Genomic DNA, 128,258 nt, shown 5'->3' on the forward strand with positions numbered 1-128,258 from the left:
ATCAGGACTTTGATTCTACGGGGCACAGGCCATACGGATTCCTGGTGGAACCCAGCTGAAGTCACTGATGTTACACTAGGGATGAATTTGAGCCGGTAATACTTGCCTCACCCAGAGATTTAAAAGGCTGAATTATTCATGTTTGTAAAGTACTTGGAGACAAGAGATACCTCAGGGGAAAGCTCCTCTCACTTTCCCCTCAGGGAGATGGGATCAGGAACCCAGGGGCAGGACTGGGGGGAAAGGTGGAGCTGATAACATTTAAATAAACTGACAAAAATACTCAGCACTTTATTTCATCCTGCAACGCAATGAATATCTACATCTGTATATATGTACAACTGGTCCAGAGGCACCCGCAGCGCTGGGGTAGAATACAGAGCGTGGGGGCCAACGTACGATCCGCACAGCAAATTCCACGCGTAAGCAGCAGCATCTGATGAGAAAGACGACGGCTTTAAAACACCCAAGAAAATCAGGGTGTGAGATTGCAACTCTTAAAGCTGAAGAACGGGACAGATTTTATCTCAACCCACAAAAGCCTGAGCAGCCCCAGGCAGATTCGCTCCTGGTGCTCGGACAGTCTTGTGCTGGCTGTTCTCAAACACTGCTCCGGGCACAGGGGGCCTCACTTCCCTCTGATGAATGGCCAGGAGCTACTGGGTAGGTTGCCGCTGATCTCCACACAGGGCTCTGACAGGGCGTTTGGCAGCTCGGAGAGCGGGAGGTAGGTGACCCATCAGACCTGCGTTCTGCTGGGGTCGGCCCAGGATTGCCTCTGCCTGGTTTCAGGCCCATCACCCAGGTTCCTTCCCCGTTGTTTGATGCCCTGTGACCCCGCCCCGTGGCCTGTCCTCCGTACTATCCTCCTGCCCAACTCCATGCCAAAGGAAAAGGAGCCAACAAAGGGCATTCCTAGGCAGAGCTTCCTCTCCGCCGTTACTTCTCAGCTGTGTCCCCTCCAAGGATGCAGCTATTGCTGAATGGCCGCGGGAGCTCGGCTCCGGCTTTGACCAAAGGATCTGGGCACGTAAACCCTGCTAGGTCTGGTCAGCCAGAGAAACGCCATGAAGGGTTTGGCGACCCCTTTGCCTAACGCCCGTGGTGCAGGCTCCTGTCATCTTTGCCAGGCTGTCTACCAGGCTCAGCCCTCACCCACCCCACTCCATTCTGCCCCACCCGCTGCCATGCCAATTACTCATCAGCCGCTTCGCCTCTTGCCACTGCCCCTTCTAATCCCAGCACTGGCTTCCTCTCCCCGTCTGCAGCGTGGGCCCCGTTCCTGCCCTGCGAAGGGCTGGCACCGCCAGCCGGCTCTGCCGACGCAGTATCTGAAGCACAGGCTCTGCCTGTTCGGATGCAGAGTCTTTGTTTCACACAGCACCCGGCTGTCGGCACACACGAAGCCAGTCAGCGACTGCTGCCCTGGGGGAATCTATTCGGGCGTGGCTGGAATAAAGGCCAGGCAATGGGCTACAGGCGCTCAGATACTGCGGGGAGGAGCGCCTGAATTGTACACAATTGCTCTAGTCACTGGGCTGGGTCAAAGCCAGGTTGGTGGGGACTGAACATTGCTGGTAGCCAACGGCTCTCGGGCGGGGCTCAGTGCAGATCTCCCAGGGCAGGGAGCCACATCCCCAAATCCAGCCCCACAGGGTGCCCTTCCTCAGGCAGCAGGCGGGAGGGTGTTGGCCGTCACTGCTTGGCTGAGAGGGAGGGTTTAGTCTCGGGGGCTCTCCCTCCAGCCGCACCGAATTCACACACTCCGAAGGAGTCAGAGGCATGCTTGCCCCAGCTTTTGCCACTGCCAGGGAGCCTGGATCCAGTACAGCTGGTGAGGTGGGGCAGCCAGAATCTCCCAGCTCAAGCCTGGCGGGTGTGGGGCAGCATTTCAGCAGCTGCCCTGACTCAAGAGGGAATCTGGGACGGCCCCGCTCCTGAAAGCACTCTGAACGGGATGGTTGAAACCTGCCTGACAGCGTCACTCACCAGCCCCTGAAAAGAGAAACTTTGGGGCAGGCTTGTGAGCTGGGGGGGTCTCTTGTAGGGGCCGCTGCGGTGATGCGCTGTGGTTCTAGCAGCCGACCGTCCAGAATGAGACCTTGTGCGCCTCGAAATCCCGGGCGCCTCGTAAACTACAGCCATGCACTTCCAGCTGCCGCTCTCTGGCCTGATATCCCAGTGCAGCAGGGAGCCTACGGCCCTGTCCATCCCGTGATTACAGCTCCTCTTCCAAGCATCCCGTCAAGCTCCAGTGATCCAGGCCAGGAGGGGACACAGCTGTGCACGAGGAGACCAACATCAGCCCTGGGAGAGTGGTCAAGGAGGCAGGAAGACCAGGCCAAAGAGATACCCGTCTGGCTGGGCTGGCTGTCCCTCCCTACCCCTGGCTTCCCCCTCGGCGGTCATGCCTGATCAGCTGGAGGCGTGGCCCCTCCAAGAGGAGCCCGGCCTGGAACCCCACAACCCAGTGGCACCAGGCTTTGGTGAAGATCAGATCTGGCCCCCGTCTCTGCAGCTCTCACCTCTTGAGCACCGACTCACTCTGGCAGTTCCTAGGAGCGAAGGGTCATGATTTCCAAGAGGAACTCGTGATTTGTGGGTGTTCAACCGGAGTCCTTAAAAGGGTACAGCTGTCAGAAGGCAGGTGCTCTGCACTCTGGGCTTCTGGCCCATTGGAGGTTGGGCTTCCCCAGAATCACTAGTCACCTGTGATGGGGGCATGTCTCCCCCATCCCTGGCCACCCCAGGAACTGCTCAGACTCTCTTCTTCTTTTAGTGTTCACTCCGTATAATTTATTCAAGTCCCCTCCACTGGCACCTGGACAGTGCAGCACATCAGTCGTAAGCCCTACGACTCCACTGCCTTCCGCCCCTGTTCAGCAGGCCCTGGGAGGAAAGAGATTTCTCTTCCTCGGGATCTCCTTCAAGCTGGGCACAGCTGGCCCTGCCTCCACCGCCCGGTTAGACGGCAGCAGGGGTGAGAAAACACCCGGAGGAGGAGCCGGCTGAGCACAGTGCAGAAAAAGGGCCACGCCGTGAATAATGCCCTCCTGGAGGTGTCTGAATGAAGGGGAAGCGGACGTTATGTCCTGGCCTCCGCTGCCAGGTGCTGAGAATGAGTGAGCGCTGAAAGGGGTTTTCCTCCAACGTTCTCGCTCATTCCCTGGAAAGGGGACGCAGGGGAGCGGAGGTGGGGGTCAGGAGCTCCCTAGAGCCCCTCCCTACGGAGGAGAATTCCTGTTCCAATCCCAGGGCCCCAGCAACGAATCGACACCTGCAATCAGCACAAGACCCTTCGGCGGCACCAGGACTGTTACGCGTGGTGGTTCCCGCAGAGGCTGGGGCTGCGGCCAGAGCACGGGGGAGGCAGAGGGTGCAGGAAAGGTGCAGGGCTGAGCCTCTCCTGGGGGACGTAAAGCAGATCCCAACCCTGCGTCCGTTGGCCTCGTAGAACGAGGATTCCTAGTTACCATGGGACTAGCCATCCGAACACCTTACCCAGCCGGTTGCTCCTGTCCTGGAGGAGTCTCAGCTTCAAGGTACTTTCAGTAGATAGGAATGACAGATCCACGGAGAGATGTCGCTGTGTTATTTGTGCGTAACCGGCCCGTTCCCCACTCTCCTGTATTTTTGGAGGCGTTTTTAACAGCTGCCACAACACGACAAGGTCCTGGTCCCTCCAGCACCAGCCCAGGGAGGTCCTGGAGATGCCTCAATGAAGGAAGCTTTTGGTTTCCTCTTGAGGTACATCCGAGCCTTCCCGTCCCACCACTGCTCCTGGGAGCACCAGCGGCAGGACTCCGGAGGCCGACGTCAGCACAGGCAACGGGCGTGTCTGGCGCTGGGCATCCGGCACGAGGCCGCCCTAGAAACGTTTGTCTTCTGCCTGGGAGCTGACCACCAGCTCTTTGTTGCCGAAGTCCCACCAAGCGGTCATGTGGAAAGCCATGTTGGAAAGGACGACCAGGTACTCCAGGAAAGCGAAGATGGTGTAGGCTGAGAGAGGAAGGGAGGAAACACATCAGGTTCAAGGAAGCGGGAGCGCAGGAGCCAGGAGCATGGCCTGGTCCAAGAGCACCGGGCCAAGGGGAGCTCAGGTGGCTCTGACAAGGGGCCCCAGCGGGAAGCCCACCCCAGGGCTGCAAGGAAACGGGGCAGATGAAAGGGACGAACTATGAATGCGAGCGAGAGCAAATCTCTCTCCACGCTTTAACCAAGCCTACTGCACCCACGGGAATGAAAACTGGAAGCAAGACACTCTCGTTCCTGGAGGAGCCGTTCAACCCCAGCCCAGCTGGGTGGGAGCGGAAGCTGTTACTTTCCCATGGCCATGGTGTAACTCTGTCCATGAGCTAACAGGCATGTGTCTCCACCACCACACCCACTATAAAACTCAGCAATGCTGGCAGCCTCCCCAGAAAGCCAGGCCCCAGTGGTAGCTGGAGACTGATCATCTCCAGGAGGGGCCAGCAGGCTGGGGCAGACGCAGGCTAGCAGGGACGCTGGGCCCGGCCACGCCTGCTCTTTACTCAGGGGTTCAGCGTAAGCGTTACGACGTTCCCACCCAGGGCCCAGCCGTCCCGTCCTCGGGGGTGTTACCTCCAGCCTCGCAGTACCAGTTGTGGTGGAAGTAGACGCACACGGCCAAGGAGAACGTGACGAGATTGAAGAGGAACAGCAGCAGCTTCCACTTGAAGGACTTGCGCTCCTGAAAGAGAAGGACAGGAGGAGGTCAGGAGCAGGGCTGGGGAGCAACTTCTCCGCTGCGCTCACCCTCCTTTCCCACATCATCCCCGGAGCCTCTGCTCCCACGTGCAGAGACCTCGGAGCAGCGGTTCTCGACCTATTTACGCCGGTTACGTGGGCTGCATCCACACACATACAGACCACCCAGATGGCCCTGCAGATGTCACATGGGCCGCAGCTGTGGGCTGGTTGGGCCGCAAGTGGCCCCGGGGTTGAGAACCACTGCCTCTGAGCCATCCGCACCCTTCTGAGAGCCCCGAGCCTGGACCTCCCAGCCCCGAGCCTGCAGAGGAAATGGGTCACCCCGCAACTCCCTCGTCGCCTCTCGGCAGAGCCCAGGAATGACAGCGCAGCTGGCACCCATTAGAACAGCACCCCCAACTGGTGACACCTGAGCTACCCCCATATATGGCACGGAGAGCTACACGTGCAAACAAGCAGAGCCATTCCCCTCTGCTCTGTGTCCCCACTAATCCTCCCCAGGCCCCCCGCCATCTTCTCCCGCTGCGCGCCGTGAGACTGTTGTAACCGCTGCCGTCCTTCTGGGCTCCGAAGCCATGGACCAGTGATGGGGCTGCCTTAAAATGCACAATAAATCCGATTTGAAAAGGGTAAAAACCGATTGTCCTTTGCTGCCGCGCCAGGAGCTGGAGCTCAGGCTCTGGTCCACCTGCGATAGCGGAGGCAGAAAGTGGGGCGCTCCAGCGGTGAGCTGGGAACTCCTCGGCTCTGACAATGGCGCATCGGGCAGCCTTGGGGAAGTCACTTACCCTTTCTGCGAAATGGGGAGAACGTGAATTGACTCCCTGGCTGGGTGCGTGTCTAGGTGCAGGAAGCAATCAGGGCGGCTCAGCCACGTGCCACAGGCCCTACGCTACCCGCAGCTAAAACAGGTTCTCCGTTAGCTCGAGGGCTTGGGGTTTGTGCTTTTGGAGCAAGAGTTCGAGCTGCATTTCCGTTGTCGCTGCGCAGCCGGGTGACCACAGTGCCAGGGGCCCGGGGGTGTGACGCTGCTCAGCCCCTGCTCCCCTGAACTGGATGACACCCCGGGTGCCGGCCGGATCCTATCCCTCCGCGGGCAGCAGGGCTCCTTCCGAGTTCGGAGCGCAGAGGCACGGCTGGGTTCACCAGAACAAAGCCGGCGGCTGCTGCTGCTGCTGCTGCCCCGGAGCCGTGGCCCCTTGCACGGTGGAGGAGAGGGGGAGGAAACCACATGAAGGAGCGGAGCTGAGGCGGGTGCAGCACACAAGGCATTTCACAAGCAGCACCGAGTGAGGGGTGGGGGCTGGGCTCCAACCCATCCCTGAGCATGGCCGGCAAAGAAGGAAGGGCCCTGGAGAAGGGCCCCGTGGCCATGGCTGCTGCGTCTGGGGGGTCTATGTCTCCCTGACACGCATGCAGAATTTCTGGGCGGTCTTTGCAGCCTGCCTGCTCCAAGACCCCCAGTCCCTCTGCTAGCCTGCAGATCCAAATAACTGGCCACTTTCCCCAGACTGCCAGGCCTGGCCATGGGAAGCGCAGGAGAGGCCAAGCTGGGGCAGCCCCACGCCCCACTCCTGGCTCCGCCAGTGGCAGCCCCAGACGCCTCTGGGAGCCGGGGACCTGCCTGGCCACAGGGAATCTCCCAACCCTGGGGAGGTGGAGGAGAGCGTAAGCCCAGATGCAGCCAGGCCAGTCAGGAGGAGAGGACGCTGCCTTTCCTTGGGCAGTGAGAATTGCTGCCCCTTTCCCCCCCATGTTTCCTGTCTTCCTCCCCACACAGCTTCCCGCGCCCCGAGATCCAGCAGCCTCTCACGCTGCCCAGAGCCCACCGTGGGCCGCAGACCCGAGACGCTGGGCAAAGCAGACAGGAGTCATCACGTCGGCTTGCCGGTGTTCGCCACGGCGCGGCTTTGCCGGCTCAGGCTCGCTGATATCAGGGAGAAGGTAAGCCAGCAGCAAGGCCCCGCGTGGGGCGCGGGACGGAGTCAGATTAGGGGCGGCTCGCACCCTCAGAGCCTGCCTCTGGAAAGCCATCCGGGTGAGCGGCCAGGGCGCGAGGCGCTGCGGCTGCAAGGACGCTGGCTTGACCAGGAGCTGCGTCAGGGCAGCAGGAAGGGGACCCAGGCGAGAACCACAGGGCATCTTCTTCCCGCTTCTCAGCTGTGGGAGGGGATTTTCCTTCTCGCTGATGTTTCCAGCCCTGCAGAAACTCCACCTCGCAGGCCCTGCCGCGAGCAAGGAACATTCAAATCACAGCATCAGAATTTCCACTGCCCCACCGAAAGCATGACGGTGGAGGTGCAGCCAGCCAATCTTGGCGCACAAGCAGGTGACGCCGGGGAGGAAAACCCACAGAGGAAGGACGGGCTTGTGGGTAATGCAGCGGGTGGGACCCAGGAGACCTGCGTTCAAACCCCCGCTCTGCCACAAAGTTCCTCTGTGACCTTTGGCAAGTGAATAGGCCAGCTGCCCGAAGAGGGGCATGATCAGCTCTGCCCCCTACTGTAAGTGCTGTAGGGCAGAGACTGTCCGTCCAGCACCCAGAGTCCCCATCGCTCTGGGTGAGGCTGTGATGTAAGTAATGCCTTCACCAAGCCCCCATGCACTGGCCTGGTTTCACTAGACAAAACAGTCACATGGCAGATACGGGGCCAGAGCCATTCCTGGTGTAACATAAGCACCGCTATCACAGGGCTGACCTGGGTTCACTACTTCTTTGGCCCTCCCATGAGTCCTTCCAAGAAAAGGGAGAAATTCAGTCACTTAGCTAGGGCCGGGGGCAGAAATCCAGGTCGCCCAGCTCTGGCTGGCCCCCAGCCCTCACCCGTAGGTCACTACTTCCCCATCTCACACTCCACATCTGCTAGTCCCCCTCCCCATGCCCCCAGCCTGCGACTCAGGGGTGGAAGATGCTCTGAAATGGGATTTCGGCTGCTCCCCAGCGTTGGGAATGACCGCGTTTCCTCCCCTCCCCCAGTGCCCGTCGGCGCCGTGAGGAATCCCAGAGACGACCCCCCCCCCCCCCCAAATCCAGGCCTCCTGCACAATGACCCCTCCCGAAACCTGCAGCGCTCCCCGACGACAAAGAACCCGGGGGTGGGGCCGGATCGCCTGCGTTCCAGGGCCCCATGTGCAATAACAATGAGCAATGCAGGCAGGCAGCAACCTCTTATGTAAACTTTCACACAGGAAAAAAGTGGGTCACCAACCACCTTGTTTTCATACAGGTCCCTCTGGCAGCGGAAATGTTACTTTTCTGTAGGCTGGCTGCCAGAACAAACAACCAACAGCCCATCTGTGCGCTCGTTAACTCGCAGCAGCGCCCGGCTCCTGGATCCCAAACCCTGCAGCGTCTCGGTGCAACGTCCCCACCAGCACAACCGGCGCTTGCTGCTCTTTAGAAGATCTAAGGTGCCTCAACAGCCTGGCCGGCGATTTCTGCTCTCCAGCGCAGGACAAAGCGAAGAGCTCAAGGCCAGAACCTTAGATCTCAAAGGCCGCTTGCTCTGTACCAAGGATCAGGGATGCTTTAACTCTTGATCTCCCAACAGCCAGGGAAGGAAGCACCAGCTGAGCCTTTTCTCGAGCAGTTTTCATCACTGGGGCTACAGCCAGGTGACTTCACGAGTTCTGCAGCTAGGCAGGGTCCAGTGTCTTCAGCAGGTGGATGAGGGGCCACCAAAACATGCTCAGGTGAAGGAGAAAATGGTGACAATGACCCCAAGGTCTCTCCAGGCAACAAGCCCACACCCCAGCGGAACGGGAGGACAGAACTGTGCTGGCTGGAGGTGTTACTTTTCCAGGGGAGAGAGAAAACCCAAATCCTGAGCACCTGCGGGCATTAAAGTTCCCAGCGCGTCCTCCGTAGGAATTGGCAGGTTAATGACAATGCCCTGCTCACACTCCAGCTCCAGCAATTCCATTCTGCCTCCCTCCCTTTCCTCTGTAGTTTCACTTCACCAGTTAGCCTAGAGCTCTCATCCGATAACCGGCTGTGTAGCATTGGCACGTTCCACCCCAGAGGCAGCTGCATTCCAGTGGGGCGGGCCAATCCCTGCGTATACACTCTGGGAAGCCTTCAAGGATCTGTCTGGAGAAACAGGTGCATTCACACCGACAGGAGGCACAGGCTTTCCCATCAGTGTCCCGCCCCCGGCAGAGATCTGAGCGCTCGGCCCTGCTGTGGGGAGCCCTTTTAATATTTTCACCCGAGTCGCCGGGGGCTGTAATGTCACATTCTCTGCATCCCACGTGTGGAGCTGCCGCTCCGGAGAGACACCCAGCATTGACAGCCAGCACCAGGCACCGTGCTCCTGAGCCGTCTGGGCTGCTCCAGACATGCCCTGGCATTAGCCAACAACTTGGGATCCTCGGGCAGGCTGGGCCCAGCTCCGAGACTCCCCACGCTTCCGGGGTCCAAACCCAGAGCGACCTCCTAGGAGCGTCTCCCACCGCTGGGGCAGCGAGAGCTCAGGAAGCAGCGGTCTGTGCCATGCTGGATGGTCTCCCCCCTGGGCAGTACATTCCTGCATGGGGGGAGCGCGGAATCGGACTCAGCTGTCTGGGACAGGACCACTGGCGTGCAGCTGGCTGCAGTGAAGCAATTGGGGAAGGAGGCTGGATGGTGCTTTGGTTAAGATGCAGGACAGGAACCACAAAATCTAGGTTCAATTCCTGGCTCTGCTCCAGTCTCCCGGGAGACTCTGGCCAAGTCCCTAAGGGTTTGTCAACAGAGCATCTTAAACCCAGCTCTGTGGGACGTGGACTTGTGTTCCAGGCCTGGGCTTGAGCGTCCACACTGCATCGTAAACCGGAGTCTCACAGCCACACTAACGTGCCTGCACTGCACCACGCAGACCCTCTGAGTCGGGGCTACAGCTTGGCCTACAAAATGGCAAGGCGTGGCCAAGTCAGGGCAGGATCTGGGTTCAGATTCACCCCTGAGCAGGGCCCTAGAACGGGTGTCCTGAGTGCTGGCGGGCCTGGGTCCGACTGAAGCGTGGGTGGATGAAAGGGGAGCTCGGGCTGAGGGTCAAAGCTGAGTCATAGCCAGGCTGAGCACGCAGCATAGGCCTACTCAGTCTGGCTGGGCCTCGGCTCCCCGGCCGTACATTGGAGGTCAAAGCTGCCGCCAGCCTCCCGGGAGGTTGTGAGGATACATCGGCTAATGCTTGTGAGGTACACAGACAATGCAGGGACGGCGCGATACATTCCTGGAGGAGTTGGGCTCTGTTTCCTCTTTGTCTGACCTCCTGCCCCCGCTACCGCGCAGCGTAAGATGAAGAAAGGGTGGCGATCCTGCCCCGTGCCTGCGTCGTGAAATAACCGCCAGGCCCGAGCCGCTGGTCTGCTCTAGTTTGAGATGAGGGCTTTGATGTCCAGTCGCGCTCTCCCCACTGGCTGAGCGGAGGCCAGGCCAAAGGAGACAGCACGCTGAGAGGACGTCAGCTCGGGGGAACCGCGCCTCCCTTCTGCTTCCTCCACGGACCAGGAGCGGAGCGGACAGAGCCCTAGCCGAGAGCACGTCTAGAAGAGCGAGGGCCATGTTGCGAAGAGCAGAGTGGCTGGCGGGGGTCAGGGCTGCCGGGTGGATAAGCAGCCACTTCCAGGGAGGTGCACAGAGGCTGATCTCCCCAGCAGTCCGGGACCAGGAACGCGATCAGCAGCAGACCCCTTGCCCCGGCCTGGGTGGCATCGGCTGCACGCTCCCCTCCCTTCCCGGAGACAGACGCTCTCCCTGGAGATCACGCAGCACCGAGTCTCCTGAAGGGCCAGCTTGGCGCGCTGGCTGCTCAGGGCACTGCAGGAAGTTGAAATTGCTCCGTCAGTCATTTCGGCTTCCTGCTTCCCTCCCGGCGAGACCGCGGGGAGAGACGCTAGGCCCTTGCCCACCCCGAGCCCCCTCCCTGTCTGGAGCAGCTGCCCTCGTGCTGCACCTAACACGTGGCCGGCCCAAGAAACCACAGCCAAGTATATTTAGTCCAGCCGTTTGCTCGCCTCACGCTGAAGCATATTTCCCATGTGCTCGGGAGTTAGTCAGCAGGAAGAGAGCCGCGTTTCCTCCCCTCACACCCCCAAGAGAACCACCTGCCCCTCGGCAACCCAGCCACAGCAACAGTCCAGCCAGCCACCCCTCCCGGCCGGCCAGGACAAAGGAAAGCCCAGGTCACTCTGGCCTCACCCTGCCAGCGTCCTGGAGGCATCTGCTCTATCTCAGGCCCCATCACACAGGGGCTGTAGCCACTGCAAACCTCTGGGCCTTTAAACCCCCCGAGAAGCGCACCGGAGTCTGGATTGCTCCTGTTTCGCTTCTCAGCCACCCAACAGCTCTGCAGCTCCCTCCCTGCAGGCTGGGCTCCAACAGCGTCTGGACTTGAGGAACGCAACAGCCAAGACACGACTCCCGGGACCTTGGGCTAATCAATCACTTGTTCTCGCTGGGCAGCCCTTAACTCCTGGATAAAATGGGGGAAGGGCTCGGCTGCTGCTCACGTTCCTCCTCCCGCGCTGCCGGAGGGACCCAAGAGGCCTTGGTTTGAAAGCTCCCCAGCCACGCTCTGGCTCCAGCTCAGCTCATGTCTGCACTTTCTCTGCACCGAGGAGCCATTTCTGAACCTCCTTCCGGTTCCCATGTGGTGAACGTGAGGACAAACACAGCTCCTGCGCTGAGCATTTATCGGGGATATTTATAGCTGGCTCATCTCGGTGACCAGCGGCCGTGCTGTGAGCTCCACTTCCTGTGTGCTGGGGAAGGTGCAAGGGGGGAGTGTCAGCAAACCCGGGAGTTTGGGGGACCCCCTCCAGGGTTCTGCTCCAGTTCACACTGGTGTGAACGGCGAGATCTTCCGTTTGCTAAATCCGATGGGATACGCGCTCTACGAACGCCCGGGAGGGCTGATTCTGTACAGCACAGGCCTTTCTGCTGAGCTGAGGGCCCCCTTAGAAATGCATTTGAAAGACTATACATAGTTCATCTCATGCACATTAGATGCAGCGCATCTTTCAGGAAGGCCCTTGCAGATTCAGACAGAGCTTTTAGGAACTGAAATGCAGCCGCCCTCTGGGGTTGCGCCTGTGAGCTATTTAACAGCTGTGCCGCAGCACCGCAGAAGAGTAAGTGACTGGGGAAAAGCAGGAGGAAGTGTAGCTAGCCAGCTGTCCCTGCAGTTCGGCCAGGACCCCGGGTTAACACATACCAACTCTTGTGTTCTGGTTTTATGTCTCTCTGATACAAAGCCCCCCCCATCACACTGATGCCCTAGATGCTCTTTGGAGGCCTCCTGGTCAGAGACCAGGTGGAAGAGCTGCAGCCCAGAGAACGCTGAACAGCACGGTCGCTTTCCAACGTCCACTTGCACCGGAACAGGTCTTGGCGCACGGTTCCACTAACGGAGCAGAAAGCAGATGATAAGCAGCCAGAAGCGGCTGGGAGATTTCACGACAGGAAGTGCAGAGAGTTGCGACGCCAGCTACCGGGGAAGAGGGAAAATGGGTCTGCACATGCAGAGACAAACTTGAAATGCAACGAGCAGGTTTTACGGTATTGCTGGTTCACCCCTTAAGGGAAAGCCAGCCAAGGCAGGAGGACTGCAGAGGACGCGTGGCTAGCCAATAGCATCGCAAACTTGGGGAAATGGAGACGTTCAAACAGATCTCCAGCCTGTGGACAGAGGGGAACCCTAGCACCATTGTGCCCAAACGTTGGGGCTGGATCAATCCTGTCTCCAGACTCAGGATGGATCCACGACGAGTCACTCCCCTGAACCCTCTGCCCTGCTCTCTCCTTTATTCAGCCCATTCTGTCTCCCTGGTTCTCTCCTCTGCGCTGCCCCGTTCCCGGCCTGCCCCCTTGTCCTGCGCGCCGTGCAGCTTTCCTTGCCCTGCTAGTTCGCTCATTGTTTGCTGCCTTGTCACTGGAAACTGAACGCTGGTGGTTGGAGTTTCTACTTCCCCATTGCAAACAAGCTCCCCAACGCCTTCCTGCCCTTGCTGAAAGACAGTTGCAACACAAGCAGTGATGAGCGCAATGCTTTTGCAAGACTTCAGATTCCTGTTGGGGACACACACGCATACACACGAGCACCCACACATGGTGCAAACGCCTGCACAACCAGGGGTGTTGTGTACACCCCCCTCCCCGTGTGCAAACGCCTGCACAACCAGGGGTGTTGTGCACACCCCCCTCCCCGTGTGCAAACGCCTGCACAACCAGGGGTGTTGTGCACACCCCCCTCCCCGTGTGCAAACGCCTGCACAACCAGGGGTGTTGTGTACCTCCCCTCCCCGTGTGCAAACCTGCACAACCCTCCCCGTGTGCAAACGCCTGCACAACCAGGGGTGTTGTGTACACCCCCCTCCCCGTGTGCAAACCCCGGCACCACCAGGGGTGTTGTGCACACCCCCCTCCCCGTGTGCAAACCCTGGCACCACCAGGGGTGTGATACTCCCTCTCCCCACCACCACACAGTGCAAACCCCGGCACAACCAGGGCTGTGGTACCCCTTAGACCAGGGCTGAAACTGGCCCCCAGAACAGGGGATCTGGAGGAGGTCCAAACGGCCATTCCCATCTCTGCACCGCCCTTTCAGGCCTCCCATACCGGCCCCCCCGGTCCGTGCGCGACACAAAGGAAATGCCTTTGTTCGGTGCCAAATCTCTCTCTGTCCCTTCCAGCGACATTGAGGAGAGTCTCCGCTCCAGGTCCCAGCCCTAGACAACGCTACTGACGCTCGGCAAAGGGGCCAGGGGCCGCCACGGGAACGTGACCCCAGACACGCTGGGCTTGCTGCGGCCTTTGCTGCCTTCGGTATTTCCCTGCTCAAGTGTCTACTAAAAACGTGGGGAAAGAGCCTGAAGGGCTTTTGTTCTGATCAGCAACGCCACGGCCTCCCCTGCGCTGGGGGGCCGGTCTGTGACCGGTGCGTCATCGGCTGCTGAGATCCCACTCGGGGCTCTTTCCTCTAGCGAAGAAAAGCACCCCGGGAACCAGCGGCTGGAAGGTCAAGTCAAGTGAATTCACGTTAAACATAAGGCACCGACTTTTAACGGGGAGGGGAACAAAGTCCCCGGGGAAGTGGCCACGTCTCCAAGAAGGTTCAGGAGCCAAACCCAAGGTACTGGGCGCAGCGCCAGGGAAACGGGGGATTCACTGGCCTGTGGCGGGCAGGGGGTCGGACCGTAGCCAGCTGCTTCCCGAGTGAACGGGGCACAGGAACTGGCTAATGACTAGAGTGCTTCAGGGCCCGTGCTTGGGAGGAGGGTTTCTAAGTGCTACAGGGTGGGGCTGGGTTGGAATTCTTCCTTCTAGTCCCAAACGGGCCAGACTCTGCATCCTCCTCCTCCAACCTCTGCTACCAGCCGGTCCTGCCTCTCTCTCCTGGAGCTGCGGCTCCTCCAGCAGGCCCTCCTGATGCCCCGGCCTGCTGGGTTCCAACCTGCTCCTCTGACCGAGATCACTGGGGGAGGCCAGAAGCCAGCCGGGAATCTCTGCAGCCCCTCGGGGCGGGGGGAAAGCCAAGAAGGGAGCCGGCTCGTGGCCCACAGCTTGCAGAGAGAGGGCAGCGCTGACAGGATGTGGGGCCATGGCCCTGGCACGAGATCGTCTGGGTTTTTCCCCCAGAACAACCCTCAGATTCTCCCACGATATGAATTTCCTACCAGGTCAGCAGCTGCCGCCCCAACTTCTCTCTAATCAGTGCTGAGCCTGGCAGTTCCAGCCCCTCCGTGACCGAATGCTCGCCCGGCTCAGCTGGGAAGGGAGGAGGATGTGGCAACGCCAGGGATGGGCTGGACAGTTTAGCTGAGCCCTCCTGCCCCCTGAAAAACATCCTGCCTGTTGCAAGAGATGGGCCCAAGCGCCAGGTGCCAAGCCTTTGCCTGGTGCCGGCTCGGCATCGCCAGCTGAAATTGGCAGAAAGGTCCCAGCACGTTTGCTGCGCTCTGAACCGAAAACCCTGCTCCTGGGGGCTGGCCAAAGGATGTGCCTGATGGCTGCCTCTGCCAGCGCGGCCCACGGGGCAGACCCCTGGCCCAGGACATCAGTACATGTGAGAGCAGGAGTTTGATCCAGCTCTGGCTGGGGAGATCTGCAGGTCCTGGAGGTTATTTGGGATCCTGTTAGCTGAGCCTGCAGGCTAGGGGGGCGGGGGCTGTCCCATCAAAAATCAAGCTCATCTCAGGAAAACACACCAGCCAATAGGCCAGAAACCCCGTAAGAGTCACATTGTTCATGCCAGACGGGGCCTTCCGAGACCGTGGCTGGGTTCACCAGTGTTGCAGCGCCCCCTTCTGGGCTTGGGTGGTTCTGCAGCGCCTGTCTTCAGTTTCCCTCCTCCCCGGAGCTCCTCAAAACATGATCAAGGCCTGGTTCGTCTAACAGCATCTCAGGGGCTAGTTTGTTACCGTATTATAACTTAAAAAGAGTCTCTCTCTTCCCAGCCTCTCTCTTTTGTGAGATCTGGCTTCAGGAGTCCCCGGCTCTCGGGGCTGTTCCCAACCCCCTGCCTTTTAGAGCCGTGGGCTGAGTCCAGCTTGCCTTAACGGGCCAGCCAGCCTGTGACCGAGACCATCTCAAGGCCGGGGCAATCTGGGGCACCAGATTCCAGCTGCTCCGACAGCTGGGCACTCCAGTGCTGGCTAAAACCTCGACCCGTTTATTTCAGCTCTATTTAATCTGCGAGAAACACACGTGACGCACAAGCTGCCGGTTAGTAAGCTTCTCTCTCTCTCTCTCCCCGTGTCACTGCGCCACCTCCTGACACCCAGCGCTAACAGCAGCCACCTGACAGGGGGTGAGGATCACCAGAAAACAGAATGGAAGAGAAGCAAGAGCGTGTCCGGTGGCTGGTGCAGGAGACCGGGTATTAGGGAATCTGGATTTGAACTCTGGCTCTGTGGGATCTTGGGCAGGTTGCTTACCCTCCCTGAGACTTAGCTTCCCCATCTGCTGAGCAGGGCTGATGAGACCGTTCGACCTCTGAAGGCAGCTCTGAGCTTAACCATCACTAGCATCTGCAGGTGGGAGGGGGTGGAGAAGGGCAAGGGAGACCTCTAAACAAACTGAGCAGACAGCCAGGGCAACTTCCCCTATGCATCCTATGCAACCCCGAGGTGCGACGCCAGCTTCCCCCACTCTGCAGAACAGCTTCCCGGAGAGGAAGAGGAAGCAGCGTCTGTGAGAGCGAGTCCCTGCCCGCTGGCCGGCAGCGTGCTCGGCCAAAGCAGCCCAGCATGGCGCCACATGAAACCCGGAACAGGAACACGTCAAGTCAACACGCTCCCCACTAGGGTGATCGGATGTCCCGATTTTATGGGGACAGTCCTGATATTCGGGGCTTGGTCTTATACAGGCCTCACCCTGTCCCGATTTTTCACCCTTGCTATCTGGTCACCCTACACTCCACAGCCAACCCAGAAGACAATGCCTCTCTGTGTAATTCAAATCCCCAAGGTTTGATTTAGCACCTGCAGGAGCTACCAGCCCTACCAGCAGACCTAGAGTCCTGCAGAATTTCAGCACGGATCTCTAGATCTCTCTAACTGGAGGAATTGAAGCCAAAGGCTTCAGATCTTTGCAACAGGCCCCACGCGCAGCCTGCCTGTCAGATACTACAGCGATGGGCACTACAGGAAAAAGACATTCTCCAACCACAAGCACAAGCGGGGTCCGAATGCAGACCGGGAGCGTTTCTTTGTAAGGCTCCGTTTGCAGAAAGATGTGTGCAGCTCCAGCCCGGCTATCGCTCTGGGTATCACCGGCGTGTCGGATCACCGGGGTTGCACGGCGTATCACATGCACATGCGCACACGGAGAATAAGCAATGGGTTCTGAAGTTCAAGCATTGCCAACAGCAGGCCCTTTCTGTAGCCCTAGCATGTTCCCAAAGGAAACCATTGCCAGAGGTAGTGCCTTACAGAGCTGGGATCTCAGGAACAAGAGACACGATTCTTAACCTCTTCAGCCCTGAGTTCTCCCGCCCAGGAGGGAATGAGAGGTATAAAAGAGAGGTAGATGAGGGGTAAGGGAGAAGGCTCAGGAGTGGAGTAAGGAATGCCAGGGGACAGCCAGCTGGCAGACAAAGCCATCATCCCATTGCCACACACACACACGGGGAGAGCAGCACAAGCCGCCTCCAACCGAGTTTCCTAATCTTCTCGGCAGGACCAAATGAACCGGCGGAGCGGTGACTTGGCAGATTCAGTTTGCACAACCCAGGCGCGTGCAGCCCCCTGCCGGCAGGGTTAACACCGGGCGGCTCTGTCTGGACCAGGATAGTGCCTGGATGAGATGTTACCTGGGGACGCTGCTGCTGGGCTAAAAATCACAAATTACCAGCAAGAAAAGCGACGTTCAGTGGTAGCGCAGGCTGCGGCACGATGCACCCTGAGCCCTGTGCGTTGCTTTCCACCACCCTATTGCTACTAAGCCGTCAGGAACACACTCCAACACTTCAGAAGACTTTTGCTGCCGTCTCGAACAGAAAAAAGCAACGTTCCCCAGCTTCATCAACCGCACACTCGCACACAAACCCTGGACAGATCTGAATTCCTGGTCTTCTCCTTTCCAGCGTAGGGAATTTCCCTCAAGGCTACAAGGACGTGTCTCTCTCTGTCTCAGCTTTTTTTTGCCCCAGAAGCGAGCAGCTGGCGCTCGTGCCGGGGCTGACCTGTCATCACGTTACAATCTGGCGTCTTTACCTCGGTGCACGTGTTTGCTGTTACGGTTAGAAGTTAGAACGGGCTCTAGCCGCTGACTAATGGGTATTCTAGGAGCAACAATGGGGCCAAAGTGCGGGAGCGGTTTTGGTTTCTTTCTTTGATTTCTGCAAAAGGGGGACAAAGAAAAATGAGACAATCCCAGTGGGGGTGGGAGGTGGGAAATCACCAGAAGGGCTGATTTTTTAACTCTCACTCCTTCTCTTCTTTCTCCTGCTAAGGTTGGGCTCCAGAAGCCAGTTGAACTGAATGCAGCTGTCGCAGAAGGCAAAGTGACAGGTCTTTTCCCTCTCATTGCAACTAGCCTCTGCTGACTTCTCTGGGAAGCCAATGCAAGACTGTTCTCTGCAGGAGAGTCGCCAGGCTTTTAACGAACGAGCCCAGTGACTGGGCGTCCCCCCCTGCCTTTGGGAGACAATCCCACAGCTCAACGGGTCACCTTCTCCATCCCTTCACCCCACACAACACGGCCAGCCTTTCATCCGCAGCAGCCGCTGCCTTTCCCCGGGAATGCCATGCAGGGAGCGGACTGCAGGATCGCGCCCACTTTGGAGCAACCACTTCCCCCTTCTGGACGTGCTGGCATCCAAGACAGACAGAAGGCTCTTAACCCAGCGCCTTTCTGCGGCTAGGACGTAGCTTTGCCCAGGCCGACGTGGATCTGGGGGTTGGTGAGCTGGAGACACCTGAAGCATTGGCCTGGATCGCCTTCCCCACCCAGGAGACAAGGGTCCCACAGGGCTCCCCAACCATCGAATCCCAGGGCTGGCAAGGACTCAAGCGCTCATCTAGTCCAGTGGCTCTCGACCTTTCGGGACTCAGGACCCATTTGTAGAACTTGATGGCCTGCTGCAACCCACTCAATAGCCACAGTGCAAAAAATACCTGGCTAAATATTCTTTGCCTGCGATATGTACCATGCAATACGAGCCAGATAACCCACCGTGCGCACCACAGTGACGGCTCCTGTCCCACGGGGCTGTGCTCCCTGCTCCCAGCATTGCAATCTCTGGGGTTGCAGGGCCAGTCAGGTATGTCACGAAGGGAGGGCTGGCTGGGCCAAACCTACCTGCATGGCGTTGTGAGTTGGTGCATGGGGTCACAGCGCCACTCATTCGTATTCGTCCTTGTGCTGGAGGGGTGGTTGGGCCCAAACTGAGCGGCGCTACGACCCACGGCACCAGGCTGCAATGCCCCAAGCGGGGAACTGAGTCCCATCTGCCTTGCGGGACCAGAGCTGCAGCGGCCGCTGCCGTGGGGTGAGTGTGGGGTGGGCTGTGCAACCCCCCAGGCGACCTTTCCTGGTGACCCAATTTTAAGTTGCGACCCAAGGGGCCCCGATCTAGCCCGTCCCCCGGGCTGCAGGGAAACAGGAAGATGACAGCAGGATCTGGGGTGTTAAAGAGCACTGAGACCCAGAAAGAGCCGTCCACCTGCAAAGCCTTAGCCTAAAAGCTCTCGCTCAACTCCAAGAGGGAGTCCATGGCCCATCTAGTGTCCAAGAACCAACATTCGCCCTCCCCCGCGTCAAACAACCCAATGCCTGGTTAGGAGGGTATTAAACTACTCGCATGTTCGACTCTACACAGCAGGGAGCGGAAGTAGGGGCCTATCCAGTGCTCGGGGAAGTGGACTGAGAGTCAGGACTCCTGGGTTCCGTTTCTGTCTTGCTATATGACAGAGACGTCACTTAGCCCCTCTGTGCCTCGGTTTACCAGTTTAGAAAATGTGACTGACACCCCTCTGCAGGGATGCTGAGATTACGAAGTTATAGTAAATAGCTCCAGGACTTGGGAGGATAGGGTTACAGCTGTGCTAATATTATAATGTCTGCCCAATACTGCCCTCTGATGGTGTGTGTTAAAAAGGAATGCCCAGACCAGATCTCTTCACTCGTCCACAAAACAAGAGATCATAGAAGAATCAGAGAAGATGAGGGTTGGACTGGACCTCAGGAGGTGTCTAGTCCAACCCCCAGCTCAAAGCAGGACACAGAGATCCCAGCCAGCAAGGCAACCAAGAGACCAGAGTCTACATTCCAAGGCAGGCGCTCGGCAGGACAAGCGTATAGGGTCAGGGAAATCAGGTTCACAGAAGAAGTCTTAGCCAGCTACTGTTTTCAATCCCAACTCTAATTCCGGCGTATGTTTTAGGAGAAGCAAGTAGGAAATCAAAGCCTGCAAACGTGCCTATGTGCAGATAAATGTCCAATTCATTTCAGTTAACTGGACCGTCACGTTTTCCAGTGATCACCTTTCCTCTTGGTCTGTTTCACCCCATAAAGTTGCTCCGACCCATTGCCCCATCCTGGCACCTCCATGCTTACAAGAGACAGACACGAAGCTCTCCACCGCCGCGTGTGCCCCCGTCCCACCCCAGAGAGCAGCAGTGGGAGTAGAGAAGGGAAGATTACCGTACCTCAGGACTTACTGTGTGTTTCTTAGTCATACGCCACAGAATGCAAGTCAGGAGCATGTGACCCAGGGCCGAGGTGATAAAGAGGATGAAGGCGTTTTCGTGGATTGCTGCATCGACAAGACAACAGGTTTCCCGTTAATGCTGAGCAGGGAAATAAGCCGACGGCCAAAGGGAGCTGCCTGAGGAATGCTGGGGAGCCTACGGGAAGGTGAAGTCAGAGTGCATTACAAGGCACCGGCCCCTGCGGGGAGACTGGGACGAGCTGGGTCCGACACGGTTCTTTTAACATCAGCAGCACTGCCTGGCAGTGACCCGGCACCCACAGCTCCGGGTCCTGTTTGTGGTGCTGCGGCATCGGGCCAGCCGTCTGATGTCACTGTCACTGCCTCAATTGCGGGTGCTCTGTGTGCACGGGGCAGGGAGGGGAGCAAGTCCCCACCCCCAGGGGTAGTGCCTTAATCTGAGAACAGGAGTCCATGCAGGCCCTGCTGCGTGGCACCAATTCCTATGCAAGGCGGGGGAAGGGGGCAGGTCTGACAATAAGGCAGTGGGTGGTGTCCTTGTCCCCCTCTATACAACAGGGAGAACGACGCTCCCCTCCGAACCGGGCGGAAAGGAGGTCTTATTCTTTAACGTGCAGAAAGCACTTCCACAGCCTGAACCGGAAGGTGCCAGCGGACGCCAAAGGGTCGTTGCTGGATGACTGCTGTGTGTCCACGCAAAGCCCTTTGCACTTACTCAGCCTGGAATCCTTCACTGCTTTACAGACATGCAAGCCTGGAAAACGGGTCAGTATCATGATCTCCTGGCCCCAGTACAGACCCTGGGGACACCACTGTTTACCTCTCTCCAGTCTGAAAAATGTCCGTTTATTCCTACCCTTTTGTTTCCAGTCTTTTAACCAGTTACTGATCCAGGAGAGGACCTTCCCTCTTATCCCATGACAGCTGACTTCGCTTCAGAGCCTTTGGTGAGGGACCTTGTCAAAGGCTTTCTGAAAATCTAAGTACCCTGTATCCACTCGATCACCCTTGTCCACATGCTTGTTGACCCCTTCAAAGAATTCTAGTAGATTGGTGAGGCATGATTTCCCTTTACAGAAACCATGTTGACTCTTCCCCTACAAATCACATTCATCTCTGGGTCGAATAATTCTGTTCTTCACTATAGTTTAAAACAATTTGCCTGGTACTGAAGTTAGGCTTACTGGCCTGTAATTCCCGGGATTGCCCCTGGAAACTAAAAATTGGCATCACATTAGCTATCCTTCAGTCATCTGGTATAGAAGCTGATTTAAATGATAGGTTACATACCACAGTTAGTAGTTCTGCAATTTCACATCTGAGTTAATTCAGAACTCTCGGGTGGATCCCATCTGCTCCTGGTGACATTACTAGTTATCAATTTTTTCTAAAACCTACTCTAATGGCATCTCAATCTGGGACAGTTCCTCAGATTTGTCACCTAAAAAGAATGGCTCAGGTGTAGGAATCTCCCTCACATCCTCAGCCGTGAAGACTGATGCAAAGAATTCATTTAGCTTCTCCGCAATAGCCTCATCTTCCTTGGGTGCTCTTTTAGCATCTCGATCGTCCAGTGGCCCTGCAGGTTGTTTAACAGCCTTCCTGCTTCTGATGTCTTACACATTTTCTTGCTGTTACTCTGAGTCTTTGGCTAGCTGTTCTTCAAATTCTTTTTTGGCCTTCCTAATTATATTTTTACCCTTCACTTGCCAGAGTTTAGGCTCCTTTCTATTTTCCTCACTAGGATTTAACTTCCATTTTTTAAAGGATGCCTTTTTGCCTCCAACTGCTTCTTTTACTTAGCCACAGTGGCACTGTTTTGGTCCTCTTACTATGTTTTTTAGTTTGGGGTATTCATTTATATTGAGCCTCTATTATAGTGTCTTTAAAAAGTTTCCATGCAGCTTGCAGGGATTTCACTTTTGGCACTGGACCTTTTCATTTCTGTTTAACTGATTTCCTCATTTTTGTGTAGTTCCCCTTTCTGAAATTAAATGCTACCGTGGCGGGCTGTTTGGTGTTCCTCCCCTCACAGGGATGTTATAGTTTATTATGTTATGGTCTCTATGATGAAGCAGTTCAGCTATTTCACATCCTGTGTTCCACTTAGGATTAAATCAAGAATTGCCTCTCCTCTTGTGGGTTCCAGGACTAGTTGCTCCAAGAAGCACCCTTCTAAGATGTCAAGAAAGGTTTCTCTGCATCCCATGCTGAGGTGATATATACCCAGTCAATATGGGGATAATTGAAATCCCCCATGATTAGTGAGTTTTTTATTTTTATAGCCTCTCTAATCTCCCTGAGCATTTCACAGTCACTATCACCATCCTCATCAGGCAGTCAGTAGCATATCACTACTATATTCTTATTATTCAAGCATGGAATTACTATCCATAGAGCGTGTATGGTACAGTTTAGTTTATTGAAAATATTTACTGCATTTGAGTCTACACTTGCTTTCACATATAGCGCTACTCCTTCACCATTACGACCTATTCTGTAGTTCCGATATATTTTGTACCAAGGTATTACTGTGTCCCACTGATTATCCTCATTCCACCAAGTTTCTGTGAAGCCTATTATATCAATATTCTCATGCCCATAGGGCAGGTAATCACACATGCTGCATTCAGGGCAATAAACTGGATAAGTCCCCACTCTCTTGCTGGACTTCTGCCTGCATTCTCTTTTTACTCCTCCAGCTCTTTCCTTTATTGTTCTGTTTTTATCAGGGGGTGTTACCTGCTTCAGTTTAAAGCATGTTAATGAAGTGTATCTAGCCCCCCACTCTCTCACTAATAATAGCCAGACTCTCTTCTGGGTCACTGACTGCACATACTGTCCTGACATGGAATCGGAGATGTAACTTTGGGTATAAACTGTTCAGGAAGGACAGGCAGGGGTGAAAGGGTGGAGGAGTTGCACTGTATGTAAGAGAGCTGTATGATTGCTCTGAGCTCCAGTATGAAACTGGAATTAAGCCAGTTGAGAGTCTCTGGGTTAAGCTTAGAAGCAAGAACAATAAGGGTGATGTCGTGGTGGGTGTCTGTTATAGACCACCAGACCAGGAGGACGAGGTAGATGAGGCTTTCTTCAGTCAACTCGGGAAAGTTTCCAGTTCACAGAACCTGATTCTCATGGGGGACTTCAATCACCCTGACATCTGCTGGAAGAACAGAGAACAGACAATCCAGGAAGTTTCTGGAGAGTGTTGCAGACAACTTCCTGGTGCAAGTGCTGGTGGAAACTACTAAAGGCCATGCTCCTCTTGACCTGCTGCTCACAAACAGAGAAGATTTGGTAGGGGAAGTAGAAGTGGGTGGTAACTTGGGCAGCAGTGACCATGAGATGGATGGTCGAGTTCAGGAGCCTGACAAAAGGAAGAAAGGAGATCCGAAGGATACGGACCATGGACTTCAGAAAAGCAGACTTTGACTCCCTCAGGGAGCTGATGGGCAGGATCCCCTGGGAGGCTAATATGAGGGGGAAAGGAATCCAAGAGAGCTGGCTGTGTTTTAAAGAAACCTTATTGAGGGCACAAGAACAAACCATCCCAATGTGCAGAAAGAATAACAAATATGGCAGGCGCCCAGCTTGGCTTAACAAAGAAGTCTTTGGTGAGCTTAAACACAAAAAAGAAGCTTACAAGAAGTGGAAGCTTGCTCAGATGACTAGGGAGGATTATAAAAATATTGTTCGAGCATGCAGGAATGAAATCAGGAAGGCCAAAGCGCAATTGGAGTTCCAGCTAGCAAGGGACGTGAAGGGGAACAAGAAGGGTTTCTACAGATATGTTACCAACAAGAGGAAGATTAGGGAAAGTGTGGGCCCCTTACAGAATAGGGGAGGCAACTTAGTGCAGAGGATGTGGAGAAAGCTGAGGAACCCAAAGCCTTTTTTGCCTCTGTCTTCACAGACAAGGTCAACTCCCAGACTGCTTCACTGGGCCGCACAGAATGGGGAGGAGGTGAACATCCCACAGTACTGAAGGAACAGGTTCAGGACTATTTAGAAAGATTGGACATACACAAGTCCATGGGGCCAGATGCAATGCATCCAAGGGTGCTGAGGAAGTTGGCTGATGTGATTTCAGAGCCATTGGCTATTATCTTTGAAAACTTGTGGCGATTGGGGGAGATCCCGGATGATTGGAAAAAGGCAAATCTAGTACCCGTCTTCAAGAAAGGGAGGAAAGAGGATCCAGGGAACTACAGACCGGTCAGTCTCACCTCAATCCCTGGAAAATCATGGAGCAGGTCCTCAAGGAATCCATTTTAAGGCACTTGGAAGAGAGGAAGGTGATCAGGAACAGTCAACATGGATTCACCAAGGGCAAGTCATGCCTGACCAACCTGATTGCCTTCTATGATGAGGTGACTGGCTCTGTGGATGTGGGGAAAGCGGTGGACATGATATACCTTGACTTTAGCAAAGCTTTTGATACAGTCTCCTACCACATTCTTATCAGCAAGTTAAAGAAGTATGGGTTGGATGAATGGACTATAAGATGGATAGAAAGCTGGCTAGATCATCGAGCTCAATGAGTAGTGATCAATGGTTCCATGTCTACCTGGCAGCCGGTAATAAGCCGAGTGCCCCAGGGTCGGTCCTGGGGCCGGTTTTGTTCAACGTCTTCATTAATGATCTAGGGGATGGGGTGGATTGCACCCTCATCAAGTTTGCAGATGACACTAAGCTGGAGGGAGTGCTAGATAGGCTGGAGGGCAGGAATAGGATACAGAGTGACCTAGACAAATTGGAGGACTGGGCCAAAAGAAATCTGATGAGGTTCAACAAGGACAAGTGCAGAGTCCTGCACTGAGGACAGAGGAATCCCATGCACAGCTACAGACTGGGGACCGATGAGCTAGGCAGCAGTTCTGCAGAAAAGGACCTGGAGGTTACAGTGGATAAGGAGCTGGACATGAGTCAGCAGTGTGCCCTGGTTGCCAAGAAGGCTAATAGCATATGGGGCTGCATTAGTAGGAGTATTGCCAGCAGATTGAGGGAAGTGATTATTCCCCTCTATTCGGCACTGGTGACGCCACATTTAGAGTATTGTGTCCAGTTTTGGGCCCCCTGCTACAAAAAGGATGTGGAGAAGTTGGAGAGAGTCCAGCGGAGGGCAACAAAAATGATGAGGGGGCTGGAGCACAAGACTTACGAGGAGAGACTGAGGGAACTGGGCTTCTTTAGTCTGCAGAAGAGAAGAATGAGGGGGGATTTGATAGCAGCCTTCAACTACCTGAAAGGGGGTTCCAGGGAGGATGGAGCTAGGCTGTTCTCAGTGGTGGCAGATGACAGAACAAGGAGCAATGGTCTCAAGTTGCAGGGGGGGAGGTCTAGGTTGGACATTAGGAAAAACTTTTTCACTAGGAGGGTGGTAAAGCACTGGAATGGGTTAACTAGGGAGGTGGTGGAATCTCCATCTTTAGAGGTTTTTAAGCTGAGGCTTGACCAAGCCCTGGCTGGGATGATTTAGCTGAGGTTAGTCCTGCTTTGAGCAGGGGGTTGGACTAGATACCTCCTGATGTCCCTTCCAACCCTAATATTCTATGATTCTATGAATTCAGTTTAAATGTCTTAGGAGTTCATCATATTAAAAATGGGCAAATGTTTGTCTTATTGTGGGACTGTTCATAAGATCTCTAGGGAGGAGACCTTCTAATCATAGACCTGTAGGACTGGGAAGGACCTCGAGAGGTCATCTCCTCCAGTCCCCTGCACTCATGGCAAGACCAAGTATTATCTAGATCAGGGGTACTCAAAATAGCGGTCATGAAGTGGTTACATGGGGATTGCAAGCTGTCAGCCCCGTCCACGGCAGGGCTGACAGCCTAGGGGGGTCACAGGCAGAGGCCTGTTATGAGAAAGGGATCGCCAATACAAAACGTTTGAGAACCATTGCTCTAGACCATCCCTGACAGGTGTTTGTCTAACCTGCTCTTCAAAACCTCCAATGATGGAAATTCCACAACCTCTCCAATTTATTCCAGTGCTTAACCACCCTGACAGTTAATTTTTCCTAATGTCCAACCTAAACCGCCCTCGCTGCAGTTTAAGCCCATTGCTTCTTGTCCTGTCCTCAGAGGTTAAGGAGAACAATTTTTCTCCCTCCTCCTTGTAACAACTTTTTATGTATTTGAAAACTCATGTCCCCTCTCAGTCTTCTCTTCTCCAACCTAAACAAACCCAATTATTTCAATCTTCCATCACAGGTCATGTTTTCTAGACCTCGAATCATTTTTGTTGCTCTTCTCTGGATTTTCTCCAATTTGTTCACATCTTTCCTGAAATGTGGCGCCCAGATCTGGACACAATACTCCAGTTGAGGCCTAATCAGCGCCAACTACAGCGGAAGAATTACTACTTGGGTCTTACAACATTCCTGCTAACACATCGCAGAACGATATTTGATTTTTTTTGCAGCAGTGTTACAGATATTTACTCAGATTTAGCTTGTGACCCACTATGACCTCAGATCCCTTTCCGCAGTACCCCTTCCTAGGCAGTCATTGCCCATTTTGTACGTGTGCAACTGATTGTTGCTTCCTAAGTGGAGCACTTTGCATTTGTCCTTGAATTTCATCCTCTTTACTTCAGACCATTTCTTCAGTTTGTCCAGATCATTCTGAATTATAATCCTATCCTTGAAAGGACTTGCAACCCCTCCCAGCTTGGTATCCTCTGCAAACTTTATGAGTGTACTCTCTATGCCATTATCTAAATCATTGATGAAGATATTGAACAGAATCGGACCCAGAACTGATCCCTGAAGGACCTCACTCGACCTGCCCTTCCAGCTTACCATCCACAAGGCTTGTTACCCTGTCAAAGAAAGCTATTAGGTTGTTCTAACATGATTTGTTCTTGACATATCTATGCTGACTGTTACTTATCACCTTATTATTTTCTAGATGTTTGCAAATTGACTGCTTAATTATGTGCTCCATTATCTTTCTGAGAAGTGAAGTTAAGCTGACTGGTCTGCAATTCCCCAGGTTGTCCTTCTTTGCCGTTTTATATTGGCACACTATATTTGCCCTTTTCCAGCCCTCTGGAATCTCTCCCGTCTTCCACGACTTTTCGAAGATAATCGCTAATGGCTCAGCTATCTCCTCAGTCAGCTCCTGATGTAAACCCTGGGAAGTATTATGGGCTTCAAAGGACTAATTGAAACCAGGTGAAGTTTTAAAGTTAAGTGGGTTTCCCAGGAAATCTCTAGGGGAGGTGTTTGCAAACGTGTTCCCTCCAGTTACACAGGAACACAGCCTTCTGAACCTTCTCCTGTTACGTCAGGACACATCAAAGACCCAAAGTGCATGAAGAAGTGACTCAAATACCTGGGGGTGCTTGTTCTGAGCTAACAGCTGGTAGGAATTTGTGACCACAGAAAACCCTCCTGGTGATTTGAAGGACTGATCACCTGCCACAGCCTTTGCTGGAGCTGAGGTGACCTCTGGAGAGCTTATTAGCCTGCCTGTAGGTTCTTCTCGCGTGTTTAATGTTTTCTCTGTAATGCTTCCACCTTTGGAATAAATGCGCTTCCTTCCAAAGAGCTATGGGGGAACGTTCACTGTGGCATTTACACTGTTCACAGCCTCTGGGGAGAAAGCAAAGCAGGCCTGCTGAGCCAGTCTGCCTTGCTGGGAAATTCACAGTGTAGGTAGAGAGCTGTGTAGCCTGGAGATACCCCGGCCAGGAGGGAGAGAGACACGTGTCTCCACCCAAGAGAGGCGATGGCTGGGAGCTGGAGGCCTGAGAGTGGATGCCCGTGCTGGACCATGGAGGGGAAATACAGGTGAACCGTGACCGCTGGCATTAAAAATGCCAAGTGCCTGGAATGGACATGGCTGGGCCTGATTCAGTGAGGAGGTGAACAGCAGCGCCAGGCTAGGGCAGTGAGGGGCAAGGTCCTGTAACTAGAACCAACCCACTGCCGAGTGGGTGAGCAGAACCAGAGTACCTGACACAGCGGGTGGTGGCTGGAAGAGGGCAGGTGCAGGAGGATAAGTGATTAGCAGGAGGTTGAGAGACATTAAGAACTTAAAGGGTGCTGCATCTCACCCCTTCCTTAGCTGTGTTTCCTGCATACCAATGGGGGTGGTGTAGCAAGATGCTCTGTTTTGGCATTCCCACTCCACACCAAGCCAGGACATAGGTTGTCCTGTTCTACCACCTGTACCTGCTGTGAAATCCTGGCCCCGCTTTAATCAATATGAAACAGCCCATTGAGTTCAATGGGGCAAATAGTGCCTCCCTAACGTGTTAGCCACCTCACCCTTTACATCATCACTGTATTCCTCCCCCTACACTGGATGTCCACAGCCAAATTCCAACTGGCCACTGAGCCTTTCTGGCAACATCACCAGTCCCCAGCAAACTGAGGCTGGGACCTCATCGCAATCATTAAGTAAAGGCACGAGAGACAGCTGCATCCCGATCTGACTTCCAGCAGCTCTCTGTGCCTCCCTGACGTGCTGTTGTGCCTTAAAACCCATCTTGCTGAGCATCGCTGCATCATAAGAAGGGAGCCACCTGAAGTGGGCGTCCACTCCGAAAAGTGCCTGTTACGCACAAAGCCCCATCATGCCATTCTTCCAGGTTTGCTATTCAGACTAGAACTGCCCTAATCTGTCTCTGCAGCTGAAAATTAAACCCCGGCTAACCAAACTGAGTTATCCAACTACAAACAGCTTTGCCCAGTTGCAAACAGATGGGAGACGCGCGTCTCCTAGCCCACCATGTGCACGCACACACCTGGAGGCCAAACACAGGAAATTATCCGAGATAAAGTTATAAGCAACTAGAGAAGGGGTTAGAATGGAAACCAGACTCCACCTGAGCTGTAGTGGGACCGGGTTATGCTTCACAAGCGTTTCTTATTGCAATGGGACAAAGTGGCAGAAACGGGAAACGCGGTCTGAGTGCACGACCGCGAACGAAGAAGTCCTAAATTCTAACCCCAGCTCTAATGCTGACTTCCTCTGTGATCTTGGCCATGTCACATCCCTACTGTTAGGATCGATTAGTTAAAGCTTGTTACATACAAGTCTCGGGTATTTTTTAACAACACAGGGACCACTGATTTTAATGGAATGTGGGCATTTTTACTGATTTTCTCCTGGAGGATCCCAAAAATAAGCACTAATAAAAAAAATGTAATTAAGTGACCCACGACTACACAGAACCCCAATTGTTACGACCAAGAGAATCAGCACAGCACACTGGTGAAACCTACCATAGTTTTCTGAGGAAGACACGTAGGTCAGCAGAAGGAGAGCCAGGTTTTCGAGCAGGCTGAGGATGAAGTTGACACGGCAGAGCTGCGGGTAGCGTGGATGCGCAGAGTGACAGCTGTGGTAGTGGTTCCAGTAGGCTACGGCCACCAGGAAGCGTGGGGCCGAGTGGAGGCCAATGCAGAAACGCCACACGTAGCGCTGAGGGGTCTCGCCACCGATAGCGGCGCTGATGGAGGGGAGGTAATTGGGGACCTGGGAGACAAATGACAGCGCGTTGAAGAGGCACGGGGATTTTGTGTTACATTCACAGCTCTTTAAGAAGCTGGAGTGCTTGACAAGGCCAAGTTCTAGCCCTAACTCACAGACCAGGAAACTGAGTCAAAGAGAAAGGGAGCAACTTGCTCAAGCTCACCCAGCAAGTGAGTAGGGAAGCCAGAAATAAACCTCAAGACTCCTGATGCCCGGGTCTCCTACTCTACTCACTAGCCACCACTTCCTTGAGAAATCACATCTCTAACAGATTTTGCTCTCAGGGTTTAGTGGATCCCTTTAAGTTCTCTACCAAGCTGCAGGCACGTACACCACAGTGAGTAGCTGTTGTTTCCTGGAAGTGGAACAGCAGAGACCAGATCACGCAGAAAAGGAATCCAAACAGCGGGCAACACACGGTCCCGACAGCCAGGGTGGTAAAGCGGAGCCGAAAGAGGATCCCATCTCGATCCAGAGGCAATGGCACCTGAAACATGTTGCTGGACCTGAAAGCAAGAAGCAACTATTTGAAGAATGTCCCCTCTCCAGCTACGTCTAGACTGACGGCAGCAAATTCCCTGCCGTCAGATCGATTTATCCGGATCGATTGAGCGGAAGTGGAGACCCGCTCAATCGACCCGGAAATCACCGCTATTAATCCACCTCCGCCAGGTGGAGTAACGCTGCGTTGACGGGAGCGAATTGAAGACACCGCGGTAAGTAGGAGTTAGGAAGTCGACGAGAGATATGCAAGCTACTCTACATAGCTTGCGTATCTCCCATTGACTGCCGCCGAATTTGGTGGCAAGTTTAGACATAGGCTCTTTCTGCAACATTCATTTCCAAGAGCACGTCCATGGGTAAAATGCATACAACTGTAATAGGTTGTTAGCCAATATATACAGGTTATATACTGTGACACTGGGCCAGAAAGGGTTAAGCGACCAGCAGGCTAAAGTGACCTAGTTCAATCTTAAGAACATATTAGAAAAGTATTGAAAGGGTAAACAGGGCCATTCCTTGTAGACAATTATCAAAACCATGGAAGTGAACTAAATCCTCTGAAATGCAAACCTGTAAGGTCAGAGAATCAAAAGTAAATACTAATTGTATTTGACTGTGCTTACCTATATCTGCTGGGGGTTTAACAACGTGATCTAATTAGCATGGAGATGTTACACGCAGGTTCTGGTCTACAATATTTCATTACTATATTCTATTGATTCAGAGATCAAAAGGGAATAGTAGCAATTAGATGAAATGTGCGGTGTAATAATATCATCGTTTTTATTTCTCTTTCCTGCCATCTCAGATCTGCTTAAACTTTGTCAGGAAAAGTTCAAGCCACAAGACTGAGGCCTCCAGATACCCTGGACTGTCCCTAAAAATTCTTATGGAAGAATCTGAACAAACTCTATACGTGGACTGCCTATTGGACTAGAACCTATGGAACTGATTCCGGAAGAACTTTCTACAAATCAGCAGCTCACCATCTCTACTATGAAATGACTTAAGAACTTTACTCAGATCTGTATGTATAATGATCTTTAACCACGATAACTCTTTCTTTTCTTTTTTAATAAATCTTAGTTTAGTTAATAAAAATTGGCTGTAAGCATGTATTTGGGTAAGATCTGAAATATTCATTGACCTGGTGGGTAATGTGTCCAATCTCTTGGGATTGGCGGAACTTTATATATGGTGAAAAAAATTTGAAGTAATCCTCACGATATTTGACTTGGCTGTCTGGGTGAGAGCCCAGGGCTGGATTGCTTATGGGAAAATGTATTTTGGGGCTTCTAGATAACCAGTAAGATATTACAGAAGCTGTTTTGTTACTGGCTGGGTAAATCTAATTATAGAAAGGATCACCAGTTTTGGGGAACGTCTGCCCCATTCTTTGCAGTTTGCCATTGAGCATTCTCAGCAAGGCCTCTCCAGGTACCACGGTCACATATACACATACACATACACACACATACTTCTCCCCACCTCCCCCCCAATATTAATAAGTATTACATGCGTGGTATTAATCTAATATGTATGTGTTGGGTAAACATGCTAAATTGTACTATGCTTATTCTTGCTCACTTATGCTATGAGGTTCAACAAGGACAAGGGCAGAGTCCTGCACTTAGGACGGAAGAATCCCATGCATAGCTACAGACTGGGGACTGACTGGCAAGGCAGCAGTTCTGCAGAAAAGGACCTGGGGGTTACAGTGGACAAGAAGCTGGATATGAGTCAGAAGTGTGCCCTGGTTGCCAAGAAGGCTAACGGCATATTGGGCTGCATTAGGAGGAGCATTGCTAGCAGATCGAGGGAAGTGATTATTCCCCTCTATTCAGCACTGGTGAGGCCGCATTTGGAGTATTGTGTACAGTTTTGAGCCCCCCACTACAGGAAGGATGTGGACAAAATGAAGAGAGTCCAGCGGAGGGCAAAGAAAATGATTAGGGGGCTGGAGCACACGACTTATGAGGAGAGGCTGAGGGAATCAGGCTTACTTAAAAGAGTGAGGGGGAATTTGATAGTGGCCTTCAACTATCTGAAAGGGGGTTTTAGGGAGAATGCAGCTAGGTTGGTCTCAGTGGTGGCAGGTGACAGAACAAGGAGCAATGGTCTAAAGTTGCAGGGGCGGAGGCCTAGGTTGGATATTAGGAAAAACTTTTTCACTAGGAGGGCGGTGAAGCACTGGAATGGGTTACCTAGGGAGGTGGTGGAATCTCCATCCTTAGAGGTTTTTAAGGCCCAGCTTGACAAAGCCCTGGCTGGGATGATTTAGTTGGGATTCGCCCTCCTTTGAGCAGAGGGTTGGACTAGATGACCTCCTGAGGTCCCTTCCAACCCTAATATTCTATGATTCTATATATCTCACAATACCTCCGGACAAATACAGCTCGGCACTGGGCTTCGACAAATATCAAAACTGCCCAAAGCTAGATGTACGAGTATTGTGAAGCAAAGGGACAACGCGCTACAAGGAAGTAATGTAAGAAGTATGAATGCTTTGCATTGGAAAGCACAGGGAGGCACCCAAGACAAAGGCTCAAGCTGGCTAATGAAGCTTTAAATGACGTGAACAGCGCTGTAGCTTGTAAACAGCCATGCTGTCAAAGATGGCTAGTTTAAGGGGGCATGTGGGAAGCACACCGTCCGTATAAGGTGAACTAAATGCACAGTGAGAAATTGCTTCCTGGGAAGGATTGGTGCGGTATTAACACTTCCTTTCCTATACTGCACTGCTTTGTCTTTAGACGATAAATCTGGCTGAGCTTGGTTAACTGGTCTCTCAAACATTCTGAACGTTGAACCGCAAGTGTAGTCAATTAGCTGGCTACAGCTTAAGTCAATAAGGTATAAGTGATGGCTACAATTGACGGATTCTGACAGCTCAAATCAGCGCAGACTGGGCAGGTGGGCAAGGTCGCACAAGAGTCAGCGCAGGAGCCTTGCACCCCTGGAATCGTGCATTTGAATCCTACACAGATGCAGGGCTGGTCCTTAAATAGAAACAGTATAAACAACTGCGTGGATCACCATAGTCAGTCTTAACCACACATAGTTTAAGGCTCCCCTATGGCAGCTGGGGTGAGAAAGCTACATCGAGACTGATTCAGGACAAGTTCTCTCTTCTAGGAACAGGGCCAGGAAGGGATCGCAACTGGGTCACGCAAGCCTATGGCCTAAACCCAGGTGCAGAGCACCCATCATTCTCTCTGAAGACAATGGGAGTTACAAGTGCTCAGCTACTCCCTGGACCAGGTCCTGAGACTGCAGAGTTGGGGCCCTAAAAAATAGTAAGGCTGTCCCTACCTCACACCTTGTACAACCGGGCCAAGTCTGCAACGAAGTCCAGTATCACACAGGGTGTAAGTCAGGGCAGCATTTAGCTGTTGACATCTGACCTGCAATTCCCCCCCCCCCACGTGTCTGCTTTAGGCCATAAACTCCTGGGGGACAGTGTCTCCTTCTTTCTCTGCACTAAGCACACGGCTACGGCTCTACTAATGAAATATCATTGTCATTTATGAGTACAGTAATCTTAGGGGAGTCGCATGTATTCTAAGATTATACTTCTCCAGCTCGACCTTCATGGTGTCAGAGGCAATAGGGTTATAGTATCAAAACCGATGGGGCAATGGTCAGTTTGGTACACTGAGGCCTTGTCTACACCTGTGGGGGCACGTAAGATATGGGTAGCCACACGCCCCGGTGAAAGGCAGGCTGTGGCCATACTGTGGCTGTGTGTCACTACATGCAGCAGTGAAAGGTTCTTGCGGAGGGAGGCAGCAGGGACACCACACTGTTACAAATAGCAGTGTAGACATGGGAAGCACTTCTTGGATGGGTAGAGTATACACCCTAAGGTTCTGGAGTTTCTCTACTCGCCTAAGCCATGCCTCACTGGCTAAACTGCTGTTCATCAGTGGGCTAGCAGGGCATGCAGCGTCCGTATTCTACGCGACACCGCAAGTGTAGACCAACCCTTAGAGGGACGCAACTTGAACATAACAATACAGCCACAGAAGAGAGCGAGATGAATCTAGTCCAGTGGTTCTCTGCCAGTGGTAGGTGTATCCTTGGGGATATGCAGGAATCTTCCAGGGGTGATGTCAAGTCATCTAGATATTTGCCTAGTTTTACAACAGGCTACATAAAAAGCACTAGCAAAGTCAGTACACAATACAATTTCATGCAGTGACTTGTTTATACTGCTCTATATACTATACCCTGAAATGTAAGGACACTATTTATCATTCCAATTGATTTATTTTATAATTATATGGGAAAAATGAGACAATAAGCAATTTTTCAGTAACAGTGTGCTGTGATACTTTTATATTATGATGTCTGATTTTGTAAGCAAGTAGTTTTGAAGTGAGGTGAAACTTGGGGTCCTCAAGACAAATCACACTCCAGAAAGGGGTACAGTAGCCTGGAAAAGTTGAGAGCCACTAATCTAGTCTATCCTAATCACCCCGGTCAATGCAGGATTGTTCTCCCTGATCTGTTCTATCCATGGCTTTGTCCAGTCTGGAAATCTCAATCCTGAGCAAAGTCACTAGACCCGCAGGTGAGGAAAAGCGCCTTTAAACACAAGAGCAGCCCTTTCCTACTCAGGCAGGGAGGCCAAAGGTGACACATCCTGGCCTGTAGCCAGAGGAGACAGACAACTGATCCCTGCACACGCAGACCCCAAGACACAGACACACACACACGCCTCCACTGCCAGCCCCTTCATGTTAAAGACCAGGGTAGGCCAGTCTGCGTTTTAAGCAAACATCCCCAGTTACTGGGAGGGAGGGAAGGAAGGAAGGATACACCTGTACCTCTCCACCTCCGTGCTCCTCGCCTGTGGAAATGGGGCGGAGCTGGGAGAGTCAGTCTTTGCTCGGGCAACTATTCCCTCGGGTTTCGAAGGGCCGGCCACAGCCACCGAGCTGGGCAAGAAGTCTGATCAAACCACCAGCACCCCCGCAAGCAGCTCTGGGGAGGAAGGGGGGACCCCCGGCCTAGGCTCCCCTGAAAGGCGTCCCCCAAAGCCGCTGCGGCTACCCAAGTTCTCCCGCCTCAGCGAGCCTGGGGGGTGGTGACCCTGCTTCCCAGACACCAGCTCCTCCTCCAGCCCCACTGCCCACACCTCCCCACTGCCTGCCCTGCCCCTCTCCCCCCAGACCCCCTGCCCCCGGATCTGCCCCCTGCACCCCCAGGGAGCGCCCCTCCTTCTCCCCACACCTCCCCACTGCCTGCCCTGCCCCAGCCCCAGGGATCTCCCCTGCTTCTCCCCGCGCCCCGGCCGGGCCCTGTGGAAGCGAGCAGCCGCCTCCCACGGGCGGAGACCCGGCCGGCTCGGCTCCCCAGGCCGGGCCCGTCCCCGGCTCCCGTCCCACCGCCGGCCCGAGGCGGCACGGCCTCCGTCACCCCCCCGGGGCGGAGCCCAGCGACCCCCCGCTCACCTGTTCCCCCTTCCGCGCCTCCGCCCGGCCCGACAGCGCCGCCTGCCCGCCGCGCTCCGCCTCCAGCCCCGCCCCGCCCCGGGCCTGCTCCCCGCTGCTGCCGCTGCAGGCCGCCCCGCCCGGGCCTGGGCACAGAGTTAAACCGGTTCGCAGGCGCGTCCCTGCCCGGCCCGTGCCCCCTCCTGCCTGGGGCTGGGTGTGCCTGGGCCCGGAGCCCTCCTGGCTTCTGTCCGCCAGCCAAGAGTTTGCCCTTGTTCTGCCTCTTCCCCCCACCCACCTGGCTCTGTTCATCGGCCTTGAGCTGGTGTTTAAAGGGATTCCTTTAGGCGGCTGCACATGGCAGCAGGGAAAGGCTGAGTCTGGTTTAAGGCCTGCTCCACAGACGGATTTACTGATGCCAGGGGGTGGGGGTCATTGTCTAGCGGAAGAGTTACACTGAGGTGAGGGCGCCTTGTACCAGTATAGCTTTTCTTTCCAGATGGAAATCCACAAGCAGATCTCTTGTCTACTTGCTCATCATTCTTGCAGATCTACTTGCTCATCATTATTCCAAGTAGCTGGGACATCAAGCAGGGTGACCCCTTCCACCCTGCAACCGACCACATGGTGATAACACCGAACTCTTATAGAGTGCTTTTCAGGCAAAGCACTGTACGAAGGAGGTCGGTATCATTATCCCTATTTTACAGGTGGGCAAACTGAGGCATAGAGAGGGAAGTGATTTGTACAAGGTCACTCAACAGGCCAGGGGAAGAGCCAGGAATTGAACCCCGGTCTGCTGAATCCTGTGGTGTGTCCATTAGGCCAAACTGCCTCAGGCAGATCTACCGTACATAGGTACCCAACAGAATAATAGGGCTGATGAAGAATAAAAAGCATCCGTTTTTATACTATTAAAAATGTTGTCCCAGAGAATATAAACTCTATGCTTTAGTGCCGACGCCCATGAGTGCAATGGGGGAGGGATTGTCATCTAGTGATTTGTTTCATGCTGGGTAATGACACGGAATGAGTTTGTATTTTTAAAACAAAACCAGTTCTTGATTAAGAGAACTGCTTACAGATGCCCTGACTTCTGTTTCATTTCCAGCCATGTTTACACAGGCTGAATTCTTGGTGTCCTCTCCAAACTCTTCCCTCTTGTGCAACCTGTGATCCTCCCTCCAAGTTCCATGTAGGTTGTTCCGTCGTCCAAGCAGCAGACTGGGTGTTGTGTTTGGAGTCTGTTGCCAGGCTCTGCCTCGGATTACTTATGCGAGAGCTTGAGCGGGCAACTTCATGTCTCCCTGCCTCCATTTCCCCATCGGCGAAAGAAGGTTAGTAACCTCACAGAAAGCAGTGTGAAATACAAGCGAGACAGACAGCGCTGTACTGCTTTATCCGATCATCACCTGGCGTGTTATATTTCATGACACCACCTAGCACATTTTCTAATCTAGGAAGGTCACACTGTGTTGCCCGTCTGCTTTGATTTCAGTGGGGCTCCCCCTAGTCAAAGCTGAACGTGCATAAAAGCTGGCAGGAGGGGCTTCTTCGAGGCTCGGTTCCTTGGCGCGCTGGCCCCCTCCACTTTCCGCAGTGCGCTGAGCACGCTGACGGGGCCTGCGAAGTAATACAAGCCTGAGGGGTGTAGCCACGGCAGTCCTGGGATATGAGAGCGGGAAAAGAGATGGTCTGAGAGAGCCCAGGCGGGTGACACCGTTCTGCTCTCTGATGACCCACTAATGCACCGGGTGGCTGGGCTTTGGCAGTGGCTGGGGGTCAGGCTCCTGCTGCTGTGGGGCTGGCTGGCACAGGGGATGCTCAGCGTGGGGGACCAGGGCCTGGGTGACTCTGGGCACCTGGACTCCTCTTCCCCCACTGAGAGTGACAGCCTCCGCCCCGAGGCCCTCCCCTGCTGTTGCCATAGGAACGCCGAGCTGCCTTCCGATTGGCGGCAACGGGGTTTAAGCCCCGCCCTCCAGAGAGGTGACTAAATGACCCGGATATGTGGGGAAAGCGCGCGCGCGCCTCGCCCCTCCCCACCCCAGCCGTCGCTGGAAGAGGACGGATTCCGGCCCTTCACGCTACGGCAACCGCTCTAGTATTAACCAATCAGGACGCGGGTCGCTCGCGACGTTAGAAACGACGCCGCCAATCAGGAGCAAGAGCCCGGCCGGGGCGGGACCTGCCTCGGTTTCAAACCGGGACGGCCAATAGGCTGGCGGAGCGACAGCGAGGCGGGCCAATGGGGGCGCGCGAGGGGGGCGGTGCGCGCGCGGCCGGGAGGTGAGAGCGCGAGCGGAGTGTGTGACGCAGGTTTCCCCCTGTGAGGCGGCGGCGGGCGTCGTGGCGGTGCCGCTGGCTCTCGGCGCGACCGAGTCGCTGATTCGTTCCCTCAACGGAGCCCGGGTCCTCGGTAAGGAGCGGGCGGCGCCCCGGGCCCGCGGGGATTCGAGCCGGGCCCGGCGCTGTTCTCCAGGCCGCCGCGGCCCGGACTGGCCGGCCAGCCTCGGGCCTCTCGGCTCTTCTCCCTAGGCGACGCCGGCTCCCGAAGGCCCCGTGCCTCTGGCGCCTGGGGGCGCTTCTCCCCAGAGGGGCTGCTCCGTCCGCGTCCGCCCCGAGGGGAGCCGGTAGAGCCGCGGCCGGGGGGGGAGACGTGTGCGGGGCGGTGGCTGTGTGTCTCCCCTCCCCCCACAAGAAGGGGGGTGCACATCGGGGGGGAGGGGTTGGCGGGGTGCTCCTCAGACGGGCAGTGGGGGGTGTCCCTCAAAGGGGGTGGTGGGGGGAGGGTATTTCCCCAGAGTGGGGGAGGGGGTGTATCTCTTGGGGGGACGGCGGGGCTGTGTCCTCAGGAGGGAGCTGTGTGTTGTGATGGGGTTACCGCTCGTCTTGTGTCCGGGGAAGGCCGCCGATCCGCCTGCTGCACTGGTGGTGGGATGGTAGCCATAGGCTCACCTCTGAACGGGCTGCTGCTGCTTCAGCTCCGTGAGGGGTGGGCGAGAGGACGTGACGGTTGCTGTGTGGGGGCGTTTGGCGCTAGTGAGGGCCCAGGTCTCATGTTTCAGATGCTACAGTGATTACGGATACTCTAGACACCAGTAACTTTAATTGCGTGTAGCACAACTAATGTGGGGAACGTTGGGGAGGGTCCTGGCAGTCACTTAAGCCTTGATGTGCTTGGTGCTGTACAAGATACACACATAAATAGTTCTAGCTCATAACAACTTGCAAGGTAAAGCTACAGAGGTCAGTGGGAGACAGAGAAGGGATATAGATATAACTCTTTTTCCCTTTACCTATTCACTACTTATGAATAGCACTGGTTTTTAAATTAGAAAGAAGGATTATCTAGATGAGGTGGGTTAATTTTGTGCATGTATAAGAGAAGACCTGGTTAAGTTTAGGCGCAAGAATATGTTTAGAGTAAGATGGGAAAGAAAGTCTGTGGTCTCCAACTCATCCAGAAGGAAGCCTAGTTTGAGAATGAAAATTTAGGTTGGTTGTATGTTAAACCAGTTGAGGGGGAACTAGCAGGAGTTGAGAAGTCCTTGGGTTAGATAAACTTTAGGGATATCTGTAGCAGAGGAAGCTGTTGTAACTGTGTGAGTAAGGGGCAAGGGAGAATTGGAAAGGCAAGTGTTAAGAGACATCAAATGTCAGTGGATTACTGTAGCAGTTAGCTATAAACTGTACAGGAAATAGGAGTTGGGTTATAGAAGTGGCTATAGCACTATTGATTGTGACAACGTCAAGGTGGCAGGAATGGTAAACCTCATGTCAATAGAACATAAACATATTTTTCTCACTATACATAGAAAATAATGTAGTGTAGGTGTGCTACTAGCCTCCAGTTCTAGACCATGATGGGTAGGTTGGAACATGGGCAAAAATCTGCTAACAGTAATTGACTTCAACTAAGTTCAGATAAATTGGTTGACTCACTAGGAATATGGTTGGTAGCCGCAGGTGATTATTATTATTATTTTTTTTAAAGCTATAAAAGGTTATTGGAACAGATTGTTCTGGAGCAAAGGAATGATTGTTACTCATTTAAATCTGAAGTATGATTTGGTTTGAGTGCCCTGTGTATGTAAGGAGAATTTTTTTGAATATACTCCCCCGTTAACATCAGTATTGTTATTGATAGCACCCTACTGTAGATATGCCACAGGCTGCTGCCACACGCAAGTACTTTGGCTCTGAACTGTTCAGAGCAGGTCAGTTTGGGATGGTGCTTGAAACAGTGTCAGGAACCAGTGAGCTATCTATACTGAGGCTCCCAAAGTTTTTGATGTAGGAGTTAGCCATATTAAGCAAAATTTTCCTAGTGCAGACATGGCCTTAGTAACCCTAATTCTCCTTCTTGTGGGATCATACCAACCAATATTACTGGCACTGAGCTTCAGGAAGGGCTATACAAAGAAAGAGGAAGTTACAAGCCTAAAGGGAAAAGTTAAGAGGTTAAAACTGAATTGTCATGTAGGCTGCTTAGGATCCATTTAATTCAAGAAGGAATCCCAGGAACTAGGAAGTAAAGGCTACATAGAAATTAGTATATACAGGAAGGTATACAAATTTGGCCTAAATAAATAAAGGTTCTTGGAAACCAAGGAAAATCCACTTTGGAAGTAAATTAAGCTAAACCAGAATAAGACACCTTTGTTCTGGAATCAGAGAATCCACCCATGGAGTTACTCTGTAATAGCTGTTCTGGTTTAAATTCATACCCTGCCTTATTCGGGAGTAACTTTCATTAGTAGACAAACCCTAAAAAGCCTGCAGAAGTCAGTGAATCATTAAGTCCTTGTCTACACTAGAGAAGTCTACCGTGCTAAGAACTTGTTTCCTGCGCTTGTATGGATGTGATTTGTTTTACATGTGTTCCACACAGCTTACTGGCATGCCAGACACCTTTTGGATTACACTTGCTTCCAGCAGAGCTAAACATCAGTTTAGTTTGAACTTTCAGCCTGCATCAGTTTTGGGTAAATTTCCCACTACTTTCCTAAAGTGTGCTGGTGGCTTTTTGAAATCTAGACTGCATTGCTTCTGGGAATTCTGGTTCAAGTATCCAGAAAGCATTGCAGTTGAGTCAGTTTAAAATGTCAGTAGTAGGAAGGAGTATGTAGCAAAACTGCAATGCTTCAAAATATGAAGTTAACATGACTAGAGTGGACACACTGAACTATTTGTGTTTAAACTGATGCAGTTATAAAATCAGAGTCATAAAAATGTAGGATTGGAAGGGACCTCGAAAGGTCATCTAGTCCATCCTCCCACTCTGGGGCAGGACCAAGTATAACTTAGATCAACCCTGTTTTGAATCTGTTTCTTAAAAACCTCCAATGACAGGGATTCCACAAACTTCCTTAGAAGCGTATTCAGCAACTTAATTATTCTTATAGTTAGCTTTTTCTGCTATTTTACCTTAATCTCCTTTGATGCACATTAAGCCCTTACCTACTTACCCTACCTCCAGTGAACATGGAGAATAATTGATCCTTAACATATCTGAAGATTTATCAGGTCCCCCTCAGTCATCTTTTCTCAAAATCAAACATTCCCAGTTTCTAAGCCTTTCCTCATTGGTCAGATTTATCTTAACCTTTTATAATTTTTGTTGCTCTCTTCTAGGTTCTTTCCAGTTTATCCACGCCTTTCTTAAAGTGTGGTGCCCAGAACTGGAACTGATACTCCAGCTGAGGCCTCACCCTTGTTCAGTAGAGTGGAACAGTTACCTCCCATGTCATACATACAACACTTCTGTTAATACACTCCAGAATATTAGTCTTTTTTGTAACTGCATCATAGCTATGCCAGAATAGTTCAGTTCTTTAGTGTAGATATGGCCTTTTATCAGGAAGGTGTAAGGGAGACAACCAGAGGATAAGGAGACTACAGAGAAGCTAATATTGCTTTGTATGTCTTCATCATGCAGGATAATAGGAGGATTGAGGGAAAGAATGTCATCTGCAAGGAATAACCAGGGGATAGGCAAAGGTGAGACTTCCAGAGTTTATTTAAAATGTTGTGGAACAGCTTGAGAACTTGGTTGGCAATAAATGGCTGTGACTGAATGTTTCTCATGAGAGAACATTGAAGAAAGTAAAGAAGGAAAAATGCTTGAGCTGCTAACAGTTTATCATTAAATTATACTGTACCACTTAGTCAGTATGTTGATACAGTGCTGAATTGTTCTTTAGAAGACACCTGAGATAATAGGCATCTCTGAAGAGTGTCTGCCCTAGGAAAGATAAGAGTTAAGGTAAGTGAGGTAATATTTTTTATTGGACCAACTTCTGGAAGAGACAAACTTTCAATCTTACACAGAACTTTTCTTCAGGTCAAGCTCTGTGTAAGCTCAAAAGCTTGTCTCTCTCACTAACAGAAGTTGGTCCAAAAAAAAGATAACGCTTCAGCCCATCTTTTCTCCCTGACATCCTGGGTCCAGCATGGCTATAATAACATTGCATACAGACTAGGAAAGATAAGCAGTCTTCTGCACCATTTCATTACTTAGCTAGTGTTACCAACGTTCGAAGCAGTAGCATAGACTAGGAATGTAAAAATTAGTTTAACTAAAAATCTGTTTAAACGTTCTAAAAATAGAGCATTTAAACGGCTAAACATTGGGTGGGCGGGGAGCTGTGCTGGGCTCGCTCCTCATTGCCAAGTGAGAACTGCCTAGCTGCCGAGGTGGGTGGGCAGCTCTCACTCATGGGAGCCGAGAGCAGCTGCAGGCCCCCCCCCCACCTCCTTTGCGCCTCCCCCCTCCTGAGCCGAGGCCAGCTACAGCTGACCCCCGGGTGCTGGGATCTGCTCGGGGAGCCCAACTATTGTTCTTCCTCCCCTCCCCTCACCCCCATCCGCACCTCCCTGCTGTGGCTTGCTCCTCCACATGCCTCCCTGCAGCATTTAAAATGTTTAAACAGCTGATTACCATTTAAATGGTTAACCTTTTACATCCCTAGCATAGACAATCTACAGGCATTTTGATGACAGTGGTAAAAACATCTGCACCTTGTCTATGCACTGCAGCATCCTCCCCAATTGGGAGCACTGGTACAGAAAAATTATGTAATTTCTTATTATGGACAAGACCTTGGCTGGTGAACCTGCCGTGTCTTTTTTTAAATTAAAAAGGTCAGGGTTACGCTTAGAATAATCTTGCTAAACGTTACCTTGGTACTTGGGGTGCAGTTGGGTTTGTAATAGCATTACTCAGTAAATAAAAGACTAGGGTGGCAAGAATAAATCAGGCCTGAACCTGTTAGTCTTTAAAGACCACAATTATGCTTACATTTTGGTTAGGCTTTCCAAAGGCTTTTTTCATAGTTCCTCAAAAGTAGTTAAGGAAATTCTGTAAGAATGGGGTGAGTGGTAATTTCAAAAAGAGATCACATAAGGAGGTCTGTCATGAGTGGAATGTAATGTCTGTACACTGCCTTTCCATTTCCTGTATCTTGTTTGAGGTATTCAACAAATAGAATAGTTGGAGTAGGATTTGAGAGAGGGTTGGCATCTTAAACATACCAGTATAAAATGTCATACTAACACTGCAGCACTCCAAGAAAAGTGCTGCAGTGGTTAGTATAACGTTTTATATTGATTGGCATGTTTAAGATGCCAACTTCACTCAAGTTATCACCAAAACTAATGTTTTTGTATTTGAATGTTGCTAGTTCTGGACCTCACACCTGGGAAAGGGGGTGGGACAGGTGATGTTCAGAGAACAGCAATGTCCTGATAAAGTTCTGCCCCCTGCTATCCTCAGGTGCTAGGAAGGTGGGGAGGAGGCGCTGCTGGAATTTCTGCCATAATGCTTGAAGGGCTTTGGTTGCTCTGCATCGATCAGCTTCTAGCTAGTTAGGGTCTGAAATTTGAACCCCTCCCCCCCCTTAACTGCTTGAAAGGAGAATGAGGTCCATCCTGACCCCCAAAGCCTCCTGGCAGCTCTAAGGGGAATGATCTTTGTTCTCTTTCCATAGCCTCTTTTTTGGGGGAAGTTTCTTCCAATCTTATGAATAATTACTGTGCCTGCCTCTGTTGATGATTTGCCCAAAAAATAGGAAGAAATTGATATGATTTTTCCAGTTTTACTGTCACCCAGAGTGATCTAAATAGCACCAGTAAAACTGACCAGGGTGTCATTAATTCTCTGTTTTGTAAAGCTATAAACAGCAGCTGAGGCATTAGAGATTTTTGTCTTTTGACCAAGGAAAATGTTGTATTGGCTACATTTGTTTCACACGTAGAAAGCTCTTGGCAACGGTAAAGATTAGAACTCTGATGAAAACTTAAATTCTACAGAAATTGATAGTTTTAGACTTATGGATGAAGCTGCTTGGTTCGTTGCAGGCTGTAAGTAGAATGGACAAGGTCTATAAAGGTTTTAAGTGGAACTTTACAATGCTCTTATATGGCAATCAGGAGATGTTAACCCAATTAGCTTCCTCACCAACTTTACAAAGACTGAAACTTCCCATGATGTTGCTCAGATTTTGTCACCTTTCCCTGATTATTCTTAATTGAATTTGTGACTGTCCTGAAGAATGATCTCACATCTTGAATATGAGAGAGATCTATAAAATTATGACCAGTGTGGAGAAAGTAAATAAGGAAGTGTTATTTACTTCCTTCTCATAACACACAAAGTAGGAGTCACCAAATGAAATTAATAGGCAGCAAGTTTAAAACTCACAAAAGGAAATATTTCTTCAAAAAATGCTTAGTCAACCTGCAGAACTTCTTGGCCTTCGCAACTTCCTCTGGCAAGATTGTAATGGGGTTCAAAAAAGAATTAGATAAGTTCATGGCGGATAGGTCAATCAATGGCTATTAGCCAGGATAGGCAGTGATTGCTGTTTGCCAGAGGCTGGAAATGGCTGATGGGATGGATCACATGATTATCTATTCCATTCATTTTCTCAGAAGACCCTGGCATTGGCTGCTGTGGAAGACAGGATTCTGGGCTAGATGGACCATTGGTCTGACACAGTATGGCCGTTATGTTTCTTGCATAAGGGTAATGCTGGAGTTCATCTTGGGTTGATGTATTTTATGACTTAAGTAATCAAGAGTTTTGAACTTTAGTGCACCTAGTTTGGATATAAAGAAGCCAAGAAGTTACTTCTTGAAATTGGGTTTGACCAAATCACTGAATTATCTGATTTCTTTCCAGGTTTATAAAAACCTGATACACCTTGAAAATGTTTAACAAATCATTTGGAACTCCGTTTGGAGGCACTGCTGGTGGCTTTGGTACTACTTCAACCTTTGGACAAAGTAAGTAATAGAGCTGCTAATGTTGTAGGGTTTTTTATGAAGAACTACTACTGGTAGTGGAGATTATAGTTGGAAGTATATCTGCAAATTGGACCTGGAAACTACAGAGAAAGAAAAATGAATAAGGGTGGGAATTACTTGGGCATGATAGAATTTTGTACTCTTTAACTATCCCATTAAACTGGACTGGATTCACAAGTCTGTTTTCATGCACTGGCAAACAAATTAAGTGGATGATACGATAGTTCTGTAATTTCTGAAATTCCATTGTAGTCAGCAAAGAGCTCTTTGCTGACTACAATGGAATTTCAGAAATTACAGAACTTTTTCTTTCTCTGTAGTTTCCAGGTCCAATTTGCAGATATACTTCCAACTATAATCTCCACTCATCTGTAGCTACAGTAGAGATTCTAATGGTGGGATGAGTGCAGTCTTCAAAAGTGGTTCCTTCATGTTGGGTTGAGGTACGTTAGAAAGACAGTGAAAGAAAAGGGCACACTCCAAAGTGAGGAGTCTTAAGAATGTCTGCTGAGGCTATCAACAAGGATGCAAAATAGTGCTACTATAAACAGGGTGCACTTATCCCTTATGGATTTCTAATGCTCTTATGCTGGCTTAATAGCTGATAAAATTCATTGGGGTATTTCTAAATGTGCATTAATAGGCTTTATGCATTGCTGCCTGTCAAATCTAGCTGGTCAGTTGTGGAGTGAAAGGCTTGGTCTACACTTACCTTGGCGATTTGGCGGCAGTCGACAGGAGTTATGCAAACTACACAGAAAACTTGCGTAACTTCCACTTGTGGGGGTGGATTAACAGCATCGACTTCTGGATTGACTGAGCGGGTCTTCACTGACTGCTCAGTCAATCCAGATAAGTCGATTTGACGGTGGTGACTTTGCTGCCGTCAGTGTAGACATAGCCAAAGTAATGCCTAATGTTAGTGAACAATGGAAATCTCTAAATTTCAGTATGGAACAGGAATCTTTAGTGTCAGCCATCTATGCTGGAATACAAACACTCGTATCGTACTTCATTTTCCCTGCAAAATTCTGTAAAAAATATTAAATTGCATTGCTCAGGTGGAAAACTGAGGCTGTGATTTTGTTCGTAGTCATGGAGCAAGTAACTAGAGAAAGCTTGGAGTATGGCATGAGTACTTTGTTCTTAGGTGTGTGGGCCCGTCTCATTATCCAAGTTCTTTTGTTGTTGTGTAGATGCAGGCTTTGGTACTACCAGTGGAGGAGCGTTTGGAACATCAGCCTTTGGGTCAAACAATAACACAGGAGGCCTCTTTGGGAACACACAGACTAAACCAGGTATGGCTGAAGTTGCTTTATAACTGAGTCCTCAGTAACCAGAATTCATCACTCTTAACTTATTCACATAGTGTTGTTGGAAATAGCTGTTTTAGCTTTAATCCTGTTGCGTATTCTGGTTTCAGGAGGATTGTTTGGTTCAAGTACATTTAACCAACCAGCCACCTCCTCCACAAGCACTGGCTTTGGGTTTGGAACATCAACTGGAACTTCCAACAGCTTGTTTGGGACTGCCAGCACTGGTGGAGGTCTCTTTTCATCCCAGAATAATGCCTTTGCACAGAATAAACCAGCTGGGTTTGGAAGTGAGTAGAAACTACTGCATGTTTTCCAGCTCTGGTTACTTGCTTTAAGTAAAGATTAAAGGACAATGCTTAAATTAGCATAAAATGTATATGGTTGAACAAATGGTACAGATTCATTAAGAATACCGTGCTTTCACTATCTTTTCTCTGAAGGTTTGCCAACTGTAGTATTTACTGAGATCCACAGTACTTGTAGGTGAATTGTACACTGCTGTTTGTACCATAAAAATCTATAGCTAGGACTGGGATGTGGATCTCAAATGCACTGGCTGATATTATTGTTTTCAGTTTGTCCACTTGCAAGACTTGATCTTCCTATTGGGTCAGTTTCATTTTAACTTTTAATCCCTGCACTGAGTGTTCTCTCTAGTACTGGAATAAGATCACTATTCAGTCCTCTGGCACTAGCATCTTAGAAACTCCTGTAAGGAAACGTTATTGCAAAAGGCTCCCTTTAGAGCATAACATAGCCCTTGCAGTTGCTGCCACAAATTCTGCTCAGAAGAGGAGTTGCTTCTAGCCCCCTGCTTCCCCAAGGAACCAAGATAATTCCTGAACTGCATGAGAGTCACTTCCATTGTCTCTTGAATTAATCTTTAGCACAAGATATGTGCACCTAGCTCCCTAGTGGTGTTGCGAGGAGCAGAGTGAAACTGGCTAGGATTGTTACTTTATGTTCTTCATACTGGCTAGGTGACGTACTGAGCGCATGCATGATTTTCTACTACAGAATACTGCTTCAGGGGAATGTAAATATAGGGTTCCTGCATTGGTGTAAATCCCCATTAGTAATGCTTTTGCTTATTCCATTGATGCTCCTTTGGTGCCCCTTGAAAGGTTCTAGAGCAGTGGTTCCCAAACTCTATCACCTTGTGCACCACCAGCATAAAACACCACCACCTGTAATACCACCACCAATTTTTTATAAACAGACTGTTTATGAAAACCGTCTTAAAACCTAAGTGGTGTTAAAACACATTGTATCACTAACATAGCTATGTATATAAAAAGCTGTATTCTTGCAAATTATTAATAAATGCATTATTAATTCAGAGTGAAATGATTTTTGAAGAGAATTCTGCAGTCCTAGGGCATATCTTCACTGATGGCAGCAAATTCACCACCATTAGATTGATTCTTTGGAATCAATTGAGCGGAAGTGGAGACTCGCTTAATAGATCTGAAAATCGACTTAATCCACCCCCAGAAAAAGAGTAACGCTGTGTCAACAGGAGGGCATTTCCTGTCGGCGCAGCATAGTGGGGGCGCCATTTTCTTTAGAATTTAGGAAGTTGATGGGAGATACGCAAGCTACGTAGAGTAGTTTGCATATCTCCCATCGACGACCGCGAAATTCAGCGGCAAAGTGTAGACCAGGTGATACAGGGATAGTGTTAAATCAGAAACTTTGGGAGCATTCCAAACAGGAGATGGTCATCAGAGAAACAAGATATCTGTGCTAGATGGATTAGTTAGTGACAGATACCTGATCCCACCTATGTTTGTTGATTCAGGCTGGTCTTTGCCACTGCGAGAGCATTGTTTGCATATAGCTTAAATCAACTGTTTTGGTTGCCTTGTGTTCTCCCTAAATTATTATGGTCTCCCACAAATATGAATTCTGTTTGACAGACAATATAGTCTCTTCTCCAAACAAGTTAACTTAAATTTAGATCTAACATGAAGAAATAGTAGTACAATGATGGTTAGGGAGGGGGTGATCTAAATATCTAGACAAGGTCATGTGGTTGTCTTGGTTTGTTTTTATATATTTAACCCCTGATAGATTCTATACATGATTGTCTCATATAACCATCCCAAGTTTGCTCTCAACCAATGAAGTTGTCAGCTATTTCAAAGACATTTAGGTGGTATGTGAAAGGAGGAGCTGGAAGAAAAGCCTTTAAGATTAAATGTCTGCTTCTGAAACTTAACTCTCTCTCAAATATCTCAGTACTCTAGTGTGGTTTGAATAAAATAATTGGGTTGTAGTTCTTAAAAAATACACTTGGAAAATCTCAAATGACTTTCATTTTAATATGGATTCTTTTTCTTATTTACAGACTTTGGAACAAGTACTAGCAGTGGAGGTCTCTTTGGAACCACTAACACTACCTCTAACCCTTTTGGGGGTACATCTGGCTCTCTCTTTGGGCCAACTAGCTTTACTGCTGCTCCAACTGGCACTACCATTAAGTTTAATGTAAGTTTGGTTTATTTTCTTAAGGTCTAACTTCTGCTTACTGCAGGGAACTCTATATGCTGATGTTCTTTATTTAAAATGTTGGCTTACTAGGATCTGTGGAATAAAATAATTGATTCAGAAGCAATTGTAGAAGGCACAACACTGGTGTTGTCATGTGCCCTGCAGTAGAACTATTGCAATGGAGGTAGCCTGTGGAAGCAGTTGTCCAGAAATAATTCACCAATTTATTTTGGCATGGGAAAGTCTTGAATTGTATGGGAAACAGACTAACTTCTCATCTTGACTTGTTAGAGAAGCACATACCTAGAGCTTATGTCTGAATTCTTGCCAAACAGACTTTATTACTAGCTTTCATTTAAAATAGAATTTTCGGAGGGCTGACAAATGTTAAAGTTCTGTTGTAACTCTTGCATAATCCAGACTAAATTCTTACTAATAGCAGTGGAGACTAAGGTTTATTGGTATGTGGGCCAAAGTAAATGTCATCCCCTTTTGAGTCAATGCAGCTCTAGAAAGATTAATTGAAACATGAAGAAGAACCTTTCTTAGGTGACTCTTTAGGATGAGGCCCCTTTAAGAGGTGTCTGGAATAAATGATGCTGAAGATTCTGTGGCAGTTGAGAAGAGAATGATGGTCCGAAAGAGGAGAAACTACAAAAATGGGGTAATAAAGGTTTCAAGCTCTGAGGATGGGGGAGCATCCTGCCTAACACCCCTGTGACTGATCTTTACAAATAAAGAAGGCTGAGACTGTAGTAGGCTGTGTGCGCAGTCCTAATAGAAATGGAGACTTTTTACTGAAACTGTCTTTCAGGAAATGACGAACTTCACAGGAAGGACAGAATAGTGAAGACAAACTTGAGCACATGTGATGTGGTGGCACACTGATGTAATTCTCCCTAGAGTAGGAAGAAAGGTGGTAAGGGATAACTGAAAGGATTTAGAGAATTAGTATCTGAAGTCTGGGGACATTTTGCTTTTAAAACAAACTAAAAGGGCAAATTGCACTGAGTTCTGAGTGTTACTGTGGGGAATTTGCTGATTGTTGTTGAAGACCATAGCTACACGTGCTGTAGCTACACGTGCTGTGATATATCTTGACTTTAGTAAGGCTTTTGATACTGTCCTGCATGACCTTCTCTTAAGCAAAGTAGGGAAATACGACCTTGGTGGAGCTACTATAAGGGTGGGTGCAAAACTGGTTAGAAAACCGTTCCCAGAGTGTAGTTATCAATGGTTCACAGTCATGCTGGAAGGACATAATGAGTGGGGTTCCTCAGGGATCAGTTCTGGGTCCGGTTCTGTTCAATATTTCCATCAATGATTTAGATAACGGCATAGAGAGTACACTTATTAAGTTTGCGGATGATACCAAGATTGGAGGGTTGCAAGTGCTTTGGAGGATAGGATTATAATTCAGAATGATCTGGACAAACTGGAGAATTGGTCTGAGGTAAATGGGATGAAATTCAATAAGGACAAATGCAAAGTGCTCCACTTAGGAAGGAACAATCAGTTGCACACATACAAAATAGGAAATGACTGCCTATGAAGGAGTCCTGCGGAAAGGAATCTGGAGGTCATAGTGGACCACAAGCTAAATATGAATCAACAGTGTAATGCTGTCGCAAAAAAAGCGAACATGATTCTGGGATGTATTAGCAGGAGTGTTGTAGGTAAGACACGAATAGTAATTCTTCCGCTGTAGTTGGTGCTGATTAGGCCTCAGCCGGAGTATTGTGTCCAGTTCTGAGTGCCACATTTCAGGAAAGATGTGGACAAACTGGAGAAAGTCCAGAGAAGAGCAGCAAAAATGATTAAAGGTCTAGAAAACATGACCTATGCGGCAAGCCTGAAACAACTGGGTTGGTTTAGCCTGGAGCAGAGAAGACTCAGAGGGGACATAACAGCTTTCAAGTACATAAAAAGTTATTACAAGGAGGAGGGAGAAAAATTGTTCTTAACCTCTAAGGATAGGACAAGAAGCAATGGGCTTAAACTGCAGCAAGGGAGGTTTAGGTTGGACATTAGGTAAAACTTCCTAACTGTCAGAGTGATTAATCAGTGGAAAAAATTGCCTAAGGAGGTTGTGGAATCTCCATCATTGGAGATTTTTAAGAGCAGGTTAGACAAACACCTGTCAGGGATGGTCTGTGTATTACTTAGTCCTGCCAAGAGTGCAGGAGACTGGACTAGATGACCTCTTGAGGGCCCTTCCAGCCCTATGCTTCTATGCTGCACCATTTCAGTTCCTGTACTAAATTTAGGCTTTAGCAGTATGTATCTGGAAAGTAGACTTACACTTATAAAACATAGGTAGATGTGAAATAAATTGAGTATTTAACTCTTTTCTTGCAGCCACCATCCGGCACAGATACTATGGTAAAATCTGGAGTTAGTACTAACATCAGCACTAAGCACCAGTGTATTACTGCTATGAAGGAGTATGAAAGCAAATCCCTAGAGGTCAGTCAAATCAAAGGTTTAAACATACTTGCTACTTTAGTCTTGTGACTTATAGTAAATGAGCATCCTGATATCAAATATTAATGTATTGTATTAATACCTGCATAATTTTAATGATGTCATTTTTGAAGACTAACTTTCTAAAGTGATATACAGTAAAACCTCAGTGTTACGATCTGAACAGTCAACCACACACCTCATATGGAACAGGAAGTTTGCAATCAGACAGCAGCAGAGACCCAAAAAGAGAAGCAAAAACAGTACAGTACTGTGTTAAAAGTAAACTACTAAAAAAAATAAAAGGAAAGTAGCATTTTTCTTCTGCATAGGAGTGTTTCAAAGTTGTATTAAGTCAATGTTCAGTTGTAAACTTTTGAAAGAACAATCATAATGTTTTGTTCAGAGTTACGAACATTTCAGAGTTATGAACAATCTCTATTCCTGAGGCGTTTGTAACTCTGAGGTTCTACTGTACCTGTGGCAGGCTGACTTGTCATCAGGTGGAGCAATTCGCTATGCATTTGCATCAGCTGTGCTTTAAAATGCTTAACGTTTACAGATGTTACAGATCTGAAATTAACTTTTAGAATATCTTAGGAAGGAATGGAGAAACCTATTATAAAGAACAATCCTTCATCGTTGAGAGAACGAGAGGATGATTAGCAGTCAGGGACTGTTAAACTCTCCAGTGTAAATTCTTCTCTTCAGGGTTCAACTCTGAAAGCTGTTCACTTGAAAGGCAAATTGTTTGTAAAACTTAAACAGTTCTCCTAGTCAAAAGGCCCTGTTAACTTTCCGAGGTTGGTTTTTTTTATTTAAAACATTTTTTTACTTTCTAAAGCTTAACGTGAACTACAGTGAGTTTCCTTTTTAAATTATTTCAGTTCTGACAGTGTTTCATTTTAAGTATAGAATATCATTGAAACCTGTAACATCTCTAAAGCTGCAATAAACTTTGAATGTATCCTCTGTAGATGCTGGTTTTGAGGGGTAGGGTCTCCAATTTCTGAGCTTGCAGCTCTGAGATGCGCTAATGCAATTGCTCAAACTTGATTTGTCCCACATGAAATGACTGCATAAAGAGAACTAGTGGCTTTTTTGTTAGGAACTCCGTTTGGAAGATTACCAGGCAAACAGGAAAGGGCCTTCAAACCCAGCGGGAGCAGCTGCAGGGTTATTTGGATCCTCCACAGCAACATCCAGTGCAGCTACTGGGCTGTTTGGCTCCTCCACCACTAACGCGGGTTTTTCATATGGACCGAATAAAACTGCTTTTGGAACCAGTAAGTATTGACATTCCTGCTGGCTTTACTGTCACCATAAACTCTGGTATTTAAGAATTCAGTATTTTCCTCTAGGCTACTTAAATTGTCCTAAGAGGAAGGTGGGAGAAGATATATTTGGGTAGTAAATTCTCATTTTATACAACTAAATTATGACTGTTGTCAAAGCTTGGTTGTTAAACACTTCTGTGTTATAGAAACATTGCATCCATTGAATGCCTCTTTAAGATTCCTGCACCAATGTATTGTCTTTCAACAAATGCTCAGAAGGGGGTCTGGCAATACAATAAAGTCCTTGTGTTCCATTAAGAAAAAATCATGGATGAATACAACCCACCTAATACTGATATTGATACTGGTAGTGTTATTCAGCTCAAACAAATGGGAGTGAAGTCTGGAGCCCTGTTCTGCCAACTAAATCACAACAAAACTGAAGTGGAAAATGTACGTAACACTTGCAGGAACTTGCTTCCTTCAGTAGAGTAAAATCAGGATAACTCCAACTTTTCTATATCTGAAAGACTCCTGCTGCTGTCTTGGCACAAGCAGCATGTGCTTATCTTCATCGCAGTGGTCACTGGACCAAAGAAAAAAATTGAAATGAAAATAATTGAAAACCAAGTGAATGTGATTCACTTCTGGGATGCTAAATTCCATGTTTTAACTACAGACCAGTGGAGCAAAGCATTTTTGTTAAAAAATTACAATGCTAGCCCAAAACTGAAATGCGTTTCTGGGAAGAACAGCTCAGAAACAGATTAGATTGCTAACTAAGTTGCAATACAGAACTTTTGCCAACATAATATTTCCCTACTTTGAGATGTGCAGAATTAGAACAGACTTGTCTTACTACAAAATCAATGCCCATAAACTGAAGGTGGAAACCTCTGCACAAACGCTGAATAAACACCAGTGAATGCCTCAGGGATGAAGCTCTCCCCTTGGCACACTTTTGGTTCTTGTGGTTTGGACTGAGCCAGCCATGCTAGGGTCTGTTTTTTATACACAATTCAAAGTCTCTCATGAAATTGGCCATACCTGCTTTTCTGTGGGGCCATGATCTCCCATGACAGTTTTGGACCAACCAATCAAGGGATCTGGAATTGTGAACACAAGAGACAGAACTTTTTATAGGTGCTGGAGCTGGACTATAGAAATTCATGAAGAGATAACAATGACAGTGAACTTTATCACTTTCCAAACTAAGTGCAGAACTCATTTCTTGGAAGTGGCTGATAAGTTTTTGTTTGTGTGTATTTTCAACACTTCGTGTCAGTCACATGCAAACAGAACTAGTCAAGCTTTTTCTCTTAGAGGCTGGAAAAGAATAAAAAATAAAGTATTTGGGAGGAGTTCAGACAGTCTTACATATTGGCAGCTGTAGAGGTTGCTAGATAATAGACTTTGAACTTGACATTGATGTTGGTGTCTTCTGTAAGAATTGTTTCCTTCTCTAACCTTGTCTTGGTTGTCTTCCCTCCCCCTACACAATCAGACTAGTCATATGTTGACACTACAGTCCAGTTGGAACAATAAGGGTCAAGCTAGCCATGTGAAACGTATCATTGATCAGTCAGATATACTTGAGAATAATCATCACACTTGCAAGCTGTTACTCTAGAATAAATCCCAGTATTTGTTTAATACCAGCCCTGATGATCACAGGCAGGCAAAAAAATAAAAATCACATCTAACGGAGTACATGAACCACTAACTGTTTGAATTTTGGATACAATATTAATAACTTTACACATGATATTGTGCTACTCCATTTTGAGTTCAAGCATTTATTTAAATTACTGGTTTGTGCATTTAGCTTACTCGACACTGTGCATGAGTTTGGTTCCATGCTCTAATTCTGTAATCTGACCTCTCATTTCCATCATAGGTACAACTGGCTTTGGAACAGGAACAGCAGGGAGCCTTTTTGGTCAGCAGTCTCAGCAGACTACCAGTTTGTTCAGCAAACCTTTCGGCCAGGCCACCACAACACCAAACACTGGCTTTTCTTTTGGGAACACCAGCACTCTTGGACAACCAAATACGAACACAATGGTAAGAGAACGATAACTCGTTCTATTGAAAGCTATACATTATTCTGTGGTATAAGTGAATGGAATATGTTTTCACTACAGTATCGAAAGGGTTTATCATGGCTTCTGATTATTGAGACTGATCTGCAGAGCCACTTATCTTTGCAATAGGCCAACAAAAGTTCTAGAACTGTTTTTGGTAGAGCAGGGACTGGCCTTTTTTCAAACAAGGTTACTGTTTGCAGGGTTTATTTGGGGCAACCCCAGCCTCGCAACCTGGAAGCCTTTTTGGAACAGCTGCCAACACAAATGCTGCCACTGGATTTGGAACGGGAACGGGAACTGGTCTCTTTGGACAAACCAACCCAGGATTTGGTGTTGGCGGTTCGGTATGTCTGTACCTTAGTAATGAAATTTGACTAAAGATGTAAAAACTTAATTATTTCTAGAGGCCTGTAACACGTTTCTGTGCATTAATGTCCCCCTGCAAAGTAGTGTAGTTTGAACCATCAGGGTACTTCTAGTGACTTTATAAAACCACATTGCTTTTGTAATTTCACTATAATCCCATGGAACTAGAGCCTTCATTGTTATACTAAGGGTACAATATAAAATATATAGAATGGGACTAGTGTTCCTGGAGGTGCTGATCATCTGTTACGGGAACTGACAGGCAAATGGCAGGTACTGTCTAGACATGCTCAAGATGCTGGGGTATAGTGTTAAAAGCACAAATAACAGAGGTTCCTGAGTAGTTGACCTATAGAGTAAGTGGTATTGAGTGTACGCTTAGACAGGACTAAAGCTGTAAACAGAGCCAAACTACTTCTCCAAGTTTAAGTACCTTTGTCCTACATATGACACAAGGAATAAAAATGGAAGAACTAACTTTTAAAATATCCTAAATAACTTCAAATATCACTAGTTCACACATGAATTTAATTTTACACACTTTAATATTTTAGTAATGAACTTTGCTCTAGTATTAACATGCCAAGACATGACTTCAGCCCCTTGGGTTGGTAAATGAACCAAACAGCTATAACAGGAGTAATACAGAACCTTGAGTGCCTTAGCTCTACACATCATCAGAGCACTTGTGGTACTTATAGTACTCTGGGCATGTTATTTAAAATAAAAGCTAATTCAACTTTGCATTCTCTTGGTGGGTTGTATCGCAAACATATTGATGCTGACGTTTTTGTAATAGACTTGTTAAGTTAGTTCAGCAGTAGGACTTTAATTCCTCCTCATGGTAGCTGTCAATGTTTTCCTGATAGCCAGCTAAACCAATGCCCAAAGTTTTACATATAACTGATAATGGACCACTGCTAATTCTGGATCAGGAGATTAAGGTTCCTTTTGCAATCTTAAATCTACATTGTACATAGGTGCATTATAACAGCATTTCATAGTAGGTGTAACATTTTTGTCAGGGTTTTAAAAGCACGTTGCTCTCCTTTCAGACGCTGTTTGGTAAGCCTGCTGGATTTGGGACCACCACGACAAGTGCTCCTTCGTTTGGTACAACCACTGGCAGCGGGCTCTTTGGTAACAAACCAACCCTGACTTTAGGAACCAATACAAACACTTCCAATTTTGGTACATATAAGAAAGTGGGATTCACTCTCTTAAAGTTACACTGAGTATACCACACACCAGGCTACTGAATCTTATACTAAATGATTGTGAATCTCAAAATTCTCAGGTAAGCTGGGCTTAATGCATGTTGTTGAAGGGGAAAGCTTGAAGTCTTGGACATTGACTTGTTCCTCCTTTGCTTGTAAACTGGTTTCACATTCTATTTTGTGTAGGAGTTTCAGGTTCAGTATACTACTGTCTTCTTGCTGACTTTATAGACAGTACTCTCTGAATCTCTTATGAGGTAGGTGGTTGAATTTTTTAAAAAATGCACCATTACTTAATAGCAGTACCAGGTAGTGCATGTTAATTCAAACAGTATAAAACCCATAGGTGTGAATGGGAATACAGAATACAAATTCTCCAAGAAGTTGTAAGTGTGGAGTAGCTACAAAGAGGAGGTAATGACATAAGGAAACAATGTATTGATTGGTGTTGGTGTCTGTACAAATGGTTGGAAAATAAAGGAAGACCTTGAGACTTAGGGTGAGTGTAGAACTTAATTTTTATTGCAATATCTCACTACTTCAGTTATATTTGAACTAGTAACTTGTTAAGTACAGAGCATTTTATTAATGTTGGCTCCAAAAGCAGCTGATGTTGAGTGACTGAGAGGGGAATTGTGTAAGATACCAAATCAGTGACATTGTTCTCTTAAAGAAATCCCATGAAATCTGTTATCTTTTAGAGCTGAGACCAAAGAAGCTGCATGCTAAAATCGAGTGAAATAGTGGCTTTAGTACTACTGAAATGCTGATTTACATTGGCATAAAAAGAGAATTATAATCCTCTCATCTCTTCCAAAAGACAGATTCAGGATGCTGTCAAATGATCTTAGACTGACTGGACAGTCTAGTAGGCATGGGGTGGATTTGTGCTGGTCAGGCTTAAATTGAGGGTTTTTTTGTTGGAGAAAAGGTCAATTTGAAGTCATGTGTTCCAAGACTTGTAGAAGAGTATTTAGGTTTTATTCTGTTTCTGGGCTGTTTTTGTTGGTGTTGGAGCACTTGCATTCTCTGGAGTGCAAACTTTTGGTAGCAAACAACGTTTGCTGTAGCAAGCTTCATTCTTAACTAATCTGTGATAGTTGCATTGATGCAACTTGTCAGAAGATAGAAGTTTTGGTATGGTGGTATTTCTGAAAGTGCTGTTAGTCTGACTCTGTGTAGCCCTTGCATGTACTAACCACTCCCTTTTTAATTGGATGGCTTCACAATCTTCCAATTTAACCACTAATCTGCATAATGTTAGTTTTGGATTGCATTTGACTTAAATTAAAGAAATGGCATTGAATTGTGCACTCCTATGTACTTGAGTTGTGAACTGCTTCTTCAGTAAGAATCAGAAGGGTGTGTGTGTGTGGTATAAACAGTGTACAATGGGACTTGTTTTGTCCATTGGGGATGAAGAAACTTTAAAACATCTTGTTCTGCTACCACATCTAGGGCCATGAGGTTGTTTCAGATTTTCAGTAAAATCTGAAGTCCTGATATCTGTAATTGAAACATGTCTGGGAAGACAATACTGTTCTGTAATAGTGTTTGTAGTTGTGCTAGAGTGGTGAGCATTTGTTATATTACTATTTAAATCCTTGCCATCGCTATTCTCTTAAGTAGCAAATGCCAAACCCGCTCACTCTATTTTCTGAAACAAGACAACATAGATTTCACAGGCCTTTCCTCTTAAGTTCTCATGTATTCATTTGTGTTCAGTATTTAAATGTATAGACAACAGGATCTTTTCATGGAAGTTAATTTGCAGCTATTTATTTCTTACCTGATGTATGAATGTGTGCTGTCAGTCTGTGGGGCTGACTGTTCTCCATCTGTAGTCTAAAATAAGCAAATGGAACTGCTAACAAACTTCTATGCAGTTGCCTGATTCTTTTGTACTCCTAGGTTTTGGTGCAAGCCCTGCTGGGAATAGTATCTTTGGAAATAAGCCTACAGCTGGAACTCTGGGAACTGGACTTGGAACAGGGTTTGGAACAGGTAAAAAAAAAAAAAAAAAAAAAAAAGCCTCCACAGGATGGTGTGTAATACTGTGCATCCATAATTGGGATTTCTTGCTAACTGTAGTAACAATTCAGGATCTGTTAGTGGCAGGTGTTGAGGAAATCCAAAGACTTCCTCCAAGCAGAACAAAATTGAGTTTGCATTCTTTGATTTGTCTTAAACACTCTGTGAGACCCCCTTGTAGTTCATACAAGACCTCTTGCAAAAGATTTTTTTAAGTAGGTAGTGAGGGCTCACAAAGAAAAGTTATGCTATTTAATTAGCTACAAGTTTAAGAAATGGCCAATATGTTGTGGTATCTAGTCTTGTAACAACTTTCAACTCTCTGGTCAGTGAGCTTTTATTTATTCTACTTAAACCCAATCTGTACTGGAATTGGGTTCTTATATAAAGCGTCTGAATGGTAGGAGCTTATCAAGAGTTAATAGTTAACTCTGTGGTTCAGAGAATGTATAGGATTAGATTAATAATTTGCTCTAGTAATGTGATCGGAACAGGAAAGTATACCCTTGAACTATAAGAATCAACAGATAATTTATCATGGGTGTGGTAAATTTTCTTTTAGCAATTTAACAAATGATAGTTAAAGGAATTCTTACATGTGAAATAAACTTAATTTGTCGGCAAGATCATGATGGAACCGCTGTAAACTGCTGGTATCCTCCCTGTAGCTCTTAATGCAGGACAAACATCACTATTTGGAAACACACAGCCTAAATTAGGTGGAACACTGGGAACAGGAGCGTTTGGAGCGCCTGGATTTAATACATCAACAGCCACCCTGGGCTTTGGAGCTGCCCAGCCTTCTGTGGGTAAGTGTGCACTTTGCCAAGTTTAGTTTCTTGAATCCAAGGCTGGGGAGCAGTATCTGTTCTTGCTCCTGGGCAAGATAATGGAGTGGCTGTTAGAGGACTCTAAGAAAGAATTCAAAGAGCATAATATAATTAATGCCAATCAACATGGGTTTATGGAAGATAGATCCTGTCAAACTAATGTTATCTCTTTTATGAGATAAGTTGGATGACGAAGGTAATAGTGCTGATGTAATATACTTACTCTTTTGTAGAGTACTTGACTTGGTACTGCATGACATTTAAAAAAAACCTAGAACAATATGAAATTAACAGCATGCATTAAGTGGGTTAAAAACTGGCTACGGGATAGGTCTCAAAATGTAATTCTAAATGGGGAGTGGGTGTGTTTTTAGTGGGGTCATGCAGGGGTTGGTTCTTGGCCTTATGCTATTTAACACCTTTATTAAAGTCCTGGAAAATCATCACTGATAAAGTTTGCAGATGGTCCAAATTGGGGGAGTGGTAAATAATGAAGAGGTCACTGAAACAGAGCAATGTGGATTGCTTGGTAAGCTGGGCACAAGCAGACTGTGCATTATAATGTGGGTAAGTGTATACATCTAGCAACAAAGAATGTAGGCCATACTTACAGGACGAGTGACTCTATCCCAGGAAGCAGTGACTCTGAAAGGTTTGGGGTTCATATTGATCAATCAGCTGAACAAATGAACTTCAAGATAGTAAGTAGAACCTTCAGGGAAGGGTCTTGCACCAACCAAGTTAATCAGACTTTGTTGGGATACAGCAAGCTGGTATTGAAACTAACAAGTACAGAACCATTAAGTTTCTGCCAAGCCAAATTAGGTTCCTAGGTAGTATGCACAACTCCATTCCCTTTAGCTTTGCACAGGTGAAACTGATTTGAACTTGGTAAATCTGATACACTAAATAGAATCTAGCATGCTGTCCCTTGAAGTGCTGGCTTTACAGGGCTGACAGTGGTAAAAAGCAATAAAAACTTACTGTCATTGAAGTCAGCAGATACAGTTGGGAGTACCCACAGAGAACAGATCTGATAAAGAAGGGGCCACTTCTCAATGCACTATTTGTGAGAGTAGAACAGTCCTCAGATAGTCTGAGCGCTAAATACATGGTTAGAAAAGACTAACCTCTCTAACTTTATGTAGCATTGACAGACCCAAATGCTTCTGCTGCTCAACAAGCAGTTCTCCAGCAGCACCTCAACAGCTTGACCTACTCACCCTTTGGAGATTCTCCTCTCTTCAGAAACCCTATGTCAGATCCAAAGAAGAAAGAGGAGGTGAGGACTCAAATACAATAAACACAGTCTTATCCATAAGAATGTGTTCTGAAGTAACTGTTTTAAACTAATCCATCTAGAAAAATGAAGCTATGAACATTTAGGTGCTCATTTTTCTAATATCATAGTCTTATAGCCTGGTGTTGAGAAACTGAATGGTATATAATGAATGTATCAGACAGCCACTTGGGGGATACCCAAGGTAGCTAACTGCATGTACTGTGGTTATATATTACAGACTTCTGCCTAAATCAGAGATGCCAAGCATCTGGCATTCCCCAGTGAGCTCCATGGGTATCTAGAATCTCTAGAGTTCAGGGCACTTAGACAATTCATAGTTATAAATTATAAATCCATATGTGTGCTCTTGGCTATTTTATTTTCAAACAAATGTTATGCAAGATTCTGACACTTTGTTTTACTGATATGGGGAAAATGTCCCATCTGAGTTCTAAAGCACACTCTGAAGAAGCTGCATTATTGCTCACGTCGCTTACAAAGTAGATGATGCACAGTGTGATTTTTAGTTTTTAAGCAAGTAGTAGTAGTTTAAGCAAGCAAGCCACCCACCAAAAGCACTAAACAGCTCTTAACTTGAGGGAACACTGTTGCTGCCAAATCAATAGCCAAAGTGAGACTAAAAGGTGAATGTTTATAGTTAACTTGTCTTACAAGGTCAATTCTGAATTCTTGTTTTTAGAGTGTTTACTCAGGGAAGAGCATTTTTGTCCTCAGAATACTGGTCTAACCTCTGTGAAAATAAAGAAGAAAGCTTTAATCCTGTTTAGACTTAAGTAATTTGAAAATCTATACCTTTGGCCACATGAGTTTTGTTTCTTTGTCTCAGAGACTGAAACCAACTAATCCAGCAGCCCAGAAGGCTTTGACTACGCCAACCCACTACAAACTGACCCCGCGTCCAGCGACCAGGGTGCGACCGAAAGCTTTGCAGACAGCAGGATCTTCCAAATCTCACCTCTTTGATGGGCTGGATGATGACGAGCCATCTCTATCTAATGGTGCTTTCATGCCCAAGTTAGTTTTCTGTTCTTCTTAGGAGATCAGTTTTATTCAGAAAAATGTTTGTTTAATCTTCCTTCTTCCATGTGGCTCAAACACTTAAAAATTAAGTATGCAAGTCTACGTGCTCTCTTAGCTGTTGTATGCTGCTTCTGTTCCTGGTTTTATGAAAGAAAATGCTTACTATTTAATGTGCTCTTGCTTGCCAACATGATAATATCTATTTTAGCACCCAAAGTTAGATCAGTAAATTGTCCTGTGTGTAGTGCCTTCATGCTGGTTAACATGTAGGCTTTGTAGGTTGGTTGATATGGATAGCAAAGCTTAAAGACCTGCATATAAATCTGGCAGAAAATACACTTATTGTAGTGGAGATGAAACTGGTCTAACTTAAATTATTATCAAGTGTTTTAGAATAGTTTGTCAAACCAAATGATCCTGTGACTTGTTACTGGATGGACAACTAGATTCTAATCTGTTGTTTGACTATAGAAGTGTTGCTTACTTCAATTAACTTACAATATACCACACTTCATCTGAGTAACTAAAATATAAATTTTGGCTTGTATTAACAAATCTAATGTGTGTTTTACCTGTTACAAGCAACTACCCTCAGATTCTATCTTCCCAACCTATTTAAAAACTATCACTATACAGAATCATATTCATAATCTTAACTCTTACCTCAGTCAGCCCTAGAATGTGCTCTTCTAGGGTTGTAGTAAAAAAACTACAACTTCCTATGTTTTACACTCATTTAAGTCTCTCCAAAATTTGCATTTTTACCTTCAGCTTGAGTGGCATAGCAGGTAAAAAGGGTTTGGATACAGGTATTTGAGGCTTTTAGAAGTGGCCTGTGTTCAATAATAAAACATAGGAGTTAGAAAGCTTCCTATTGTATGATGTTGGTCTATCTATTTCATATTAGTCCTGAAAGTCCCTTAATCTTTCCTCTGAAGTGGTGTGGTGGTGAGGCTCACTCCATGTTTTTTTAAAAATCCTCCCACCCCCCATCAATTGGAATAACAAACTGACATCTCATAGCCCTTTTGCTACCATCTGGTAACACAGACTAATCATCTGCCTTTTAATAGTAGGACTTAGCAATAGCTTTCAACTAGACTGGCTGAGATTCATGTGCAGTAATTATGGTATTGTGTCATGACAGAATGCTAGCTCATGCGTAAGTAGGTGCAAGGTTTAAATATTCTCTGATTCCTGGAACTGCTGGGTCAAAAGTTTGGCTTTCATGTGTTGTGGATCACTGAGAACTGCTGCTTTGGTATGTTTCAGGAAGAGTATCAAGAAGCTGGTTTTGAAAAACCTCAACAGCAGCAACTTGTTTTCTCCTGTCAGTCGTGAAGCTGAAGACCTGGGCCCTCCACCAGACTATTCAGAGAATGAAGAGCGGTATGTCTATATGTGACACAGCTGATTATGCTGCTAGGAAACATGATTTAGTTATTTCTCCAAAACAAATACATTTATTGAAAAAAGGTCTCTAGAATCTAAATCTATTAAATATAGGACTCTCTTGCTTAGAAATAAGCTCATGACTATTTGTGGGATCCACTAAGTCTTCAACAGCTTAACACCACTACGAGAGCTATTTATAGATAGTTTTGCAATGCTGATGTCATGACAGTAGGTATGTTTTAAATATTAAAGTAAGAATATGGACTGATAAATCTGAAAAGTATCTCTTCCCTACCTAAAGAACTTCAGACAACTGAGTTACTGTGCTTTTAATCACAAAAACCATTAAACTTGTAGGGACAATCTCTTTCACACATGAAGCAATCTTTATGGTTGCCTGTTGTGCTATTGGTGTTGACAGTGCTGCTGCTTTGAAAAAATAGATTTTTGTATGACTGTTTTTTCCATCTAGTTGAGACTAAAATCCTTAATTGTAAAACAAGCTGAGTTGATAGAGGACTTCAGCCTCTAGGCTAACAAGTACAAAGTTGTATAAGCAACAGAGATAATTGTGTGTGGAACAGCTTTTTTCTAGGAGAGGCTTAAAAAATAAGGGCTGTGCAGCTTAGAAAGGATACTGTTGGGGGGAAGGAGGGGACCGTGGGCTGGGAGGGGACAGTGAGAGAAGTCTATAAAATCATGAATGGTGTGGTAAAAATGAATGATGTATTTACCCTTTCCCTCAATACAAAAACCAGGGGTCACACACTGAAATTAATAGGCAGCATGTTTAATACTAACAAAAGGAAATACTTCTTCACACAGCCTGTATCCTGTGGAACTTACTGCCATGGGATGATGTGATGGCCAAAAGTATAACTGGACTAAAAAGGACCATCTAAGTTCATGGAGGATAGGTTTGGACGATGGCTATTAGCCAAGATGATCAGGGATATAACCTGTGCTCGGGGCAACCCAAAACCTCTGACTACAGGAAGATAGATGGATCTCTATAAATTGCCCTTTTCTGTATGCTCTCCATCAAGCTCTGGGTCTTTGTTGGAAGACAGAGTGCTGGACTAGATGGACCACTGGTCTGTGCCAGCATGGCCATTCTTATGAACAGTACAGGTTTCCTCAACAGTGTCTCTATTAGAGCTGGCCAGGAAACTGCTTGTCCCATCCCTGGGAAACGTCCAAGCTTTTGAGAGAAAATTCCAGCGAGACTTGCAAATAAACAATCTCAAACTTTTGGTTCAGGTCATGTCTAACTATCCCATTTCAAAACACTTTTTTCCAAATCTTTTGAAACAAATTTGTCATAACCGACACATTTCCACAAATAGTTTCAGTTTTAACAAATTACTGATTAGAAAATGCCAAACATTTTGTTAAATTCCTGGCCAGCTCTAGTCTCAATCCTGACCTGGAGTCACCATCTAGTAAGGACTAGGGAAATGCAGTAGCCATGTGCCCACTTGATCTTCATTGCTGAGGCTGCCAGTTGTGAATGAGGCAGCTCCTTTCTATTCTTAAAGCTGGCTTGATACTTTGGGCGACAAGACCCAATCAACTCTAAACCCATTTTCTCAAAACAATGTAATGTATGCTGCAACACTAGATGTTAGTGTCTGGATGTAGCTATGTCTTCCTGGTGTGTGGAGATAATCTGGTGTGTCCTGTTATGAGATGAGAAACAAATTGCTTTAAAAATGAACGTTGTTTGAAGGGCTTCATTTTTTCTCTAGGTTCAACTTTCTATCCAGATCTGTTGATGAGATCCACAGACAGGAGGGTGAGCGAGAGGAAGAGGATGATCATCACGAAGTGACTAGATTTTACACTAACCCCGTTGCCAAACCCATCCCACAGACCCCAGAGAACGCAGTGCACAAACACCAGAATAACGTGGATGATACCATTGTAGCTCTGAATATGAGGGTTGCCTTGCGGAATGGCCTGGAAGGCAGTAGTGAAGATGCCTCATTTCATGATGAGTCACTGCAGGATGACCGTGAAGAGGAGACTGAGAATGTATATGGTCTGCACCCAGCAGGTGAGAGTCGCACTGCTGTGTGGTACTGCTCTTTCTTTAGCTGTCTTTAGTCTTACTCCTTCCTGGGCCCCTCTCGCTTGTCATTTTTCCCCTCCTTTGCTTTATTTTTAATCCACATTACCCTTCAATTTTGAACAGTTTCTAGCTTTCTCTCCACCTAATGCCATTTCTCAAAATACAAATGTTCTCCTCTCCCTCTTACCCAAGATGTTGCATGTGTTCATCTTATTTTGGATAAGATACTCAGTGCAAGGAATGTCTCACTTTAAAGTAATATAAACTTCACACTGGTAATAAGAGGGCTGGATATTTGTGAAGAAGGAGACCCATCTATGCTCTGGCTCTGCTGTTACTTTGTTAACTTATGTTGTACTGATTCTCAACTTCTGTTTAGCGCCCCTCAGTTGTTCTTCAGTTTTCTTGGCAAACTATTGAGAAAATTTCTGAAATAAATTCTGAAGTTAGTCTTGTCCTCAACCATGTGCTCAAATATTTTCTGCTGTAGGAATTGTTCTAACGAGAGTTGGCTACTATACCATCCCATCTATGGAGGATCTAGCCAAACTTACCAATGACAGAGGAGAGTGTATTGTGACTGATTTCACTATAGGTCGTAAAGGTGAGTACAGATTCATTTTGGACATATTCTCCTGCCACCGAGTCTTTTTAGAGCTTTTAAAGCCTGGGCTTCATATTTCTTCAGCATGAATGTAAAATAGCTACATTGCTTGGGAAAGTTATCAGTCCTAAGTGACAAAAACATTCAATAGTTCTCAGCTTGGCTGCACTCTCTCAAGCTGAATTAGGCTACACAGTGACACTAAAATCATAGCTTGTAAAATTCCAACCTCTGGCATTTGAAAAGAACAAAATTTTCTGTAGCACTTCAGAGACCTTGAGGGTAGCTTAGGTCCAAAACTTGGACTCAGTATTTTCCACAAATCTGTTTAGCTCCGCTTTATTGTCGAAGCTGAGTGCTATTCATTACTTATTCACTTCTTACATTTCAAACTGGATTTTTACAAATCGAGTAATACCAGGATACTTGGAAAATGAAAAGATTTGAATGCTTACAATCTGACGCTGTCCCTTTCAAGCAGTTTACTACTTGAACTCTGGACAAAATCATAACTTCGTAATTCTCAGTGAGTGTTTGGGTAAAGGCAGGTGCTGATCACAGATGCAGCATGAAGTGCCAGGGTCCTACTACTACCAAAACCCTTATGACTATATAAAGGAATTGAATGTGAAACTAGTTTGATTATGCAACTACTTGGGGACAATCTTGCTGTTGTATCTGCACCTAGACTGTTGTATGCAGTTCTAGTACTTTGAGGTCAGCAAGGAGACAAATGATTGTAAAGGGCTGATAAAAAGCAGTCTAGAAAAGCTACTTAAGGGCCAAAATTTATTACTGAAAAAGAGCAATGACCAGCAGACTGAAACTGTTATCCTTTTAGGAGAGAAAAAGAAAGGTAATAGTAAAACTGCTCAATTACTTGTTGAGTCAATGAAATAGAATAGCAAGAGTTGAATAGCAATTTAAGGATAGTTCAGGTTAGAGGAACAAAATGTGAATACTTACATTGGAGAGTTGGCCCAATGCACTTCTATATGGTGGTATTACAGCATATGCTATAGGAGCAGAAGTACAGGATGGTTTTGGTTTACTTTCCAGGTTATGGATCAATTTACTTTGAAGGAGAGGTAAATCTAACAAACTTAAATCTGGATGAGATTGTGCACATCCGACGGAAAGAAGTTATCGTGTATCCTGACGATGATCAGAAGCCACCTATTGGTGAAGGTTTAAATAGGTAATTCAAAGTTTTCATGTGTTCTCTTTGGGTGGGGTGGAGGTGGCCTGGTAAATACATTTTTTTTGTAAACCTATTACTAAAACAGGCCTATCATCCTGCTTGTCTCATCCATAAGGGCCTTTTTCCATTTTAGCTATCCCAGCAGACTGCAAATCTAACCCCTTTTTTCAGGCATACATTCAGGTTATTAATCTTGTACAAAACCTACTGGTACGTTACAGTAGTGTTTCTGAACCAGAGCTTGGTACATGATTTGTTCAGTGTTTGAGCTTATTCTTGTGGTTTATTCTGAATGTGAGAGGTTAACTTTTTTGAATGCCGTGTTTCAAAGCTCACTGACTTCATGCCCTTCCATTGCCTCTGTTTTTTTAACAGACGAGCCGAAGTTACGTTGGATGGAGTTTGGCCAACAGATAAAACATCTCGCTGCTTGATAAAGAGCCCAGAACGGCTAACAGATATCAACTATGAAGGCAGACTGGAGGCTGTATCTCGGAAACAGGGAGCCCAGTTCAAAGAGTACCGTCCAGAGACTGGTTCTTGGGTGTTCAAGGTAATGTTCAAGGTTGCTTATCATTGACTGCTCATGAACTCTGTATTACAGAAAGATCTGGGTGGAACAGAAGTCAGAATCCTCTGATAAACCATTATCTGTCAATGTTGTAATTCCAGTGCCTTTATTCAACTGTTTTATACTTGTCTATGGTTTTAAAGTACTCTTCCTGTTCCATTTAACTCATTATGAATTGTAGTAATAAAGCTTTTCAAGTAATACACAGAACACGCTGATTGTAATAGTCACAAAGTGCAAACTGTCCAAAATAATTCCCTAGTCATAGTGATCCCTAGTGATTCGTTAAGAACTTGATCTTGCATATATGCAGTTTTATACTCCCTCAGAGTTCACGTATGCTTCAGTATGCAGTTACTCATTAGAATATTTAAGGAGAGACTTTCAGACACAAGGAAAGCTAAGCAACTAGCTCCATATGAAGTTAGTGATAGTTGTGCACCGACTCCCATCTGTGCCTTTGAAAATCTTCCCCTTTTCTGTGTCCCTATTAGCAACGCTTTGACTTTTATCGTTGAACAGGTGGCTCACTTCTCTAAATATGGCTTGCAAGATTCCGATGAGGAAGAGGAGGAGCATCCTTCAAAAGTGGACGCAAAGAAGTTAAAAACTGCCCAAGTGCCACCCCAGGGGCAGCCGGTGCCCCAACAAATGGCTCTAAATGGCAAGCCAACACCTCCATCTCAGGTAGAAAAAGGACAGTGACTTGAAGGGGATCCAAAAAATGAAGTTTGAGGAATAGCCAGTTGCTCTATGACAGAGCTGTTACTGTAGCAAATGTCTTAGAGACAGAAGAACGCAAAGCATTCTTAGAATCAAACTTACACAAACTGGGGTGGTACTTCTGGTCTCCGACGGGATATTTGCAAGATCTTGATATGCTTGGCATGCTCTCCTCTGTCCTTGGATCCTTTGTTGGAAATTAGGGTTTTTATTGGTGGAATCTTGGGCTTTTGGGTAACTTGATTACTTCTTGGATCCCACGTTTGTAGGATTTGACATATTTGCACTAACTGTGGAAAAAAACATGGCTTTGTCAATATTCTCAAATATGTGCAATATAACCCTTGCCACTCATGCTGTCTGCGGCACCTGAAAACAAAATGCTTTATGTGCTAGTTTTTAGATTGTATCTTCAGACCTCATTCTGCATGCAGACTTGTATTCTGGTATTTTAAGAATGCACTCTACTTTATTAAAATATAAGGTCTAATGTTTTTACAAGTTTGACTATAGTTGTATTATGAAGCTTTTTTGTACCACCAGTTCATTATTGGGTCATAGTATATGTATATATTTACATTATTGAGGGAAGGTGGCATTTTATCCAATTCCTGGCACCAACCTGTGTAGCTATATCCTAAATGCTGAATGGTTACAAGCAACTGTCAGATTTAAATGAAAATGGAATACTTTTCCACATTTAAAGTCCTATCTAATATTGGAAAAAACCTAAGCAAGATATCTATTGCAAGTGTGACTGTTGGACTGCCCACACTAAACTAAACTAGAAGAGCTTTTTGTGATGGAAGTGCTCGTGGTATTATACAACCAAGCACTTGTGTCGAATGACCACTTGTATCCATGAAGTAAATTAGTCTGTTCAAAGTAAGGCTTAAGTTGAATGCAGAATGTGAAGGACTTGCCCTGAGTAGGATTCTTCTTGGTGTCCATTCCTGAAATCCATTTCTTGGTGTCCAACCCTATTGCTGTTTATATCTATGGAAAGGACTCAAGCACTGTGTGCAGGAGAGTGGAATAAAAGGATGCCAGTCCTAGCAGCTGAATTGCATTTTTAAGGGAAAGGCTTTAGCTTCAGATCATAAGCAATCTTGCTGTTCCACTCGTTCGTGAAGGCTCATCTCCAGGCTTGCAACTCACTCAGGCATGAACAGTGAGCCCATGCTTGGCATGAAGCCAGTATGCATGATGTGCTTTTCTGCAGGTCAGGGAGGAAATGCCATTTTTGGCCAATGGTCAAGTCTTTAGACAGGGTCCTTTACCATGTGTGTTGTCCCTGGTTCTCCTGCTATGATTTTGTTGGGAAGGAGAGGCAGTGACTTTGCACAGCCCAGTGAAGAACAGAATGAGCCCCTTAACAAGAAGCTGCTGGGTTCACATGTAGGGAAGCCTTGTAAAATGTATACATATCTTCTGCTGATAGTCCCTCCAATCTAGTTATATTCCTTTTCTGTGCTGGAGAGCCTCAGAAAACTGAATTTGAAATGCCTCTCTGCATAGGAAAGGTTACTGGCCCCTGGAGAAGTGAGTCATTTGGACTCTGCACTCTGTCAGGATGCAGGGTACTTGGTCTCTTTGCATCAGCCTCCCTAAGCATTTCTTGGTATAACTAGCACTGATGGCTTTCAGGAGCCAGATGACAAACCAGCCCCGATTGTCATACAGCTAGGGAGGCACCGGAGATCAGAGCTGGCAGAGAGGCAGCAGTGCTGACAGTCTGGGCACAGCACCATATTATAGCTATCAATTGTGTGGAACTCCTGTCTTTAGACCGCCAGGCCAAGCTTTTGTATCTATCCTGCTATAAGGACCTGGAAGTACTAAAGACTGCATTTTCACTTTCTGTCTTGGTTCACTGGTCACTTGAGTGCAGTTTGTTCTGGTAAATCAAACTTCTGAAGCACTTACTTTACTGAAAAGCATATTGAACCTGGATGACTGGAAAGGAGTTGTCCTATAGGTCACTTTTGTTTTTTCTATTCCCCCTTCACCCTCCCCAACAAAAACTCTCTAATGGGAAAAACAAGGAAATCTTCGGATTGTGAATGGTCACCTAACTGTTGTTGTGGGCCTCCTACAGGCCAGTCTTTTTTGTTGGGAGCCAAGATATGGTCCACCTCTTTGTATATTCTAATTGTTGCTATAGGTACAGAAGTTTTAAGGGGAAAAATTAGCCCAGACTACTAAATGGCAGTAACTCTTTTGGCTAGTCATTTGCATCTAACTTACTTAGATTTTTTTTTCATAACACACTTTTTTTTCTTTTGCTATTTATAAGATTTAATACAGAAACATCAGGGGACTATATAGCAGGAGTGGCCAAACATGCGCGCTCTCCCCACACACACACACACACACACACACACACACACACACACACACACACACACACACACACACACACACACACACACACACACACACACACACACACACACACCCACACAAACAAAAACACACACAAACACACACCCCCCCCCCCCCCCCCCTCGGCAAGACCTCCCTACCTGCTGGGCAGAATCCTCTAGTCCTACCACCCTGCTGCAGGGCAGAAGTTCCGAGCCCCCCCAGTCTATGTGGAGGGAGGGGGGGGGTTCCATGAGCCACATTTTAACTGTAAAAGAGCTGCATATGCCTCATGAGCCACAGTTTGGTCATCCCTGCATGGATTTAAAATTCATCAACATATTGGTGTGGAGAGCCTGGAAATACAATGCACTTATGGTTAAGGCAAAGGTTTAGGACCTAGATCTGAATTTTCCCAGCTCTGTCACAGTTTTTGTTGTTATACTATAAAAATGACTTCAGAAATGAGTTTATCTATTCATTGGCCTGGAGTAAAATTTGCTCAGTGTGATGGCTTGATTTTTCAGGTTCTGGTTTGCAACAGTTAAGCAGCCATCTTTCTGGTTTGTGCATCACTGCAGCTAATAGATTCTGCACCTGAAATAAATTTCATCTGATGCATGAGAAGGAACAGTATCTAACTCTCCCTTTCAGCAGTGTGAATAGCAGTAAAGTCAACTGTGACTTGAAATGTGCAAAGTGAGAATACGATAGTCTCAGTAACTCTGGCTATAATTCTGATTGCATCTTGTGTGCCTGGTATAGTGGCTCCTTCGCATGGATGTTGAAGCTTAATTCTTCAGTGTTTGTAAAGTGCTTTAAGGTCCACAGATGAAAGGTGCTATGAATGGTGCAAGGTAACTTACTTCATTAAATGGGTCAGTGAAACTTGTCCTTGATCATAAACTTAACTTTCCAAATCTTATTAGCACACTGTAAACATCTGGTCATGATTACTGCTAGGAACGTCTTAATAAAAACAAAATACCTGTTTCCTTGCTGTTAACTTCAGTTTTGTTAGTTTGTTTTGCAGTAGCATCTAGCAACCGTAATCAGGTGGTCAGGACTGTGTCATACATTCCCTACTGCAAAAAACTTACAATCCAAGTTGTCGTCGTAGGTGTGCATGGCACTTCAGACCTGTCTCAAGGAGTCTATAATCTTAAAAGGCGACCTGCACTGGAAAAGAAATGGGGGTTATGATGGCTTGTTGGCTTGATAATATTTTTAATTTTTTTTTTTTTTGGTGGGGTTCATTTGTTTAACTTAAATGAGGAATATGAATTCTTGGCTTTCCTCTTGCTGGTCTCAAGTAGGAGCATTGGAAACTTTCTTAGCTCTAAATTAAAGGTTTGATGTGTTCTGAGTTATGAGCGGCTTTTATTCCAACTTCTCTGACACCTCAAACAGTTGCATGAATAAAAATAATTTTTCTTTCGATCAGGTTTAATTTGCATTGTTTCTCTGCCCTAAACCAGAGCACATCTTACTCTACAGCCTCCATGCATAAAATCCATGTGGCTACTACATCAGTTCTTTATATGGAGTAGTAATGAGGTGATTTTAGCTGTTTTGTCACATCGTACTAGCCCCTTTTTTCTGGCTGTTCAGTAACAAGTCAAAGTCCTCTACAGACCTCCAGTGGATCACAGTTTGAGAGCTGTCATAATCCTAGTTCCTCAATAATCTAGAATGAATACAACAGAGTAGATAAGGTTTGACTTCCCAGTTTACAACTATCAGAACTCTTCTGGAGAAAAACCTGGCATGTGAACCCACTTTTCCTTTAGCAGGTCACATTTACATGGAAAATGAGGAAGGACTGCAAAGACTTAGCAGACTTAAAGGAACGTACCTAGAGAATGTTTGCTGTTTAAAGTGAAGGGGAGGGTTAACTTGCATTAACCCATGAGGTTGAAAATAGCTGGTCACTGCGTTATTGCAACTCTAAGGGAAAATGGGACTAGGTATTATGACCGTCCCTAAATGTAGAGTCTAACTTGGATTCCAGAAATGACCAGTGAATACTTCACTTCACTTGCAGGTGATTGTTGAAGCCGTTAAATATTCTTGCTTTCTCTATTAACGTGACCCAGAATCTGCTGTCATGTAACATGGTTTCCAACTCTTTGGTGTTTGCAGAGCCCAGAAGTGGAACAGCTGGGAAGGGTTGTGGAACTGGACAGCGATATGGCAGACATCACCCAGGAACCAGCTCAGGATTCAATGCTAGAAGATAGCATTACAGAAGAGCCGGAACTGGTGCCTGCTTCAACGCACATTGCATCTTCACTGGGTATAAACCCCCATGTCTTACAGGTGAGCCACTTGCTGTTTCTATAGATACCTAAGTATCTTTATCCATCTGCCGAATTTCTGACACATCTCTTTTGACTTGCCTTCAGAACTGAGCATATTATTTATATACAACTTTGAACTTTATAATATATTATTACATCTACCATACTCAGGAATCTCTGAGCTTTATTGTATTAGTCATTGCTAAAGTGCTTTATGGGAGGAAATAAAATAGCTTTCTTTTGATTAAAACAGAAGAATTTAAGCAAGCACTGTGACTGTCTGCATTGGTGTCCAGCCAGGACAGGCTAGCACCCCTGCTCTTATGAAAATATGGATAATGTGTCCATAAATGCATAGGAGCACTGTTTGCTTTCTCACTGAAAAATAATGCTCAGGGTGCTCTCTTAATATTTTAGTGTTGGGTCAGAGGAAAACTAATACAGCTCCCCCATTTGCAGTACTCAGTTACTACTTCGTTTTCCCTTTGAGTACTGACAACCTAAGCAAGGCTTCAGATCACAGGTTCACAACTCATGGTCATATTGGTCAGTATTGGATATTAAATAGGACGCCACCATGGTAATTTAGCAGGTGACTTGTATAGACTTAAATCACCGGTTCGTCATAATAGATAGCTTTTAGTTCTCATTTTATAACCATCCTGTCTGATCATTCATGATTTAATTTGAAATGTAAGTTTCAACTTGAGTGGATCAGTGGTGGCTGATATGTAACTTGAATGTACATATGTAACTTTTAAAGGTGGATTGTGTTTGGGGAGACACTAGTTAGAACTGCTAGCCACTGCTGATTTGTGTCAAGTGTTGAGGATTGTGCTAGCATGCAAACTTCCTCTGTGATCATTTTAGATCATGAAAGCTTCCTTGCTCGCTGATGAAGAGGATGTAGACTTGATCCTGGATCATCACTTTGGCAAACACCCTTCAAAAATGGATACTTCTCAAGAGATCTGCTCTCCTAGGCTTCCAATTTCAGCATTGCAAGGACAGAAAAGACACTCCTCAGGTACTGTAAGGATTCCTTTGTCTGCACCAGGACATACTGATAAGTGTTCACTTTAAAATGGCTTTTCCAGACTAAACAAACACTTAAAACTTGTTTTGGGCAGCTGGTGTCTCTTGTGAATTATCCTAGCCTTCTAGATATCCAGGTTCTCTTTCGAGTCCAGTGTTAAAACTGGGTCATGATTTAAATTCACATATGAGAGCATTAGGATGGTATAAAGAGATTGGGTTTAATACTAATTAACTGCCTGTAAGGGTATTCTACCAGTAATTACACATGCAGTTCACTTTGGCACTAGCAGGAATTGTGTATGTGTAACTGACAACTCTGACCACAACAGAACACACAGCTTGTATATTTAAGAAAGCAATGTTGCCAACAATAGCACTGCGTGCTTGACTTAAGTGAAGTGCGCTTAACTGGGGTGCTTTCATAAGGAGCCAATTTAAGCCCAGTGGTACTTACTAGCAATGCTTTCTGTTCCCTGAGGATACCTTCAGGTGTCTAAAGCCATGTCTGTTCTAAATCTGTCCAAGGCCACACACATTTGTCTGGCGCAATGAGGGACAGCTGTTCTTGCTCTGAGGTACTTCGAGGACCTTGCTGGTGTAGTGCTTGGTTTGTACTATGGCATAGACAATTGTGCTGTAGCGTAGTATGTGACTGTTCCTGACCACGCTTCTTGTCCCATTCATGCTGCAGGCATGCGTAACTGTATAATAAATGCTGTTGTCTGCTAGCTGCTCTGAATAGTTCTGGTGGAATTTTAGATTATCTGAAATGACCTGTTAAGAAAACTCAATATCTCTGCATTTAAGTTCCTCAATCTTCCTTTCAGTTGGCGGGCTGCTGCAATCAAAGTTTGCAAGTGTATTGTCCCTCCCAAGTGCCTCTGTGCAAGATCTTCGTGGACCAAGAACTTCCTTTTTAGGCAATCCCCCATCTGCAGCCTCTTGGCCTGGGCTTTCCCCACTAGCCCCTGCGTTCTCCATACCCAGTGCAGCCCCAGAGATACAGCTGAAAACAGTGGGTGCCTGTAGGCAGCAGGAGTTAGTACCTCTGGACAAATCCATCACCTATGGAAAAGGAAAACTCCTAATGGATATGGCACTCTTCATGGGACGCTCATTTCGTGTTGGTTGGGGACCCAACTGGACTGTTGTCAATAGTGGAAATAAACTGAGTGGATCAAGTGAGACAGACGATCTTCGCAATGACTCTATGGAATATGGATTCTTGCCAACTCCTGTTGCTCCTAAATCGTGAGTGGTGATCCGTAAGACTAGTTCTTCCTTGCAGGTATACTGAAGTATATAGAGTCCTCTGTCCTTGCCTTTAAAGTGAACCTTTTTGAATCTTGTATTGGGTGAAATTTAAGGGCCTGTCAGACTAGATCAGGGGTTCTCAACCGGTGGTACACGGAGGACGGCTTGGTGGTACGCGAGGTGTACCCTGCCGCTGCCGCCGAACTCCCCCTACCCCTCCGAAGATGCGTATCATACCGGTGTCTGCAACCCTGCTGCCGCCGAATCATCATCTTTCTCCCCCTCCCCCCGAATATGCATCTTCTACTGCTGCCGATCCCTCCCCCCCCGCTGCTGAAATTCCCTCCTCATGCTGGGTTTAGGTGGCGGGTGTCGGCTCTCACAGGCAACCCGGCCGGCTCCGTATGTCCCTGTGGTGTAAATCCTACCGCTGAAATTTGTGCAACGGCGGCCAGGATTCGGCGGCGAGTACTGCTCCCCCTTTTTTTTCTCAAGTACCACTCAGGTCAGGACTAGTGGTACTTGACCTGACCCGACTGGTACTGGGGAAAAAAAGGTTGAGAGCCGCTGGACTAGATGGTTTGTTCTGGTCTTAAGCACTATGAATCTGTGAATAAATATAGGCCCATATCTGCTACTTCTCCAAGGTTGGATTCCCTAGAGTGCTGGTAATGTGGCTTGACACTTAGTGGTGGGAATACTGGAGCATCTCCCCTTTAAATGAAACTGCTGAAGAACTTCCTGTCTGCTGCAGAATGTAGGTCAAGCTTGCAATGAAGTACACAGGGACTTTAGGTTAGTGCTTCCTAAAGATGTCCATAACTATAGAAATGTTTCTGTAGTACTTTGAGCTGCTCCGCTTCCATAATTTGGGTAGTTGTGTTCCAAGTAAGTGATGAAATCCTAGGATCAAGTTTCTTCATGTCCCATGATTGAAGCACACGGCCAGTTTCAGGATGCTTGCAGTCCATTCTGTAACCACAGTGTCCACAGTTTGGCTCATATCTGATCCTGGGATTGAGTACCTATTGAATATATTGACATTCCATTCAGGTAGAGAAATGGTTTCTGGATTTATTATCCACCTTATGATCAGGAACTGGAGAGGTGTGTCTATACTGGACAAGACTAACAAATGTATAAAATAATTCATAAGTATCTATATCTTTCCAATACTACTATTATCTTCTCTAGACTCTCAGAATCTCCCTTCAAAGTTCATATAGAGAAACTGACCTTAGAACAAAGGAAGACAGATGGAGACCAACAGTTGTACCTCATCCCTCTGGAGATAAAGCTCAAACACAGTACTGTCCATGTGGCTGAAAATTGTCCTCTCCTAATAGCCAAACCAGGAGTAGCTGCCATCCATGACTATGCTGACTGGGTTAGAGACTCATCTGGAGACTCAGATGAAGTAGAACGTGAGTATCAAGTTACATACTTCAAGAGGAGCATAGAATTTAAGTTATAGAGCAGGTCAGTACAGATTCACTTCAGATAATATCAGTGCAGCAAAATCTGAATAAAGTGAAAGGAGAATTGACAATACAAAACCATAAGAAAGGAGCAAAAGTTTTTGATGCTAATTTTGCAGGATAGTGTTAAATTCACATGAAGAGATCCCTCCACAGTCTATTTCTACTCCAAAAAGGTGTATTGACAGACATTTAAAATAGTCTACTAGTTGTGCCCAGCTCCTGTGGCTTTATTGACTTTAAAATGGTTGGGTCAGACACACTCTAGGCAGATGCATTGTGGGGTGCCAACCAGTTGCTATAAATTTAAAAATAAGTAGTCTAAGCCCCCATGGCTGTAGGGCAAAGATAGGACCGACACTGCCCCTTCTGCAGCATTGTTCCACATTCCTAGTATGTATGTCATTCCTCCTTCGTGACCACTTAATTTTTTGTATTCCAGCTGTGGTGAAGCACTGGTGCTTGACGTGGATGTTGTGTGAGGCAATCTGGGGCCACCTGAAGGAGTTGGAAGCCAGCTTGGAGGAGCCCAGTGAGTACATTGTAACCCTGGAGCGCAGGAAAGCCTTCTCTCGCTGGTTATCGCACACCGCAGCAGCACGAATTGAAGAGGAAGTCTCCCTGTCCCAGTATGAGAATCACGTAGAGTCTGTGTTTAGCTACCTTACTGGGAAGAGGATCAGCGAGGCTTGTAGGGTGGCACAGCAATCAGGTAAATGCTTCCAACTCTCAGCTGATGTTGGGAAATACTGGGACTGCAGCATTTTTTTTCCATTACCAAGATCAATGTTGGGTTCTACCTTACTGCAGAAATTGCATGTTTTATTGAAGAAAGTGTACAAAAGGGGCAAATCAGATGTGTTTACTGCAAAGATCTTTTGGTGGAGAGGAGAAGATTGGTCTTCCTCGGGATGGACTCTGATACAGGGCATTCTGCACTTCAAGCTCTGACTAATACCTAGGCTGAGGCTTTAGTGATTTCCTACTGATAGGAATTGACTACTCAGAGTATTGATTTTTACTAGCTTAAGACAGAGGAATGGCATAGCCACTTTCTGCTGATTATCTATTTGGAGAACCTTACAGCTGTTACTTGTAACTCGTATTCCAATGTTATAATCTAAATCTGCTGTGTGCAGAGCTTCCTTGATAGCCCAGTAAGTCTGCCTTGGATGTTGCTGTAGGAAAGCAACTGTAATTGGGCTAGTTCCTAGCTCTGTGTTCTGACAGTGTACAGGTAAAGAAGAACACCTGCTCTGGAAACCATTTACTTCCACCATTCTCTAATTTCACACTAATCTGTGAGGTGTACAACAGAAAATTACTCTCTCCTTGATCAGTGCAAATAGCAATGACCACTAATTAAGATGTTTGTGTGTTACATGCTATAATTTAAACTTCTAGGGTTGGATATTGGTTTTTGAAGCATACTTATTTGGCTCAAATGACTATAATTTTTAACAGTACTGAAGTTTTTCTTACCCCTAAGCAAGAAAGGAGCAGGAAGGTATTAGTATCTCTCTGACTTATGGTTGATTCTGAAGGAAACTTAATTAGTCTAACTTTAATTTCCATACTTCTGACTTTCGAGTATGAGTTACCTCCATTTTTTTTTAAATACCCCTTGTTCACTTGTGGCTGATAGTGGGATGGTAGGAAAAACTGTGCTCACAACGGTTACTACATAGAGAACTAAAAAACAACCTAACCTTATAAGCCAACCAAACTGCAAGTTGTAGGATTGTGCTCTGTGACATCCCAGAGAACTCTGCTGATATACTGTTCTATTTCCTTTAGGAGATCACAGGCTTGCCCTACTCCTTTCCCAGTTGGTAGGCAGCCAGCAGGTTCGGGAGCTCCTCACAATGCAGTTAGTGGACTGGCATGGATTGCAGGCAGACTGCTTCATCCAGGAGGACAGACTGCGTATCTTTGCTCTGCTCGCTGGGAAGCCTGTAAGTCTTGCTGGCAATCTGTATGATTGAAAGTTAACTACTGCTAGAAAGGCGGGGGGAACCCATATGTATTGTAGACTAGCTTTGGTAAGTGAGGTGCACATATGTCCTATAGTTGCTGTTAAAAGGAGTATTACACTAACTTCCCAACACATGCAGTCCAGTTGCTTGTGTCCAGTCTCTAAATATTAAACCCAAAGAGATTAATTTGGTCACTGCCTAAGGCATCCTTTCAGTGGTAAATGTTGTTCTCATGTAATCTTGTCAGAGTCTACAAAACTAGGCATTGCTCATTCTCAGTGTAATATTCACTGCAAACCTAGACTAATCCTTGCAATCTGTTGTTCAGGTGTGGCAGTTATCTGAAAAAAAAAGCATTAATGTGTGCTCACAGCTGGACTGGAAGCGTTCTATTGCCATCCATCTCTGGTATCTGCTTCCGCCAACGGCTTCTATTTCAAAGGCACTCAACATGTATGAGGCAGCATTCCAGGTATGTCATTACACGCCTTTGAAAAGGAGAAACGCTTCTTTTCCTTGGGTTCCTGTCCAGGCATTGCAGCGAAGTAGGTGTCCTGTGAGCTCTTAAGAACGTGGTTTCTATTGCTTGTTGTTTAAAGAACAACTTCCATTTATCATGAGGCTTGATTCAGGATTAATCCGCAAAGGAATAAACCCCCAGCATATCTTAATCAGAAATGGGTTAGCAGTTGCAGCTAATTCCAGGAAAACTAAAAGTCCCATTTCATCACCCCTTTTATACAAAGGCTGCTTCTTTGCACCGATATCTAAAAAGAGCTTCACAAATTACCATCTGGACAGTTGATGTAAGTCTTTCAAACTCATGACAAACCTCTTGTTGCGTTTTGAATATTTGTACTTAATTATATGCGGTACATGTATATTTGGAGACTGCACAGTCTTTTCCGTTATAAGACTGTTTTCAGGTCCTTCTCATAACTTTGCCTGAACGGCTCAAGTTTAACAGAAATTTTGTGTTGGATGTCTGCCTCAGGCTGAATTGTTTTGGAAAACTTAAGCAAAATCAGTTCAGCTGTTTCGTAGAATGAGGTTTGGGAAAAATACATTGATTTACTAAATTCTTAGTTTTCATTGTAAGTACTGCGATGCTTTGGAGCAGGGACTTGAAATTTGGATAAACGGTTGCCCTGGTGTAAGGAATATGTTTTTTTGTGCCATCCTTGTGAAAATCTCTCCAGATTTGGCCAAGTTACGAGCCTCTGTAAATTTCACTTCTCATGCAAGCAGACATTCTGAGTTTGGCTGTTAAATTCTCTGGCAATTCCATTGGAACTAACATGCTCCAGGGGCTGAACAGGACTTCCCCTGCTGTTGCTTTTCCCCACCCTGGTGGCACTGCACAGGGACTGAGAGTGGGGAGACTCTCTCACGCCTGTGTGCTCAATGCTCCACCTTCTGGTGCCTTAGCAGCAAGAAGGAGACTGACTGAAATGCAGATGGGTGCAGAGCCAGATCTGGAGGCCTGACAAGTGTGGGAGACTGGAATGAGGAACCAATAAACGTGGGGTGTGAGTGAGCGGTCCAGGGGGGTGGACTAGGCCAAGTACAAACTGGAAGGGCTGAATAAGAAGGGTCTGTAATCACTAGAGAACTCTCCCCTGAGAACATGAGTAGAAACCTGGATTTCTGAATCTCCACATTCATCTGCTGTCAGCAAGTAGCTGTGAAACCCAGGGGCACAATGTATGCTTCAGTTCTAGTGGCTGGTTCACAGAGAGTGAACTATGAGCTGAAGAGGCAGAGGTCTGTGCTGTGGACCCTTGTAATGAACTATGTATGAGCCAGTATGGTTCCCTTGATTCAATTTTTTTTTTAAACCTAGGAAATGAGACAGAAAAGGTCCATTAAAAGAATGGTGAGTCTGCAAAGTCAGGCATTCAGAAATGAAGTAATGGTCATGCAATCTTAATTCAGCTCTTGTGCACATGCATTATGAAAGTCTCTATTTACATGATCACATACTATCTTTTCCATAGACCCTCAGTCGCTTTCAGTGCACAGGATGGATGGTGCTCTGGGGATGAATCAGGATTGTGTAGTGAAGGAGACTGTCTGTCTGTAGGATCCCTCCTTCGTTTATTGCACAGGATTGCAGGGTGTATAGTGAGTAGGCAGAAGATTGCAGGAAGAGAGACTGGTTTGCTTTTAAGTGATTTGTGCACATATACATTCCACTGTACATGTATGTGCCCAACACATTTGAGTCAGACTTTTGCCTGCTCCTTTGCTGAAGAGGTCTTTGATCCTGGCACATTTGGATCTGCTCCAGTAGCTACAGACTTACCTCCACAGTCAGTGCCACTAATGCTAGCAAGTGATTTGCTGTGCCTCCTTTTGCTGCACTCACCTCTACTACTTGGTGTAACTCCCTTGACAGCTGTTTCTGCTACATCAACACTGGCTGGATGCCTCACCGATGTTTGTTCCCTTGGAGCAACGCGATGTATTTTCTGTTCTCAGACCTTCACCAATGCCTACTGGACTTGGCTCCCACATTCGCTACAAGTTATATTTCCTCCTCATCAGACCCTTCAGATCTCCTTGCAAATTTTGCTCTAGGGATATACGGTCCAGAGAGCAAGGTAAATACTCTTATAGATATGTGCCACTATGGTGCCCTCCACCATGTGGTATGCATTAACTGGAATGTTCCCCTGGTCATTTTGGACCTCCTGGACTGCCTCGGAGACCCTCTGGACATATAGCAGCCATGCAATCCAGGAGGAAATCACCTTCAACTCCTGTTGCCACTTTGAAGCTCCTGCAGAACCATTAGATCACTCCCTGTTTGGAGTCCACAGACCAAGGTGAGCCAGTGGACGGGAAACCCTGGCTATTCCTTCTCACATTTCTTCCTAGTCTCCAGACAAAGCTATCACACCAGAGTCAACCTCACTTCCACCAAAAGACTTCAAGGTCTTCAAAAATCTCATAAGGAGAGTGGCTGCTTCTCTGGGAGCACAGGAGGAACTTGTGCAAGATAATCCGCACAAGCTGCTGGATATCCTACAGGCTTCTGTCCTGGGAAGGGTCGCCCTTCCTATCAGTGACTTCCTACTGGAACCTCCCAAGTTCTTTTAGCAGACATCCGCTTCAGTTCCATCCCCTGCTAAATGAGTGGGTAGATATCAGATCCCCAGCAAGAATATTATTGTTTATTCACTCCCCCTACCCCATGGTCTTTAGTCATTACTGCAGCAAATGAATGATCAAGGCAGTTGCTCCTGAAACTACCCCAAAAGACAAAATTTAGAAGATTGGACTTGTACAGAAGGAAGGCCTTATACTACCAAGAGGTTTCAGATGAGTGTTAACCTATCAAGCTTTATTGGCCAAGTATTCTTTTATTTATCAATCGATAATTGCTAAATTCACAGACAAATTACCACCAGATTATAAAGAGCTATTCGTGCCCATAGTAACCACAGGTCAACTCACTACCTAGACATCTCTTCGAGTTGCTGTTGATGTGACCTTGCTTCACATCCATGAGGTGGTGGTTTTGGGTGCAGGCCTCCAGTATCCCTAAAGAACTACAAAATACAATAGAAGACTCGATATTTGAGGGCATTAAATTCTTCTCTCAGTAGACTGATGCCATGTGCACATTAAAAATTCCCATGCTATTCTTTGCTTACTGGGAGGTATATATCACAGTGATGAAGAGGAAACAGTTTAGACCACAAGCACAGCATAGGCCTTACTATCACTTGAAACTTCAACATGTCTCTGGATGGAGACGTAAGCTGTGTAGACACGCAAACCATCTGCTTCATCCCTGGCAGGTTTCATCAGACTGCAGCTTCAGAACGGTCATTTTGCCATCAGTCAAGGACAGCATATTGACTAGAAACCATCTCCAAACTTTTGATCTCTTCCCCACTTTCCCAACCCACCTTCCCCAGCTCTTTTCAGCAACCCATCTCCCAGGGCTTGTTAATGCAAGAAGTACAGTCTCTTGGATCTGAGAGCAGTAAAGGAAACTTTCAACACGGGAGACAGTATTTTATTCCCACTAGTTCCTGATCCCCAAAAAGAAAGATGGCCTTTGTCCTGGCCTAGATCTGAGGCCTGGTCTATGCTATAGAGTTAGGTCGACCTTACATCAACCTAATTATCAGTGTCTACACTACAGCCTTGCTCCCTCTGATGTAAGTGTCTCGTCCTACACCGACATCATAACTCCACCTCCACCAGAGGTAGTGCTTATGTCAGGTGGCCATTACTTACATCAGCTGATGGCTGTCATTTTTGTCAATTTCACAGCTCCCCTCTGCAGCAGGCGCTCACAGCTGGAGCCATGAAATTGACAAGAAAGGTTGGTAGGCTCCCTACTATGAAATTGAACCTGGCACTGAGCTCACAATTGGCCCTCTCTCAGCCCCTCACACTGCCCTTCTTATGTCGGTGCAAACACTTCTGGTGAGGATGTGCACCACCAACAGAAGGAAGGTAGCGTGGATATGAAAAACAGCAGTAATTACTGCAGTGACTTATGTTGACTTGACTTAAAGTAAACTTAAGTTTGTCGTGTAGACTTGCCCTTAGAAAACTGAACACTTTCCTCAAGAAAATCAAGTTCAGGATTGTTACCCTGACATCTACTATTCCTTCTTTGAGATGAGGGATTGATACACTGTCCTCCACTTGCAGGATGTATAGTTTAATGTGGGAATTCATCTGGGCCACGGAAGTATCTTCATTTCATGGTAGTCAATATGCACTTCCAGTACATGGTTCTACCCTTAAGCCTAGTCTCTGCTCTGATGGTGTTTACCCCATGTATGGAGGTTGTAGCAGCTTACCTGCACTGTTTAGGCATCCAAATGTTTCCTTACCTGGATGACTGGCTGGACCTGAGAAGATCAGGATTTCACATTCAGAACAGTATCCAGGCCATCAGACATCTCTTTTCTGGTCTCGGGTCTAAAATTAAAGATAGACAAAAAGACATTACAACCAACATACAATAAATTTTATAGGAGTGGATCTAGACTCCACAGGAATGGAATGTCTCCTTATGGACCGATTCCAGTCCACAGTCTGTGTCCAAAACCCTTCAGTCCATCCCAGAGATGAAGGTTCACTTGTGTCTGGAGCTGTTATGACACATGGTCTCATGCACTGAAGTAACTCTGTGCTGGACTTTGGGTGTCTTGAGACCTCGCTTCACACAGTATATCGTTGAAACAGGCATTCTTTGGGCATGCTGATTTGTGTAACTGTTCAAGTGTTTCACACTCTAAATTGATGGATGAACCCTCAAAATATATGCAAGGCATTCCCTTCCTATCACCAGAACCAGCTGTAACCCTGGTAACAGATACCTCTTTCAATGGTAGGTGGGCCCACCTGGGTCATCTTTAGGCCCAGGAACTTTGAAAGCCTCAAGAATCTCACTCCATACAAATATACTAGAGCTTCAGGCCTTTTCAGGAGCTTGCAAAACATTCATGTCCACCATCAGAAATGGGATGGTTCAAGTACTCACCAACATCCTGCTACTGGCACAAGTAGGGAGGAATGCAATTGAAGTAGTTAGGCCAAGAAATGATCCACATGTGGACTTTTGCATAAAGAACAATGCTATGTTAAAGGCATTTCACCTTCCAGGGCTGAGGAATACTTTTCCGGATTCCCTCAGCAGCAACTTCATAGGCCACCATGAGTGGTCTATACACAAGGACATTCTGAATTAGATTTTCATCAGTGGGGTTACCTGGTGAAAGATTTTTTTTTGTGACCAACCTGAGCAACAAATGCAAGAATGTCTGCTCTGACAGATGCTTTCCTTCTGCTTTGGACAGCTCATCTAATGTACGTTTCCATCTGTCATCCTACGCTGCACCCCTGCCTCCCCACTTCACCTCCCCACTTGGATGATCTCTGGCTGAGCAATGAAGAGAGTTTACTCCTAGGATGTTCAAGCCATTTTGGTGTACAGCAGGAAGAATGCAACTAGGGCCACATAGGCACCAACAAAATGGAAACAGTTCTCAGCCTGGACTGAGTCTCAAAGTTGTCACCAAACAGTGCAGAAATTAGACCTGTTAAGCTATTAGCGGCATTTAAAATCTTCCGTTCTCTCAATCAGTTACACAAGGGGACGTTTAGCCTCCATCTCTGCGATACATGTCAGTCAATGGATATTCTGTCTCTTTCTATCCCTTGGTGTTTAGATTCTTAAGGCCTTGTTCACATGTGTCATCCTGTATCTGACCCAGTACCCCCACAGGACCTGAATTTAGTTTTTGTCCTGTTTTAATAGGCTTTTCCTTCAAACCTATAACAGCTTCTTTCTTTGCTATAGATGAAGACAGTGTTTCTGATAGCAGTTGCGTCTGCAAGAAGCATGTGAACGCTTCAGGCACTGTTAGCGGACACCCCTTTCATGACTTTCCATAGAGACAGAGTTTCTTAAGCCACACCCCAAATGTATGCCAAAGCAGTATCCGCATTTTACATCCAAATGTTCATCTTCTAGTATTTTTTTCCAAAACATCACTCCAGCAAAGCAAAAGAGACATCACAGTTGAGACATCAAGAGGGCTGTCCTTTTTACCTGAATTGTACCAAGTCAGATTGTCTCCTTGAGATCACTCTTTGTGGTCTTTGAGGGGAATAAAGGGCAACCGGTTACAGCTCAGTGTCTATCTCACTGGATTGCTGACTGTATTAAAATCTGCTGTAATTTTGCAAAGGTTGCTCCTGTGAGAATAACAGTCCATTCCACTGTCAGCCTTCCCAAGTAACATATTGGTGATAACAATGAGAGTTCTTGTCACTGTCCACACATTCTCATCTTCTAATCAACCGTTGTGAATAGGCCTCATCTACCCTAACTGATTTGACTTGGTTAGCAATTGCCCTCCCCATTGTTATGTTTCTTATCCTTGTTATGTTTCTTATCTGTGATTTCCATTTCATACATCTGATGAAGTGGGTTGCACCCAATGAAAGCTTATGCCCGCAGAAATTTGTTAGTCTTTAAGGTGCTACAGGACTCTCATTGTTTTTGCTGTATACAGATGAACACGGCTACCCCTCTGGAACTTTTCATATTGGTGATAGATATTTGCAAGGCAGCAGTGTGGTCATAGCACCTAGTTTTTCTACACCGTCTGCCATCACTCAGGTTTCCACGTGTTGCCAGTTTTGGCAAATCAGTTTCTTCAGATAATCCCAAGTCTCTCCAACCTGCAAGGCTACTGAGCCCCTACAGTGGAATGTGTATATGCACAATCACGCAGAGAAGAAAGTTACTTGTGCAGTAGCTGTTCTTCTAGATGTGTTGCGGGCATGCACTGTATGCCACTCCCACCGTCCCAACTACTTCGTGTGTCACTTAAGACAGCGGTGCAAAGGAATGGAGAGGGAGGCAGCAGCCACACTCCTTTTATGCCCTCTGCTCCGATCATGAGGAAACGGGTGCCTGCACCACCAAGTGGTACTGTTGGCAAATGTCTCCGACCCGAGTGCATGGGGGGGGCATGCACCTGCATCAGAATGTATGTGCACAGTACATCTCTCGATTCTTCCTAACTTGGATGTGCTTGGCTCTGCAGCCTTTTGAAAAATGTAGCTGTTGGTGTGTAACTGCCTAGCTTTTTAAACCAGTAAAGTGAAGTCCCCCTTCCATTACAACTTAAAATAGTCAAGTGACACTGCCAGGATATTTCAAATAGCTAGAATATAGCTACCAGAGGTGGGCACTCAAGGGAAGCTAGTGGCCACTACACTGGCACAGTCTCACATATGGGTCTACTTTTCTGAAGCAGAAAGCACATCCGAGTTGTATTCCACCGGAGTTGTAAGATTCTGAATCTGTGCTGTGTGTGTAAGCAGTGCTGTTCATAGATTCATAGAAGATTTGGGTTGGAAGGGACCTCAGGAGACCTGTTCTGTTTGGTTTAGTGTCATTAAGTTTAGTCTGTGTTACAATACTCTGCAGAACACCCCGGAGTGTGAGAAATACGCCTGCTGTCCCCTGCCTCCCTACCTAGAGGATTCTGGCTGTGTGCTTGAGGAAGATGACAGTACAAAGAGACCCCTGAGAGATGTCTGCTTTCACTTGTTAAAACTCTACAGCGACAGGTAAATGAGAATCCAAACACCTAAGGAGCCATTTATTGGGTCCACCACTCTTGCCATTCTGCAAATACAGAATTAATTACTCATAGATGTCTAGTCGCATATGATCTGTCCCTAAATCCAAGTTGTTGAGGGAAATATCTTAGGGAGTGAAGACTTGCCTACCGGTCTCTGTGGGTTAGCCATTCATATTTGCATCAGATTTCCTGCCTCCTGCATGCAAACAGAAGTAGTTCAGTATTCCCACCTGACCCAATTAGGATCCTAACATCTAAAGCGTTTTGGGGGAAAGCAGCAAGCAAAATTCTCCCAGATCCAAATTACCAGAACTTTGTTCCTCAAATAGGACAACCACTGAGCTGCTGGTATTTGCCAAAAGAGCAGTACAGCCTATATGTGTCTGGGAGAAAAGTTGGTTCAGAAAAGAAATGAGGAATCAAACTTTCCATGTCTCTGAAAGCTAATAAGACAAGCCACGTGAGCTTTCGTGTCGCAGTTTTGGAGAGGACATTTTATTTGATCAGAAACTAGCAACCCAGATAAAAGGCTTGCCTGTAACGATATTTGTCCTCCTGTAATTTCGACGTGTGTTCTGAGTGAGGATGAAGTATTCTTACCTTCTCGTGTGCAGTTGCCTTTTTTGAATCTGCTGATAAAACGTCTCTGCAGGTGCATGTTCCCTAGAGGAAACATGACACTCTAGATGCAATCTGAAAGAAGCTTGTTAGGAAGCTAACTATTGAGCTAATGTTTAAAACTGTTTATATAGCACACTTGCTTCCACGGGCATTCACTAAAGAAAACAAAAGAATTGTCAGGAACGAAGTATCACCAGTACTTGGTGATCTGACGAAGTGGGCTGCAGCCACGAAAGCTTATGCCTGCGGAAATGTGTTAGTCTTTAAGGTGCTACGGGACTCTCGTTTGTTTTTGCTGTATGCAGACTAACACGGCTACTACCCCTCTGGAACTTTTCACCGGTACTTGGATTTGTTATGTGGGCCCAATGAGCTACTTATCCCTTCTTGTTGCTTATGTTCTAAATCCCTCTTCCTGCAGATGCTATGATCTCAATCAGCTGCTTGACCCCAGAAGTGTAACTTCTGACCCCTTGGACTACCGTCTTAGTTGGCACCTCTGGGAGGTGCTTAGAGCCTTGAATTACACTCATCTATCAGAGCAGTGTCAAGGAGTGCTGAATGCCAGCTATGCTGCCCAGCTCGAAAGTGAAGGCCTCTGGGAATGGGCCATCTTTGTACTGCTGCATACATCCAATAGACAGTAAGTACAAAGCAGACTCCTCTCACCCTTTGCCTTGGAAGGGGTATTTTTAGTTATAAAAGGGGTGGAGCCCTTACCTGTGGACACTAGTGGCGTCTCCTGAGTTGCTTGAAATTAAACTGTACAGTAGTTGATTTTAGTGTGTCAGTTTTAAAATATGTGAGGATTGCAAAATGGCATGAAATTCCTAGTCTAGGATGTCATGACTGATAATAAGTGCTTAGCAGCATGGCATTTACAGTCCCATATGAGACCCTTAAAATTACAACTCTGCTGCCTGCAAAGTAACTTGTTCACTCACCTAGATTTTTTTCAGTGCAGCCTGTCGTTTCTTTTAGACGGTAAGTTCTTTGCATCAAGGATTACTTCATTTTATACAGTGCTGAGAACGTTGTCAGAGCTAAATAGTGATTGCTCCTCTTGTGGGTTGAAATCAAGTCTTCTGATGGCCAGGGACTACAAAAATGGACTACCACTGCTTTATAGCATCTTCATACTTTTAGATCTGACTTATTTGAAATAAGGATTTAGGAATATACAGATGACTTCATTAAAATGACATTTTAGGTGTAGTTTTCTTCATGAATAAACTAGGTAGTGCCACTATTTTCCTCATTTGAGAAGAGTTGGGTTAAATTCTAGCTGATCACCAGCAATTGTGATTTCAGAATAGGGTTGTACAGAATAGAATTGAATGGGGTGTTTAAAGGGACAGAGTCAACTTGAAAACTACATGTCTGAAATGTGTATTTTGCTAGAAAGAGGACAAGGTGGGTGAGGTAATATCTTTTATTGAACCAATTTCTGTTGGTGAAAGGCAAGTTTTCAATGTTATTCAGCTCTTCAGGTCTGAGTAGAAGTTTTTTAACATCTAATGTTACTGTTACACTAAAACTGAAAACCATTTTTGGCTATGGTCAGTTTTGACCTTGGTGAAAAAACCCCTAGAAACATCAGCAAGGGAAGGAGCACTTTAAAACTTCTGTTCAATTTTAATTTTAAAAAATGAGGCTATATTTTAAGGGTGCTCTTTGAAGTTTATTCTTTACCTACTGACCACTTAAAAAATACTATTTGCATTTCAAGGGGCTGAATCCTCTGATATTTGAGTCCTAAAATGTAGGTAGAGTCAAAGTGACAAAATACTTTCCTTTCTCATTGGTTTACTCTGTGTCCAAATTGTCTAACTTCTGTGACTGTTATATAACTAATCTTAATACTGTAGAGCAGTGATACTCAGATCTCAGTGGTTCAGGAACCAAATTAGTGATCAACATTACCCAGAAGAGCCACAGTAGTGAGAATTCATTGTTTCATTTACTATTTTATATATATTCTCACAGCAAGTATGACTGAACAAGTATTTTACAATTGGTAAATAATATAGTAAAAGCTTTTGATAGTCTCCCACAATATTCTTATCAGCAAACTAAGAAGTATGGCTTGGATGAAAGGACTATCAGATCGATAGAAAGATGACTAGATCATCAGGCTCAATGGGTAGTGAGACTCAATGTCTGGCTGGCACTTGGTAACAAGCGGAGTGCCCCAGGGGTTGGTTTTGTTCAACATCTTCATTAATGATCTGGAGAATGGGGTGGATTGCACCCTCAGCAAGTTTGCAGATGACACTAAGATGGGGGAGTGGTAGATAAGCTGGAGGGTAGGGATAGGATACAGTGACCTAAAAAAACTGAAGGATTGGGCCCAAAAAAAGCTGCTGAGATTCAACAAGGACAAGTTCAAAGTCCTGCACTTAGGACGGAAGAATCCCATGCACAGCTACAGACTGGGGACCGACTGGCTAGGCAGCAGTTCTGCAGAAAAGGACCTGGGGGTTACAGTGGACAAGAAGCTGGATATGTGTCAACGGTGTGTCCTTTTTACCAAGAAGGCTACTGGCATATTGGGCTGCATTAGTAAGAGCATTGCCAGCAGATCGAGGGAAGTGATTATTCCCTTCTATTTGGCACTGGGGAGGCCACATCTGAAGTACTGTGTTCAGTTTTGGGCCCCCCACTACAGAAAGGATATGGACAAACTGGAGAAAGTCCAGAGGAGGGCAACAAAAATGATTAGGGAGCTAGAGTGCATGATTTATGAGGAGAGCCTGAGGGAACTAGGCTTGTTTAGTCTGCAGAAGAGAAGAATGAGGGGGGATTTGATAGCAGCCTTTAACTACCTGAAAGGAGGTTCCAGGGAGGATGGAGCTAGGCTGTTCTCAGTGGTGACAGAACTAGGAGCAATGGTCTCAAGTTGCAGTGGGGGAGGTCTAGGTTGGATATTAGAAAAAATGTTTTCTTTAGGACGGTGGTGAAACACTGGAATGGGTTACCTAGGGAGGTGGTGGAATCTCCATCCTTAGAGGTTTTTAAGGTGCGGCTTGAGAAAGCCCTAGCTGGGATGATTTATTCAGGGTTGGTCTTGCTTTGAACGGGTTGGACTAGATGATCTCCTGAGGTCTCTTGCAACCCTAATCTTCTGTGATTCTATCCTGATTGGCTAATAACATAGATTGGTTAATAATTGAAGAGAGACTTGCGGCTCCTGAGCCTCAGTCTGAGTGTTACTGTTATGGAGCCAATCCAGTTATGGCTAAGTGAGCTGGGGTCTTCATCTGTCAAAGCCATTTGCTTATTTGTGATTGAAGAATCTTTACCACAGGAGATAGGAATTAGAGCATAGTTTGACACTCTTCCATGGGGGTCTCTTCTCACCTTTTTTTATATTGGAATCTGTGGTTGTTAGCATTTCTTAGGGTCACATGCTTACGTTGTCACCTTGCTTCTTTATCACTTTTGCGTGTAGCTGTTAGGAGTACTGAACTATCAAAACTGTCTGACAACAGCTAACTGACTTGTGTGTCATACTAACCATAAATGGATTAATCTGTCTTTAAAAATGCCTTTAGGATAGAGTTCTGGCAGAAAGCAGCTATTTCAGATAACTCCACCCACTCACTTATCACTTCCTGACTTTGTTTAGACCATAAAATAGATTATTCCTCTTGAAAGGCTTCAGTGCTAAGAATATGCAGGGAAAAATTACGATTGGCTAACAAGGATTGCTTCTTATGAATTTGGGAGTCATTCCTTGCATCACTGCTATAGACTTCTTAATACTAACCAGATATTACAACTGACTGCTCACAAAATACGTCCTTTCCTAGCGCTCTAGCCTTTGAAGGTGTAACATGAAATGGCCTGTTTGAATAGCTAGTTGCTGTCTGTTCCCATTAGCACACGTGAGAAGGCAGTGCGTGAACTCTTAAACCGCCACTGCATGCTGTCGGAAACGCCAGAATCCTGGACAAAGGAGACTTTCCTGACACACAAGCTGCGCATTCCAGCAGAATGGATTCATGAAGCGAAGGCAATTCGGGCAAAGATGGAGGGTGATAAGCATAAAGAGGCCCTCTACTTGTTCAGAGCTGGACACTGGAACCAGTGTCACAAACTGGTCATCAGGCACTTAGCCTCAGGTGAGATTATTTGTCTTCTAGCTTTGTCGGGCAGGCTTCTGAGCACTGAAGGAGGCGGACAAATGTCATTGCATGTTCTGTGAGATGATGGTCTGGGACGACTTATTCCTGGGAAAGGGGCTAATAACTAGCGGCAGTATGTCTGGGCAATGGCTGTCAATAACATTGTGTGTCAGCTGTCTCAAAGTAAATCTCAAATAAAAATAAATCTGTTGCTTGACACCCTGATAAGTCCTTCATATAAAACAGAGCATGGGTGGTGCATATGTAATCTAATGTGCTCCAGCCCTGATTTGCAGGGATCACTTTTGGTGTGAAGATAGTGGTCCCCATTCCCATTGAGCTCTCTGGACACTCCTTTTTCTAGGAAATGAGCTAATACAACAAACTTGCTTCTCGAGTGATTGCACATGTCCATTCCTCTTCAGGTGTGTGCCTACCCGATGCACCAAAGCCAGAGATGCTTTTCCTTTGCAGTACTCATCAAAGCGGCACATGTGCCTTCAGCACACTTGTGCTGCCTGACCTAAGGTGGAAAAGGCAGAGTTTCCCCAGATCCACCTTTGGTTTCTTCTTACTGGCTACAATCAGTAGCTGGACCATGTCGACTTGTTTATTCACACTTTCCCTTATCAGTGGTATTTGGGTATTTCTGTATCTGTATATTTCTGTATAGTTAACTAGTTTTTTTTCTTGTTTAGTGGTACTCGTTCTTACACAGAATCTAGGTTTTCTTTCTTTTTGTCTTGGTTTTCCAGCATCAAGTCCCTCTTAGCACAGGTGTTGATGCTCAGTACTTGGGCATGTCTCGTTTCCCAGGCTTAAGCCTTGTGCAGGTTGCAAGAAGTCTTTGTGGGTGAGTAATCCTCACTTCAGGTGCCTGAAGTGTCTGGATGAGGGCCATGTTTGAGACTGCTACCAGACCTGTAGAGATTTCAAGCTCTTATGGCGGCTGGCTTGTGTCCACCTTCAGAGCCTTCCCTCTCTGTGTATGCAAAATACTGTACTTGCAGCACAAGAAGTCCAGGGATCATTGTTCCTCTAAGTTGCATAGATCGGATCTTGATCTCTTGTCATTTACCAGAAGAGCAATGAATTAGGCAGCTAGGTTGACTCTCCTTGGGACTGTCCTCTGCCTCTCCCCCAAAAAGATCGTTTACTCCAGCACTGGTTTCTGGGCCATTGAATTGGACTCTTACTGTGGTGCCAACTTTCTCGGGGAGACAACTATCAGACTAAGGTCTCAGGGTAATGCGGCAGCAAGAGACTTGTTTATGTTCCTGGTAGTGGATTCTCCAGTCAACCAGAAGAGAGACCTACTGGTACCAGTCCTTCCCCAGGCTCTGGCACACCTGCTGCCAGCAGGAGGGTCCCATGTTACTTCAAGGTAGGGGTATCCGATCACAGTACCATTGAGGATCAAGTCTTCATAGCACTGCAGCTCTTTCTTGTCCCGTCCAGTCCAGGGATGAACCTAGTATGTCGTGTCTTATGGAAGGGAAAGCTCCTGTTTGCCTATCCATTGCTCTGCTCCCCAGAACATTGTGCAAGCTTCAGCAAGGTCAGGGTCACTTGATCCTTAGGTGTCAGCCTGACCTCATGAGCATTGGTTCTCTGATCTGCTAAATGTCTTTCAGAGGTCCTGTGCCACTACCTCAGGAACCTGGCATAATATCCCAGAACCATGGTCAGATGCTGCATCTCAACCCATGCACCTTTCATGTTACAGCATGGATGCCATGCAAAACAGCCTTCTAAACATCAGGAAACTGCCCATCAGATATGCTTACCTGATGAAGGGAAGTATTTCTCCAGCTAGTCTCAGCAGAAAGGTATTTTGCCGATCCTGGCTATCCAGTATATCCTGGATTATTTGTTTCACCCAAAGCATTAAGGCCTCTCTGTTCCCTGAGAGTTCACCTGGCCGCTCTCTCTGCAGTAGAGGGCTGATCAGTGGCTTCTAACCCTCTGACATCAGATTGTTAAATGGTGTGGACAGGCTATACCCACCACAGAGAGGATCCCATCTGTCCATGGGACTTGAATTTGATACTAGCTGTGCTTGTGGTGCTGCCTTTCGAGCTGATGGCCACCGTTTCTTTCTTGGTGGGCATTTCCTCCATGAGGAGGATGGGGGAGTTACGTGCCCTGGTTGCTGACCCTCCATATGCTCTCTTTTATAAAGACAAAAGTATACTTACATCCTCTTCCAAAGTTCCTCATACGTTTTGGGTTTTTTTCCTCAAAGCTTCACTTTAATCAAGCCATATACTTACCGTTCTTTTTTTCCTGAGCCACATTCTCTTAAGAATGGAGAAGAGATTTGATGCTTTGGATACCAGAAGGGCATGGTGTTTTACTTGGACAGAATTAGGCCTGTTAGAACATCTACACGGCTGTCTCATTTCAGTTGCAAGCATAATGAAAGGCTTCCCAGTTCCTTAGCCGCTGATTTCATTGTGGATTTCACCCTGCATATATATGCCTGTGTTATGATATTGCAAAAGTATCCCCACCAGTCAGTGGGGAGCTCACGCCACAAGAAACCAAGCAACTGGCTTGGCTTTTTTGGCTCAGTTACCTGTAAGACACTTGTAATGCGGCAGCAGGGTCGATGGTGTGTACTTCTACAAGTATCCCAGCAATCCAGGACAGGTGCCACATTTGGATGAGTAGTTCAATTGTTCAGGTACACACTGAAACCCTCCTACAGTTCAAACTGTTTGTCAGCTGAAATGGAATGGACATCTTCAATCACTTGAAGAAAAAACTGTTACTGACCTCTTCTGTAACTGTTGTTCAAGTTGTCCACATGTCCATTCCATGACCCATCTTCCTTTCCCTCTGTATTGGCTGTCTGGTAAAAAGGGTGGTCAGGGGCAGCTCTGTCTTTTATTCTGTGGGGTGCACCAAGCGGTACCTTCAAGGTAAAAACATCTCTGGCTCTGGTGCACTAGGTGTGCATACACCTGAAGTGGAATGGACCTGTGCAACACATCTCAAAGAACAACAGCTTCAGAAGAGTAGAAAATTAAACAGTGTAAATTTCTGATCATTACTTTCCTTCACCAAATTTGAACCTGGAAATTAGGTGTAAGATTGAATTTGCCATTACTAGTCCTTAAGCTAATCCCCCTTTGACTTTCTACTGTTATTTAGCTGTTAGCCTTGATAGACACTTGTCAGCCCTCACTCTTCCTATATCCCTCCAAGTATCCATCAAGTAAGCTGAAGGGTACCAGTTCAGAGCAAGAGGTTTCTTATCCAGTTGTCTTCTTCAGATGCTATTATTAATGAAAACTACAACTACCTAAAAGGATTCCTGGAAGATTTGTCCCCTCCAGAGCGAAGTACACTCATCCAGGACTGGGACACGGCAGGGCTGGTGTATTTGGACTATATCCGGGTCATCGAGATGCTCGACAGGATTCAGCAGGTAACAGTGTGTAAAACCTTCCCTCCTTTGTAGAAGTTCTCGTTCTTTGTGTTCATACAAACAGTGAGTTTCTATTTATTCTTAAAATAGCTGTATGTTCACTGTTTAGTAAACCCTTTGATACCCTCGCAGCTATGAGCATGTCAATTTTCTCTTGCATATATTTGAACACTTAAAAATACAGTAGGGCTTTCACAGAATAAGATGTTTCTGCCTGAAAAAGTCTAAATTCAGCATGATGGAATCAGGTGAGAGGAAGGCAAGGAGAAGGTTAATGGCAAACTCATGCGTTTACCCTAGGAGGCACCCACACATCTCAATGGTTCTTCTGCTTTCTTTTACTCCCTCTGTTTCTTGCAAGCTAGACAGCAGAAGTTAAGGTATGTCTACACTGCCGGGGCTGTGCCGACGCTGCGGGATTGATTGAGCGGGCAGTGAAGACCCGTTCAGTCAATCCTGGAAGTGCTCTCCAGTTGACACCATAAATCCACCCTCACAAAAAGCGCATAAGGCTGCGGTAAGTGAAAGTTAGTAAGTTGGTGGGAGATATGCATGCTACACTACGTATCCTGCGTATCTCCCGCTGCTGGCAGTATAGACTGTCGTAGGAAAGCTCAGGGGCCCCCTAAATTATGACTTGAGTGCGTAGTTCTTTGCGGCAGTTTATTTCGAGGGGTTCGGAGAAGTGTCGGTCACCCTAAGGCTCCCGAGGACTTCTGCCTTACAGACTCACATCACTAAGTTTTATACAGTATAACAGACAAAGAAACAAAGAAAAAGATGACGTATTTGGTACTTTTCCATTAGCTCAATCTTTTTCTACATTAAGATATACTAAGAAATTCCTCCATACTGCCAATTAACCAGGTCATCTGGTTACTATAATAATTATCTATTAGAGCTAGCTAGCAATGTCCCGTTATCTACTGACAGCTGCAAAAACCTGCAACGTCTGCAGAATGTACCTGTTTCAAGGCTAAGAAAGCTACTAAAAATCCAAGATGGAATCTCTAGCATACAAGATGGAGTCTTAAAAGCTCAATACGAAATAGAATATACAACTTGATATGAAAGTAGAATACAAAATGGAGTATATAAAAACTTTTCCTTTCACAGGACCAGACCTTGGTCTTCAACTGCCATCAAACTAGTCTTTTAAAAATGTGCTGTGAAATTAAAGCTACTCGGTGTTGATGGGTGGTTTGGCTTGTATTGCCACCGTAAGGAACTTCAGACTTCATGTTCTCTGCTCAAGATGTTAACCTGGAATAAGTTTTACCTTGCTTTGTTCTCTCTCTCACTGGCATTGTAGCCTGGCACAGGGGGTCTCAAAGAGCCCACAAATCGTTCTTGTTAATTGATCCATTCTGCTGTGTGACTGACTGTCTTGGGTTTGCTTTCAGCTGGATTGTTCTGCATATGAGTTGGAGAGGTTACATACCAAGGTGACATCACTATGCAATAGGATAGAACAGATCCAGTGCCACACTGCCAAGGATCGATTGGCTCAGTCTGGTAAGGCTGTCCGTGTAGTGTCATAGGAATGCCTGGCAATGCCAACAGGGAGCTAGGATCTTACAACCTACGCAGACTAATACTGGCTGTCACTCCATGATGCCTGGAGTTAGGCCTGTGTTTTGGTTTGGTTTGCATTTCCTGCTGTAGGACAGGCATTCTTGGCTGGTGTAGGTGATAAAGATTGCTGTAGTGGCTGCTTTACATGTATCTGGCATTTTACTTTCCTCTTTCAGTTTACTATTCAACCGCAGTTAATTTGATAGGTGTGCTGTCCCAATGGCCTATCCATGTTAAGTCCCATTGCAGCTCTAGGCAAAGATTCCAAATCAACTTACATATGAAGCTACTAACACTTGTAAAAACAATTCTCAGTAGCACTGTGAATATAACCCCTCAGCTGTGAGATTGCGTTAAATGACCGCCTACCTTCTGTGTCTTTAGTCATACCCCCAGAGGCACTGCAGTGCCCTGCATGCCACTTGCCACTTCTCTTCTGCTGCTTTTGCAGATTTGTCTTTCCCTCATTTCAGTAGGGCCATCAGCCCCTTAGCTGTCCATGGTAGATTTCACCAGCCTTGGGAGTCTACCAACTTAGTCTAGTTCCAGCAGCTACCTAGAGCCACAAGAGTTCTAGTCACAGGGTTTACGGCCGCAAGAGGACCACCAGATCATTTAGTCTGACCTGCCCTGGCCACCAACACCACCTGCACACTAAACTCAGTAACTGAAATGAGACTAAAGTATTAAAACCCACAGGAGAATAGATTGCTATGGGCCACAGGGAGAGAAAAAGAGGAATCAGGGTGCACTGGTGAGTGATTCCTGGAAGATTCTAGTTGTAGAGCCAGTTAGGTTGAATGCCACAACTTGTCCAAAGGTGGTAGCTCGCCAGAAGTGCCCTAAGCACCCCAGAATAGATTAAGGCTGTGTCTTCACTGAAGAAAGGTATTTACTCTGGGATAAAAACATAATACAGGCAGGGCACTTTAGTTTTACCGTGAGATAAATTAGTAAAAGTCACCGACAGCCTGGGGTATAGGGCTGACCTTCCAGTAAACCCTACAAGTGCCTTGTTTCTCCACTCCAGATTTTACAATGAGATGATTATCCAGCAATCGTTACCTTGCTATAAAAAGGCAGGGGAAAGCCCCCTGCCTCCCTCCCCCCCGAACACCTTTGTGTCGGTGAAGACAAAGCCTAAATATTAGGTACACTGATGGGAGCAGGCAGTATTGAAGAGATGTGATCAGAGCAGTGGAAGGTGGCTAAAGGAAGTATTTGATTGGATGCAGAAGCTGCCTGACTCAGATTTGGCCTTTGAACAGCTGTTTAAATTCACTCATGGGTGAAGAGGAGATTTTTCAAATACTCAGCTTGTTAGACCCCTGCTACCTTCAGTCCACAGCATTCTGTGTGGAAGGTGGCTAAATACTCACAGATTCTCCGCTCACTTGCAGATATGGCCAAACGTGTCGCTAACCTGCTCCGGGTGGTCCTGAGCCTACAGCACTCTCCTGAGCCTGCCTCTGACTCCACACCAGACGTGCAGCGAGTCCCTCTTCGCCTGCTTGCTCCCCACATTGGCCGGCTTCCCATGCCAGAGGACTATGCCTTGGAGGAGCTGCGCAGTCTCACGCAGTCCTATTTACGAGAACTGACAGTGGTGACTCAGTGAGGCCTGCTTGCTTCTGCAGATGGACTCTTTTTTTTTTTTTACCATTTGTTTAACCATTACCCTTGTTTTAGGGGTAAACATCCCCTTGGCGCAGCAACCTGTGTAGCCACATAGAGCTTTTCTGTAGAGGTGTAAAGTGGCTCCATGTTGGGCTAATGCAGGAATTTTTGTAACCGGGGGGAGCAGCATAAGACTTGGACCTCTTTGGCTGGTATCCTCAACTACGTGACAGCTTTCCTAGCGCTAATAAAGCACTTCTTGCAGAACCCATCTGCAAGCCAGATTCTACCTGTGGGGGAAAAGTGGTAGTTTGTGCATTTGGTCTCTTGGCAGATATTTGCTAATCTCATTAGCTACAACTTAGAGGACAGTGAAGCAAGCTTCAGGACAACCATTTGGAGTGGACAGACTCAATCGAGCGGTGCAGTACCAGTTAAGCAGATGAACTGTTGGTGTCTGAACCAACTAGATGGCTTTTTAAACGGAGCTTTGCTAAATGGATTTGTTCTGTGGGTGGGAGAGGGCAGAGGATTGTAATTTCTATACAGCCAAGGTATAGAGCGTGATGTTCAACCTCTTTTACTAAAGAGGATGGAAACCTGCAAATGTGTAAACCCCCTTGTTTTAAAAGGCAAGAAAGGAAGCTACTCTGAGTCAGGCCAGAGGGAGCTGACACAGGAATGCATGTGCCTTATGGTCTGTTCTGAACTGTTCAGGCCCCTGAAGGAATCCGGCCCAATCTGTGTATAGTTTATTGCAAGCCTTCAATAAAACAAAGGAACCTTGTCTTCAGATGCTGGGTTTCGTGAATCGAGGCCAGATGCTTCTAATTCAGAGCAAACTCTGTGCTAGAAATTAAAACTTCATCAAGGAGGTTGGTTCACCTGGAAAGCAAATAACTGGGTTATCAAAGGCTTCGGCATTTTAAACTGGCTCAAGATTTTTAAAAGCAGCTGCATGTGAGGTGGTTCCCTGTGCAGATACAGATACGCAGCATGTGCTGCACTCACACGTTGCATCAGGCATGGTGGAGTCCTGTTTTGCACTAAAGGAGACAACTGCTCAAATCAGTCAACTTGACAAATTGTTTTTAGCCTAGAATATGCTGTTTTGTTTGTATTTTGCTGTGTAGCTGGATTTACATCATTGAACAGAACTGTCATCAGGAACATCCTGCTAGTGAACAGATCCAATTTACTACAGTTTGTGCAGTCTTCACTTTTACTGTGTTTAGAAACGGATTATTTTTGGAAAAATAAAGCTTGTCTATTGGTCTACTCTGATTTTGGGGTCACTGTAATACTGCCATCTGCCCACAGCCAGCCAATCATTGATAACTCTGGCAGCCAATGAGGTTTAACCTGTTAGGTGCTTCTGCAGATTGGCTCATCAAGGATCTTTATGCATGAGGATTATGTAAAGGTTTTTATTAAAATTATAAATAAATGATCTAGATTTATTTTCCTGTCTGTTTTTCTGAAAATACTTTCTAAAAAAATAAAAAGGTTTATAACATTCCAAGGTTTCTTTTTATTTTTTTAAAATAGATTGACTTCCAGGCCAGAGATCTGAAATCAGTGCCTCTAGTTAACACATGTGACTTTCCCTGCAAGTCTTGCGAGCAAAGTGTCCAACTCCAAGGGGATCAGGAGAAGTGTTTAGGGGTAGCAATCCTAAAGGCAGATTAATGGAGCAAACTGACCTCCCTTCTGGTGTGGGTCAGAGCACTTGCAAAGCACTGGTGAATAGGTAATTAAAGAATTTCTTCTCTTCATGTCCTTAGGTTCCTTGTTTAACGTTGTTCTTAACATCTCAGTTTTATGCTGAGTGCTTATATCTTCCCTTTGTTGTTTGTCATCTCCTGACTACTTTCATCTTTAATCTCTCTTCAGTAGACTTTCTATATGCCTTGTTTTTCCTCTGGACATTTTCTGTTTCTGCTTTGTCCTTAGATGTAGTGATTAGAAAATGACAGTTAAAGAATACAGACTTGAAAGAACGTCCTTCACTAGCCCCGAACAATCAGTGGAGGGGTCTCAGCTGTCAAAATACCCGCTCACTGAGCTGGGTTCTATTAAAAAAACATTGGTTATTTACCTGCTCACTTCTTTCTTTCAGCCATAACTGCTATATTAATTTTAAGAGGGTGACATCTAATTATTTTATATTCAGCACCAGCACTTCCTTGGATGTGGGAGAACAGGGTGTGAGTAGTGCATCATTTCATATTTGAGTTACACTCTAGGAATAGCATACGACTGCAGACAAAGGGCTTGTCACATGGGAATTTTAAACTGGACTAAGTGGAACACTGAAAATGCGTATGTGACAATTCACTGTAGTGCACTGACTCTGCGTTTATTGCGAATTCTGGTAACCTTTTGAAAGCGAGCTAACTTTGCTGCCAATCTAGTTATTCCAGTGTAGTATTTGTATGCACACAACGCTGTTGTGAACGACTTAGACATTCTTCCAATGGCTGTCCCACAGTACTTTGCAGATGACTGTTACAGACCTGCTTGTTTACCTGTGCACCCTTCCCTGCTCTGGGCTCAAGTTGACAGGGTGCCCCATGTATATGCTGGAACACAGCCAGATTTTGTGCTTTTTTTCACTCCTGCATTCCAGTTTATCATAATAGTTGCAATAATGCTCCAAAAGCCCTACAGTGCTCCTTCAGCAGCCACTTGGAGACGTGCCGAGATCTGGATCTCATGGCCATCTTGGGAGGCGTAATTGTGCAGGAAGCTCTGGTGGCCAGCCATGGGAAGAAAGGCCTTGTTATGGATGTTGCTGTATCCAGCACTACTTGGCTTCCCCGTTGTAGCCCTTAACCGGCTCTGAGGGTCCCCCTAGCCTGAGAAAATTGTCAGGGAAATAGAGCCAGAAAAGCATGTTTAAAGAAAAAAACTGCTGTCCCAGTTTAATTTGAACACTTGTCAGTATTTTAATACCCCCCCCCCCACAGCTACAGAAGCTGCACTACTAGACCTTCAAGCGCAGGGCCTTTATTAATGGCTGTGGGGGTAGGAAAACTCAGGAGGAAATGTTCCCAGCCATCATTAGGGTCCCTAGCTGCCCCCCACCCCCAAAATGCGGAGAGGTGGAGGCAATCCAGTAGAACCTCAGAGTTATGAGCACCAGCGTGATGAATGACTGGTCCACCCTACATCTCACTTGGAGCCAGGAGGGCACAATCAGGCAGTGCAGAGACACGAGAAAAAGCAAATACTGCACAGTACAGTGTTCTGTTAAACATTCTGCACGGTACAGTTCTGTTAAACCGACTATTAAAAAAAAATACAGGGAAGGAAAGTTTTAAAAAAAGATTTGGCAAGGTAAGGAAACTGTTTCTGTGCTTGTTTCCTTTAAATGAAGATGGCTAAAAGCAGCATTTTTCTTCTGCAAAGCAAAGTTTCAAAGCTGTATTACAGCCATGTTCAGTTGTAAGCTTTCGAAAGAACAGCCATGATGTTCAGAGTTACGAACGTTTCAGAGTCACAAACAGCCTCCTTTCCCGAGGGGTTGGTAACTCTCCGATTCTGCTGTATTTGAGGACATGGCATCAGACAAGGAGCTTTCCAGGGAGGCTGTTGGGGTGGCAAATGACAGTTTGGCCATGACAGCGTTTCCCTGGCAGCCACCACAGCCAGTATGGAAAAAAGGAAATGCAGAGCCAATTCCTGGAGGCAATCCAAAGCCAAAGTGCCCCTGTTGCGGTGTGTGTTACCACGAGGGCAGCAGGCAGTGCAGTACTGCAAACTAACACCCAGCCTTGTACTGTAACCCCTGGACAATACAGACACCTGGAACCAACAGCAGCTCCTCCCCACTCTACCCCTGAAGCAGTGCCCCTGGGGCCCCTCCCTTTTCAGACCCCAGCTCAGGGTACTGAGGACAATGGGGCCTGTTTCCCCAGCCCTTTTGAGCCCTCTATCGCCCCTGGGAACTTCAAGCCTTGGCATTCCACACTAGAAGTCCCAGAAACCAGAAGAATCGGAGAAATCTCGGGCCGGAAGGGACCTCACAAGGTCATCTAGCCCAGCCCTCTGCACCGAGGCAGGGCTGAGTAAACCTAGACCGTCCTTGGCAAGTGTGTGTCAAAAAACCTGTTCTTAAAAACCTCCAATGATGGGGATTTCACAACCTCCCTGGGAAGCCTATTCCAATGTTTAACTATCCTCCTCGTTAAATGCTAGGAGGAAAAAAACAAACCAGATCTTCCTTGCTGCAGATTGTCTGTTATTTCTTGTCCTGTCTTCGGTGGACATGGAGAACAATTGATCCCCATCCTCTGTATAACAGCCTGTCACAAGTGTGAAGACTGTTAGTAGGTCCCCCTCATCTTTTGTCGAGACTAAACACGCCCAGTTTATCAATGTTTTCTTCATTGATAAAGGTGTAGACAACCTGACTGTTTTTGTTGCTGTTCTCTGGATTCTTTTCAATTAATTGGTCCACTTCTTTACTAAAGTGTGGTGCCCAGAACTGGACACAATACAACAGCTGAGGTCTCACCAGTGCGAGGTAGAGCTGGGACAGTTGCCTCCTGTGTCTTGCACATGACACTTTTTTAATATACCCCAGTATATTAGCCATTTTTGCTACTCCATGTATGTATGCTCACCTGTGACTTTAAGCCCTGACGCTCCTTGGGTCGTGCCCTGTACTGCATTGTTGCATTTTGCTGTTTTGTTTCCCAGTTGTTTTCATGAACTGGTTTTTTTGTTTTGTGTTTTTTTTGCAGTTACATAAATAACTTTTTCAAAATGTATTGTTTCATAATTAAAAGTTGTTTCATTTCCATTTCAGTTCAAGGTTCATTTGTTACATAATAGATGGTTTAATAAAAACTTTACATTTCATTTGGGAGGAGTCAACAGTTCATTTTGCACAGAAAATAATTAAATTTGCACTAATGTTGGCAGACTGGTGCGCTCTTCAACATGGAGTCCTTGGTCTGTAATACCGGACAAAACCACGTCTGGTTTTGGTCCGTTCTGGAAGGGAGACAAACCTTAGAAAATCAGGACTATCTGGCTTAAAACTGGATAAATGGCTGGCCTGCTTGCTTCTGGGAGGAGCTTCTGCTGCTGCCACTTCTGGTTGGTGGTGCGGCGGGGGAAGTCCCAAACTTTGGGGCTGAAATACAGCCAACACAGTGTCACAGGGCGCTGCTGGTCCAGGCTGACTGGCGGCAGTTCAAAAGTGGCTCTGGCCCCCCCAGAAAGGAAGTGGGGGGTGGAGCCAAATGAATCATGGGATTAAAAAAAAAAATTGAACTAGCCTGGCTTCTCCTAAGCTTCCCACAATGCACTGCGGGGAAATCCGAGAACGCAGGCTGCTCCGTAACGAAGCAAAGGAGCACGGGATAGAACCCTAGAAGATGCAGGTTGGAAGGGGCCTCTCAGGAGGTGTCTAGTCCAAGCCCCTGCTCCCAGCAGGAACAACCCCGAGTAAATCATCCCGGCCAGGCTTTGTCAAGCCGCACTTTAACGGATACCCTCCGTGAATGCCACACCTTCGGTTTGCAGCAAGCAGCTGCCGGGTGTACACAGTGGTGTTCCGCAACAACGCAGAGCAGCAAGCTGCGGGTTAACCCCACCTCCTCTGCCCCCAGGTCGACACCTCCTGCGACTCTAAAGCTGCTGCCCACCTCGTGTCATGAAAGCTGCGTGGGGCCCTCAACGGCCAGGCTGCAGTAAGGCAATCTGGTGCCTAGGCACAGGGTGCAAGGCTCCCTACACCTTCCTGTCCCTGTCTCGCTGTCGCTCCAAGGCAGAGACTGATGTCAGGGGTCTCTTGTGCCTCTTGGAGAGGCAGGGCTAGCAGCCAGGATCCACATCCAGCACTTACCCCAGCCACACGGGTCTGCGTGGAGGGGCTTGAATAGCTGCTCTTTGGCAACGCGGATCTGCTCTTTGCGACCTCAGGCAGATGACCTGAGTGCAGCCGGTGCAGCGACGTTTCCAAGCTTTGGGGGTGGCTCTTCAGTGACCCCTGAGACTCTAGCTGACTGTTTTGCTCTGGACACTGGGAGAGATGTAGATAGTAGCTGCCAGCAGGGCATGACTGCCCTCTAGTTCATTTTCCTTCCTAGAGAGGATGGAGGGTCAGGTGCTTAAGGGGCTAGCCTGGGGCTTGAGACCAGGGTTCATTTTCTCAGCTTCGCCACAGACTCCCTGTGTGACCGTGGGTAAATCATTTAGCCTTGCAGTGCCGCAGTCCCTATCTTGCTGGGGGCTATGAGGATAAAGACGTTCAGGACGTGCTGTAATGGGGACCGGAGAATTGAAACTGCATCTCCAGAATCCCATGCCATGGCCTTAACCCCAAGACGACCTCTCCTCTCTGCATTACATGTGCAGTAGCTGCTGTACATAACCTGGGTGCCAAAACGGTGCTCGGCCCTGTACATGTCAGCGTCTGCCTCAAAAAGCTCGCAATCCAAGCAAGAAACAGACTATTAGCAAGCGCTAATAGCGGGCTTCATCGCAAAGGGTGGAGACTTAAAGAACTCTCAAAGGGATCCTATGTGACACTAGGTACTACCACCATCTCCCCAGATGCAGCGGAGAGCCCCGACACTTTGCAGGTCCAGGTTGCGAGAGGGCACATGATGCTTCCCCTCAAAGAGACTCTCCTTCCATAAGTGGGTGCAGCTCCCTGTCTCGCCCAGGTGGCCACTTCAACGCACCAGAGCGGGGCCCCCTTGACATCTCCTTGGCTTCATTCATATGCTAATCCCAGGCGGTAGCAGATGAGCACTCCTGCTGATCAGTTTTAAGGCTGGGTCCGGTTTTATTTACAGGTGGTGAATTATTCATCCCGGCGCCTCAAGTCCCTGCAACTTCTCTCCTTTGCGCAACTACACAGGAACCGGAGCAGCAGGTGGATTTGCATGAAGTCAATTAAGATAATGAAAAAAAAAAAGAGGGTAAGTCACTAAGTGACCTAACTTTGGAACAGTTACAGGTGTCACATTTAATGATCCGTTACGCAAGCACAGCTCTCCTCTCCTGCGGAGCGAAGGGGATACAGACACAGCCCTGCCAGCTTTCCTCCAGGCCAAAGGGAAGAAACTCACCAGGGACCGTCCCTTTCAAGTAGTCGTTGCTTCTAAAAGATGCTGGGGGAAAGCCCCCGAGACCAGTCTTGGCTGGTCTCATAAATAGGACAAGGAGGGGGGAGAGCTATGCAGAACTTCCTGAGACCACCCTGCCAGCTTAGCCTAGAAGATGGAGGCACCCCGGTGGGAGACCTCGTCTCCCATGGCCCGCGTAAGCGTGGTCACTGCTGAGACGGCTGGTTATGGCAAGTGTTACTGTGACCTTGATTTTCTTCACCCATCATCTGCCCTGCAGGTATTAAGGAAACATAACAGCAGTCCCTCCCCGGACCTCCCAGCTTCCCTCCTGATGGAAGGAGCTTCGTTTTTTAATTAGGTTCACACGCTGTTCTCAAAAGGATTACTCACCCACCAGTGCAGACGTGCTCGTCTGGATTCGGCAGCTGAGAAAGTTCTCTTCTCGCACTTGTGTCTGCTAGCGTCCGATGCTTCCACAGATCCAGCCGAGCCGCGCAGGGGTAGGAAGTTGCTGTCATGGAGGGACTAGGCAGCTTGAATGCAGAGACAGAATTTGGCCATTCAACAAAGGCCAGTGCAGAATTTGTATCCGCTGGGCACGTGCCGCTTCCCTCCTGGGCACAAGATTGGGTTGTCAAGACTGGCGGTTACTCTATGGCCTGGTAGGGTGAGGTGCAGTGTTCTGGCCAGCCCCAGATGGGCCAGGCTTTTCGTCCTTGGCTGCGGCTCGTTAGGCATGGGTCACACTGAGTCCAAGGCTTCAGTCTGACTGACGGCAGTGGGGGTGTTGCGAGTTGCTTCCCCTTCTTGCAGCGGCTTCGCCTCCTCCATTTTTCAGCCGGGCGCTGAGAGCTGGAAGATGGGGCTGTTGACACTTGACAAATTGTTAGTTTCTGATACACGCTGCCTTCCGGCTTTGAAGGATCCCAAGGTGTTCAGCTGAGGGCAGAGGATCACCTCTACTGCCAGTGAAGTGCCTGCCAGTAGTTGCCTATGATATTATGGTAGCACCAAGAGGCCCCAGGTGGGATCAGGCTCTGTTGCACGAGGTGCAGCGTAAGCACATGGTAAGAGGCAGCCCAAGCCTCAGAGAGAAGACAGGAAAGGAAGGTGTTAGCTCCATTTTACACAGAGGCTGTGACTTGCCCGACATTGTACGGAGTCTGGTAGAGTTGGGATGAGAACAGAGATCTTCTGAAGCCTATGCTGCAAGCCCAGCCTTCCTCTCGAACGGCCCGTGCCGATGCTGTGAAGCAGTGTGGGAGCTGACAGTTCAGCTACTGGTGAGGGTGGTAAGAGTTTTTATTTCCTTGCCAAATAACAAAACCCTGCTGCTAGCTCCATGCGGCATGGGCTGCCTGCAAAGTCAGGCGAAGGCGCTGTGGTACCACTCACAGTCCTCTGCTGAAGATTTCCTGGCTGGTGCTCTTTCACCAGCATAGCACAAAACCATTTCTCAGTGAATATAGGCCCAGCATCCTGCCTTCCGACGGGGACCTGTGCCAGATGCTTTAGAGGGAATGGAGATCATCGGGTGATCCTTCAGCATCAGTGCAGATGAGTTGGTCCAGAGGCGGGAAGCAGGAATGAAGACAAGAAGGAGACGGTGCAGCTGCATTTTATAGTTTCTTCCATGAGTCTTGTGCTTCCTTTGTCCCCAACACAGCCCCACAGCACATGGCCTGGAAAAGCCTGAGTCCCTTGTCCCTGGGCGTGTCCTATCCCTGGTGATTCATAAGGTGGAGCCTCTGGGTTCTTTCCCTGGATTCACTGTACAGTTGTGTTCCCTTGATGGGCCATTAAGCAGGTTTAGTGCTGCTCCCATCCTGTCTGGGGTGTCACCCAGAAACACAGCACAAGTTTGAAATACAGATATGCCAGACATATTTAGAACTCCTAATCCAAAACTGATACATACGTAGAAACAATATCATCATACTTAGCAAATTATAACCTTTCCAATGGGACTTGGCATAGCGTGTCTTGTGAGATTCACTGCAATTTTGCAATATTGATTTCAATAATATTACAGATGGTCACTTATATTCCAGACAGTGTTTGTTAGTCAGATAACCCTCGTGTTATGTGAAGGGGTAAATAACACTTTCCTATACACTTTCACCACACCATTCATGATTTTATAGAGCTGTATCATATCCACCCTTGGTCATCTCTTTTCTAAGATGAACAGTCCCCGTCTTTTTAATCTCCTTTTATGGACGCTGTTCCATCCTCCAATCACATGTTGCTTCTCTCTGTACGCTTTCCAACTCTAACAGATCTTTTTTGAGATAGGGCAACCAGAACTGCCTGCAGTATTCAAAGTGTGGGTGTACCATGGATTTACGATATTTTCTGTTTGATTATCTACTTTCCTAATGGTTCCCAATGGTTCCTAACATTGTTAGCTTTTTTGACTGCCACCGAGGATTGAGCAGATGTTTTCAGAGAACTATCCACAACAACTTTAAGATCTTTCTTGAGTGGGAACATCTAATTTAGACCCCATCATTTTGTATGTAGAGTTGGAGTTATGTTTTCCAATGTGCATTCCTTTGCCATTATCAACATTGAATTTTATCTGCTATTTTGTTGTCCTGTCGCTCAGTTTTGTGAGATCCCCTTTTTAACTCTTTGCAGTCTGCTTTGGGTTTAACTACCTTGAGTGATTTTTTTTTATTACCTGCAAATTTTGCCTCCTCATTGTTCACCCCCTTTTCCAGATCATTTATGAATATGTTGAACAGCTCTGGTCCCTGTACAGACCCCTGGGGGAAGCCTATGATTTGCCTTTCACCTTTGTTTCCTATCTTTTGACTAGTTACCGATCCACGAGAGGACCTTCCCTCTTAATCCATGACAGCTTACTTTGCTCAGGAGCCTTTGGTGAGGGACCTTGTGAAAAGCTTTCTGAAAATCCAGGTACACTATATATCTGCTGGATCACCACAGTTAGTAGTTCTGCAATTTCACGTTTGAGTTCCTTCAGAACTCTTGGGTGAATCCCATCTGGTCCTGGTGACTTATTACTGTTCAATTTATCAATTTGTTCCACAACCTCTGTCTGGGACAGTTCTTCAGATTTGTCACCAAAAAAAAAAAAAGAAATGGCTCGGGTGTGGGAATCTTCCTCACATCCTCTGCAGTGAAGAGCAATGCGAAGAATTCATTTAGCTTTTTTGTAATGGCCTCATCTTCCTTGAGTGCTTCCTTAGCACCTCGATTTTCCAGTCGCCTCTTTGATTGCTTGGCAGGCTTCCTGCTTCTGATCTACTTAACAGAAAAATTGCTGTTCGTTTTTGTGTCATTGGCTAGTTGCTCTTCAATTTTTTTTTTTTTTTTTGCCTACCTGATTATTCTTGACTTGCCAGAGTTTATTCTCCTTTCTATTTTCCTCAATAGGATTTGATGTTTAATTTTTGAAGGATGCCTCTTGGCCTCTAACCGCCTCTTTTACTCTGCAGTTTAGCCATGATGGCATTTTTCAGGTCCTCTTACTGTTTTGTTTTTGAATTGAGGTATATATTTCATTTCAGCCTCTATCATGGTGTTTTTAAAATTTCTCTGTGCGGTTTGCAGGCATTTCACCCTAGAGACTGTTCCTTTTGATTTCCATTTGACTAGTTCTCTCATTCCGTGTCGTTCCCCTTTTTAAAGTTAAATGCTGTGGTGGGCTCCTTTGGTTTTTTCCTCCTTACAAGGGCGTTCCATTTAATTACATTACGATCACTATTACCGAGCAGTTGAGCGACAGTCATCTCCTGGACCAGATCCTGTGCTCAGCCTTGCTCTAAATCAAGATTTGCCTCTCCCCTTCTGCATCCCACGACTAGCTGCTCCACGACGCAGTCGTTAATGATGTCTGGAAATTTTCTCTCTGGATCCTGTCCTGAGGTGCCACATACCTAGTCAAAATGGGGATTGTTCAAATCCCCCGTAATGATTGCATTTTCTGCCGTTGTAGCCTCTCTAATCTCTCAGACAGTCAGTAGCACGTTCCCACTGCCGTACTTCTGTTATTCAAGAATGGAAATTCAATCCATAGTGATTCTGTGGTACCGTTTCTGGTTCTTTTGAAGATTTTAATCTGTTTGACTCTCCTTTCTTTCACGTATAGTGTCACTCCCCCCACCAGTTTGACCTACTCTGTCAGACCTAACCCTCTGCCAAGAGAAGTCAGCAGCAACAAGGGATGGCTGCAGTATCTAGGGTTTCCTCTTCACAACCCAGAACAACCGGCTGAGCCCTCACTCAGTTATCTAGGAAAACCTACCCCCACCCCGGCACCTCTAGTACTTCCCCACGTGCAAGCACTGAGTCTGTGTAACAAAGGACTTTTATTGAAAGGGAGCCCAGCGTTAATTTGGGACCACGCCACACCCACATTCCAAAAGCCCGCAACCATAAGCAAGCCCCACCCCATGATCTGTTGTGCCGTGTCCTTTGCCTCAGTTTCCCACCCTGTGGCGTTAAAGTCCGACAAATGAGTAACCCTTTAACACGCTGTTCCCTCTGCTGCACCCCACTCACAGCTAGTTGGCCTTGGTTAGCGAAGAGCTAGAGTTCAGAGGTGCTGTGGGATGCTCACAGCCACCTCTGCAACCCCACGTTCTGAGGTCCCGCCACTTACTGCAGGTCCTTGGTGATTTCGGCTCCCAGTGATGTCACTGGGTAGCTGGGAACCTCCTGGCCATTACAGCTTTGGCATTCTTTCCGTTCACCACTGTCGCCACAGCCAGCCTCAGGCGTAGCCCCTAGACCTGCTTATCAGGGATTCAGCCCTTGTCATCACTGACTGGAAAGAACTGAGTCCCATCAGCTCTGCCTTCACACGCTGGAGAGGGGAAGGCCAAATGGTGTATAGGACTCGTTGGACAAAATCCACCCTGTAGAACAACTCTCCCCCCCCCTTGTCTCCACTGGGATTTGGCACCCCCCACCCCTGCTTAGCGAGTGAGGCTGCGTGGAGGGTGACCCCCTCAGTCAGGGCAGGCAAAGCACAGTTCTGCTGCCTTTTACTCGTGCAATCAGGATAACAACATTTCATCAGCTCTGCACTCAATACTGAAGTGATCTGCAACCCAACGCCAATCAAAGCAGATCACGCGGGCAAAGCCACTCGCTCTGCTGAATACCCAGGTGGAGTAGGTGTGTGTATGCAAATACAGTCTGTCCCTTCAAGCTTTTCCTTCCCTGGCACATCATTAGATCTCAGGCGAGAGCTCATTCAAACCCTGCCTTGCATCTATATTTTGTACCCTGGTATTTCTGTGTCCCATTGACTCTCTACCAAGCTTACATGATGCCTATTCTATCAATCTCTTCATTTAAGGCCAGACACACGAGTTCATCCGTCTTAGTACTTAGGCTTCTAGTGTCTGTATATAAGCACCAATACCTTTTGTCAACATTCAGTTGCTTCCTTTCGTGTGTGACATTTTAATGGAGCTCTTTCATGTTTGACAGCTCCGCACAGGCTCCTTCCTGTATCTTGTCAACTTCTTTCCTATCCTCTTTACTAGGCCCGAGTCCCCTTTTTAAATATACTCATGCCTAAGGGATGGCTCCACCCGAATTGTGTGTTCCTCCGCACCTCTCAGCTTTCCCCAGCCCGTAGTTTAAAACTCCTTTTTGGTTTGACGTGCCAGCAATCTGGTTCCATTTGGATTTAAGTGACTCCCACCTTCCTGTACAGGCTCCTCCATTCCCAAAATGTTCCCCAGTTCCCAATGAATTTAAATCCGCCTTCCTGCCACCATCGACTCATGCACGCATTGAGACCCTGCAGTTCAACCTGTCTAACTGGCCCTGCATGTGGAACTGGAAGCGTTTCAGACGGGAGAGGTGTTAGGCCACTTCACCTTGAATGGTCCCTTGAAATATGCGTTAACCACTCATGCTAAACAATCTGTTCCACCTGGCATTTAGCTGTGACACTGGGAACGTTTCCCAGATGAAGAAGAAGAGCTCTGTGTCGCTCCAAAGCTGATCTCTTTCATCACCAGAAGTAGTCCAATAAAAGACATTACCTCACTCATCTGAACTCTCTATTATCCTGGGACCGACACGGCTACAACACTGCACAGCCCTTCTACCTATGTCTCCTTGCTCGTATTTTAGGGCATAAAGGAAATATCCATTTTCTTCTCTTACCTTTTCTGGTGGGGGGGGGCCTTGCCCCCTCCGTTTATGAATTTCCTCGTCTTGTTCTACGGTGCTTGGCTTTCCTGAATTTCCATCCAGAGGCAATAAGCGTCTTCCTCCCTTGACGTCAAACTACCCAGAGCTCTTTCGAAAAAGCCCAGCGGAGGAGCTGTAAATACCTGTGACTGTTGAAGAGGAGAAAGGATGGCATTACAGCCAGACCCCCCTCCCCCCCGCCACCGCGCTTGCCTCAGACTGCCAGCACCTGCAAGGATTCTCTATTCACGGCACTAGCAGCTGAGCTGCTCCCTTGTTCCTGCTTGGGAAAGAGTTCGGCAGATTGCTTTTTCCCGCCAGCGTCACAGACGAAACCAGTGTCTGAGGCGTCAACCTGATCCCTGCACCCGAGTGCCCTGGTGTTCCAAGGGCCCTTCCCCAAAGCACACTTTGGATAGCAGTGGGGGCGTGAGGATGGATCCAAGGACATGCCTCCACTCCTTCCTGCTCTCTCTGTGCTTCCTGGGACTCTGTGTGTTGCCAGGTAAGAATTCGTGAGCCTGTTTGCTTGTGAACACTTCTTTTAGGAAATCCTCTTTGCTCCCAAATGTTGGCTCTTTTCCAGCTTGCAAGCATTTAATATTAGCTGCCCTCAAGCTGGCATGGTGCATCTGCACAGCAGCCGGGAGGCTATCAGCTCCGTACAGAAATGATTTCAATGCAGCTTGCCACCGGTTTCAGAAATGTATCTTGGTGTGAGTGCCTGACCTAAAACAAGCTCCGCTTGATAAGCTGACGCTCCTCTGAGAAAACCACACTCTCAGCTTTCCCTGATGGGGTTGGTTTTATGCAATACACCACGTCGATATAGTCCCTGTTGGGTTAGTTTTACGCCCTTGGTTTTGCCATGAACTTCAGCCCCCCGCACCCCCCCCAGCGTCCTTGTTGGACGGCTGCCTTAGGAATCTGACATTTGAAAGTCAAACAGCAAAGCCCAGAATTAAATTGCAATTCAATCAGCTGTTTGAAAAGCACCTGCCCCTCGGAAACGCACCTCATTAGGAACTGGAAACGGCGTGTCTTGATCTGTAAGCGAACCTTGTGAGATGTCAATAGTTGCGCCTGCCAGCGAAACGCAATCCCTGGCATTAAACTTGCAAACACTCGAAAGGACAGAGCGCTGAGCCACTTCCTCCGGCCAGGAGCTTAAACCAAGAGGCAGAAGGATAAGGCACCTCATCGGCAAAGGATTCGCTCCAAAGTTGGGCCCTGGCCGCAGAATCGGGGTCAGAGCCCTCCCACCTTAGCCTGCGGCCACTGTCATTCAGACTAATGGGGGTCAGGCTTATCTGACGTGCTGCATCACCCCCCAACAGCCCGTCTTCATGTCCAGCGATATGCTGAAGGGGAGCTGGGGGGGGGGTCCTTTCTTTAAAATCCCACCCTGCCACTGAAGGTGGCAATGATTGGCAATGGGCAATGATTCCCCAGGGCATTCGTCTCCTTCTCCTTGGCCGAGGAGACTTCCCCTCGCGCCCCGCCAAGGGGGTGATGCGCACAATCTGAAGAGCAAATAGCGCTGCCTTGGGAATGTGCCGGTCCACCTCAAAGAGCACGCTAACCGTGTCCCGGGGAGGTGCCCACCCTTTGGGGATTGTTGACCACTGTGCCGTATGGGCCACCGCAGTCACATTTCAGCCACCGCGACCGAGATCAGGGCCCCACTGCGCCAGGTGCTGCACGTGCGCATGCTGAGACGCGACCTCCGCTCTGAAGTGCTTACAACCAGAGGGGCGGGAGAGGGGGAGTACTAGTTTTCCCACTGTGTAGACAGGGCATGGCGAGATCCAGAGACTTGCCCACGGTCACACACGCAGTCTGTGGCAGGACTGGGAACTCAACTTGGATCTGCTGAGCCCTGGGTCAGAGATTTAACCCCTGTGAGAGGCCTTCCCCTTTGGTGTAGTTCTCAGGAACACAGGATAAATATTTTCTGTGTGTGACTCTTAACCTAAGCTGTTTCTGCAGTGTGCAGAAATACGGTCAGAGCTTTTTTAATCATGTGAGAGCCTTTTCCCTGTGGGCCTCACCCTGCCCTAGACCTTTGGGGCTGCCAGAACCCAGTGGGAGCAGCGCGCTGTGTCGGAAGGCCAGCCGCGGTGGGTCGCGTTAGCAAACGTGGTTGGCGGGGACCCGGCTGTGGGGTTTTTCCCATTGCTGTGCAAGCAGCAGAGGACCCAGCAGCTCCTTTGTCAAATGAGGTCGCATCTCTGCTGGGTTGAGAGCCCATCTGTGTTCAAAGGTGAAAGCAAATCAACAGCCCAGCCTGACCCCTGTGCTAAACGCATCCTCGGCACATGGGGTTAATCACAGCGGGAGGGGGACAATGTAAATGGGAAGCTCCAGACAGACATTGGGTGGGGGAGGGGGCAGACCACATGAGCGGAGGGAGCAATGTGATAGCTGCAAATGGTGCGGTTTCATGACTTTTCTAGGTGGGTTTACGGGGGAGTGGGGTGAGCTAAATGGAAGGGGAGGGGGACAGGGCAGGGGAGACGTGAGGACGTGTTCTTCACTTGTCGGACTCATGGATGATGTCCGGAAGCAATGCCTTACACGTGGGCCATTTGCTCTACCGTTTACTTCTTGCCGGGCCTTGGGATTTGATATTTGGAGTCTGTATTCGATCGGCTCCACAGCTGGGGAATTGGGACAGAAAATTAGAAGTCCAAAATTAACGGCCAAGCTGACGGCAGCTGGGAACTGTGTATTCATCCAAGCTGTGTGGCAGGCACAGCTAGGATCGCAATAAAAACCATCTCATCAACCCTCCGAATAGCATGCATACACGTGATCATTGCAAGGAACTGTAGGGACACTTTTTTTTGTTTTTGTTTTTGTTTTGTTCTAAAATCTACCTAGGAAACAAAGGCTCAGGCACTCTCGGCATTATTTTTGGTTGGCGCAGGGTGAAACGTTCCTTTTGAAACGCTGGGTTTAATTGGAAAATAACGTGGCGGGGGGCGGGACACATTTCCATTTCTCAGGGGAAGCTGTCCTGCCATTCGGAGTCCGTTGGGTGCCCTGTTGGGCTGCTAATGATGGGAAAGGCAGGCCCTGTACCTGTCTGAACGAGGGGCTGCTGATGTCTGCCTGCCTTCGCAGAGAGCTCTGGGAGAGCCAGGTGAGACGCGCTGGATAGTGGCTTATCGGAGGGATAAGCAGCCAAGCTGCCGGGACCCTCCTCGTGCCTTAGGCAGTGGAGCTGGAGTGGCCCTGGAACGCAAGCTGGGGTTCGGGTCTAAACCGAATGGTCTGAGACCCCCCAGCCGGCCTCAGCCCTCCAACTCGTTGGCCCAGCTGGTCCGCAGGTGGCGCTGGCTCCGATCTGGCAGAGCGGCAGGACAGCAGCCAAGGTTCTGTGAGCTGGGACAGGTGACGGCACGGCCGGAGCGATGCTGGCTGGGGCCCAGTGGGGGTCCGAGCGCCTTCTCTTCTTGGGCGGCTGCACTTCTCCCTTGCTGCTGCAGCAGCTCTTCGTCGCCTCTGTGCCGTAGGAAACGGAGCCCTGGGGAGCTGGGCTTGCTTCTCCCGAATGCTACGGGGCACCCAGAAGCCGGCCCCAGCATCCCCAAGTCACTGCTGTGAACTTTGTCTGAGACTCTTCTCTGGAAGCGGCCTCAGCTGCCCTGGAGAGAGGATCTAGCTTGTCTGGGGGGTGGGGGAGCACAAGCCCCACACCATCCGGGGTCCAGGCCCTGACTCCGGCAGCTCTGAGTCAGCGAAGTGGAGAAGGGGCGTTGTCGAACAGGCTTGAATCTGGGTAAACGGCCCAGCTCCACCTCCTTTCCCCGGACGAGAACACGGGCAGCAGGGCAGGTAAAGAGGTTCACAGCCTTTCACCTCTCGGTGGCTTAGGCCTTGAGAGACCCAGGCTCCGTTCCCTGCTCCTCCACAGACTTCCTGTGTGACCCTGGGTGAGTCACTTGGCCTCTCTCTGTGCCTCAGTTTCCCATCTGTGATCCTAACACTTCCCTGCCTCACAGGGGTGCTGGGGCTATGAGATTGACGGGTCGAGGACAGGTCAGGCGGGGTTGAGCCAGGATTTGATTAGATGGACAATCACGTTCCCATACACAGCGCGTTAGGGCACGGCCCTTCGTTTGGCTGGGCTGTTCTGGGCGAGGTATTCACACTGGCAGATGTGCCCGCAGTCCAGGGCCTGTTTCATAATGTGGCTCTGGGGCTTTAACCATCCAAGGCCAGGAGCCTGAGAACGACAGACAGTACGGACGGGGCACAGGATGGAACAGAAAAAACTTTCCCTAGGGGACTCTCAGATCCACCGCTTCTCAGCTGGCAGCGCTGAGCCGCAGTTCTTCAAGTGCCTCTCTCATTTTCTGCCCATCTTTCCAATCTTCCCCAGGCTCGGGGGGTTATTTCTCTCTCCTCACTGCTGCTGGCACCTCCCGCGAGGCCAATCCATAAACTCAAATCTACAACCAGCCTTCGCACCAGCCATTCCCACTGGTCACCTCCCCAGAATATGGCGCATCATTGCCCATTATCCAGGGGCCCTCAGCCTGTTTTCAACACACCTGATGCTGGTCTCGTCTATTAAAAAAAATACCGAGGCGGGCAGATTTCGACGTGCACTTTGTGTCAAGGGCTTTGCCGTAACTGGGACACACTTGGCCAGATGCTCAGCTGGGGTCGGTCCCTGCAGCTCCGCTGACTTCAACAGAGCTATGCCAGCGTAAAGCAGCTGAGGAATATTGCCCGTTGCCTCTGCTCTGCCCCTTAAATCCAGTAATTTTCTTCAAGGCATTTGTGTGTCTGGCACGATCGCCCCTTAGTGCTGTTTACTGCCCCAGGCTCTGTTCTTTTCTGGACAGTCAGTGATTTCTCTTGCTAAGATTTCCATCACTTTGCTAGGGAGAGAGGCTAGAGCGACAGGATGGTCCCTGGGCGGCTCACGCCGTTCTACTTGCTGTAGTGCCGGCAGCGCTTTCTCTCCTCTTGTCTCGGGGGCTGTCATGTTCTGGGGTGCGATCCAGACTGTCACCACCTGCACCTTCACATGCTCTGCGGCTGGAGCGCCCTGTCTCGACGCGCCCCACCAGGATACAGCTTGCTTGTCACATCCAGGCCCCACTCCCTGGTCTCCACCAGCCTTGGTTACCGCTAGACAAGGGACCCCAACACACCCTCCAGGCCTGAATGCCCCCCAAACCCGTCTGCCCTGAAATTTTGTCCAGCTGTCTCCTGGACCACTCAGAAGAGTAATGAAGGTGTGTTGCTCCTTTAAAGAGACAAAAGCACAGCTGCTCATTGCTTTGAGTGGAGTTAATAATCAGCTTCCAGTCAACCACAGCACGGGGCTGATTTTAGAATAAAAGGAAACCAAGTTTCTTTAATCCCCAGGAGAGAGGTTTGAAGCGAGTTCACGCGCAAGGGATAAAGTCCGAAACGGTTGCAAAAGTGAAACACGCTTTCTAGCGACTCAGACTGAACAAAAAAGACCGCCCACAAAGTGTCCTCTTAGGCAAAAGATCCCTTGGGGTTCTTTGCCCCTCTCTTGTATAGTCCCGTCAACTGTTGAAGTGTTTCCTTCTCAGAGGTCCTTGACCCTGCTATGAGGAAAAGTGCCAGGGCATCTGATGGGGAAGATTCCATGCTAGTTTCTTCTCTGCCGGTGCTTTCTTCACTGCAAACTGATCTGTCCCTGCAGCCTCTGCTATGCCAATGACGGGCCATTTGCCTGTGATTACCACTTGTCTGCGATTGTACCTGGATGGAGGAGTCGGCCTTTTCCTTTGTCTGGAAGCAACTTTTCCCCCACTCCCCGGACTTGTCTGGCTCAAACATGTCTTAGTTCCATATTTCCTTCACGTTTGTACAGTCCTCTGGGTGTTCGCCGTACACGGACCACACAGGAATATTCGTGGTTTTCCAGTGCTACTTTACAAGACCCCAGTTGTATACAGATGGGTGTGGGTGAGCTGGTCAGGCCAGCTGATGCTCATTACCTGTTCCCAGTGAGCCCCTTGTCCACTGACACTGGGATGCTCTGGGTCACAGTGATCATAGAATCAGAGAAGATGAGGGTTGGAAGGGACCTCAGGAGGTATCTAGTCCAACTCCCTGCTCAAAGAAGGACCAACCTCAGCTAAATCATCCCAGCCAGGGCTTTGTCAAGCCACAGCTTAAAAACCTCTAATCCCTGGCAGTAGCTCTGTGTGTCTCTCTGCATGCACAGGGGTTTGCATGCACAGTGTATCGGTCCCTTTGCTGCCCTGTTCCCCTCCAGCTTTGCTGTGTGGCTTTTTTATCTGTTTATTTAGGCCTCTTGGGGGCGCAGGGGAAATTCGCCTACAAGCTGCTCGGCGATTTGTTTGCCAATTACTCCAATGCTCTGCGGCCGGTGGAGGACACAGACCGGGCGCTGAACGTCACCCTGCAGATCACCCTCTCCCAGATCATCGACATGGTAAGTCTGGGAAACGCGGGCCAGTCCTCCTAACCGCGCCAGCCACGTGAGACGTGGGCCACAGAGCCCGTGGTCTGCAGGTTCAAGGATGAACAACGGGGGCTGAGAAGGTCACTCCAAATGGACAGGGGGCTTGATCCCCTGACACGGCAGGCTTGCTGGCGTAGTCTGACTCCAAGCCCCCGACCCTGCACCTGAGCAGCCCCATGGATTTCCCTGGCGTTATCCTCGTGCTGACAGCGAAACACGTGTCACCATGGGCGAGGTCAGGGTCTGAGTCCCTCGTGACGGCTGCTTCATGCTGGGAGAGCGCACCGCAAATGCACTGCTCTCTACAGCGGGGGGCACTATCTGATTGCAAAACCAGCTGCTGTTAAACAGCTGCCATCTCCCCCCCTCCCCAGAGGTGGCTGCATTTCACACACACCGGTGAGCCCTCCGACCTCTCGCCTTGTTCCAGGACGAGAGGAACCAGATCCTGACGGCCTATCTGTGGATCCGGCAGGTGTGGGTGGATGCCTACCTGAGCTGGGAGAAGGACGCCTATGACGGGATCGATACCATCCGTATCCCTAGCAGTTACGTCTGGAGACCTGACATCGTCCTGTATAACAAGTAGGTATTGCACTGCGTCGCTTCCGGAGAGCCCAGGCCCCTGAGCCACGGGGCGGCTGTCCGTTGGTTGGAGGGGACGTCACGGATGTGCCTCTTTGAAGGCTGCAGCCCCTGGAGGGCGACGGGGTCATGGGTTCAATCCGGAAGAGGGGCCCCCGTGCGCACGTTAGCAGGCCGAAGAGGGTAGGAGTTCTGAGGCCGCGCAGTGGCCCTGCCTACGGGCGGCCCTGCGGCCTGGGGTGTGTAACAGCCTCTGACTCGTGCAGCCGCCCCTTCAAGGGCCGTGCAGACGTAGCGGGCAAAGATCTCCCCGGCATGTTCTGCCGCTGGCTGGCCTCGTCCGCTCGGCTCTCGTCCCACCTGCTCCCCGGGGCGGTGCAGGGCGAGAGGCATCCGATGGCCGGGGCCTGACCGTGCCCAGCTACGGCTGAGCTGATGTGCACGCGGGCAGGGGCAGTCCCCTCCCGCTGTCAGAGCGGCTGAGCCTAGCGCGGGAGGCCGAGCTCCGGCCCCCGGGGGGGAGAATGGGAGGGAAGCCCAGGGAAGGGCACCACGTTGCTGTTTAAAGACGGGTGCCGATGACCAGGAGGCCCGGAACCGGACCTTGCTTTTTCTTGTGTCTTTGCAGAGTCCGGGTGGCTATTTACTGGGGTGTCCCTAGAGCCAGAGTTTCAGAGCTCATTTGTGTACAAACAAAATCCAGGCCAACAGGCCCCTGCCCCTGCCAGCTTCTCACAAGTCAGTGAGTGATCCAGCGACCCTACAAAAACAACAGGCCAGTACGAGACCGAGCGACCCTATAACAACACACCTGTCTTGGCCCCTAGTGCTCATGTGGGGCCCTACAATAACAACCCAGTGTGCTATGTCTAGCATTCATGAACAACCCTACGAGAATGAGCCCTTGCGCACGGCAGAGCGGGGAGGGTTAAGGCAGAGCTGTGCCGTCTTGCCTCACGTATGTAATGGCCCCCTTACCCCCCCGTCTTCATTCCCTGTCCCTCCAGCGCTGACGACCAGTTCACGGGCTCCATGGAGACCAACGTGGTGATCCGCTACGACGGGCAGGTGATGTGGGACTCCCCAGCCATCACGAAGAGCTCCTGCAAGGTGGACGTCTCCTACTTCCCCTTCGACGGGCAGCAGTGCCGCCTCACCTTCGGCTCATGGACCTACAATGGCAACCAGATTGACATCCTGAACGGGCTGGCCTCGGGCGACCTGACGGACTTCGTGGAGAATGTGGAGTGGAAGGTGCTGGGCATGCCGGCCAAGCGAAACGTCATCACCTACGGCTGCTGCTCGGAGCCCTACCCCGACATCACCTACACGCTGCTGCTCAAGCGACGCGCCTCCTTCTACATCTTCAACCTGCTCCTCCCCTGCGTCATGATCTCCTTCCTGGCCCCGCTGGGCTTCTACCTCCCAGCCGACTCCGGGGAGAAGGTCTCCTTGGGGGTGACGGTCCTGCTGGCGCTCACCGTCTTCCAGCTGCTGGTGGCAGAGAGCATGCCACCTTCCGAGAACGTGCCGCTGATCGGTGAGTAGCTGCCTATGCCGGCACGGAAACCTCTATCCCCTCTGCCAGTGCAGCAGCAGGGGGGACGCTTTACACCACACCGCCACTAATGTGCTTCGATGCAGCGATATCCTCCAGGGGTACGGTCCATTCCAGTCCTCCGCCTCTTGACTAAAACCGTCCGCAAGAGGCTCTCTCCGTCACTTGCAGTCCTAAAGACAAGACCAGACGTCTCTCTAGTAGATAGGCTGTAGCTCCATCAAAACTTACAGGCTAGATACAGAAATCGAGTGAGATCTCTGGCCTGTGTTACACAGCACAGACTGGATCATCTCAATGGCCCGTTCTGCCCTTGGAATCCATTAACTTTACCAAACACAGACCCTATCTGGAGTCAGTTTTCCATGCTTGATCTCACCCCAAAGATACATTTTTTTTTAATGTCTGAGCCAAATCTGCTCGGCTTTTTTTTTTTTTTTTGGAATTTATTTTGAGCCGGTGGAGTGGGGGTGTTTCTCCCTCCACCCCCATGTTTCATTTAGAAATCTTGTGCTCAGACACCTACATTAAAACCAAATGAAACCAGAAGCTTCAAAATTGCTCATTGAGATCAACAACTCAACCCAAGCATGAGCCTCCTTGAAAGTGGACAATTTCTTTCATCGACAGTAGCGTTTTTCAATATGGTATGATGTTTTAGGGGACGAATATATATATATTTTTTATTATTATTATTTTTTTGCACAAAGCTTTTGTTAAAGTTATCACAGTTCAGGCTGCAATTACCATTTTGAAATGCTTGTAACCTTACAAATTCTGCAGTGACTTTTCTCTAAGATTTTGATTTTTTTAAATCTTGATCTCCGAAATGTTTGTTGTGCGTTTAAAGTTCTAAACTCTTGCTGCTGGCGCGTGCATCCTTAATGGAGATGACCCAGACAACTGCAGATTTAAGGAGAGCTTGGTCTTGGAGAGAGGTAGGTAGGTGGGTAGCCTCCAGTTGGTTGGGTTGATTTCGGGGGAGGTTGGTTTAGCTGGGCTGCCTACGGGAGATCTCAGTCAAACCTTGGCTGTGTTTTGTAGATTTCAGGAACATCTTAGAAACACAAATCAAGTCAAATCTGCAGGCCAGGTCCCAAGATGCAGTGTGGTTGCTTTGCACCACACTGACACCAGATTCTGGACCTAGAGCTGATAAGCCAGCCATTATAGGACGATCTTGGTGCAAGGGGCTCTCCGATGGGTCCTACACCAGCCTCTGGTCTGCTGTTGGTGGCTGGAGGAAAGAGGCCACTCCTGGGACTATAACAACCCGCTTCTTCCTCATAGCTAGAGGAGTTGTTCTTTAGCTTCAGTGGTCGGGGCTTGGGCTTTCGGTGTTGAAAGTCCAGCGTCTGATGGCCCTTGATGAGCAGCGGGGTCTGTGCACACAGCCATGAGTCCCCCCCTGCCCAGGTCAGTCACCACCCCCCCCTTCTTGTGTTCTAGGGAAATATTACATCGCCACCATGACCATGATCACGGCCTCCACCGCGCTCACCATATTCATCATGAACATTCACCACTGCGGCCCGGGGGCCAAGCCCGTGCCCAAGTGGGCCAAGAAGTTCATCCTGCAGTACATGGCCCGGCTGTTCTTTGTCTACGAGGTGGGGCAGAGCTGCAAGAGTCCCAGGCGGCAGCCCAAGGTCCGGCGGGTGAACGGCAGGGCCTCCACGGAGGAGCACGAAGGCCAAGTACAGGAGGAGAACTCGGACCCGAAGTGCCGGGAGAAGGCGCCGCAGCAGGAGACGCTGCCGCAAAGGCTCGACGGCTCCTCTGAGCAGCAGGGCTGGAGAGAGACGGGGAAATGTACGGACCTGGAGCACGGGCAAGGGGGCGGGAAGGAGGAGGAGGAGGGGCAGCAGCACCAGCTCTGGGCTAAGAGCCCGTGCCTGTGCCACCACGACAGCCTCCTGCGGAACGTGGAGTACATCGCCAACTGCTTCCGGGATCAGAAGGCGTCTCAGAGGCGGGCCGGGGAGTGGAAGAAAGTGGCCAAGGTCATGGACCGCATCTTCATGTGGATCTTCTTCCTCATGGTCTTCTTCATGAGCGCGCTCATCCTGGGCCAAGCCATCTGAAGGGCCTCAGGCCTGCGACACCCCCACGGGGAGTGAGGGCCTTTTCCTGTGTGGGTCTCTCGCCCTGTCTTAGCTGCGGGGGCACAGCCACCGCCACACAGTCAGGGCAGCCTGGGCCGGTCCCACCCTGGGCTGCGGCGGAAGCCATCGCACATATTCTAGTTCTGTCCTGAATTTAAAAACGATGCTTTGGCGGACCATAAGACTAAGACAAATGTTCCCAGGATTTTTTGTTTTGTTAAATTCCTGTTTTAGATTTAAGCAAGTAGGCCTGACCCTCCACTACGCTGCACCTTGTGCGAAGTGAGTGTAAGACGCTGCCAGTCTGATCTGGTAGCACTTTACACAAGTGTAACTAAGAATATAAAAATGGCCATACGGGATCAAACCAAGGGTCCATCTAGTCCAGTGTCCTGTCTTCTGACAGTGGCCAATAGCCATTGAGGGACCTGTCCTCCATGAACTTATCTCGTTCTTTTTTGAACCCACTTATTGCTTTTGGCATTCACAACATCCCAGGCTGACAGTGCGTCGTGTGAAGAACTACTTCCTTTTGTTTGTTTTCAACCTCCTGCCTATTAATTTCATCGGGTGACCCCTGGTTCTCGTGTTATATCACAGGGGTGTCAAAGTTATCTAGCCACAAGGGCCATTTAAGACCATATTGTTCACTCGGCGGGCAGCACTGTAACAGATATATATATATTAAAGGGGCGGCACCATGGTGGAGCTCTCACTTACTCACTTTCCATACCCGCTTAATACTGTATTTTATTATTGATAATAAAATGAAAAAAACTAAGTATTTTACTTTCAGTTGAAATATCTACGAATAGAAAACAGATTCCAGAGTACATAATGCATTACCACGTTTCAACTAAAATCAAGTTTTACTGGGTGAAAATGCCAATTAAATTGACCTTTTATGACTTCTGCTCAGAAACTTGACACTTCTTCTCCCATGCCGGGGTGGGCCGGCAGCGCTCTGGGGGCTGGGAGTGGAGCGCTCTGGCTGGTGGCGCTGTGGGAACTGGGGCAAACTGGCCAGCCTGGGGTGGGGCAGACCGGTGCTGGGTGCTGCGCGGGCTGGTGGTGCTGGGGGCACCCATGGGTCGCATGTTTGATACCCCTGGTCTATCATATCCCCTCTTAGGTGCCTCTTTTCCAAGCTGAACAGTCCCAGTCTTTTATTCTCTCTTCATATGGAAACTGTTCCATACCCCTGGTTAGTTCTGTTGCCCTTCTTTGTACCTTTTCCAATTCTAATATATTTTATTTGAGATGTGGCTACCAGAACTGCATGCAGTGTTTAAGGTGTGAGCGTACTGTGGATTTATATAGTGGCATTATTATATTCTGGTTCCTAACTGTGACATTCCCCCCTGCAATCTGCACTGGTGTGTAGCTGTGTCACCCCAACCCCTCACTCCTGGGACCCGACTTACTCTGCTTTGCTGTGTGGACCACCCACTCCTGGGTTGGCCCATGCTCAACCTCCTGTGAGTAATTCATCCCTGGCCCAGTGAAGGAGTGCGCTGGCCAGCCTCTCATGGGATTGACCCCCAGAAAACACCCCCAGTCCCAGATGCAACCCAGGGAAATGCCGTCTTGCAGGGTTCAGTGCTGCACACTGCACCCTGCAAGCTTATTTACATTTGTCCGTCAATTTATCAAAGAAATTGATATGCAACAGCTCCGTCACTCTAAGTGAGGTCTCTGCACACACTCAGTCCACATGCACTGCTTTAGATAAAACAAGCACATAAATTTAGTGACTACAGCAAGATTCTAATGACCATTAATCAGATTAATATGAATCAAGAGATTAGATCACCATTAGCTGAAAGGTAACTCGCATCCTAAACTAGACTTAATACTTCAGTAGCTTTTCAGTCCATGATGTCAGCTTACCCACAAGCTGGCTACGATGCCTTTTGCAGCCAGCCCTCCCCCGCCTCACTCCCCGTAGGCAGTTTCAATGTCCTTGGTGTTGCTATGTAGATGGATTCCAAGGGAGAGCTCCAGAGACAAAGATGCCTCTCTCTCTTAACAAGTTTACTCAGTCTCCTGGACACCCCCTGGGGTCAGGTGATCGGCCATGTCCGGCAATGGGCATGATTTCTTCCACTTGTGACAAATGAGCATCGCTTTATCAGGTGCTCAAGCCAGCCCATTGTTCCTGTATTCATGCCTCTGCGAGACATGGACCCTCCGCTTTGTCTTTGTCTGCATCTATTCAAGCCAGGTGAGGGACACATTTGGGGATATGATACAGCAGAGTTTCATATCTGTACACACGTCTGACATGGCAGGAAACATGCTACCATAACAATAATGTTCAGAATGCCATGAGCATTTCAAAAACACCTTACCTGACATGCTTTGCATTAGACAATACACAGTCACACTGTAGGGGTGAACATGAATGATACACAAATCACACTATAAGGGTGAACATGGGGTATGGCATATCACACTAACATTGGTAGCTTTTTTGACTGCCACTGCATAATCTGAGCGGATGTTTTCAGAGATCTGTCCATGATGACACCAAGATCTCTTTCTTGAGTGGTAACAGCTAATTATGACCCCATAATTTGTATGTTTAGTTGGTATTATGTTTTTCAGTATGCATTACTTTTCATTCATCAACATAAAATATCTGCCATTTTTGTCGCCTGGCTTTCCAGTTTAGTGAGATCCCTTTGTACCTTTTCACAGTTAGTTTTGGACTTAACTATCGTGAGTAATTTTGTATCATCTGCAAATTTTGCCACCTCACTGTTCACCCCCTTTTTCCAGAACATTTATGAATATGTTGAACAGTACTGGCCACACTACAGATCCTTGGGGGACCCCGCTAGGTTCCTGTCTTTTAACCAGTTTGAGAAGACCTTCCCTCTTGTTCCATGACTGCTTACTTTGCTTAAGAACCTTTGGTGTGGAACCTTGTCAAAGACTTTCTGAAAGTCCAAATGCACTCTGTTGTTCACATGCTTGTTGACCCCGTCAAAGAATTCTAATAGATTGGTGAGGCATGATTTTCCTTTTACAAAATCTGTGTTGACTCTTCTCCAACATATCATGTTTAACTATGTGCCTGATAATTCTATTCCTTACTCTAGTTTCAATCAGTTTGCCTGGTACTGAAGTTAGGCTTACCGGGCAGCAAATGCCAGGATTGACTCTGCATCCTTTTTTTTAAAAGTCAGTGTCACATTAGCGATCCACCAGTGATCTGGTACAGAGGCTGATTTAAGCGATAGGTTTCATACCGCTAGTTAGAAGTTCTGCAATTTCATATCCGAGTTCCTTCAGAACTCTTGGGTGAATCCTTTTTGGTCCTGGTGACTTATTACTGTTTAATTGATCAATTTGTTCCAAAACCTCCTTTATCCACACCTCAGTCTGGGACAGTTCCTCAGATTTGTCACCTAAAAAAGAATGACTGTGGTGTGGGACTCTCCCTCACATCCTCTGTTGTGAAGACATATGCAAAGAATTAATTTAGAATTAATTTAGCTTCTCTGCAATGGCCCTATCTTCCTTGATGCTTCTTTAGCAAATTGATTGTCGAGTGGCCCCATTGATTGTTTGGCAGGCTTCCTGCTTCTGATGTACTTACAAAAACAACAGCATTTTTTTGTAATCGTTTGCTGTGTACTACTCAAATTCTTTTTTCACCTGCCTAATTATACTTCTACATTTGACTTGCCAGAGTTTATGCTCCTTTCAATTTTCATAGAATCATAGAATCATAGAGTTGGAAGGGACCTCAGGAGGTGTCTAGTCCAACCCCCTGCTCAAAACAGGACCAACCCCAACTAAACCATCCCAGCCAGAGCTTTTTCAAGCCGCAGCTTAAAAACCTCTAAGGGTGGAGAATCCACCACCTCCCTAGGTAACCCATTCCAGCGCTTCACCACCCGCCTAGGGAAAAAGTTTTCTCAGTAGAATTTGATTTCCAATTTTTGAAGGATTTCTTTTTGGCTTTAAGCATCTATTTTACTCTATTTACCCATGGTGGCATTTTTTTGGTCCTCTTACCATTTTTTTTAAAATTTGGGATATACGTATAGACAGAGCCTGTATTATGATGTTTTAAAATAGTTTCCATGCAGCTTGCAGGCATTTCACTCTTGTGATTGTTCCCTTTAATTTCCCATTTAATTAGCTTCCTCGTTTTTGTGGGACCAGTGTACTGAGAGTCCATGAAAGTCTCATCGATACACTGCTCTGTCTTGCTTAGCTCCTCCAAGTGACACAAGGTGTGAGGTAGCGGAGAACCAGGACCATAGACTTTCTCCTGCAACATTTGCGACCCCAGACATCGCAGCCCTGGGCCAGTTCATTAGGACAAGGGAACGAAATAGCCGAGAGTGTGATTAGGAACAAAAATAACATTTGCATGGACAAAAAAAAATGTAGATTAATTTGTGTCATCTGTAACAGAGCCCAGGGACTTTGCGGTGCTGTTCTTGATGGTGTTGCTTTACTGCACCCCAATATGTAATCTCTCTCTCTCTCTCTCACTCACACACACACACACACACTCTCTCTCTCTCTCTCTCTCTCACACACACACACACTCTCTCTCTCTCTCTCTCTCTCTCTCTCTCTCACACACACACACACACACACACACACACTCTCTCTCTCTCTCTCTCTCTCTCACACACACACACGCTCACACTCTCTCTCTCTCTCACACACAGAGCTGCATTAAAAGACCATTATAAAGTTGCAAACCTGAAAACCCAGATTAGGGTTGTCCCTTCAACTTTAGGATTTATCTACACTTGAAAGTGAATTTGGATTAATATGGGTAGAATTTCCCCCCAAATAATTCCTCGAGCAGAGCGTTTAGGGGAAATGCTATAGCCGGGTTACACAGGAGGTCAGGCTAGATGCTCACAAGGATCCTGTCTAGCCTTTGGATCTAGGGATCTTAGAAATCAGGGTGTGAGTGTAAAGCAAAACAGCTGTCCTGGAACAGCTCCCCATGCAGACACTTAGTCCAGGATAAACAGGCATTCCTGCTCCCGTTTCAGCTAACGCACGGTGACAGGCGGCTGCGCCAGGCTGAGCACGGGGCAGCTCATGGCACACGCGGCTGAGACCCTGCAGGGCTGGGAAAGAACATTTCCGACCTCGCCAGCCGCGGGGAGCTGCGCTCGGCTCCCGGACGCCTGGGTTCCCTTCCCAGCCCGGCCGAGGAAGCCAGGCACAGCAGGGGCGGAGGGGAGCTGCTGCTGCTCCTCCTCTGTCATTGCCGGGCTGGCTCCTTCTCCTGGGCGGAGATGGGGCAGGGGCCCCGGCTTTGCTCCCCGCCGGCTGGGGCATTGTCAGGTGAGCGCAGGGATAGGGGAGCCCGGGGGGGGTGAACCGGGCGTGCCAGGGCCGCCTGCAGCCGGATCCGCGGTTCCGGGAGCGGCTGGCCCATGCCCGGCTCGGGGCGGGACAGACCGGGGGAGTGGCGGGGAGGGGAAGGAAAAGGGAGAGCGAGGAGCAGGAGTGAAGGGGAAAGAGGGAAGAAAAGCGGAGCCGCCCAGCCACGGGACAGATCCCAGAGCAGGGCTCGAACCTGCAGCCCCAGAGAAGGCAGGCCAGCTGGGCCGAGGTACCGCCAAGGCTGGGCTAGGCGGGGGGGTCCCTTGAGTGGGAGGAGCCCTGCTGGATTGGCCCCTAGGTGTGATGATGGGGTGTGGTCCCCCTGGCTGGGGTGCTGCAGGGGAGTCCAGGGGGTCTCAGGACCACACACGTGCACCCCCGGGTCAGCCCCCGCCCTGCGTTCTCTGTTTGGGCCAATGCAGGTTTCCCCGGGCACACGGTCCATGCACCAGGCAAGGCTGCGCTCCTGTGTCCGGGAGGGACGTGGCGCAGACGTGGCCTGGCCCAGCGGGGATGGGCAAGAAAATGTGGATGAGGCTTTATCCAGCCAAGGGGAGCTGGTCCAGTGAGCTGAGCGGGGGTTGGGTTTCAGCCCTCGGGGTACCACCCCCCCGCACTGCCCCTTCTTTGGAGGGAGCGACCCAGGCTGCCGCGTCCGCCAACCGTCCCTGACTGTGAGCAGCTCCGTTTCTAGACACCAGCGTGGAGCCCTTTGGGTCGTGTTCTGAGCCCCCCTGCGGCGTGGGTAGATCAGAGGCGCCTCGAGTCTCCTGTGCTTTAAAATGGGGCACCTGAAAAACGAGGGCACCCGCAACGACTTTCCGCTTTGGAAAACGTGGCCTCTTGCGGCTCCGGGCCTCAGTTTCCCCATCTGTATCACAAGGATAGTGCTGCCACCTGCCCGCTTTTGTGAAGTAGCAGGAGACAGGTGGATGGAATGGTGCAAAACGTTGTTATTTCTCCTGAGACCCCGTGCTGGATCCTGGCGGTATCGGCTCCAGCACCTTTGCGCAGTCAGCTTTTAAGTCCTGGGTCTTCCCCTGGCCCACTGGGTGACCTTGAGCAAGTCACGTCGCCTCTCTGTGCCTCAGTTTCCCATTCTATCCCACATCCCCTCAGCCTATGTGTCTCCTTGCTGCGGGAGCTCAGGGTGTTCAGCACAGTGGCTGGATTCTTGTAGAAGGCTGGCTATCTAGCCATTGATAGGCAATGTTATAAGAGCCCTGGGGCACTAAAATTAAACCTCATGCATCCAGGTGTAAATATATTGCGGCAGCTGCTAGCAAGGAATTCTCACACCCACGTGCGCTGTGACACAGGTGCCAGGTGCAGTGTACATGTGGCTTGGCCATTGCTGGGGGCAGGGTACCGGATGTGAATCAATGC

At 47.6% G+C, this 128,258-nt stretch overlaps 3 protein-coding genes across 8 annotated transcripts; 2 read left to right on the forward strand and 1 right to left on the reverse strand.

The window, feature by feature from the left end:
* Positions 1–276: 276 nt before the first annotated feature.
* On the reverse strand, positions 277–35,414 carry PGAP2 (post-GPI attachment to proteins 2). Its single transcript, XM_067568273.1, has 7 exons — positions 35,338–35,414; positions 29,709–29,883; positions 29,128–29,380; positions 19,864–19,970; positions 4,603–4,711; positions 3,502–3,999; positions 277–436 (listed from the first exon to the last, which is right to left on the reverse strand). Exons 2-6 carry the CDS (start codon positions 29,871–29,873, stop codon positions 3,869–3,871), a joined length of 765 nt encoding a protein of 254 aa, XP_067424374.1. The 5' UTR covers positions 29,874–29,883; positions 35,338–35,414; the 3' UTR covers positions 277–436; positions 3,502–3,868.
* A 2,174-nt stretch (positions 35,415–37,588) lies between these two features.
* Positions 37,589–99,023, forward strand: NUP98 (nucleoporin 98 and 96 precursor). Of its 6 annotated transcripts, none has more exons than XM_067568284.1 (33): positions 37,589–37,735; positions 44,501–44,604; positions 45,822–45,923; positions 46,049–46,228; positions 48,292–48,431; positions 50,793–50,900; positions 52,006–52,183; positions 54,072–54,238; positions 54,462–54,605; positions 55,683–55,818; positions 57,756–57,848; positions 58,544–58,684; positions 59,854–59,987; positions 60,835–61,022; positions 62,301–62,417; positions 64,172–64,479; positions 64,985–65,098; positions 66,158–66,296; positions 66,675–66,852; positions 67,393–67,557; positions 72,100–72,276; positions 73,128–73,284; positions 74,123–74,546; positions 75,744–75,973; positions 76,470–76,739; positions 77,825–77,982; positions 78,332–78,475; positions 85,976–86,118; positions 87,175–87,396; positions 90,636–90,877; positions 94,159–94,313; positions 95,717–95,828; positions 97,289–99,023. In XM_067568284.1, the coding sequence occupies exons 2-33, from the start codon at positions 44,529–44,531 to the stop codon at positions 97,504–97,506; spliced, it is 5,460 nt and encodes a 1,819-aa protein (XP_067424385.1). In that variant the 5' UTR covers positions 37,589–37,735; positions 44,501–44,528; the 3' UTR covers positions 97,507–99,023. The 6 variants fall into 6 exon arrangements, with proteins under 6 accessions (XP_067424385.1, XP_067424388.1, XP_067424389.1 ...); XM_067568287.1 differs by having other exon boundaries at positions 55,683–55,767; XM_067568286.1 differs by lacking the exon at positions 37,589–37,735 and adding an exon at positions 41,287–41,319.
* A 12,185-nt stretch (positions 99,024–111,208) lies between these two features.
* On the forward strand, positions 111,209–121,481 carry CHRNA10 (cholinergic receptor nicotinic alpha 10 subunit). Its single transcript, XM_067568300.1, has 5 exons — positions 111,209–111,278; positions 117,079–117,224; positions 117,685–117,839; positions 118,847–119,379; positions 120,847–121,481. Exons 1-5 carry the CDS (start codon positions 111,209–111,211, stop codon positions 121,479–121,481), a joined length of 1,539 nt encoding a protein of 512 aa, XP_067424401.1.
* The last annotated feature ends 6,777 nt before the right edge of the window (positions 121,482–128,258 follow it).

The sequence above is a fragment of the Emydura macquarii genome, unplaced genomic scaffold (genome assembly GCF_026122565.2).
Source record: "Emydura macquarii macquarii isolate MOO-44397 ecotype Brisbane River unplaced genomic scaffold, CSIRO-AGI_Emac_v2 contig_2865, whole genome shotgun sequence".
In the NCBI taxonomy this organism is placed as follows: Eukaryota; Metazoa; Chordata; order Testudines; family Chelidae; genus Emydura; species Emydura macquarii.

Coding starts and splice junctions, on each gene's coding strand:
- CHRNA10 (XM_067568300.1), top strand. CDS start 111,209: ATGGATCCAAGGACATGCCTCCACTCCTTCCTGCTCTCTCTGTGCTTC. Junction 117,225..117,684: donor TCTCCCAGATCATCGACATG/GTAAGTCTGGGA, acceptor GCCTTGTTCCAG/GACGAGAGGAACCAGATCCT. Junction 119,380..120,846: donor CGAGAACGTGCCGCTGATCG/GTGAGTAGCTGC, acceptor CTTGTGTTCTAG/GGAAATATTACATCGCCACC.
- PGAP2 (XM_067568273.1), bottom strand. CDS start 29,873: ATGTTTCAGGTGCCATTGCCTCTGGATCGAGATGGGATCCTCTTTCGG. Junction 4,712..19,863: donor AACACACAGTAAGTCCTGAG/GTACGGTAATCT, acceptor CTTCTCTTTCAG/GAGCGCAAGTCCTTCAAGTG. Junction 4,000..4,602: donor CTGGTACTGCGAGGCTGGAG/GTAACACCCCCG, acceptor TTCCTCTCTCAG/CCTACACCATCTTCGCTTTC.
- NUP98 (XM_067568284.1), top strand. CDS start 44,529: ATGTTTAACAAATCATTTGGAACTCCGTTTGGAGGCACTGCTGGTGGC. Junction 54,606..55,682: donor GATTTGGTGTTGGCGGTTCG/GTATGTCTGTAC, acceptor CTCTCCTTTCAG/ACGCTGTTTGGTAAGCCTGC. Junction 64,480..64,984: donor ATATGGTCTGCACCCAGCAG/GTGAGAGTCGCA, acceptor TTTCTGCTGTAG/GAATTGTTCTAACGAGAGTT.